Below are 116,285 nucleotides of genomic sequence, written 5' to 3'. Positions count from 1 at the left end.
TTTCTGCAAAAAGTTGGTATTACAATGAGCACTTATTGTGCTCTTCTCCTACCCGACTTGCTTTTGTGTTCATCTGAGACTGAGTTTCTTCAGAATCTTGTAAAGAATGAAAATATAAAAGATGAGAAACCCTTGTTTCACGTACAGATATATTAATGATGTTTTGTCTATTAACAACCCTTCTTTTGGAAAATGGCTATCTTCAATATCTTCGATATCAACCACGGCTTGAGATAAAGGAGACTACAGAAACAGCTTGTTCAGCATCTTTTTGAACCTACATCTCGAATTCAACAAAAGCGCTCATCTCAGTATCAATATTTATGATAAAAAAGAGGACTTAATTTTAAAAAAGTATAAATTTCCCTTACCTGTACAGTTATATACCTTCATCACCTGCATATATAGTTTATATTTCACAATTGATTCGCTACGCTAGAGTAAGTACTAACTACTCTGATTTCCTTGAAAGCTATAAATATCTGCGTTACGGACTCCAGAATCGGGCATATGAGGAGTTGTGTCTCAAAGGTTCTCTTGCAAAATTCTTTTTTTTTTCAAACAGCAATCATTGGTTGAAGAATACTCAGTTTCTTCTAAAACAATGAGTTATGATTGCTTTTTGTAAATTATACTCTGTGCTTATGTGACCACTGATTTACCGACATGCAAATGCTATTTAATTTTCATCGGTATATTCACGGCGCAATGGAAGATAGAGGTTTGGTTTGGTTTTCGTTTCTATGAGATTGAAGCTCTGGTTAAAGTTCAAATAGTTTCCTTATGTGATTTCGAAGTGAAATATACTCACGACATTTATATATTTATTAGACAAAATATCTATTTTTGTTGTGATCAGTGACATATTCACATATATACATAACAGTACATGTAATATTGCTCTTGAGCATTATGCATTGAAAATTAGAAGCTACGAGGAAACAATAACACAACAAAACTCGTGAAACTAATACATATACGTGTTGCCGATCGCAGCCTTTGTTAGGTGAAATAAAGAAATATCTTTGCTCTGCAATGGTATGTGTTTGAATTGACTTCTCGCATTTAGAAAAGAACAACAGTAATTTATGTGCGATAACAAAATCTCGCTTATTTTATCTTATAGAAATTAGAGGCCTCCAAGGCCTAAATGGTTGTTCTGACTCATTTACTCATTTACTTTTATTTATTTGTTCGTTATGTTGCTACAAGATTGAAGTCATCACTACAGAAGTTTCATGGTCGTCATCATGAACTCGTGGATCGTTATGTTGTATCCATCAGCACCATGAAAACTGATTTATTCAACGGGTCATAGTTTTTTTTTCCTCGTTTGTCTACCCCAGACTTGACTTTTTATGAGCAACTCGGCGGGTGTTTCTAGAAAAGCAGAGGACGCTTACACTACCGGTGCACGTGGTCCATGCTCCCATATTTTAGTGGAGTTGCTCATTTACTTTTGTTACTTTATATGTATGATTTTAGTTACTTTATGTTCTTTGTTGTGTATGTCTGTTTTCCATGTCTAGTCTTTTTCCCTGTATTACATTCTTTTACCGCTATAACATTGGTTCCCTTGATTACTCTTTCGTATTAGTTTGGTAATAACATTTATTTTATTTGTTGTGTGTCTAAATTTCCTCTCTAATCTTTTTTATTGTCGCTCAAATTTTGGTTTCCATGATTATGATTAAAAGTCGTAATTTAGCTCATCCCAACGAATACCTTGGCAGCTCTTTTCGTATAAATCATTCCATCAATAGAAGTTTGTTTCTATCATAATGTTCTTTTTTTCAAGGTATTTGCTGAAAACTGCTCTCGTGGGCAATAACTCTAACTAGGAGTCGTCTTGCAACTTTGACCAAATAGAGACATTAGTAGAGTTTAAAACCTAAAGTTGGAAGGTCACATTTATTATCTAGTATCTCTTATAATTTTTTAGGTATATGTGGAATTGTCACTTGACCCTTGTGGTAGAAAAACAGCAACGGATCATGTTTTATTCATATTCAACACAGGTCATATAGTAAATACCATAATGATGCTTGTAACCGAATTTTGCAGTATTATACTGAGTTTTTTATGAGTAGAAGATTTCTTTAAAAAAAATACGACAGACGGCGGACGGCACGTGATAGTAATAAATCACATGTCTTTTGGTCATGTGAGCTAAAAAAGCAAATGAGGTCTATGTATTTTTGTTTAAACGTCTCTTATTATTTATTTGCACTTATTTGTTTTTCTAGTTTGTTTTATACTTATACCATTAGATAATTATTCTTTTGTAGTAGGCCCCTGTAGTCGGAGGCGAACACGGTGGGTTTTGTTCATCAACGAATAGTCAACCATTCTGCAAATGTACATGCAAACGAGGCTATACTGGATATAACTGTGAAAGTGAGATAAAATAATCTGTAAAAATATCCAACGCAGAATTTCATTTACAAATATGTCATTTGTTGTAAATAAAAAGTAAATTACTCTCTTAATCGTAAGGTGAAAACTTTTCGAATCTATGTCATTGCAACTTAATAGTTTTACTTATCGATTTTACCAACTCAAAAGTTAAGTTTGTCAAGTTTTTAATTTGAAATACATATATAGCTACTATACAGTTAATAGTTTCATTTTTGAAAATATCAATTCTTCCGATGCTAGATCTTGTGTCAAGTTGCTACTTAAATGTAAGGATGGCCTTACATTTAGATGCCACTGTAGGACAGGAAATAGACATCAGATTTAGATTTGGAATATAATACTTGCACTGTTCTGTCGTTGATCATTTTCTCTGGGGTTATATTTTACATCGAGTTCTTATGATAGCATAAACCTGATAGAATTCTTGATTAGTTATCTTACTAAAATTACTGTTTATGAGATAATGCCATCTTTAAATACCATGAATGCATAACGAGCGATCTGTGTTTATTGTGAATGTAATTTCTATTACATTTAATTTCAACGAAAGTTACACATACAATATTAAACTTTTGATGACTTCAAGTCTTCAAGTGTCTTATTACAGAACTTTTGAATGTATATTGAAACAATGTATTAAAGTCATTTCACGAAATAAACATTATTACAGATTCAGTAAGTACTTAAACACTGAGGCTTGATTCCAAGTTAAATTGGGTTAAAAATCAATTTCTCAGTTTTTTTTGTTTTTTTTTTTTTTCGTTTTTCCGTCCAACGGTTATAATAATTCTCAGCTCCTTTCTAAAATCTGACATTTGTTCATAACTTTGAAAAAAAAATACATGTAATGGACGCGAGTAATAAATGAAAAGCTTTACCTTGTTAGTTGAGGTTAATAGTCGTTTTTCATCAACTAATAATCAAAAAGGAAATTGACGAAAACATTAGTCGGACCAACTGTGTTTTAAAAGAGTAATCAAGGCAACCATGGTTCTAGCAGAAATCAAAAGAATGTAGTCCAGGGACAAGGACCAGACATGGAAAACAGACACACACAACAAAGAACGTAAAGTAACGAAATGATTCTTACAAAGTGACAAAATTAAATGAGCAACTCGTACTCCACTACAAAATGTGAGCATGGACCTGGTGCACCGGCAGGGTAAGCGTCCAGTACTTTTCTAGAAACACCTGCCGAGTTGCTCATGAAATATCAAGTCTGGGGTTAGATGAAAGAGGAAAGGAAAATTATGGCACGCTGAAAAAAACAGTTTTTATGGTGCAGATGGATACACCATATACATTTGCAAATTCTACCCGCAAAATTGTCTAGCCACACTTCGTTCGACCCAGAATTTTATGTACACCTTAACCAGAAATAACGTATCCTCCTATGAATTTTTAAACTATTTTTATAACCGATAGAAAGTTTTGAAGCGTATATTACATGCCCATCTTTCTAACCGGGACGTACGTTGATGCACGTCTGTCCGTTCTTACACTTCGCACAATAACTTAAAAAAGCTTTAACTAATTTTAAATTTTGTTAGGTGGTGGATTGATATAAGCTTGGTTTAAGTTTTTTATTAATTTTGGTACTTCATTTAACAAATATGAAATAACACAGATTTCGTACTATAACTCCCCTAAAATACAACAAAGAACGTAAAGTAACCAATTGATACTTACAAAGTAACAAAATTAAATGAGGAACTCGGACTCCACTAAAAACTGGGAGCATAGACCTGGTGCACCAGTAGGGTAAGCGTCCTCTGAATTTCTTGAAACATCCGCCGAGTTGCTCATAAAATGTCAAGTACGGGGTAGACGAACGAGGGAAGGAAAACTATGGCACGTTGAATAAATCAGTTTTCATGGTGCAGATGGATACACCGTAACTATCAAAGAGTTCATGATGACGACCATACATTGTAAAACATCTGAAGCGATTGTTTTAATCTTGTAGCAACATAACCCTGTTCCAGAGGCCTACTTGTAAGAAGTCTAGCGGGATGCAAAACGTCTGCGTAAGTACCACAAGCTCTGACATAACGTATGAGTTGTGATATGAAAACTCCATATGCAAACACTAATCTTCTTGGTTATCAATTTTACAATATATCAAACATCATACACTGGGTTATGTTTCGTCCCCCTGAGCAAATCATTACCATCATTATTATTCGGCAATGTTTAATTTATTGTTTGTATTCATCTTCTTACAGGAAAATCCGGCTACTACTACAGTAGATAAACAAAAATAGATTTTGCGATAATAAAGCTACTTTTCTGCTTATATGTTACTGTTTTTCATTCGATAATTTTCAAGGAAATCTGCTAAAAATATTTGAAAGGGAAAAACACTTACCGACGTATAATGACGTGCCTCGCTTAAAGTCTGGAGATTAAAAAAAAACATAAAAGTAGTTGATTGAATGAAATCAACGTAGTTATAGCAACCGAAACAATGCGCACATATTTGATAATGTCTATATAATACAAAGAAAATTTGAATACAAGGACCTTTTTGAATATTCCTTTCTACTATTTCCTAGGCTTTATTATTTCGGTATTTTTTTGTTATTGTCTCTTTGTAATATGTTGCGCGCTGATAATTTTGTCTCATTTTTTCTTCTTTAAGAAATTTAAGAACAAGAATCACAACTTTTTTATGTTTTATATTATATAATGGCATTTTAATATTAAATATAAATCTAAATACATATGTAGTGATCGGCAAAATAAATTTTGATACCGACGAATCGTACAATAAGTAAATAGGCGCAAATCTCTAGACGGATTGCCGGGGGATCCCCCTTCTAAAATTGGGGGAAAATCTTATTTTTTCTAATCTTTATAACTCCTTGATGGCCAATTGTATAACCGTTGTGTTATCGAAAGTTTCTGATGAAATTTACTTTACCTTTAAAATTAGGTTTTTATCTTTTTGTAAAAGATTTAACACAAAATTTTTCTACCTGGAAACTGGAATAATGTCTAAGATAATCAAGGCAACCAAGATTCTAGAGGTAATTAAAATAATTACTCCAAGGGCAAAGACCAGACATGGAAAACAAACACAACAAAGAATATAAAGTAACTAAGAAAATATAAACTATATAACAAAAGCAAATGAGCACCTCGGACGCTGGGAGCATGAACAAAGTTCACCGGTAGGGTAAGCGTCCTCTGCTTTTCTAGAAACACCCATTAAGTTGCTCATAAAAAGTCCGGGGTAGACGAAAGAGGAAAGGAAAACTATGGCGCGTTAAACAAATCAGTTTATCAGTTTTCATGGCGCCGATGGATACCTCGTAACGATCCACAAGATCGACAATAAAACTTCTGAAGTGATGACTTCAATCTTGGAGCAACCCTGTTCAAGAAGCCTACCTGTAAGAAGTCTAGCTCGATACAAAAAGTCTGCGTAGTTACGACCAGCTCTGGTATAACGTATGAGTTGTGATATGAACAATCCATACACAGTTGCTGACGGGATGTTGTCACGGATGAAAGGAAAGTTGACAATTCTGATTGATTACATTTTCGTAAAGTTTGGTCAACAGTTTTCCCTTACCATCGATTTCTAAATGTTGATCAAGATATGAGGTTGTCTTCACATTGTCTGTAGTATCTTTTTAAGTGCGGAGCAAAGTCCTTTTTTTAAGAAATTGTAATTTTGTGCAAACTTTTTGCAAAAATGAAACAATAATAGTCTAAAACTGTTCGTATTCAGCATCTCGCGATCCGCCCCCTTTAATCTAAAACATTTTAACCTACTCAATATTCTTGTCAAGGCACGATAGTATACCATTATTTGCCATTTTTTTTTACTTTCTTGGTTGATCATTTTGTTTGGAAAAAAATATATACAAGAAATCCAAAGTGCTTGAATTGAAGATACCCTTGCATGAATGTTTCGTTTTATTACAGGCGCGAATTCAGACTCCCTGTACTCCCCTGCCTTATGCGTATTGAAGTTATAATAGCGTAAAATCTTGATATTTTACAAATTCTACCCGCAAAATTGTCTAGCCACACTTCGCTCGACCCTGAATTTTATGTACACCTTAACCGGAAATAACGAATCCTGCTATCAATTTTCATTTTTATAACATTACATGCCGGTCTTTCTAGCCGGGACGTACATTGATGCACGCCTGTCTGTCCGTTCTTACACTTCGCACAATGACTTAAACACTCTTTCACTTATTTTTCATTTTGTAAGGTGGTGGATTGATGTTAGCTTGGTTTAAGTTTTTATTAATTTGGGACTTCATCGATGAAGTAACACAGTTTTCTACTATAACTACCCCAAAATACATGCAGCAAAGACCGTGAAACTTTGATAATTAATAATTTGTTATAAAATTTAAAGAAGTAAACGATATTAAGTAATCTGAAAAAAATTAACATCACTAAAAAGAATAATCACTGGACTGGGTGTGTTGGGTCTTTTTTTATTTTTTATTTTTTATTTATTTTTTATTTTTTTTTAATTTTTTATTTTGCCCCGTATCAAAAGAATAGGCCTGCAGCAGCGCTAAGCTTGTAGTATAATGTGACTAAATAGTGCTCAGAAACCTAGCCGGGGGCTAGGCGCTCTGCCCACAGAGCAACTGGGATGTGTGCCCCAGGTGGTGGAATGGGGTACCCCTGGCGTGTTACATGCTGGGGTCGTCAGGCTACAATACGGAAAACCTGACCGCAAACCATAGTGATGCACCGTGTTGGGAAAGATGCCACGTTCCTCGCACGTTAAAGAACCCTGCTGTGGTATTCGATAGGAGTAGGAACCTTTGCGCTCCGCCACAGGAGGCTAAATTGTCCGACCTTATCCCCCTTTTTCCAGTGGCAATCAAAATTTGTCGACCTTATTATCCTTGTGTCCCAACCTTTTTTCATTTCATGTTCATTTTATCATCCATTTCATGTTCATCGTCTGAATATAGATGAAATATTGCTGCTCGAACGTTAAACCCCAACAAACAAACACACAAACATATTTTTTTGTTTTAATGTGTAAATTTTAAACGATAAGATGTTTATGTTGTGGCTTCGTTCATAACCATCCCCATTTCTCTTACCTTTTTGTTTGTTTTTTTTCTAAAAAGGTTCATACACTTTTCAAATGGATGTAAATTATGAAATCCATTATTATCTACAATTAAAGGAAACCAATGCTATCGATACTACAAACTCCAGTAAGAGGACAAATAACAAAGAAAACAGAGTAAACATAAATTTGTTGTTCTATATCGTCTGTCATTTTCAAATTTATTACACGTTTAATCCCATTTTTGACTACCATAACCTTAAACAAATAAAAACTCCAGAGGTCATGGCTACAGTTAGCGGTACTTTTTAGCAGAAATATGTAATGTTTCACTGTTTATTTAGTTCGCAGTTTCCGTATTATTCACCTAGATATTATTTTCTTAATAAAGCTACTGAAATCATACTTTGCCATTTAGTTAGTACAGAAATCAATACAAATATATTGTATATATATGTGTGAAAATAAACAAAGTCATCAGTGTGAAAATTTATCATGATTTTCTCAAGTGTTTATTCAGATTAGATGCTTGGTAATAAACAGATTTGTTTTCACATTTGAAAACATAAATGTGACAATTTCGGAGATAATTCATTTCTTTCTCTGTGATTCATTTTTTCATTATTATTATTATCACGATCCTGTGTATGGATATATGGTTTTTTCAATGAAATTATTCTAATCGTAAGAAAAAAATAACTTGAAAAGGTTTTTTTCTAATCCCCCTTCCCCTTCAAAGGGACGGAATTTAACTATTGGGATATTCAAAAAATATTTTCTATCGTGAAAAAGTAAAACAGTTCTATTTTGTGAAAAAAAATTATATTTATAAAACCATTTATATCAAGAAGTTCAATAAAAGATTAAGGAAAGTTCACTTTATATTTGTTTTAAGGCTAATGTTATCATTGATATAAAATTATCAATCAATTACTGTATTCTAATGGATAGAAAAATATCTAAAAAAAGATCAAATTTAACTTGTTTTCATAAAAATAGAACATATATTGTCATATTGTAATACAGAGGAAGAACAACACAGTATAACACAACCTTTAATAATTATGTCAGACCAGAAATTAACTTCTGCATACAACGTATTCTCACATGTTGGATTGGCACAGTTTCATTATTGATCAAATTATATGATGGAAGTTTGGAATCTGTGGTCCTTTTCTACCATTATTTTTTGTTCCGTACATTTGCACCAGAAGATTGACATTGCATTCTGGAAAATAAACCCCTATTTACAGTTATTTCCATTTTCGCATTAAAATTACTTTGAAGCCTTATTATCAAGTCATTCAAATGTACGAATGATTGAAAAATAATTTGGATTACCTCTCTTACCCTGATCTTCTAATCCAACTTATCTGTTAGAAAATTAATTAAATATTGTTCTTCTTACATAACATCTTAATTTTTTAACCCAGCTAGTTTCGTACAAAATCAGTGAATAAAAATATACACACAATTCATATGCATTATACAAAAAATGCCCATAATTATAAAAATGAAAACGTAATGCAACAAAAAAATGAATTAAAAAATCATTTGAAAGACAGTTCATCAGTGGATTAAACAAGTTATACTAGTCTAATCTTACTCTGCCGATGCAAAGTTTATTTATGTATTTTACTTTTTTTATTTATTTATTTATTTTTTTTTTTGGTTTTGGTTTTTGTTTTTGTTTTTTTTTTGTTTTTTTTGTTTTTTTTTGTTTGTTTTTGTTTGTTAAAAAACGATACTTCCTTTTAAAAAAAACTTCTTCTCCTGTACACGGTTGTAAATAAGAATGAATCGTTTATTTCCTAATTCAGAATGCCAAATATGTTTGTGTTCTTTTTCACACAAAACATTTCACGAAAAAACAGAAATAATATGTTTGTTAATTTTTATTAATTTATTATTTTTTTTTTTATTCAACGGGTCATAGTTTTCCGGCGGGTGTTTCTAGAAAAGCAGAGGACGCTTACCTTACCGGTGCACCTTGTCCATGCTCCCAGTTTTTAGTGGAGTCCGAGTTGCTCATTTGCTTTTGTTACTTAGTATGTATGATTTTAGTTACTGTATGTTCTTTGTTGTGTACGTCTGTTTTCTATGTCTGGTCTTTGTCCCTGGATTACATTCTTTTGATTACCGATATAACCTTGAATCCCTTGATTACTCTTTAAACGTCCTTGAGTTCCCTCAAGAGTTTATGCATGGGCAGCATTTTTTACTTGGTTTCATCTGATCATATTGTAAAATCTACATTACCACTAAGACAGTTTAATAATGGTATAGTTGCACGTAGAAGCAACCATATCTGACAGACTCGCATCTAAGAAATTCAGCAAAAACAAATGGAAACCCGATTTATTTTTGTAGTGCTAAACTAAATAATGTTTGCGTAATGATTTAAAATGATCATACTCAAAGAAATGTTTTATTCTGTGCCTTAGAAAAAAATAATCCTGTATCTTACCACATCTGTAAAATATAATATAATATAAAAATAATGGTAATATGATATATGAATAACTAAAACTTGTGTTTCATTCAGGTTAGCACATAAAAAAACAAGTGCACAAATCAATGGTCTGACAATAATTCCCTGGAAGTATAAATCACAAGCTCACAAAGACGCTTAAGAGGGTGTATTAAAACTGTGTGACCATTAAAATTACAGGCGTCAGGATTACCTGATCACTATAACAAAATGAAAATAGATGCTCTCGAATATAATTGCCATGACAGTTCACTTGCTTACCTATAAAATTAGCTTTATCAAATGACTGCATTCCAATGTTTTATTATAAACCATTGTAAAAAAATCTACATACTTCCTGAAAAAAAAACCGTGCAATGTCAGGGAGAAGTAATGTACACTCCCACTTTAACATGAACACAATATTTCCTGCATAGAGATAAAAGTCACACACTTTATGTGTTTTGCTCTTCCACTACCTCCCACTTATGACATGTACAAAAATGAATAAAACAGTTGCTGACGCTGAATTTGTTCAAACTGGGCTAGGTTTATTTTACTTTACTTTAATCAATTTTTCATATAATCTCCCTGGCGTTTTCACTTGTGTTATAGAAACAGTTGGTATTTACTGATTCGAATAGTAATCCTCGTCTAGAAATTGACCACTATGAAGTGATTCCATTATCTGGACTTGTCCTTTCACAACAGGGTGCGAATATAGACATTTTGTGAATATTTTGAGATCAGAATATCAGGAAAAAATAACATGTTACTTAATTAATATTTCTTACATCAGAAGTTTATTAATTACAAATTTCAATCTTTAAGTCAATACAAGAATACGGGAAAAGATTCATTTAATCATACATTTTCTGAAATTAGAATGGTCGGGCCTGTATTTAAAGGATTTAATAAGTAGTTTTCACATCGATTACGTAAGATGGTATCAATTTTTTCCGATGCAGTCGGTATATTTTCGTCTTATAGTTACAGACGTTCTCCCATGGAAACGCAAGTCACCTGATCGGAATTTTGTTTCCCGATTGGATAACAAGGTGGCGTTCGAAAAAACTGTATCGAAAATTGAAATTGCGTGTCATGTGTTATTTCCTGCATGAAATGTAGAAAATTATAAGTAAAAAGAACAAATTGTACTGTGTCGGCTATCTTTTGTTTTTAAAGATAGAACTTGTTATTAATATATTTTTTTAAAAATAAGTAAATCATAAGAAATAAGAACAAGAACGAATAAATCAAAACAAAAAATAAAATATATCATTGCATGACTGCAGTACTTCCTTCACAAAATAATGACCAACATATGTATTGAACCTTTATATTCCTTGTAAAATATATTCGAGGGGAAACTAAACAAGTTAATTATTAACAGAAAACGAACGTTATCTCTATTTACATCTACCTGTTTTTCCATACTTACAATCCACGGTTTTATTTAAAATCAAGGTGTGTTGAGGTCGATCGATCTTTGACCCCCTCCTCATATAAATGCAAATAGCAGAATACATAAACGTATTTTACTTTAATAAGAACGATATTCAAAACTTACTTTCATTTATCTGTCCAATGACATATGATATAGATGTATATCTTCTTATCCCATTAAACTCTAAAACCAAAACCCCTTACATACCTGCCGGCGGAACTAGAAAACATCGTCAATAAATCTATTTATGAAATAAAGTGATCCAGCTCCTGAAATCTTCTTAAATCAATTTGTTTTCTTTGCTGATTTTTTTATTTAATTATACGAATTATCAAACTATTCTTTGTCATGTTATCCAGTTTTGGATCCAATTTACACTTTTTGAAAGATGGACAAACAAATAAAAAAGACAAATATTTCAGTGAAATAATTACACTACCCATACTTTCCTTTAAAGTGACAACAAATGCCGTCTTTCTAAGAAAGGTGCATATGAACGTTATCGTTATGAAAAATACAAATAAACACGTTTTATGTAAGAATAGTCAGCAAAAGTGTTTAATGCATATTTTGAAATCGCAATGACGGTTTTAGTAATTGGAATAAACTAAAATGAAACATAGGTTAAAAGCAGCAGAAATCCAAATAGGTGATAGTTATCCCTATGATTTCTCCTGTTAAACGAAAGTAGAACATGCCCGTCCATGCGATTCGGGAAACACGTCGTATCTGAAGACTAAGACTTTACTCACAAAGAATAGAACAATGAGATCGTTGCCCCTTGAAAAACACATACATTGTGAATAAAATATTGACACTAACCCATAATTACGATAAAGATTAAAGTAGTCCTTGATTTAATTTCTGGCTTAAGACTAACGTAACGTAAAATGAATTCAAAAACAATCTCCTTCCATTCATTTGCGACAGGTTGGGTATGTTGAGTGTTAATAAAATAACCTTATGATTGCCAAACCCATTTAATATTTTTTAAATGTAATTATTTCGTTGTGAATGATTCGAAAAACAATGTCACATTATTTAAATTGCTTTCGCATCATAAGACATAAAACATTACAACATATTTTTTGAAGTGGGGCTTAATATTATTATGAAGGCCATACCAAGATAAAACGTATATAAACCAAAGGTTTTGGCAGTAAAGCACCAGTTCGGGGATTTCCAAACAGCCAGTATGATCAAACTTGCAGTTTTAGCAGTAGTACTGTTTGTGGGTACTGTACAGGCGACATACTACAATCCAAGTAAGTACAATTGTCAAAAAAGGCAGATTCAAAGGTAAAAATGTATACGTTTTAACCAATGTCTAATAGCAAACGTATTATACCGGAATATCGGTTTAAACTGCTGTTAAAAGACCCAGTTTAATTTAATAGAAATATCCAAACCGAATGCCGATTTGGTGTCATAATTATCCCGGTATTTTCGTTTTTACCGTGTAATGGTTATTTTATAACTATATAATAAGATGGTTAATATATTGCTTTCTCTATGAACCATGGAATACACGACTCGTAGAATTTATCACATGCCAGAATTTTTGTCGAAACCCATTTAGTGTTAACTTACTACAATACATGTAAGATCTAAAACTATTACGATATAAACATTATTCACTTCTTTAATTCAATTAAATACACTTTAAACATACCAGTGTATTCAGTAAAATACAAGAAAATATAATAATTTATTTAATTACAAGACCCATGTGCACGAAATCCATGTTCGAATAGTGGACGCTGTAAAGTATATGGCTCTGATTACAAGTGTATTTGTATAAATGGATGCTCAGGACGAAAATGTGAAAGTAAGTGTACTATAATTAAGTTTTATACCTATGTTTTGTAATAAATTTTATACACATTGCTGTAACATGAACATAAACGAGTATTAACAAAATATTAAAGTATAAATTTTGTATTCATTATAGCATTTTAAAAATTAAGTTTCAAAGTGTTTAAGGGCAAACGTGTGTTTTTCCTGTGAGGTTACATATGTTATGTTTGCATTAGAGTAATATATTCTGAGTTCTAGACAACCAACTAACTCGCTTTTGTTTATAGTAACTCCATGCTCCTCCCGTCCATGCAGAAATGGTGGAAAATGTAGCCTGATTCGTTCATTTCCATTCTTCAGGTGCCATTGTAAAAATGGATATTCTGGGTCGAGATGCGAGAGTAAGTTCCTTAATGTGGAATATATGTATGTTTGGTACATTTTTCATAAAATGAAATAAAAAAAGTACTTCAATGATGCTAATAATTGTTAATTAAATACAATCAAAATCAAAAACTAAATAAACAACTGTATTGTTATGATAAGAAAACTGACTACTGAATTATTATTGAATTTCGTTTTTTAACAAACTATCTTTGATAGAAAAACCAAACCCATGTGAAAGTAGACCATGTCAAAATAGTGGTCGATGCTTTCCTGTTGGATATCTAGACTACAGCTGCAAGTGCAAGCCTGGTTGTTATGGAAAGAACTGTCAAAGTAAGATTTTTTTATGATGTGACTTCTGTTTTTCGCACTTACGTACTTGCAGATGTATTTACAGAAAAGAATAGTAAGACATTTAAAGCATATGCGATAAAGAAGTTGGTGTGATATAATAACACATAAAGTTAATTGAACAAAAGGAATGTTGTCAATATATTGAAACTTCAGTGAAAAAAAAGGAAGAAATGTGGTTTAACGCAACCAAAGCAGTAGCGAGCGTATAACCTACATACAGAGACCCAAGCTCTAACAGGGTGACACATTTCTCTTTATACTCTACACTATTCCACAAAGTAAACAATTAAGTTTTTTAATAACTCTCCGAATAAGGAATAAGAGCAGTTTGTGTCCCAAAACAAGCTTTTGTATGAGTACAAACATGATCTGGCCCCGTCAAAAAAACCGTTAAGCAAGCGACTTTGCACTTGAAGACCAAAATGTACCTAAAAGAACAATTAAGGTATTTAAGAAATAATGACGCTAACGGCAAACGTCAATACGCAATACACTATTTCGGATGGGTGCTTTATTTAATATGACATGAACAAGTACTCCATTTGCGAATTTGTACACTTGTATTGGCTTAACATTGCTTCTTTAATTAAAACAAGTTTGTTTTTATTGTAGATAATGCCTGTCGTCCTAACCAGTGCCAAAATGGTGGAACATGTTTAGGAACAACATCATCTCCATATTACAAGTGCATATGCCGAAAAGGGTACAAGGGAAGTAATTGCGAAAGTAGGTTTCATACACCTCTAGTCCCATACGCCTTTGTATAACAAATATAAAGTTAATATGTCAGCTATGTCGTTTAAACGAGAAATGTACAATATCAATTTAAAGTTTTGAAATGAATACACTACAAAAAAACTACACTCACAAAGTAGGAACTTTATTTGCAAAGGTGCTTAAAATTGGAAAACTTAGGTTTCAATTAGATATAATATTCACATATTAATGTAATCTGTTAAAAGAAGCTTACATGCAATATGTATGCTTCTAGAAATGATTAAACCTCAACAGTGCATTTTTTCTGACATTAAATCTGGTGTAAATATTTTTTTTTTATAAAAATCGCTTTTTCAGTTCGTTTGTTTTAGTATTTCAAGTCTGTTCGGGTATTAAATTTTAAATGAAATGAATGCATATATTAGAGGGAAGGTCTTAAATTTAAGTTTTATCTCATTAAACAAACTACTGTCATTGTAGAAAAAATCTAGTTATTATTTTTAACTTGCCATCTGATGTTTGCTTTATATTTTGTACAGTACCCCCATGCAGTTCTAGCCCATGTCAGAATGGTGGACAATGTTCAAATTCTGGTTCTTACCCATACTACACATGCTCATGTATAAATGGATACACAGGAAAAAGATGTGAAAGTAAGTATTACTTTTATATACTAATATTGATTATCTTAACGATGACATATGATATCTTAATTTCAAAGATATATGTCATTTGTGATAATACCTGATTCAAAAGATGCCTTTATATTTTAATTCTATATAGGGTATGCACGTCCATCGCATTTGATGTAGCATTATGATAAACGCTATTTGAAAAGACTAAATTCTAATTTTAATCATGCGTTTAAATGCTTACATTGTTGTCTTTTAGAAAGTCCATGCAGTTCAAGACCTTGTCAAAATGGCGGAAGTTGTTCAGTTTCCGGCTCTGCACCTTACTATACATGTAGTTGTGTAAATGGTTTTACTGGAGACAACTGCGAAAGTAAGAAAAAAAGCGTTACATGTAGTCAGAAATTAAAAGTTAACTATGATAATCTATCTATCCTCTATTTTAAAAACTATTCGGTAGCGAATGTTAAGAAATCTTCTACTAATCAACGTTTTTTAGAACCTTTCAAAACAAATAATTGTATTCCATAAATATAGATTGATTACCTTCTGACCATAAATTCTATACAAATACCTTACCTACTAGTAAATCATGAATGTCATTGTTTCAATTGTTAATGTGATTGGTCAACATTCTTTAACACGGTTAGAGTAAAAGTTCTACTCAAAATTTAACGTCTTCAATCATAATGACAAATTGTTTGTGTCGAAATGTCCTTTCAATAATGTACACTAGTCTTTACTATTGTTATTTGGCATGCTATTATATATACACTATACTAGAAAAGAACATTATGCATATGAAACCTTACTTTTTACATAGCTATCTTAGAATTAACAATGATTCAAATAATTTCTGATTTTTAGCCAGTCCCTGTGATTCTGGACCATGCCAAAACAACGGAAAATGTTCATTGGTTTCCTCGTCCCCATTCTATAAATGCAGATGTGTAAAAGGATATTCTGGAAACAACTGTGAAAGTAAGATTTTAAATTATATTTTTTATCTTTAAATTGGCATATTTCAAAGAAGGAATATTGTATTGTATCTGATAATTTACCTTTCATAACAGAATAAAAGCTAATTTGGGTGGTACATTGTCCAATGATATAATTGCAAACGTATGAACCTATTTTAACCGACGATATAATGTTTTTTTCCTTATCTAGTCCCACCAAATCCTTGTGCTTCCAAGCCATGTGCAAATGAAGGCGAATGTATACCTGTTGGATTCTACAACTTCAGATGTAAATGTAATAATGGTTACACAGGAAAACAATGTGAAGGTACGTATTACATTGGAACAAATTTTATTTTAAGAAAAACAGTTTTGAACTAAAAAATACAATAAAATTTTCCAATGTTGCATGTATTACTTATGTGGAAATAACTTTGGTTTGTGGCGTTTCAAAAGAGGATTCTTATTAAGCATATGTACCGGTCTTGGAAGTTTAAAGAAACTCATGTCAACAAAGCAACAAAGGTATTATTCCTATGAAGATGTATCCTGAATACAAATTACATTAGCAGTAGATTTAGATCATTTTCTACTTATTGAAAGTTCAAAAGCGAATTAAAGAAACGAATATGTATTTGAGACTGGTGTTTTGAATATTTTTAATATCTTTTAGATAGTCCATGTAGTAAAAGACCTTGTAAAAATGGTGGAAAATGTTCATCTTCAAACTCTGCTCCTTTTTACTCATGCGCTTGTAGGAATGGATACACAGGAGAACGCTGCGAAAGTAAGTTATTCCACAATGCATTGCATACTTTTACTGTGTAATGTTTTATAACGAAATAAGCGTAAAAAATCGACTTCAATATTGGAAAGTTATCAATATTTCTGGTTTTCATAGCTGTAATTATAAAGACTGCATTTCCACTTGAACTGCAATATTATGTAGCAAAACCCGGGGTATAAGCCAAAGTATCTCTATGGATTAACAATGTCTATAACATCATAAGAACAAACTTATTACTAAAACATTAGGTGGTCTGGGTAGGTAAACAGTTCCTTCTTCTTGGAAGATGCCCAACGAAGAAAGTTAAAGGATATGTTTGACAAATGGAGAAAGTCTGTTTTCAATATATAGTGTCGACTTCGCCATTAAAACATTAACAATACTTTATAAATTGTATATCTGAGATACGAGGGACCATTGTGGCGTTTCACCATATCGGTTTCTTTTTCTATTACTATATGTATATTAATCATACGTATTTTTGCCTCTCTTAGATGATGCATGTAGTTCTGGACCATGCCAAAACGGAGGAGATTGTTCTGTGTCTGGTTCTTCTCCTTATTATGCATGCTCCTGTAAGAATGGATATACTGGTTCTAACTGTGAAAGTAAGTATTTCTTTATTTTAAAAAGGGTATGACCTTCATGCGCAATACTGAGCTATATAGGGATATTAATGTATACAGCGAATCATAAAGGTAGGTTAACTTTATACTCAATGTTTTATACCAATAAAAAAAGCTAATACGTGTTACTTCCCTATCAAGGGAAGTATCTGTCATGTCATATAGTTTTAATTTCTTATCTTGCAGATGATCCATGTTCAAAAGGTCCTTGTGAAAACAGTGGTATATGCTCCGTTAGCAAATCTGCACCGTATTACCGGTGTGCTTGTAAGAATGACTTTACTGGACAACGCTGTGAAAGTAAGATATAAAATATATTACTCTTAATCTGTTCTGCTTAGATAACTATTTACATAAATATTATATAAATTGTAGTCCTTTTCAAAGTATTGGAATGTCTGTCTTTATTTAGTTACTGTGTTATGTATATATATAGATCTCTGTCTGTGTGTGTGTGTGTGTGTGTGTGTGTGTGTGTGTGTGTGTGTGTGTGTGATTAACTGCTGCCTATATTTTAGAGTATGTATATATTTGACTTATGCTCGTTTTAGTTAAGCCAAACCCATGTGCTTCAAAACCATGTGAGAACGAGGGAGAATGTATACCTATTGGATACACAAATTACAGATGCAATTGTAATAATGGATATACCGGAAGGAAATGTGAAAGTAAGTTGAAGTTCACAAAAATACAAATGATTCCGTATTAAAACGGTTATTTTGTTTTTTTTTAATGATATTAGTGATAAAAGGTATTTTGGGTCACATGCAATATTCTGAAAGAAAATGATATTTGCATGACATTTTTTATATATATAAAGATACGATAGCTAGTAAATTGTTTCTGTTTAAAAAAAATGAAATTACTTTTCTTTGTAATTTTGATGACTTAACGAACATGTGAAGAACAAATGATGAATGGGAGCAAAAGAAATTGAACGTACACGCAGATGCAAACACTCTTACATTTAACATATATAAAACAAGACAAGACAAGAGTACACACATATTTTGCAGTTCTGTCCAATTCCAATCAATATTGATTCCCATTATGTTTTAGTTATCATATAGTATTCTATTTTACTTAAATATTCTCTTTTATAGTAAGCCCCTGTGGTAGAAAACCATGCAAAAACGGTGGATTCTGTTCATCAACTAACTCCAAACCATTTTACAAATGTACTTGCAAGAAAGGCTATACTGGAAACATATGTCAAAGTAAGATAAAAAAAAATGTACCTCATTAAACACGGGGTCGTTTAAAGCAAACGAACTCATTCTTTTTACAATACATCGTTCACGTTATCAGACACAGACATATCTATAAAACGGAAGGCATATTACGCTCGATTTATCTGAAAATTATGTGTAAATCTAATGTCAGTTGATGTCACAATTTACACATATCTCTCACATGTTAATATTAGCATCCTGACATATTGTGCTATTTTGCAAGCGGAAAACATATTATAGTTCTATGAGATACATGCAGTAATAGTTGCAATGTCATATCTCAATCAACTCATTTGAAAACATGTGGCCCTTTAAACATTTTTAAATTTTTTTGAGTTATCACGTCACAATACTTTGATTTACTATGACGTAATAATTTACGATTAATTTTACACTTCCTTACACTTATTTTTTTTCAAAATAACCACACATGTTTTATATGCTCTTCCTTGTTTGCCTGACGACATGGAGAACCTACGTTCTTATATTCTTATGTTCCAATGCTGATTTTTTAATATTTTTTCTTATTATTTTTATTCAGTTTGTAAAGTAATCCAAATTGTAGATTCATAAATAATGATGCGTCCATTACTTTTTTATTTAATTAAATAACTTTCCCAAGTTTATGCGTTCATTGTTTTGAATATTTTATCTAAAGATATTATTTTTGTAGAAAAAATTAACCCATGTGCCTCTGGTCCATGCCTTAACGGTGGATACTGTAAACAAACAGGCCCCATTAGCTATTCATGTAAATGCAAGTATGGTTGGACTGGAAGTAGATGTCAAAGTAAGATTTTATATCATTACACATGCGCCGTTTATCTGTTTATCACTTTACTACTTCTGATAAGATTCTGTAATCGAGCATGAATATGAGTAGGTGAAAGATTCTCAAAACATTGTACAAGTACTTATGTATAAAACACTTGTCATAGTAAATTTAGACACTCACAAAAAAAACATGTAAAAAAATCGACGCAAATCTAATTAAATCTGATTGTAATTAAATTGAAGAAACGTACTTTGTAGATCCGCTCTAATAAGAGTCATAGAATGCTTATGAAAGACGAGGAGTCTACGTTTTTGTAGAAAATCATAAGATATATGTTAAGCAATACATTAACATTTTGGTCAAACCCATATCTGAACATGCATGAAATCTATATAAATTGCAAAAGCTAGGGGCATCAATATTTTTTATTTGTTTTACCGATTAGAAAAACTTGTTGACAAATGTGGAGGATGTATGAATAACGGAAAGTGTGTTTGCATTAACCTTATTTGGAAGTGCCGATGTGCACAAGGTTACTCTGGAAAACGATGTGAACGTAAGAGTTTATTTTAGTCATCTTAACGATTCTTCTTCTCTTATTCAAACAAATATGGCATTAGCTCATTGGTTATTCGTTTATGTCGAAAAGCTCTCAGTTTGACATCATTGGAATATATGAAATGACCATGAAGTAGAAGAAAGATTGATCTGCTATTTAAAAATTGCCATGCCTGATACTTTTAATGCCATTGACCAAGATTCACTTCATACAGCAACAGACCTTCGTACTCTCTCTTTCTATCCGCTACAGAGAGGCCTTTCGAAATTCTCGAACGTCAGACGCTATTCGGTGATTATATTTGGGTATACAAGTATTTTATAAATCCGGGTTTGTCTACATGCACATATTAGTCCTAACCATCTGATGTTACTAATTGTTTGTAAAAGTGTGTAGAACAATTTCACAAGAAACAGTAGGACAGCCTATGATATATTGAATGTTTTACTTGTTGCTATATAAGAATCCTAGCAACAATTGAGTTACTATACTCGGCGTCACATACATAACATAACATACTGTTCAAATTTGGAATACAAAAATTGGTCTTAACTTTCATTGACACTTATCGATTTTTAAAATGTGTTAAATAACTTGCTCATTCATAACACAATACGGCTTCTCCATAAAATATTAATTGTTCAAATTCGATGACATTTTAAATCCAGATCAAAATGCTTACATGGTCAAATCGGCGGTGAAGTTACTAAGACGATTTACGGTTATTGGTTGTATGTCGACACCAAATTCTCCAGAAGGTTGTCTTTCCTAGTAAATAATTTTTTATTTTCACAATTCGTGTATGATTTTGGTTTTTATAAATGAGAAACGCATTACAAATATAAAGAAAGACAACTCTGCCTCCAGCTTCGAAAACAGATTATGATCAAATCAAAAACGGGCTTGAATTGACGTATAAAGTATAATCACATTATATGTAGACTATAACTTTTTTCTTCTTTCAGGTCGATCCAGTATTTACTACTGAAATAATGAACAGATTTTCAATAAATGATTTTCTGTTTTATATCTTTATTTGGTTATGTTTGTGAAGTGCTAAAAAGTACTTAACTAAGTATGTTCGCTGGTCTATTTGAGAATAAAAAGGATTTCAAGAGGTTCGGAAAATATTTTTATGCTAGAACAATATAAGAAGAAAAAACAGATGGGTCAGTGAGTTGGTTTTTGAGATGTAAGCATTTGAAATTTTTGCAGGAAAAGGATGTCTCTGGATTTTCCATAGGTTTTGTTTTAGGTTTTATTTATCTATTAAAACACTGATAAAAAAGAAGAACTACCAAAAAATAACTTTCAAAATAATATTTTAAGATGTGCTTAATGAAATAATGAAAATAAATAGGGGGACACTGCATGGGCAAAAAAATACAAATGCTATAAAATGAATAAAACCAGAGGAGGCCTGAAATCTCACAAAACTGGATAAACGTGACCAGCGAACATCCTTAATAATGACCTCAATGTTAAATAATGTTTGACCGACGTCGGTAATTTTTTTCCTATGGACAACGACGAAACAAAAAAACACATAGCGAAAGACGTATGCATATACAAATTGAAAAGTAAGACAATAAGCAATAAGAACTGCGGCCTAAATAAACAATTGCAGCAATTTGATTTGCTTCATTTACATTTAAAAGTACTCATACCTTTAAGGGCAAAGAGGTTTTTTACGAGTAATATAAACTTATTTTAATAGTTAAGAAAGACAGACATATAAATGGAAGAGTTGTCAGAATTGTTTTTGGAAATCTTAACCTTATCTTGATGCAGCATAACTTTGTCCCAGTTTTCCTAAGGTACAAACTGTCTATGCAACTTCAACAAGTTGTGGGTGGTAAAATTTATATACACAGAAGCAAATGCAGTATAACAGCGGAAAGATAATATAATAATATTTAAAAACTTTTTAAAAGATTTTGTTAATTTTCCTTTGTCTGTGGAAACATTCCTTCAAATTTTTCGTAGTGTGTGTATCAGAACCAGCTAAGGCTACAGAGACTATTTCTAAACTTTTGTCTGTTGTCTTCTTCAAGTGTTGGTCCCTGATTATGGATATCCTTTTCTCCGTTCTAATCACGGTCTTCCAGCAGCGTTAACAATTATATTTATTTTACTCAATGTAGAAACTTGTCAAACCTGCGATGTTCTTATTTCATAGTCATAGCAAAATTTACGTTGAAGATATTTTAGGTATTCTAGATCATTTGATCTCAGTTTTTACTATATAGACAAGGTATTACCTTTAAACAGTTCTAGTTTCTGGGAATTGATATATCGCATCTATCCCCAAAGAACTTGGGATAAAGGATACTACAGACACTGTAAAGTCAACCTCATATCTTGACCACCTACACCTAGAAGATCGACGGTAAAGGAAAACTGTTGAACAAACTATACGACAAACACGATGGCTTTTCATTCTGTATTGTCAAATGTCCTTTCATCTATGGTAACATCCCTTCAGCACCTGCGTATGGAGTTTTCATGTCACATGTTATGCCAGAGCTTCCCGTAACTATCAATGTGCACCATGAAAACTGATTTGTTCAACGTCCCATAGTTTTCCTTTCCTCTTTCGTCTATTCTGGACTACTTTTATAAGCAACTCGACGGTTGTTTCTAGAAAGGCAGAGGACGCTTACCCTATCAGTGCACCTGGTCGATGCTCCCAGTTTTATTTGTAGTCCAAGTTGCTCATTTACTTTTGTTATTTTGTATGTGTTATTTTGGTCGTTTTATTTCTTTATTGTGTATGTCTGTTTTCTTTGTCTGATCTTTGTCCCTGGATTACATTCTTTTGATTTCCGCTAGAATCTTGGTTCCCTTGATTACTTTTGTACGTATTGTACTTTTCAGACATACTAAGGCGGAATTTTATTAGCTAACTCACAAAAGGAACACCTCTTGCAGGTCATCAAATTCGGAAAGTACTCAGGCAGTCCTTTTTGATATGGTATTTTTTCATTGTCTATTTCTGTTAGATAAAATTTCTGCAGGACAATATTGAGGGGTAACTTTACATTTATATTGTTCGTCTGAATAAAAACAGGCTTTATGAAATTGTCACCATGTTCTTAGTCTAATATTTCCTCACGTTAGTTTAACTTATCATTTTGTAAATTTTATATGGTATTAAATATCATTTTGACAATGATGACTATAATTTAGGAGCAACGTGAACTCGTGCAAAATATCATGTCTTCCCTTGTCAGAACGAGATGCTCGTTACACTGTAAAATGTGCCAACAACTGACTCAATGTTAAAGGTATTAATGTATTTAATATTTTTAAACAGAAATTGTCTTATCCCTATTTTGTTTAAAATCCCATGGATCTTGCTTTACGATAATTTCAACCTGGCACCAGTCAAGTGGGAATGAAAATTATTGTATAGCTGCACAACGTACGTGACGTCACGTAGCACTCCGCCAAAAAATAGTCTCAATAGGAAAGTTTGCAGCGCTTATAAAACTTATATATTTAGGTTTGGAAAACTGAAAATAAAATTGATACCTTCTCCTTCAGTACGGCAGCGATATACAGATTATTTGATATTTTTGTTAACTCGCGGCATTTCCGATGAAAAATGAATGTTCAACCAGGTTTTATAGCGTACTATATTTCCCGCTTCCATTACGATAATTATTTCAAAATATGTATCACAGGCCTTATCCACCCGAGACTCCCATATCAGCCCAAAGGCCACAGGTCCGTGGGGATACAGGTCGAAGGTGAAAGCCGTATTGGACCCTAAATCCCGAATTAGCGGACTTCTGTATATTGTATTGTTTTGGCAGTTTTGAACATATTTAGGCTAATATTCGAACGTAAGTCAATACTGCGCATCGGTCCAATATAGCTAGCCCGGACAAATCATTAAGCCAATGTTGAAAACCTTAAGCAATAGTACTTTAATATTGTGACTTACCAAACTTAAGCCTTTGGCGAAGATCTGCTTAGTCGATATGATTAGAGAGTGTTATCAATGAAATTATCGATAACCGCGATAGGGAAAATGAACATAATTTCAGAATTCAGACAATGTATATTTATTCACCGACTTTCGGATTTGAACTAATTACATGTTGATCCAAGTTACCAACGTGTAATTCTCTGATAGCAAACAGGCACTGGGCGAGCAACATTAAATTTCAAATCAAGTACATGTATTTTCAGGCACCCGAAAGTATAAAATAAAATAAAAACTTCCGTATCAAAAGATGAAATCCTAATTTACATTCTCTTAGTACATTCTCTGAACCAGTTTTTTTACTCCTAACATTTTGATGCAGGGTATAAAAGTCCTTATCGCATTAACCACCAAACCTCTTTCAAAACTTTTAACTTCTATTCTCACAACTGTCAAAGAAGGCTTGCAGTCCCACCACAACACTCGTTACTCCCTTAGTGGTATTAATTCAATGTGGATCCTGAAAAATTCGAAAGATCTTTTGGATACAGTCATTTCAAAACTATTATCTAAATATAATAGCGTTAAAACCTATGGTTTTCAACACTCTATACTTCTATTCCCCATATTCAGTTAAAATCCCGATTTTAAAACATTATGCATCGTTGTTTTTCCAAAAAAGATGGTACACCTAGATACAAATATATAGTTCTTGGTAGAGATTCCTCATACTTTGTAAGAACTAATTCAATATCATCTTCCAAACATACAGAGGAAGATGTTTACAAAACACTGGAATTTTTAATCGGCAACATATTTGTCCAGTGTGGTGGACGTGTATTTTAGCAAACGGCCGGCATTCCAATGGTAACAAATTGTGCTCCTTTACTTGCTGACTTTTTCCTTCACTCTTATGAGGCTGACTTTATAGGTGATCTGATCCGAAAGAAAGAATATCGTATGGATAGAACCTTTAATCTCAGTTTCCGCTATATAGATGACATATTATATTTTAACAGTCCTAATTTTTGGGGATTTGATACATCGCATCTACCCCCAAAGAACTTGAAATAAAGCATACTACAGAGATTGTAAAGCCAGCCTCATATCTTGACCTATACTTAGAAATCGATGGTAAAGGAAAACTATTGACCAAACTTTACGACAAACGTGATGACTTTTCATTCAGAATTGTCAATTTTCCTTTCATATGTGACAACATTCCTTCAGCACCTACGTATGGTGTGTTCATATCACAACTCAAACGTTATGCCAGACCTTGCCGAAACTACGCAGACTTTTTTTGTATCGCGCTAGAACTCTAACAATTAACCTTCTAGAACAGGGTTATGTTGCTACAAGATTGAAATCATCACTACAGACGTTTTATGGTGGTCATCATGAACACTTGGATTGTTACTGTGTACCCATCTGCACCATGAAAACTGATTTATGCAACGTGTCATAGTGTTCCTTTCCTCTTTGTGTACCCCGGGCTTGACTTTTATGAGTAACTCGACGGTTGTTTCTAGAAAAGCAGAGGACGCTTACCCTACAGGTGCACCTGGTCCATGCTCCCAGTTTTAAGTGGAGTCGGAGTTGCTCAATTCCTTTTGTTACTTTGTATATATGATTTTAGTTGCTTTATGTTCTTTGTTGTGCGTGTCTGTTTTCCATGTTTGGTCTTTGTCCCTGGGTTACATTCTTTTGAATAACGCTATAACCTTACGCTTTCGACCACCCTTTTTTTCTCGCGAACGAATATTTCCATCTGATTTGATTATTTGATTAAAAATTGCATATATATAGTCGTCACATTCTGAGACGTTTGTATAATATTGATTTGTTGTGACATGCATCATTAATTTGATCCTCTCTCCTACATAATAACATCTAAAATCAACTGTCCCGTACTACCATACATCGTGTACTAAGTTACAGCCCTAGATTAATCCTACGAGGAGAAATGACCCGGCCAGCGAAAGCTGTATTGTTATATAGCCTAGCTGGCCGAGTGGTCTAGGGCGCTGGACATTGTGCAGGCGGTGTTGCCATAGATGTCACAGCGGTACGAGTGTGAGTCCCGCGGAGGAAATGACCAAAAATTTGCATCGCCATTTGGCAGTTCTAACATCATTGGGAATTTTTCAGACCTTTCTATACGTTTATATATCTTCCCTGTATCGATTTGATCCGATGGAGCAGTGTAGCGAATAGAGTCGTCACATTCTGAGGCGTTGTATAAATATTACCTCACACAAATGGTTGCAATGAAAAATTATGACGACGACAAAGAAAAAGTTACGTCGGTCTCATCTCTTTTAATAATGAAAATGCAGAAAGAAACATGCAATAAATAATTCATAGGCACAATTCCTTGTTACTTATAATTTTATTGGATAACACCGTTAATTTCAATTCCACTGTAATTGTCTCGATACTTTTTTGGCGTGGGGGGTGGTCGGCGGATTTGCATACGTGGGGTTACTTTTAAAGATTCTTAATAGTTCATGTTCTGATACATTAGACCATTGTATAAGACTTGAGATATCTTCTAAATCAAGACTGACCAAATACAATACAGTTATCCACTAATTGTTATTTAAAAGTTTTAAAAAAAGGATTGGTATATCTAAGAGTTACACTTTTTAGTAACTGTTTTGTATTTGAATACATATGGAGAAAACATGTATGAATATGAAGTCGCGAATTGATGTTGTTGCCAACACCTTTGCAGAGCCGAAAAAAGGGCATTCGCGGTTTAATTTTAGATAAACAACGACAGATCTTCTAAAACAATCAAACTTTTTATAGTAAAATACTACTTTTTTATTTGTCTTATCAATAGATATGCCACATTTAAAAAGTAAAGTATACAAAAAGTCCTAACTGTAGTATTTAAGTTGTAGTCTTTGTAAGAATCATGCACATTCTGTAAAATGTGATACACATCAAAGAGACTACATATTTTTTATTTATTTTTGTTATGAAGTTGATTTATGAGTCTATTTTATTTTATTTCATTCAAATCCGCCTGCTCTTAGGAGATAATCAACATTGAAAATCTAATGGAGTCTACTGTATTTGAATGTCATTAACAGAGTTATCGCCCTCAGTTTTGAAATCTATGTATTTTTTATGTCCTAAGGGCATGGGTTATATGGAATACCGAATGATATTTTCTGTTTTCTACGGGATTTCAAACAAAATGTCAAAAATAAAAATATGTAGGCTTTTTACCCTTGAATCACATTTTGCATGATTCTTAGCTGGAGTAATACTTAATATACCATAGGTATTGCCTAAATAAGCGTGCTTGATTTCTTATATTTACCATTACGAGAAGCTCCAGCATAGTCTTTATAGCTAATGCGGGCCTGATTCAGACTCTGTATGCACTACAGAAATATAACTGTTCTACACGGCTTGCGGGAATATTTGACATATAACCTGTGAGGCAACTTTTTAAAACGCGTCTGTTCCATGAATTGTACAACCTGAAGCCAAAATCACACTTAAAGCATGAAACGGTGTATGACTTTAACCAATCAACGTCATATTAACGTTTCGGTTTTGATGAAGAAGATATGAAATTAGTAATATTTGAGTCTGTACGACAGTAATTTTCTCATTTGGGACTAGTCGGCCATTTCAGCAACACTTTAAGGTATTAAAATTCTCCCAAGCGTTGTGCAGAATATATCTTCATATCAGACTGAAATCAAACTATCATTACTTCTATGGTCATAAGCTTCATTCGTATTGATTATTAGTATGTGTACTTCGTTTTCCATTAAGGGGGTACATTGCAAAAAATGGAATAGCTTGCCATTGGAAACACGAATGTCTGGTTTATTAAGCATATTTAAGAGAAAACTAGAGACAAATATTATTATGCACGGACAAGACAAGGACAGATTCTACATGCAAGGCTTTGCATGAACAGCAGCTCCTTTAACGAGCATCTGTTCATGCGAAATCTTGTAGACTCATTTTCTTTTTCATTATCATAAATATGTACAGGTTCGCACTTTAACTTTGAATACACTTAGTTATACTATCGATATAAACTTGTTATTGTATAGGTCAGACATTCTAACATTTGATGAAAATATTTATGTATTTAAACTTGCTCAAAAATACATTGTTCAGTGCAAACGCTTCTGTCGAACTGCATTTTAATACTCCTTTTATTCTTCCCAACATGATTACATATATAATTATTTTTTTTTAAACTTAATTTCTCTTCATTATCAATATCTATATTGCATTATATGGTAGTACATGTACATGTTTCTTATTTCCTAAACATGCTTGTTGTATGTTTAAATGTATAAATTGTCAGTATTGATAAGGAGACGGAGTAATAAAAGCTTACTTCTTGTTTCCGAATCCTGTTTGTCAAACTTTGATTGATCTATTTTGTACATATGTTTGTTATTAATAAATAAAATATGTTTAAACTAAAGCATTTTATGATTAGCAAAGCAATGTGCCTTAGATTTGTTTGTTCAACATTTTTTATTACATTATTCAGACCTTGCGAAATGAAATCATATGGTCTTTGGCACTCAATGTACCTATTTCTGTAAACGTATTGTTGTATGGCTTTAATGTTCTAAATGCTGAACAAAATGTAGAAGTGTTTCTTTTTAAAGTTCAGAAGTTTATTATCAAAAGTAAAAGTTTTATTAATGTCTGACTTTCATGTACTGCACCTCTGCACAAATTTAATAATTCCATTGATTCTATTCGTTTGTTTTCATTTGCTAGTCAGTTAACATACCATTCCACACACCATTTGATTTATTAGTATATTATACACGTAAAGACACGGAACTTTGTGTATGTTACTTAGCTTCTTTCCGAATCCTATCATTAGTTGTGTATTTAAATATGCTAACCATATTTGCTTGTGCTTATATACTCGAATAAATATGTATAAACCAACCTGTGCAGCCCTAACCCATATGACAATGGTAGTGTGTGTAACAGGCATGGTCGTTTCTATTCATGTAGATGTACAAAGGGCTGAAATGGAGGTAAATTTTAATGTAAGTCAGTTTTCTGTAATTCAGGTTTACAAAAAATCGTTAACTAGCCCGAAGCAGGATTTTTAATATAACTTGTTCAGAAATTAGAAGTATTCCTCATAATTTGATTTCTAATGGATGACAGTTCAAATTTTAACAACTGATCTGTAATCAAAACGTTATTTTGATATTGGATTACATGGGTCGAGGACAGTGGACCAACCGACGTTAATGACGGCATAGTACAAACAAAATTATACAAAATAACCTGGTTTGCTCGAAAAGATTCGACCAATCCGAAAAGTTGTTACAAATCAAATTAAAATGCATATAAATGTATCATAAACGGCACTTTTACATGTATATTTATTAACTAATTTAAAAATGTTTTATATTTTAGTACTCAATACTTGGCATAGTTCAATAGTATTGTATAATGATTTACAAAGATATTCTCCTTTTTTTTAACTTTGTCCGTTGGTCTGTGTTGATAACCATTATATTTCCTTTTTCATATTTTGTATATTACTCGATCAAACTGTTTTAACATAACTACATGAATAATGCGCATGTTCTGAAACACTGGTAATTGGTATTTGTAATGTTTCATCGTCGTAATGTGAAAATAAGACAATAGTGTAATAGATTGGTAAAGTTTGTCTTGCATGGTACACGTGCATTTATGTCTTAGCCTGTATTATGTATCTTTAGTTATAGATTAGATTTAATATCCAAAACAATGCATTTAGTTCCCAGGCCATAAAATAACACCAACACGATATTACATTGGCGACAAGATGGTGATTTTCTCTATAAAAAAAACAAAAAGAGGATAAGGATTAAATGCCGATAGAATTTTTAATGAAGATTAAATTCTGATATATACCTGATAGGATTAAATACCGATTTCACATTTGAATTAGCTGTAACACACTCCGAGAAGATGGAAAATAGCAACAAACCCGAGCCGTGTATAGAAGATCCAAAAATAAACAAAATCAGGCATAAGCCGAAGCAATTCAAACCTCGAGGTGTTCCAAAATCGTATCCGGAAAACTACGAGAAAAGATTGTCACACGCAATTGCTCAATATTACAGATGTGGAAATACGGGACATTACGGAAAAGATTGCAGCATATCTCTAAATATTACAAGTCGTAAGTGTAGACAAATCAGACATTTTGAAAAAATGTGCAAGAAAACATCAACAAAAAATGTTCACCCGATTGAGGACAAAGAATTGGAAATATTCACATTGTATAGAAAAACAATGCCGTCATTCCTTTTCTATTGAAGGTAAATTGTCGATTTTCTCATTGATTCAGGGGCTTCTATCAGCGTAATAGACAGAAAAAAACATCTGAGAAGTTAAGGGTATCAAAATCTCGAGTTCAGAAATGTGCAGTCAATGTATTCCCGTACGGTAGCAAAACACCTTTAGAAATGTTTGGCAAGATTTAATTGAGCATGACTATCAAAGATAACAAGCATAATGTAGAATTGGGCAACATTAACGGAGATGGAAGGCCGTTAATTGTCTATAAAACTGCTACTGATTTAGGATTGCTCAATATCGAAATGCTAAATAGTGTCAACGACCTTTCTAACTCCAACACAGACACGATAATCATATAAGGACAGATTCGTAGGTCTTGATAAACTTAAAGACTTCAAATTGAAATTAGACAAACCAATAAAACATGTTGCTCAGCCAGTACGAAAAATTCCGTTCAAAATGAGAAAAGAAGTAGAAATAAAAATAAAAGAACTGGAGAATTCCGACGTAATAGAGAAAATCAGTGGTCCGACACCATGGGTTTCAGGCTTGGTAGTAGTGCCTAAGAAAAACAATGTAGTCCGTCTTTGCGTAGACATGAGACAAGCAAACGTATCTGTTCATAGAGAACGTTTTCCGATTTCAAATATAGAGGATGCGCTGCAACAAATGAATGGATCTGCGATATTTCTCGATTAGATCTAAATCAGTCTTTTCATCAGATAGAATTAGAAGAGGAGTTGCCTTATATCACCACATTCGTATGTCACAAAGGCCTGTACAGGTACAAGAGACTAATGTTTAGAATTTATTCCGCAACCGAGTTACACCAACGTGTTATTGAGCAGACGACACGAGACATACCAGGTTCTAAAATTATTGCCTACGATATAATCATCTATGCGCAAAACCAAGAAGAACACGATAAAACACTTTGTGCTTGCTTACCCGACTCCGTGAAAAGAATCTAACCTTGAACCGAGGTAAATGCCAGTTCAATAAAATACAATTGAAATTCATGTGACATTTATTATCAAAGGATGGTGTCAAACCTGATACAAACAAGATCGAAACAGTGCGTAATTTCGAGATGCCAACGACACCAGTGTCAAATCTTTTTTGGGATTAGTTAATTTTTGTGCTAAATATATTCCAAATTTCGCAACAATTGCAGAACCGCTTCGTAAGTTGACAAGAAAAGAAGTTGAATGGCACTGGACTGCAAACAACAAACATCATTTGAAACACTAAAACAATTACTCACAAGTGCCGAAGTAATGGCATACCAAAATCAAATGCCGAAACAAGTATCATCGTGGATGCGTCTCGCTTTGGTATAGGAGCGATCGTAACACAAAAGCAAACCAATGGTGACTTTAGGCCAGTGGCCTACGCAAGTCGAACATTAAGTCCGGTCGAAAGGAGATATTTACAAACAGAACGTGAGGCTCTAGGAGTTTACTGGGGAATCCGTCGTTTCAATGTGTTTTTGTATTTAATGGATTTTAACCACAAACCTTTAGAACGAATTTTAACCGGAGCACATGAAGCGCCGCCACGCATTCAAAAATGGGTTCTAAACCTACAAAATCACAAGTTCACAGTGAAATGCCGACCAGGATATTTAAATGCAACTGATATATTGTCACGTTCGCCAATGAAAGGCAGTGTAGGAGATGATAGTAATGAAACAGAACATTACGTTAATTATCTTGCAGTCAGTTCATGTCCAAAAGCGATGACTTTGAAAGAAATTCAAAATGCATCCGCACGAGACAAAACAATGAATCAAATTCGAAATTGTATTGCGAAAAACAAGTGGTCTAAACAAGGACAGATTAAGCCATTTTATCTTGTCCGCCAAAAACTAACAGTGCAGAACTCTATAATCTTCAAAGGGGCAAAAATAGTGATCCCAAGTAATCAGCGAAAAGACGTTCTTCGTCTTGCTCACGAATCGGGAGTAGTAAAAACAAAGCAGTTACTGCGTGAAAAAGTTTGGTGGCCAAATATTGACTCCGATGTAGAATCAATGATTCAAAGTTGCCATTCTTGCCAGTTAGTATCAAATCCGCCTCGCCCACCAACTGTTACAATGTGAGAGTTATCTGATGGTCCTTGGGAAAAATTAGCTATCGATTTAAGCGGTCCGTATTCAAACAACGAATATCTGTTAGTAGTTATCGTATCGTTCCAGATTTCCAAAGGTTGACATTATCAAATCAATTCCGAGTGCTACAATTATTAACAAATTGCACCGAATATTCTCAGTCCATGGATTATGTGCAGAAATAGTTTCTGATAATGGCAGTCAATTTGTGTCGGACGAATTTAAAGCGTTTCTTAATGATAATGATATAGAACACACCCGTGTCACACCGTATTGGCCACGTGCTAATGGTCTTGTAGAGAATTTCAATAAGACATTAAAGAAAACTTTACGCGCCGCATGTGCTGAAGGAAAAATAAAACTGGCATGACGAATTGTACAATTCCAAATCATTGTACCGTGCAACACCTCATTCAACGACTGGATATGCTCCTGCATCTCTACTATTTAACAGAACTGTAAAGATCAAATTAACTTGCTTGATCAAAAACAATGTGCCCAAAAGACTGAAAGAACGAGATGCTTAAAAGAAAGTTGCCGAGAAACACTATGCCGATAAGACAACATCAAATAACTACCAGAAATTTTGTGAAGGACAAAATGTAATTCCTACAAAGAGAGGTGGAGATAAACTTTCGGCAAAGTCTGAAAATAAAGTGTACAAAGTTGTAAAGCAAAGTGGAAAAAGTGTCCATGTGAGAACAGATAACGGTTAAACTTTCTATAGAAACGTCTCGCATGTCAGACCTTATTACGGGCAATTTACAAACAGACAAAATCATGACGACTATTCGACCACCAAAAGATAAGAAGAAACCTCGACGATTTAATGACTTTGTGTCCGCTTAATAGACAGTGCACTGGGACTTGAACAAATGTTTGTTCTTCGTTTTGTTGTTTGTAAGGGAAAGAGTGATAGATTTATAAACTCATTTGAATAATGACTTCTTCAACTTGAATGGTATGTTTACAGTTTCTTGGTTGATGAATATCTTGCTATTGACATTGACAGTAAAATTAATTGTTTTGTTATATCAAAGTTCTAATTCAAAAACAAGGGAGAGATGTAATGTATTAAAATAAGCCTATAGTGTGAGAGATGGGAGGAATTTGTCTTTCATGCTACACGTGCATTTATGTCTAAGTCTGTATTATGTATCTTTAGTTATAGATTAGATTTGATATCCAAAACAATGTGTTTAGTTCTTTGGATATCTATGAGGCGCAATACCAATACATTAGTTTATAAATACAATCATTTCAACTCATATTTTTTTAAAGAAATGAAAGCTGTTAATTGTTTTGATATTAAAGGTTGTCTTTCATACTGAAATTGGGCTCTCAGTGATACGTAGGTAAAAGGTTAAATTCGTATTCATCACCCTTATTAGGAATTCGTTCCCTATTGCATTCATAGTACGGTACACAAAATCACCTGAACCGATTTTTTTCAACTAATCTATATCATAAAAATGACAAGTATAGCATCAGTTCTATAGCAAATGTTCAATACTTGTACTTTACTGTTTTATTAAATTCTAACAGGTTGTGAAATGGATGTTTACAATCGAATGACAAATGTTATATGTTTATTCATACAAAGTCTACATGGGGCGAAGCCGAGATATTTAATTGTTTCTTTATAGTAATGGTTAGTAGTATGATTTAAGTGTTCACAATACTAGTATAGGATCCTAAGTGTGTGTACCCAATATACTTTAATTGTGAAATACCGTTAAATTACTACTACTCGGATGGTGGAAACTTAATATACTTGCTAACATTGGTAAAAAGCTGGTATCTGAACCACTCGAACCTATATGTATTCAACTTAAATCCTCAACATAACATCTATAGCCTTGATATGATTAACTCGAGATAAAGACGACAAATATTTTTTTCAGGCCACCTGCTTAGGATTTCATGCTAAACTTGCAGAACCTATGACACCATCTGAAGCTGCATTTGTGATAAGTCATAGCCAGAATCTACGTATGTTTTTTTTATCATATTGACGAACAAACTAGGGAAAAAATAAATTTGTCATTTTAATAATTAACGTTGTTAGAAAATAACCGTTTATTGACGTTTTAGGAATTTCTCCCAAACATTTACATTTTTTTGTAAAAAAGAGACAATCATGGTGCTATTCACGGAACAAACAAAACATATTTATGTAATAAGTGATAGATTTGAAGGCAACGTCAATGGATGGTAACTTTTAAGATTACAATTCGCGCAAAATCGCGATCTTCATGAGCTTGTACATGTATATAAATCGTCTAAAACATTTTAATCGTTTATGTAGTAAAAGATGTTAAATAAATTGTAAGTTTTGCTAACGATTCAAGCAAATATTTTATCAGCTCAACACAATTTCACAGCTTTAAGTAGCAGTAGTTATATAAATTCAGACAGTAGGTGATTCATGCATGTCAAAAAAAAACAACGAATTCAGTATTATGTCTTGTTCAGAAACAATTACTGATCACATAACCAGTCTTATTTTTAAATTTGTTTGTTGCGCTTTTAGAATAAAAAATATATAGATTGTACATAGATTGGCACTTTGCAAGAGTTATCGTCCTTGATTTGGTTTGATTTGGTTGATTTTGTGGCAGATAAATGTATGATGTTCTAACAGGTAAAGATCTGAATGCAGAAATGATTATCGTTATGTGAAAGTATAGCATATAAAGACTTAAAAAGTATCGTTTGTTTGGTGGGTTTTTCTACACCATGAATCATTTAACCATTGGCAGTGTCTGACGTTTATATTAATTGGTACTTAATAAAATTTGCTTTGACGTGTACCATACTTGTACAGTACTACATTGGCCATCCTACATAAGAAAGCCATGTGTCTCAAGAAGTTAACAAACTTTCTAAACTAAGTCAAAGCAACGTGGAAGATTTCATTAAGGACAATAAAATCAGGGTAACATTAAATACTTTAATCAAATTTGTGAATTGTTCAGTTAGGTGATGGTTAAAATTGATTAAAAGAGATATAATGATATATATCATTCCTTTATTTGGGCGTTTCCTCTATCTTTCGTGTTAGTTGTTAATATTGCTTAAAAAAGGCATATCTCTAAGCTTAATCCTTAGTTAGTACGTATGCATTTAAGAATTGACATCTGGTAATGCACGTGGTAATGCATGTTGTAATGCATGAACTCCTACAAACCACTTTTGATAGATGATAACGTGATGCAAAGAAATAAACTTCACTTGTTATGGAATGAATTAAAACCGACAGTAAATTTATCAGTACATACATTATCACAAAAACACGTATGTGTTTATAGCATCGATTATTAGCTTTATTTTCACATTCAAATGGTGTTCCGAAAGGTCATAAATAATTATGTATAATAATTGAGATATGGCACTTTAGATGACAATTTCTGGATCGGGATATCTGATTTGATAGGGGAAAACAGATGGATATATTCATCAAACATGCAACCTATTAAAATTAACAACTTCCAGACAGGAGAACCTAATGCCAATACACCAGCTAACTGTGCAGCTCTATGGAATCCATTCGACGGCAAATGGGCTGACGAAGCATGTTCGAGTAGATATAAATTCTGTGAAATACCAAACCAGTAAGTTTTTAAATAAATGACTTATTATCCTTGCTTCTGCTTACAAAACGATCCTTTATTGCAATATGTTTACCGCTAGATACAGCCAGTCAATAATTGCAGCTACAGTTTGCCACTATTGAGTTTTAACGAAATTGTCCTATTGTTGACATTGGAGTTTGTGTCGATTATAATACAAATGTATCATTTGATGTTAAACGTAATATGCAATAGATTACAAATCAACGTGATACAAAAGTTATGTCTACTTTTTTTATCTTTATGGATGTCGTTTATCTCACTTTACATCGACAACATGACTGGATGGGTTGTCTTCCCGACATTTCCTACATCCTTTCTTCAGTTCAAGACTATTATGTGAATATAATAGCGTTAAAACCTATGATTTTTCAACATTGTATACTTCTATCCCCATACTCAGTTACAATGCAGACTTAAAATATTATACATCGTTGTATGATACACCTAGATACAAATATTTAGTTCTTGGTAGAGATTCCTCATACTTTGTAAGAAATTATTCCAAATCATCTTCCAAATATACAGAGGAAGATGTTTACAAAATACTGGAATTTGTAATTGACAACATATTTGTCCAGTGTGGTGGACGTGTTTTTCAACAAAAGGTCGGCATTCCAATGGGAACAAATTCTGCTCCTTTACTTGCTGACTTTTTCCTTTTTTCATATGAGGCTAACTTTATAGGTGATCTGATCCGAAAGAAAGAATATCGTATAGCTATATCTTTTAATCTCATTTTCCGCTATATAGATGACGTATTATCTTTAAACAATCCTAATTTTTGGGGATTTGATACATTGCATATTCCCCAAAGAACTTGAGATATAGGATACTACAGACACTGTGAAGTCAGCCTCATATCTTGACCTACACTTAGAAATCGATGTTAAAGGAAAATTAATGACCACACTTTACGACAAATGTGATGACTTTTCATTCAGAATTGTCAACTTTCCTTTCATCTGTGGCAACATACCTTCAGCACCTACGTATGGAGTGTTCATATCACAACTCCTACGTTATACCAGCGCTTGTCGAAACTACGCAGACTTTTTGTATCGCGCTAGAACTCTAACAAATAGGCTTCTGGAACAGGAATATGTTGCTAGAAGAATTAAGTTATCACTACAGAAGTTTTATGGTCGTCATCATGAACTCGTTGATCGTTATGGTGTATCCATCTGCACCATGAAAACTGATTTATTCAACGGGTCATGGTTTTCCTTTCCTCGTTTGTCTACTCCGGACTTGACTTTTTATGAGCAACTCGGCGGATGATTCTAGAAAAGCAGAAGACGCTTACCCTACCGTTGCACCTGGTCAATGCTCCCAGTTTTTAGTGGCGTCCGAGATGCTCATTTGCTTTTGTTACTTTTTCTGTATGATTTTTGTTCTTTGTTGTGTATGTCTGTTTTCCATGTCTGGTCTTTGTCCCTGGATTACATTATTTTGATTACTGCTGTAACCTTCCAGCCTGGAAAACCAAACAACAAACCTAATTATGTAGCTCTCAATTTCACGGAAGATGGGCGGACAAGCCATTTGCTATATGTAATAGATACAAATTTGTCTGTGAAGTGCTAAACCAGTTAGTTTGTTAATGAACGATTTCATTCGTAAATTTAAGTACATTTTATCATTTAACAAAATGTTTGTAAGTTTTCTACTATTTCTTTTATTTGTATATTCCTGGGTTAGGATTATTTTCATTGATTTCTAAACAATTAATCGATGGGTATTTTTAAATCTCCTTGACTTTATAATAATATGAAGTATGAGGTAGACCCCATTTTTTCGGTTTCTGTCATTTAACAAAAATAATTTGTAAATGTTTGAGAATTTTTCAGAGTTTTCCTGTACCTTATAGATGTTAAAATAAAATGATTTACATTTGACATGCGCGTGCTTTATTGATAGAGTTGCAAAGGCTTAATGACAAAATATGGTATCCGGCACATTTTCCATTGAAAGTTTTTTTATCATTTAATTTCCTTTACAAATCTAACAACCCTTGTAAGATCTCTGTACAAGACTAGTTTATTGTGGCATGGTTTATCAACATGTCATTATCAACAAATCTGTTTATTATTTGATGGTTGAAAGGTCCAGTGTAGTATGGTAATATTAATTCTTCTGCATTTAATTCGTCACTTTTTATATTATTTACATTATGAAACCTTCTGTTATTAATTGACAGGAGTGGAAAGCACATGTAGTTGCTCCGATGTTTTAGAGGGACTTCTTTGCGACTCCGCCTTGATATAGTATATTGGTTAGCTATATCATTGAAGCTACTCTACTCTTTTACCGGATTTTACCCACTTGCAATGTAACAAGTGCCGATGGACAGGGAGAACAGGCTTATTCATTTGGAGTACCTGATGTTACTCCCAGATTTTGTTGGATTACCTATTGTTTATGTTGTTGGTAAAATAGTTTTTCGTCGTTTGAACGATGGACAAAGGGACAGAAAAGCTGAATTTGTGTAGCAAATAATGAAGTAAAATATTGTACAAAATATACATTCTTCAATACAAGAAGTTTCTAATAAAACTCAATTTTCTTTTCACTAAAACATCTTACACAATTAATATGTATAACATTATGTCATTGTCTCGCCCATAAACCTGTTTATTTTAGCACAATGTCTCATCCATCCTCCCTTTAATTACATTTCCTGAGACACAAAACAAAACAAAAGAGGGATATGCAATTTTTCGTAGTGTAACAACTTCTAAATAAATCATATGGCAATTTTAAACACATCTTTACTTAACGGTAAAATGAAACAATATCCCCTTTGATATGCCTAGCAACAACACCAAAAAGTTGTTATATTTGTTTGCTCGGAGTCAGAGGATTGTATTAATTGCATATTTGTGAGTCTTTGTATTTTAAAAGGCATATGCAAATCTTGAGGTGGTGCACTGAGAATTCATACAGCACAAAACACTTTATTCAGGCAATTTCAACTCTAATGCACAAAAATATATTTAACATTGTGCACAGAAAATAGTGATATTCTGACATTCAATCCATACATACTTACCACAGCGGAAAGAAGCATCAAAATCAAGCATGTCCAAGTTTTCTTCTCAACGTAAAAGCTCTTACCTAAAACAATTCAAAAAATGCTCTGACAGATTATATTTCGCATGTTTTTTAGCAGTTTATTGACATTTGTTATATATTTACTTGATCATACTACTACACGTTGATTTTGCTTTGAGTAGTCAACATTATTTACTGAATTGTTTTCATGTTTGTCTAGTGAAAAGACCCTATATAATAATATTTACATCAAATCTTCGTTAACATATTTATTATCTATGAACTTGGCATACTGTGATCAAGACAACAACGATAATATCTTCATTCGCGTTTCAAATGGAGTTAAATGCCATCAGAAATTTTCTTACATTGGATTACCTCCTTTTTGAATCATTTGGAAAAAAAACTGTATTCTTTCATGCACTTCTATATATCGAAAAACAACAGAAATGCAGAAGCGGAGGATTCAAATAAGTCAAAATCCAAATCAAAATAACTTTAACGTGTACACAAGAAACAGAGACGATCTATATACATGTACACAATGTAGCAAACTGAATAAAAAAGATAAGACATCAAAATTGAACATACAGGAAACCAGACACACAAAAAATTATAACACTAGCAATATAAACTCCCACAAAAAACCGGGAGTGACATCAGATGCTCCGGAATAGTAAGCCTGCTTCGCCAGTCTCACCCGCCACATTGCAAATGAGTATAATCCGGTATTGCATATAATCGATAAACAATAAAGATGTTCCGCAACACGCGTCAAACGGTATTGACATTAGGGCGTAATCATTCAATTTTATCCAGGTATCATGCTGTAAGGTTACTCGGAAGGACAGATATCCTTAATTGTTAAAATTAATTTAAGGTAACGAAAAATCACCATAAAACATCCGCCATTATCAATGTTTTTTTTTTTTGGAAATTTTAAAATTTGTGATGCCAAACCTATCTATCAAATTATATCAAAGTTCCACAATATTAAGACGAGATCATGCTCATAAAATCTTTTTTTGAATTTTTAATTCATAACATCCTTTTGAAATCCATAGACAATTAGTGTAATGGGTATTCAAAATGCTTCTAGTTTTCGAGTTTTGGGTTATAGTGCGAATGTTTTAGTGTTTTCCAAAAAAAAATATCCCTAATTTATTATTTTTTTCTAAATTACATTAGGTTTTTTTTAAACTTACTTAAATACCAACATTTTAATCCCTTATGGCGAATAACATGAACATTCATTTAAGTTATCTCTGACTAACGATAAAAATCAGTGAACCATGTTTCATTCGACATGGGTTGCATAAAATTCAAAAGATATATCCGATTTACTATTTGTACATGAACAACATTCTCGTATTTGACTAGAGGTTAACACTGTCTAAACATTACAACATTTTTTTTTATTTAATAAAATTTGTAACTGACTTCAAGTAAAAGTATACTTTTCTGTTTAGTATATTAGTGCTTTTGCTAGTATATATTTCTCAATAAAACTTTTTTCTTATTATCGTATATTTTGTTGCATAAATTATAAAGCCAGGACCGGAATCGATTAAAATAACATTTACCTATTATAATCCGGAAAATGCGGATATGGAACATATTATGGATTTGGGCGGTTATTTTTTATATATTATCTTTACAATTGAGTTAAAAAGAAAACATAAAATGTTTATTTATTTGGTAACATATGTCCGGCTGATTTAGAATTGCTTAGAACTAAACATGGACTGGTAAACATGCTAATATTTCGTTATTACTCATTGTAGAACAGACTGTACTGACAGGTATACGAAGAAATAATTAAGGAAAAACATTACAGAACCCAATTTCACACACTCACGATACCCCACGCGCGCAAATAAGCCATATTTTAAAATATCACCCCTTTACCAATAAAGAACACCCAATTTAATAATAAAAATAAATACAAATGGGAAATGCAATCTGACCAGGGAAAGAACTATAAGAGACCACCAAACAGTTTTTTATGTCTGCAATGATTCCACCCATTTTATAATCAAATAATTTTTTTCAAGGATAAGGGGTGAGCTCACGATCGCATCCCTTGAATAAGGCTTTTATACATCATTATTAATGTAATATACATGTATGAAACTGGAAGTCATTAGTTATATACATACCAAGTATCTGCAGACAACAAAGCTTTTTCTGCTTCTAATTTTTCATCATGTGAGAGTGAAGGAGACCCGTCACAACTTGAGGCGCTCGAGTCGAATACATTATACTCCTATGCGGGTATGTAATAATAATATGAAGTATACCTGGTATCCTTTTTTAGAATGCTGTTATACAAACGTAATGTTTTGTTAAGTATATTTTTATTTATATATTTTTTAAGCGATCTTTAAGCTACCACGAAAGTTTCCTTTCATCACCTGCGTATGGAGTTATCATATCACAACTCATACTTTATGCTACAGCTCCACCCTGACATGACTTTTAATAGCAACCCAGTGGGTGTTTCTAGAAAAACAGAAGACGCTTACTCTACCGCTTTACCTAGTTCATGCTCCCAGTCTTAAGTGAAGTCCGAGTTTATATTATTCTTGTAGATACCAATATACATGGGGTAAATCAAATTTAAATGATATTCAATTTGGATGGCATTATCATGGGACAAAAGCCGCCTTGAATCCGATGCAGGCTATTCTGTTCAACGAGCATGAAGATTGCATCTTATTCTTGTAGATACCAATATAATATAATTCTTTTTCATGTTATTTTAATCTACATCTGTTAGTTTTTTATACTATGTTATTTAACGTCTAAAACTTTAGCATCTCAGTATTTTTATGTTAGAAAAAACAACAACAAACAAAACTCAGTCCCAACTCCAGTCGTGAAATAAGTAAAATTTCTATTTTTTAGGGTTTGAAATTTGAAAGAACATATGGACAATCGATTTTTTTTTATTAATATAATAAATAATTTTTTTTTTTTGTTAATATACCCGTTTTCTTATCTGTTTACATGAACGTGGAAGAAAGCACTAGGTAAATATTTTTACAGCAATAGGACAAACTGCTTTTGAGATAATATATACCGAATGTCTGCAATTATTTCGTTCATAATTTCGGGGCAACCCATCCGATATATCAATATCCGAATTAAAAAAAAAAAGAGAAAGTTTATAAGGTCATGGTAATTTGGACTATCGTTACCTACATCTTATGACCAGACTCTATACAAGTGTTCATAGTTCAACCACCCGTCTCCCTTTCCCATTCTTCTGTTTGCTAGTCATTAGTGATACTTTTTTTATAATATGCTGTGAAAAAAAACGGGCATTCTGTAACGGTAATGTAGTTTAGTACCGTGGAACATCTCATATATTGTAAACTCAAAAAGCACAAATAGTAATCCAATAGTTGTTCCATACATATAAGCACCATTGAGAGTTTATTACTGAATCATTAACACGGTCGCGTCTCTCTTTCCAAAACTTTATGCATTTTTTCCTTTTCTTTTTTGTCTACCCCAGACGTGACATTTTCATTAGTGTCTAAATGCAACAAATAATATTTGCTTTATCTTAATACCAATATAATTATAGAGAAATGGTTACTCGAAACGAAAATACTTATTTTTCCAAATAAATAATTGAATCTCAAACGCCTTTATATGCAGTCTAGGACGGAGTTATCGCGGGAAAAATAAAAATTGTTACAACATTGTTATTCTTATAATATTTGCAGTTAATCAACGACGTCATAATAGACATTTTCTGCTTCGGCTGGAAATTCTATTCATCTGAACCTCGAGCGGGAACTGGATTATGGATAAACTAAATTATAAAACCTTTTAATAGAGACAGTGAAAATCAAGTTACTGAAATACAGATTGGGTCATTTACAGACGACAATATACTCGTACATAATTTTAAACTTCAAATGTAATTACTTCTTTCATTTTAAAATTTGAAATATAGAAAATATGTACTTTTTTTTAAATTGCAATACATTACAGACATATATTAAAAGACAGACTCAAAGTAGAAAAGACAATTTTTTGCTCCAACTTCACATAGTATAGAGCTTACTACATCTGAATGCTTTTAAGACTGAATCGGTCAACTTAAAACAGTACATATACAAATTGTATTTAGTTACTACTCTAATGCTAGAAAACTTTGTTTAGCTGCACACAAAAAAATATATGCAGCATTCCAAATTTTTTTCTTCAATTTAAAGATATTCTGCCAAATGTTTTGCTTATGATAGTACAAGTAATTTAATTGCCGGAATAAAAATACTTTAAAGCGCTTGGTCGACTAAAAAATTGTTTTCAAAATTATAGTAAATTGGTATTTTTATAACAATGAAAGTAATCGTATATAAATATATAAAGGATTGTACAACGATACCGATAGAGATGTTAACACACTATAATAAAGTATATAATGGGCAAAATTTTCAGTCAACAAATGACATTCTTCAGTGCCTTAAATAAACTGAGTGTGTATGAAAGTAAATGGTCTGTGAACACAACTCACTACCCTAATCAGGTGAATACCTGTGACGTATAAAATTTTACCGACAGTAACAAAGATCTTGAACATTGTGCTATAGACACACGTTGTGTGTTGATCTTGAATACTGAACTATAAAAATAAAAATATTTACAAACACTGTTATAAGAAACTCGTGTGGGTGTAAAACACGGAGTTCTTTTATCCAAAATCCCTCCCGCTTCACTCTCTGTAGATCGCTCCAGATCGTGTTTTGTTCCACGATGAAGATTTTCATTTTGTTGAAATCATCGAGGCAGTAGTTAGGTAATCTGAAGTGTTGACTCACTGGGAGTAAAGGCTTTTTTGTTAGGTCGCTCCTGTGTCCGTTCAAGCGCTTGTGAAAAGGCTGTTTAGATTCACCGACATATTGAAGGCCACAGATGGGACAGTGGAGCAAATGTATTACATTAGCACTCTTGCAGTGCACGTTGCAAGATAGACTTTAGACTTATATAATTAATAATTTGTTTGTGCTGCATTGTCATGACTAGACGATCCGATACCCATTAAGTTTGCTGGTTGGCAGATTCCTTTAGACTTATATATATATTCTGTCCTAAAATGATAGATGTAAATGGGAATAACAAAACTACCTCTCGGATAAAAAATCTCAGCAAAAGTCAAAAGGAAAATCCGAATTAAATATGGCAATATCAGATAAATGCTGGAAAGTGGAACACCTTACCATAGATCCTGTGCAGGTATTTCTAAAATGAAAGTTTAAACCTCTCGCTTCCTTTACGGTTTATTCAAACACATGTTGGAAGCATAAAATTTTTACCAGTGAAATTTGAAAAAAAGTACTAGTAGTAAACAGAACAGCTGATATTTACAATAAATAAGTGCAAATAAAAAGGAATAAATACAATAAGTATTAAGACCTTTAAAAGTACTAATTTCCGCTATTTTCGGTGTGGCAAATAGAAAATCGCCAAATAAAATTAAAAAATTAAATCGGTAAAATATGTTCACTTGAATGAATCCGCGAAAAAAGGAACCGCGAAAACTAACACGTTTACAATAAATCTAAGACACGGGTATAAAAAAATCTAAATTTTGTTGATTTGACGCAACAAATTTAAATTGAAATTGAAATTGAAATTAATGAATAAAAACTATGAAAATCCATCATTTTTTACACTTTTTATCAAAAAAGAATATCAGAATAAGATAAAAAAAAATCGGGAATAAAAAATTTGTAGGGGACGTTTGTGACACATTCATATGAAATCGATCCAAAATTCAGTCCCCAAAGCGTCTTTGGAAATTAGAATAGTCTCCAAAAGCTCCTAAATTCCTTAACAACTGAGATATATAAACACCATATGTAGGAGAACCTGGTATATTACTGCACAAAAAATAAAATTCATAATTCAAATTCGTCTTCATTGTCGTTTATTTTATCACTGAGGTTGGGGTTTAAAAAGAACGAAGGGAAGCTGTGTTAAAGTCTCTTCCGATTTTAGTTCTTTTGGATGGTTGAACGGGAACCGTCATTCAAATTTAAGCTTATTAACAGGTCGATAAAGTTTTCACCGTGTTCTGGGACTAATATTACCTCCTCTTTATTCGTAACATTTATCTCGTATTTAATATCATTTGCACACCGATGACTATAATTTTGGAACATTGTGGACATGTCTTCCTTTGTCAGAACTAGATTCTCTTTACACTGTAATGTCTCACAAAAACACTCAATGATGAAGTTATTGATATTTTTTTTTACATATAAATTGTTGTGTAGTGTATTTTTCTTTTATCATCATCATTTCAAGTAGTTCACAGCGAATGTTGAAGAGTAATCAAGGGAACCAAGGTTATAGTGGTAATCAAAAGAATGTAATCCAGGGACTAAGACCAGACATGGAAAACAGACATACACAACAAAGAACATTAAGTAATTAAAATTATACATACAAAGTAACAAAAGCAAATGAACAACTCGGACTCCTCTAAAAACTGGAAGCATGGACCAGGTGCACCGGTAGTTTAAGCGTTCTCTGCTTTTCTAGAAACACCCGCCGAGTTGCTCATTAAAAGTCAAGTCCGGGGTATTCTATAATAGACAAATAAAAAACAAAGTCAATCCTATTTCGTTAGTTACAAGATTTTTTAAAACGATGTCAAATTCATTATAAATACAATGAAGATGGACAAATGTATATAAGAAAATGTTTGTAGAAGAATGAAGAGATATAACAAAATTTCCGAATTGATGAACTAAAAATAGTCAAACTGACTTTACAAAAGGAAAAACCTGTATAACAAATGTTAATATCAAGGTAAAAACCGGAAAGCTGGAAACTACCGAAATGGTTCAGATTTACTGCAGGCATTTACGATGAAAATAAAGGTTAAACTAGAGTGTGCTATATTTCCCCCTTCCACAGCGATTAGTCATTTCCTTTATACTGCACTATCAAAAGGCAAGCAATTACACATAACAAGACAATAGTCTGGCTATTGCAGTAAAGATAAAAACGATTGCAAAATGTTGAATATTCAGAAAACATCTTTTTTCTTACAAAATACACGCATTTATTCTACATGTAGAGGTATTCGGTGCGTATCATATATTTTACGTGTGCTAAATATAGAATATAATTAAAGAATTTTATCATAATTATTTCAATATAATATTAAGTAATATTAAGTAATATTGTGAACTTACCAAACGTAAGCCTTTGGTGAAGTTCTGCTTACTTGATTTGATTAGAGAGCGGTATCATTTTTTTGACAGATAAAGTCACAGTCAAAATGAACGTGATCGTAGAATTCGTATGTTTATTCACCGATTTTCCCGAATTGAACTGATATGAACCAGGAATCAACAATTTACATGTTGATCCAAGTAAACAATGTGTAATCCTCAGAAAGCAAACATGCAGTGGGCGAGCAACATTACATTTCAAATAAATTACATGTACTTTATGCTTCCGAAAATGTAAAATAAAATAAAAAACTTCCGCATCAAAAGATGGAATCCTTCTTTACATGCTCTTGGTACATGGTTCAATCCAGATTTTTTTATACCTAACATTTAAATGTGGGATATATAAGTCCTTATCGCATAAAGCAGAAAATACAAGATTAAAAAATGGTAAAATTTACTGTATTGATAGTTCTTCTATTCGTTGGTTCTTTACAGGCATATTACTATCGTTACCGTTACTGGCACTATCGAAGGCCGCATGGTAAGTCTATTCAATAAGTAATATCTTTGTCTTGTTTATAGATATTTCTTTCGACAGAAAATTTGTAAATTTGTCATCCTCATTTTAGCTTTATTTTAACACGATTGATGTTTAACTTGACAAAGTGATACTCCACTACACCAAACGCAGAGCCACTTTGGACATGATTGGTTTTGACCACCCAATTTTCCCCGAGAACCCATATTTACTTCTGGTTTGATAATTTGATTCTAAAAAAAATGTATTTTTGTCAGTTTCTGTGCCCATTCATTGAAAGATATGCCTTATATCACCATTTAATAAACTTATCGGCTTGGGTAATAGAAGGCTATTTCTTTGTAATACTATTGACGAATTGGGACAAAAAACTGATAAAAATCACATGGTTACTTTGTATTAATAAAAATATGATGGTTACGTCAAATTCAACTTGGGGACTAGAGCGTCTGAATACCAGCGCTATTGCTTGTAATATCCGGTCAAGTCCGACTTGTTGCTGTTACGTAGAATGTTTCTTGGGTGACTGTTAATTTCAGTTCCAGGATTGACTGCAACTGTCTCGTTTTTTATGCAGGGGGGGGGTCGCATGCGAGGAGTTACTTCTAAATATTTTCAATTGGCAATATACTAATATAATAGACCATGGTATAAGGATAGGCTTAATACGGTATTGCATTTAAACATTATTCATCGTCGATTTAGCTTTGACGGTGGAAAATATTTCTTTACTCTTCGCCAATTTGCCATCCTTCTGATTTTAGATTGATGCCACCAAACACAATACAGTTGTCTCCTAATTATTATTTTAATTTTTTAAAGAGTGGGGCATTAAACAACTTAACTTCTTTATGTCTAAGGGTTAACCGTTTTATTTGAATACATATGGAGAAGACATGTGTATGAAGTCGCGAATTTAAGTTGTTGGTCACACCTTTGCAGAACCGAAATTTTTTTTTTTTTGCGGTTCAAATCTAATTAAAAACAACAGATCTTCCTAAAGAATACAATTTTTATATTAAATCCCAACTTTCCGATATATGTGCAAGAGTTATTAGTTAGAAATAAGATATTTCTTGTCAATAGATATGTCTCTTTCCGTACGTTCGATGACTTACTAGGTTCTAGTAGAGCAGAGGGAACTAGTCAACGGCCGCCTTTGTTTTTGTATAGTTAAAGCTTAATATTCTAAAAACATTTCCTATTTTAGCGAGGGCTTCAACATTATTGATTTCTCATATTTACTATTAGGAGCAGGTCCAGCAATATCTTGTTAGTTAAAGCGGGTCTGACTCATATTTGTAGTCTCCGGAAATATAACGGTTCTCCACGGCATGCGAGAATATGTAAAATAACGTGTTATGCAACTTTTCTCGTACTTTTTAAAACGCGCTCTTACCATGATTTGTAAACATCGAAGCCTGAAAAGCCTTCGGCCATTTCGGCTACACTTTAAGATATTAAAAATTGCACAAGAAATAACTTACTGTCAGGCTATAATCCGGCTCTTAGTGCTTCTAAAGTCAAAGGTTGAATTCGTATTGATTAATAGTATGCGGACACCATCTTCCACCAGGGGGAAACATCGCAAAATTGAAACCTTAAAGTTAACACAGTTGTCAAGTATATTCAAAGTTACAACCAATGCATTAGAATTCTATTAAAATGATAGTATACACCATTTTATGATTAGTAAATCAATGGGCTTTAGATTAATTTGTTTCACGTTTTTTTATTACAGTATTCAACCCATGCAGTCCTAACCCGTGTGCACATGGTGGTGTGTGTAATAGGAATGGTCGTTCCTACTCATGTAGATGTATAAAGGGCTGCAGTGGAAATACATGTCAATGTAAGTTTTCGGATAATTTGGATCGCGGAGAGCGAACCAATCGACGTTAATGACGGCATAGTACCAAGCAAAGTTATACAAAATAATCTGATTTGTTCAAAGAGATACGACCAATCACAAAAGTTGTTACAAATAAAATTAAAATATATATGAATGTATCATTAAAGCAACTTTTACATGTATATGTAATGTATATGTTGATGGCCGGCCATTATTTCATGTTGTTTAGTGTCCTTTTTCACATTTTGTACATTACTCGATCCAACTGATATAAAATAAAACATGCACATATTCTGAATCACCTCATTGGTATTGTTTCCTTGTAAGTCTTTGGATGTCTATGAGGCCTTATACTAATACATAAGGTTATAAATACAAGCATTTCATGAGTATCGTTAAAACAACTCACACCTCTTGTTTTTTTTTTAGATACTCCTTGTAGCCCTAACCCATGCCAAAATGGCGGACGTTGTTCCACTTGTTCTTCCTCTCCCTACTTCAAATGTTCCTGTAAATATGGCTACTCGGGACAGAAATGCCAAAGTAAGTGTAATAGAATCTATTTCATCAGACGTCTAAAAATAATTCAACATCTAAAGGCAATTTATAACATCATTTTAAATATGTATAAAGATATACTACCCTTTTAATATAAGGCTGGTGAACCCTGTAAGGAGACAATTAAATATATACATATTTTTTCTCATTTTACGAAAACTACTATTTGTTTTCCTTCAGAATTTAGCAAAACTTTTTGGTATTACATGTTAACTTCCCGTCAGACTGAAATCGGGTTCTCAGTGATTCGAAGGTTAAAGGTAAGATTCGTATTGATTACCGTTATGGAGACTTCGCATTCACAAAATCAACATAAGCAATTAAAACAATGAGTTCTTCGCAAGATACACATTTGTTTATGTAACATTCAATTTAGATAGTTAATTTATTATGCAGATAATACAGTTCATGTTCATTTCATAATAAGATTTCAGTAAAACATTAAAAAAGACAACAAATTTGATGTTTTAGCAAAGCCGAATCCTTGTGCTTCCTCGCCCTGCAAACATGGCGGCAGATGCAGAAATCTTGGTGGTTACAACTACAAGTGCACATGCAAGGCGGGGTATACTGGAAAATATTGCCAAAGTAAGACTTGTTTTATTCGATTAGATCTCTCATTTGTGTATTGATTTAAAAGTAAGAAATAGTAACGGAGTTTTAACCAAAACAGACTGTCTTCGAAGCTTTGAATGGTTATGCAGATTATGTATTGGTTCAAGCTTTAAGTTGATTAGTAATTCAACACATTGTGAATATCTTTTGTTTCCAGTCTGTTCATTTTAGTTCGCCTGTGAACTAGCAAAAACTACAAAAAATTAACTCACATAGTAAAGAAAGTTCATTTTAATACGGGGATTGCAATGCAAAAAAAATTATCTTTTTATTTGATTCTAAATATTTATTTTCTGTATCGTGTTACTCATTTACATTACAAAAAGTGGTTAAGTGTCAGTCCCTGTAAGAATCAAGCAGTGGGTGAAATATATTATGAAAAGATCCGTCATTTTGATAGTTTAATTTGACTATTTGCACCATCAGAATCAAGGAAAACAGACAAGAATTTCCGTATCATACTGGACCATTGAGTTACAATTTCATTGAATTGCACTGAAAATGAACATTTCAAGGGCATAAATCTCTGTCAAAAACCACATTTTTCTATTCTATTGAAAAATTTCTGAGGAAAGCAAATGATGCAGAGATCAAATAATGCTCTTTTAAATAGAAAAAAGTATCCTTGAGTGTGATTACATTTCTGACATGCATGTCTCTGATTGTTCCCATTTTGCCTGATTCTTACAAATACTTACACTTAATGAAAATTAGATTAGCTTTGATATAGTTTTCTTCTTTTCATATGTAATAACTAAGATTTTTTATCGTGCAGATACCCCATGCAGCACTAATCCATGTCAGAACAGAGGAAGTTGTTCCATGTGTTACTATTACCCCTATTTCAAATGCTCCTGTAAAAATGGATACTCGGGGCAAAAATGCCAAAGTGAGTATCCTTAAGAGAAGAGAAAGCTATTCAGTAATTAAAAGTCAGTGTTATTAGCAGTAATACAGTCCGCTAATGTTCGCTTTAGAAAAACAAAATAAAATTCGCCATGTGCTTTTGCATTTGAAGGTAAACAAATGTCGCAGTGAAAAAAAATAGGGTTGTATCTCGCTAATAAATATGGAGACTGCTAAAACTTGAGATGTCTAATGGTATATATTTTATTCTGAAAGAACATATTATGTTACTTTATTTACAATACTGAAAAGGAAAGTTAATAAACTCTCAAACATAATAGATAATAGTAACAATTCGTAACCTGGGGTATCCAATAACATGCAATGCGCGTTTCATGCATATTTCCCGCAAAGTAAACTAACTTCGTAATTATGCATTATGCAAATGTTCGAATCACAGTTAAATTCAATTTCCAAAGTTAAAAGCTTTCTATTCTGAATATTGACGTTCTAGTCTAGTCAATATACTTAAATCCAGTCGATAAATTACCTCTCTGAATCATAAACATATCAACCAAAATGAATTTAACAAATATGAAACGTTAGATAACTTCCTGAAAGACGGCGATGTGACTCCTCCGTCCTACATTTGACTAACTACTGGACAACGAATATAGTCCGATTCTATTTAAATACCTGTGAAGTGATGATGCTTATGCATTTAGTTTAGCGCGCGAACGCATAAATCGTGAAATATAGTCCGTTCATAAATCAAAGTCTGTGTTTTTCATATTGCCCGTCAAATTCGTCCATATGATAGAATGAAAGAATGACTGAATAAATGGATGAATGAATGGATGTATGAATGAATGAATGATTAAAGTTTATCATCCAAATCAGCCCGGTGACACAAACATTAGCAAATTGGCAGATGTAAATGTTCACTCTCATTTCTGATATGTGTTGTTGTGTTTACTGACTACAGACATTTTTTTCCAGATATCTTTGTTTATGTTTGTAGATGGTCCTTGTAGCCCAAACCCATGTCAACATAGCGGAAGTTGTAGCACTTCGTATTCTTATCCGTACTACAAATGTTCCTGTAAATATGGCTACTCGGGACAGAAATGCCAAAGTAAGTACTATATCGACTCGTGTCTAAACGCAGACGTTGATAGGATATTGACTAGATATGCTTAATTCGGAGCCAACATGTTTTAATATTTTAGAATATCTCCCTTCTGGAAATTTCAAATTAATGTATAAGTTACGAAAAAAATTAAAACGTCCGCAAATTCGACCCAGTTCTTTTTTTTTATATATAATAAACGATTTGGACGGGAAACCTAAACAAGCTTACATTTAAAATCAATCAAGGCCAATTTTGTTTTTTTTTTTTTTTTTTTTTTTGTATTATTTTAAATAATGACGAAACATTAACTGTTGCAATAATATTATGAAGACCAATAATTCAGGTAAAAGGTGCATATGTATTATTTATCGAATGGATAATTAATATACTTTTTAGATAAACCAAACCCTTGTGCTAAATCACCTTGTAAAAATGGCGGCAAATGCACATGTCTTGGTGGTTACAATTTCAAGTGCACATGCATCAGTGGATATTCTGGAAAATATTGTCAAAGTAAGAATTTGGCTTACTTATTTCGGTAACACCTCATTTCAAGCAATATGCCATATACAATTCGCATGGTGAAAGCTGCGAACTCATTTTTGAATATACATGTACAGAACTAACTAAATAATGTTTAATTTCATTTGAAATAATAGTAAGTATTAAATACAACAATTAAATGTGCAGTTAATACTCATCAAAACTAATATTGTGACGTGGCTCAGTTAACCGTATTAATGAATAATAAGTAGCCACATTTAAATGTAAAAATAGGACAAAATTCGAACAAAAAGAGGAAACAGCAAGCCAAAATTTTCGGCGGTACAGCTTGCATACAGCTTTCGTCGGGGACCAATCGCACAACACGAGAGGTGGAACACAAACTGTCATCCAAGACGAAAGAAAATCAAATTACCTAAACAATGTAAACATCAACTATCATTTATATTTCAAATCATCAGCATGTAACATTAAATTTCATATAAAAATATATCAGAGTATTTATGGCATTAAATATATTTCGTATCAAAATCAACATATTTCTTTTTTACCATCCACGTGTGAATGTGAAGAACTAATCTATTTAAGAAGGTAGACCTATCGGCATAACTCATGAAATCAGTGATTTGTTGGTATCATATTCAATTTCACCAAAGCCTGTCAAGCTTTCATTTGAAACAGAATGAAATCAGTCCAAGTTGCTTTGATGCTTACATGAGGTTGACGTAAAACGTTCCAATGATTTTTAAGAGTTGTGTCCCTTACCTTAGGTCTACCTCCTTAAAATTGTGCTATTTACATTGTAGTTGGTTGTAATATGTTGAAAGTAAAATGTTCACGTAAAGGCAGGTTCATTCATTATATGGGTCGCTATACCATTTTAAGAAAGAAACTAACTTATTGAGAAATAGTCTGTTTCTGTTAAAAAGATTGAAGGCGATGAATTTTCATAACATCATATTATTATCTGTCCTGTTTTGACTACTGATATTACCAGCTATTTATGGTGCCTGTTTGTATTGTAAGATACCCACTAAAATAAGCTTATGACTGCGATGGGTAAGGCACGATATACAATCTTGTTAAACAAACATTTCCATCCAGAATACCCGTATCAAGTCAGTACTATTGTGGTTGTTTCTACCACTGCCTTAATATGGTTATTTGTTATATGGATTGTTGAGAGTATAATTCGCAAATTATCATATTGCCATTTTTATTTATTTGCATTATTATATGCACGTCATCATGAGATTAATTGTTCTTTTAGAAAGTCCTTGCAGTCCCAATCCTTGTCAAAACAGTGGAAGTTGTTCTGTGTGTTCTAATAACCCATACTACAAATGCTCTTGTAAAAGTGGCTACTCGGGACAAAAATGCGAAAGTGAGATTTCATACTTGTATAAACGCAGATTTATTGCGTTTACTATCTTTGAAAGTTGTTAAATATTACAATGAGTCTTTGGATAATCAATAGTTCTGTCAATCATCTTTTTAAAAACTTCATTTAAAGTTTAGACTTCAAATATAGATGTGCATGAATGCAGAAACTTTTTGTTTTACTCGATCTACTTGGTAGATTTTTTTAAATATTTCTTATTTACAATGGCATCCCAGAGTGCATTGCTGATTTAAAAAGGCTCGATAATTAAATCCTAGTAATACCCGGCTTATAAAAGGGAAAGTAAAAATAACTACTGTTAAAACAAGTTTTAAAAACTTAGAATTCAGCAATACCGAAAATAACATAAAACATGTAATTGACAATTATCAAATATTAAAACCGACAACAAATTGGTTCAGATAACTATACGTTTCTTATCTACCAGAACGAGTGAACCGCTGTGGTGGGTGTCTAAATGGTGGCGCATGTGTTTGCTATGGTTACCAATACCGATGCCGATGTAGGCCTGGATTTGCTGGAGCTCATTGTGGTCGTAAGATATATATTTTCATTTTTCTTTTCCCTAAATTGTCAGTTTGTACCTTTTAAAATCAAGCATTCAACAAAAGAAGGTAGTAACTTTAGAGTATATTTAAACTTTGTAACAATAACTTAAACCAAATATTTTAATATGAAAATTTAATATTTGCAAAAACTAGATTTAAACGACGAGTATTTTTTATCTCCAAACATCTTTTCAGTAAAGCCTTACATTTGTTTACGCCGACAAATGGTAACAGTGGAGGATGAAGGAAGGGTTTGGCGGAATTTTGTTCCCCTCCCCTTTTAATAGGAACAAGAGGCTCCCAGGAGCCTGAATTGCTTACCTAGTTAAAGTTTGTCTTTCAAGGGCAATACATTTAACAAGGACTTGTCCAACAATTTTGACTCAAGAAGACCTTGAGAAGACTTATCATAGGATCAAATTAGCAATTGAAAATTTCTTCCTATCTATTCTAGTTTTCAAGATATTGGCTGAAAACTGTAAAACAATCAACATTATTTTTCATCTTTCAAGGACAATAAATTTTACAAGGAGTCGCCAAGCAACTTTGATCCCTGAAGACTATTGAAGGCCTTATAATACGGATCATTTCAGCAATCGACAAAATTTGGCTAAACCTAACGGTTTTGGAGATATATGCGAAATACTACTGTCTGACCCTCGTGTTTTATGTCTAGTAACGGCGGCCATGTTTTTCGACAGATTGAAAATCCCCATATCAGTTCTATGCAAAATACCACAAGAAACATTCATACTAAGTTTGGTTCCTATTGGTCAAGCAGTTTCAGAGAAGAAGATGTTTGAAATTTTGTTAATAACGATGACGACGACGACGGACGACTTCGATGACGGACGCCATGTGGTGGCAATAGCTCACATGGCCTTCTGCAAAATTCCGTGCCAAATTCAGACAAAATTAGGCAAAAGCACCCTTGTATACACTTTGTAACAGAATGTCCTTTTAAATAATATATGGAGAATATGAATATGGTGAATATATCAACGCGGCAACAACTTCACTGGGATGCTTGTCATCTCAAGACTAATCTTGGGTCTTCAATGAACAGCGATGAAACCATCACACCAGTGGGCAGACTGCAGCTTTTCGTAGCAATTAAACGAGAAATCTAATCAAAATAAATTTAGAAAACAAGTTTTGTGCGACGTCAATGTTAGAGATTATTTCAATGAAAAAAAATAAATAAAATAAATTCTATATAAAACAAATAATATATTAAACAAATTTTATATTAAACAAATTATATACATGTTTTGTTTCTTGTTACAGGCCGTCGGTATGGTGGTTATCGGTATGGCTATCGCTACTGGCGCTTAAGGGGTTGAACTGATTAACTTAGAAACAAATAAATAAACTTGCAGTCTCAACTTGTTTCTTTTATCCTTTGCAGTCCTATCATGGTTCATATGTGGAAAGCAAATAATCCATGTAATTAGTCCGACAAAACAGCATAAATTGTTAAAAAATCAAACCAGGATTGTAGAAATTCCAATATTAAAAAAGAACGTCTGAAGTGAAGTGCTTGAATCGCTTACCTGTCTTGATAAGCAATTTTTTTAAAGCGGTCTTGTTTTTTTTTTTTTTTTTTTCTTGAATAAAAATTCATGACGTTCATACGTAAGGAACGATTAAATTCATTTTCAATAAATAATGTCCAGTAGCTTCAAAGAAGAAACTTTTTGATTACGTTAAAAATTGACAAAAGGTGCTGTAAAGAACAATAACTCCAATATGGCTTACCGGATTTACACGAAAATTTGACCACATATAGATCTCATCATTCTGAACACTTTAAACTTGTCAGACTTCTTATAAAACTTAAAACTTTTAAGACATATGCAAAAAACTTGTCTGACCCCCGTGTTTTATTTTTCAGGTAATATCTTTAACATTAAAATAGTGTAAAAACGCCGGGAAAGGGCAATAACTCAATCAATCGTGGCTTAACAGATTTACATGTAAGTTTGATCACCGACAAATGATAAATGCTAAACTTCTGTGAGACGTCTATGTTCTTTTTTTTTGTACCGGCGGCTATGTGTTTCGACAAATGAAAAATCCCATATCAGTTCTATGCAGAATACACTAAGAAACATTCGTACCAAATTTACTGCTAATTGGTTCAGTAGTTTCAAAGGAGAACAAAATCAGTAATACTAAAAGTTTTAACAGCATGGTTTCTACCCAAAACGTGGAGCACGGATCACGAAAACCTGAAGGTTTAATGTCCTCTTTATTCATTATGTCATTTCCGAAAATACAAGACAAAAGAAACATATAATGAAGAAATGGTAAGTCCACCCAGTAAAAAATGATAATTATTTTTTTCTATAATTTGAATGACGGCTGATGATTATCATAACTGACAAAGGACCTATTCAAAGAACCTCCTGAACTAGTTTTGGTTATTTACGGTTTTGCCTTTGATCCATTTTCAAGTAAATTAGTACATGTTTATCGAACTGATATATTAGTAGTTCAGACATAAACCAGTCGTTTCCTATTGAAGACCGTCAATTTGTCTACAATTTAAAGACAAAAATATAGATTTGTATTTTAATTTTGTTCCGCAATAAAGTTATTAAAGCAGTTTAGCTGCTAAAACTTCTGAAATACCGCTAAAAATTCAACCTTCTGACTAATCTTTAAACTGAATTTATATTATGGGTAACAATAGTAGACTTCATAAAAGCTTTAACGAAAATATTTCATCTGTTAAGGATAATAATTTTTCAGATCATTTCCTCAAAGCCGCTGAAAAAGTTCTTACGGAAAATAACTTTCTAAATAAAATATATTTTGTAAAAACCGATGTTATTCAATAATATGTATATGTAGTTCGTATTTCATATTTTACTATGGTCAGAACAATACAGTTGTTTTTTCTTCATAAAAGAACAAATATTCCAATAATGCTCGTGTTAACTCCAGTGTAACACAAAGCATGGAACTAGGAACCGTACTTATGTGCTACGTTTACGAACAATCAGTATGTGAAATTCCACAGGCCCTACATTACGCTGACGCCTGTCTTCACTATGAAAAGCATGAAATATTACTTTTTTCGTCTAAAAACTAGAGCAAAATATGACTTGAAGCCGAACAATGTTTAAGTAAAAAAAAAGCTGGAAAACGAGGACTCAAAATTGTGTCAAATTAAACATCAACCAGACAGCTAGACGTACAAATTGAAACTCATTTCGAAAAACAAGTATATCAGTATGTGTTTTTTACTTTATTTTGTTTCTGTGTTAACTGATATGACAGACCTTTTAAAAACACAAGAGAACCTTGAAAGGAAGTGTCATGGTCGTCGTCGGTTTAGAATTAGATAAGCATGTACAAAACTGAGCCATATTGCATTCTAAGAGGTAGATTTTGTAAAGTAACAAGAATATAACGCTGCGTATCCTTGTCTGGATGATATGTAATCAGTTTGATCTTTTTTAGCATTTTCTTTTATCCGAATTTGAAAAAAAAACTTTCGTCAATTTAACTCTATTTACGGATAAGCATGATAAAACATACACAGAATTTTATTTGCAATAAGTCGACAAACCGATTTTATCACTTAAAACGTTTTGCAATGTTATAAACACATCGGCACCGGTCTCAATCATGGAAATTTGGGTTCTAGATCGTTTATTGATTTAAAATGGTTCCAGTGTTTTCAGTTAATATGTCACCACTGTAATATCTACAATGTTTTATTTTTATAACGTTATGCTGTAACCGTTTTTATTCAATTAAGATGAACGCATATGTAAAACCTTTGCATGCATATTTGTCGTCTGTTTTCTGGTCTTCTACCAGAATTTTTAAAAGTAAAACAATGGCAAGTTGAGAAAGCGATCATAAATCTAAAAAAAAATTCCTTGTTTGTCATAGATGAAATATTATAATACTTTCAGAATGTTTTCTCAATTTATACCATGTCCTTTTCAAATGTGCAATCTTTCAATATAAGAAGTATTTTACATGTATTTCAATTGTAATTAAACGCACAATTTTATACAATTATGTTCATAAACTATCAATTTAAATTGTTGACATCGTCTACGAAATGATTGTTCACTTGCAAATCACATTCATTTAACTGATAGTATTACTTCAACACTAACAATTAAACTACTCGACCATTTCCGCAACTCTAATTAACTACCTCGAATGCAGAATTAAATGAAATGGTCTCATGTTGCTCGTTATAATGCAAATACAACTTTGAATTTTAACAACTTCCCATTAATCACCATAAATCATCATCCTTCCCCTATTCCTCATTGACCAATTCCCAGGTAATGAGACCCTACCCCACCCCTATGTAATCCCTATTGCATTTCTTTTCATTAAATATTTATATAATAAAAATAAAAAAAATACTTTTTTAGATTCTTTAACATTTTATTTTTTTTTCTAATTACCTGTAATATATTTTTACATGAAATAATACTTTATAAGCTAATTTCCCCATACTGTCCATTCAAAAACCCAATCGCCCCATACAATATTCAATTCCGTACCTTCATTCCACATCTCCCCGATCCCTATTTCCATTCTCTATGCACTATAGAATTAGAAATTAACCTCATACATGTACTGTACCACTCCCTTCTGAATACACCTTAAAACATACACGATCTTTAAAAATTTATACACACAAACTCTGTTCATACGGGTTTTGTTAAGGACATAAGCTTATATGAAAAAAATCCTTTAACCTGCACATGTGATCCTTTTTTTCATTTCTGTCTTTTTTCATCATCAACGCTATAAATAATTCCTGCTGCTTTCTTTTTTTTTCATTTCCGCTATAGTTCCATTTAAATGCCGGAGTTATCCAGCATATCAGCTCAACTAACCACTTGAAAATAACAATTATTGTTGAAGGGCTACCTTACATTTCCTACTAAAAGGAGTACCCAAAATGTTGAAGAGTTTGACGGAGTAACCGGGAATGAACCGGGAAATGTACCTTGATAATATGCGACAGGTTGGAAGTGTTTACATTGTACTCGTGTTTAATCTGGGCAAAAGACAACATTGAAGTCTTTTTAACAGAATTAATCTTACCAAAGAAAAATATAGTATTACATAAATCTTTTTCGCATGGATAAATTCAAAGATGTTTACATGTTTTCATACATACGAAATGGTTTAAATTTTTTTCTCAAATAAATTATATAAGACTATAAAATTGGGCTCTACTTACATTATTACTTTAATCCATTCAGTCGTCATGGCAAAGCTTCTTGTGTTGACGGTTACTATGTTAATGAACAGTGCGCAAGCGTACTATTATCACTATAATCATTATTATCATTACTACCACTTCCAACCTGGTGAGTAGGAATTAATATAAGGCAAACAACAAAATTTTGCATAAAAACTTATCGTATATTGTATTTTTGTAATGCATTGCTATCCTGATTTTTAACCAGATATGGAAAGTGACAAGCAGTCTTTCAATTTAAAAGACATGACATCGAGAAAATAAGAAGTATAGGTATTATCAACAAAAATAAGTATTATCATTATAAAAATATATTTCAAAAAAATATCTATATGAAGTGACTTCGTATCGATGTAGTTTAAAAAGTAGCACTCCAGCTAAGACTCATGCAAAATGTTATACATGGTTGGAAAGCCTACATATTGTTATTCTTAATTTTTCGTTTAAAATAATATAGAAAAAAACTTAACATGTGGCTTTTTATGTAACCCTTGTTCTTGTACTTGTTCTATATAAAATTATAAAGAATGTACTGTAGAATTCCAAATTGAGGGAGAAAACTCTGTAAATGACAATAAAAAACAGTAGATAGTGTTGGAGTTTCAATCAATGTGAATTACGTCCTAAGAGCAGACACATTGGAATGAATAAATTTATATTTCATTATATAGACCAACAAATTAAATCAATAACCATAAAAGAAAAATGTAGGCGTTTTTGTGGTGTATCCCATATTACTGAATTGCATGATTCTTGCAAAAGGTACTACTTCCATGTTCAATATCATGGTCATTTCTCATTATTCTATTGGTAATATCCACTGAACTGCTTCTGTTGATATCCAATGAACAACTCTGTACAAAATCAGAGAACACATATCTAGGATTTAGATATTTTTCATAAAATGATTTCAAGCTAGTCAAGGACGTCAAAAATAAGTTGTCCATGTATGATTCTAAAATATGAAACATCTATTGCAGTATATAATCCATGCCTGCCGAATCCATGTGGAAATAACGGAATATGTGTCAACCACGGCGGTTCTTACACATGCAGTTGTGTACATGGATGCAGTGGAAACAAGTGTCAGTGTAAGTAATTTTCAATCAATTCTTCATTAACTTTTATTTCACTTAATTGTTTTTTATTATAAAAAGCTTATTAAAACGAATTTCACATTTTTTGAATATCTATACTACTTAAATAACTAATTACATTGTTCGAGCTGGGATGATAACACAACGTCATGAAAGTTTCAACCTTATAGATAACAGGTTTAAGACCAAATGATATTGTAAATCTATTTTTTTTTCAAGCTTTTTGTATTAAATTTTCTTCTTATTAATAATAACCACTTCTAAAAAATTCTGAAATGTATATACATATTTAAAAGTATATATCACATGTACATTCTGGTTAAAGGTAAAAATACGATCATCCCTTGAGATACAACAGTAACATCACAATCACAGGTTTAACAAAACGAAATTGAAAGCGAATACGAATTTCAATTCGTTAATGTAAACAGCAAGCTTATATTAAACGGGTAATTACAATAACAATGTAAGTTGTTTGTTAATTTAAAAGAGTTCTTCGTTTCCTTGTCATTCATTTCATGTTTAGTTGTTTTATACTTCATGAGCATTTAAACCACGTTTTTAAACAATTTTTTATCACATACTTGTCACGCGTTTTGCTTTTTTTTTCTATTTTAATAATAGATACTCCCTGCAGTCATAATCCATGTCAGAACAAAGGAACCTGTTCAATTTCGTATAATTCTCCGTACTACAAGTGTACTTGTAAATATGGGTACTCAGGCCAAAAATGCGAAAGTAAGTGAATGCTTTTTTTTTAAATAGTTGTCTTTGTGAAAAAATCATTCAATATTAAATCAAGTGAACTTTTTAACAAGTTCTGTTGTTTAAGTAAGATATTCCTCTGTCACCTCTTATATAAAGAACGACTTTTCATGCAAACAAACTTGTTCTCCGAATTAATTCAGATAGCAATAAATCAGTCCTAACTGTAGCATCGTTTCAGGAAAACCATACTTTCGTCGTTTATTTGATGTAAATATGTTCAGTTCAGTTTCAAGTAAGTACGTCTAATTTCTAACAAAACGGATAAAACAATATCTACAATTGAAGAAAATAGTCAAAAGTTAACACTGTTGATCTGTACAAATATATAATTATATCGTTGACTAATCCATCTACAAAGTCCTTGTAATCTCAACCTATGTCGGAATAAAGGAATCCGAATATTTTGCCCTATTTCAAATGTATGTATAGATATGGTTATAAGGGGTAGAAATTAGAACGTAAGTGACAATTTCTTAAGTTGAACCATAACCCTAACTTTGGTGTGGTTTGGCCGAGTACGATGATGTATGGTTATTTTCTTACTTATCGTGTCATGAAATATTAGCATTTACGGCAACTCTTTTGGGAATTTTAATGACAAAGTGCACTATCGGACTAAAGAGTAATCAAGGGAACAGAGATTATAACGGAAATCAAAAGAATGTAATCCAGGGACAAAGACCAGACATGCAAAACAGACAAACACGACAAAAAACATAAATTAACTAAATTAATACATACAAAGTAACAAATAAATAAGCAACTCGGACTCTACTAAAAACTGGGAGCATGGGCCAGATGCACCGGTAGGGTAAGCGTCCTCTGCTTTTCTAGAAACACCCGCCGAGGCGCTCATAAAAAGGCAAGTCGGGGTAGACGAAAGTGGAAAAGAAAACTATGACGCGTTGAACAAATCAGTTTTCATGATGCAGATTGATACACAGTAACGATCCACAAGTTTATGATGTCCACCATAAAACTTCTGTAGTGATGACTTCAATCTTGTAGCAACATAACTCTGTTCCAGAAGCCTAATTGTAAGAAGTCTAGCACTATATTAAGTCTGCGTAGTTACAGCAAGATCTGGCATAATGTATGGGTTGTGATATGAAAACCCCATATGCAGATGCTGAAGGATGCTGCAACAGATGAAAGTTAATAATTCTGAATGAAAATCTGTTATCTTATACATATGTATTGGTACTACATGTATCCGTATAAAAATATGAACTGCTTATGTTGTCAATATTCATAAATTATCTCAGCATAAAGTCAGAGAACACATATCGCAGAATGAAGACGTGTTATAAAGTGATTTGAAGAATTGTGGGTAATGTGCGAGACACAAAAAGTCAGTGACAGAAGTAATATGTGTATGCAGATGTTTTCAACCCGGTTGGGTTGTTGTCACTGACATATACACTATCCCTAATCCCGTTTAAAGATATTTATATATGAATCATCTGTTGTAGTACACAATCCATGTCTATCGAATCCTTGTGGAAAAAGCGGAAAATGTGTAAACCACGGCGGTATTTACACATGCATTTGTATACATGGATACAGTGGAAACAATTGTCAGTGTAAGTAATTTTTAATAAATTCTTAATTAACTGTATTGAAGTTTTAAAATGTAAATTAGCTCAATAAAACGTACTACACAATCTTTGATTATTTTTACTATTTAAAAAAAAAAGAGTTCCATTACTTCTAGCTGGGATCACAATCACAGGTTATTCCATATCAAAATAGCAAGCAAATACCAAATATTGAATATCAATATTAACAGGAAGGTTATGTTAAACGGGAAAGTATAATAACACTGCACTGTTAGTTGTGTTTTGATTAAAAATTGATAAGATTTTTCCTGTTATAACTAAAAATATCCTATCAATTGCTTCCCTGGAAAGCTTAACGTATTGTCGTTAGTCATTATGAATTACCATAAGTTTATTTAGTATGTGTGTGGTATTTATCATTTTGTTTGTTGTTTGTTTGTTTCTGTCTTTCTTTTTTTTTTGTTCTATTTTTCGTTTGGTGTTTAATTGTCGGTACACTTTTAAAAACAAATTTATGTTTTAAATGGTTTGAAGTCACATTTTTGTAAATCTTTTGCTTATTTTCATTGAAGATGCTCCCTGCAGTCATAATCCATGTCAGAACAAAGGAACCTGTTCCATTTTGCATACTTCCCCGTACTACAAGTGTAGTTGTAAACATGGATACTCAGGCCAACATTGCGAAAGTAAGTGAATGTTTTTTTTTTACAGCTGTCTTTGTAAGAATCATTCAAGATTAAATCAAGCGGGTTGTCTAACTACCTGTTCTCTGGATTCATCCAAATATCAATGTATCAGTCCTAAATGTAGCATCATCATAGGGAAAGAGTAATCAAGGGAACCAAGGTTATAGCGGTAATCAAAAGAATGTAATCCAGGGACAAAAAACAGAAATGGAAAGCAGACATACACAACAAAGAACATAAAGTACCTAAAATCATAAATACAAAGTAACAGAAGTTAATGTGCAACTATGACTTCACTAAAAACTGGGAGCATGGACCAGGTGCACCGTTAGGGTAAGCGTCCTCTGCTTTTCTAGAAACACCCGCCGAGTTGTTCATAAAATGTCAACGTTTCATTAACTTAGTGAAATTGTGTTGAATACGCGACTTCAGCGAGTTTTCATTTAATGAAGACTTTAGGCGTTCAGTAAGAACATCTAATTGCAGTGGGTTAATAATGAACCAAACTGTAAAAACAGTATCAATGATAAAGAAAGATAAACAATGAAAAGTAACCACTATAAATCTGTAAAAATTATAATTTTATTGTTGACTTATATATCTCCAAAGCTCTAGTAGTCACAACCCATGTCAGAATAAAAGGAGTTGTTTGACTTTTTATGTTTCGCCGTAATACAAATGTATGTGTCGATATGGCTATAAGGGATATAGATTCATACGTAAGCCATGCTAAACCATAACCCAAACTTTGGTATGGTTCGGCCGAGGACGATGATGTAGGGTTATTTTGTGATTTTTCTCTAGCAATAATAAATAAGCTATTACGACATCTCATTACGAATTTTAATGGCAATATCTCTTAAGGTCTCTCTATTGTATTAATTGCCCATTTGGTTTCTATTGTGTACCTTAGATTTTCATGATTTGTTTTAAAATAACAAGGAGATTCATTCTAATTTTGGACAATATATTTCTATTTAGGAAATTTCAAAAACTATTTGAAAGTGCATTTTGTTTTAAAAATAGAACAAGTTTGGTACCCCAGATGAGGTCGAGGTTAAATAGACTTTTTCTACTTTCACTTTTATTTTGAGTTCATAGAGTAGACAACTTTTCTGAAGCATTAATTCTCATGAAAAAAAAACTGTTCTTCCTAAAAAGAAATCGAGTCATAGTTACATATACACTCTGTTCTTGGGATGAAAAATGATAATCATTTGCAAAAAGAGGCGAAAATAGGATGAGGCCACAAAAGCCGCACTATATTTTTAGACTCCATATTTAGACGTACACCTACCCAGGAATGTGCAAAAGAAGACTAATAACTTAAATCTATAATGTTGTCTTATGCATATCTATTTGTACTATCCATAACAAATATGAACTGCTTATGTAAATATTCAATAAATAAATTTGAAATTTGCATTAAGTCAGAGAACATATATCCCAGCATGAAGACATGTTATAAAGTGATTTGAAGAATTGTGGGTAATGTGCGAGACACAAAAAGTCAGTGACAGAAGTAATATGTGTATGCAGATGTTTTCAACCCGGTTGGGTTATTGTCATTTTGACATATACACTATCCCTAATCTCGTTAAAAGATATTTATATATGAATCATCTGTTGTAGTACACAATCCATGTCTATCGAATCCTTGTGGAAAAAGCGGGAAATGTGTAAACCACGGCGGTATTCACACATGCATTTGTATACATGGATACAGTGGAAACAATTGTCAGTGTAAGTAATTTTCAATTAATTCTTAATTAACTGTATTGAAGTTTTAAAATGTAAATTAGCTCAATAAAACGTACTACACAATCTTTGATTATTTTTACTATTTGAAAAAAAAAGAGTTCCATTACTTCTAGCTGGGATCATAATCACAGGTTATTCCATATCGAAATAGCAAGCAAATACTAAATATTGAATATCAATATTAACAAGAAGCTTATGTTAAACGGGAAAGTATAATAACACCGCACTGTAAGTTGTGTGTTAAAACAAATTGATAAGATTTTTCCTGTTATGAATAAAAATATCTTATCAATTGCTTCCCTGGAAAGCTTAACGTATTGTCGTTAGTCATTATGAATTACCATAAGTTTATTTAGTATGTGTGTGATATTTATCATTTTGTTTGTTGTTTGTACGTTTCTGTCTTTCTTTTGTTTTTGTTCTATTTTTCGTTGGGTGTTTAATTGTCGGTACACTTTTAAAAACAAATTTATGTTTTCAATGGTTTGAAGTCACATTTTTGTAAATATTTTGCTTATCTTCATTGAAGATGCTCCCTGCAGTCATAATCCATGTCAGAACAAAGGAACCTGTTCCATTTTGCATACTTCCCCGTACTACAAGTGTAGTTGTAAACATGGATACTCAGGCCAACATTGCGAAAGTAAGTGAATGTTTTTTTACAGCTGTCTTTGTAAGAATCATTCAAGATTAAATCAAGCAGGTTGTCTAACCACCTGTTCTCTGGATTCATTCAAATATCAATGTATCAATCCTAAATGTAGCATCGTCATAGGGAAAGAGTAATCAAGGGAACCAAGGTTATAGCGGTAATCAAAAGAATGTAATCCAGGGACAAAGACCAGACATGGAAAGCAGACATACACAACAAAGAACATAAAGTAACTAAAATCATACATACAAAGTAACAGAAGTTAATGAGCAACTCGGACTCCACTAAAAACTGAGAGCATGGACCAGGTGCACCGGTAGGGTAAGCGTCCTCTGCTTTTCTAGAAACACCCGCCGAGTTATTCATAAAAAGTCAACGTTTCATTAACTTAGTGAAATTGTGTTGAATACGCGACTTCAGCGAGTTTTCATTTAATGAAGACTTTAGGTGTTTAGTAAGGACATCTAATTGCAGTGGGTTAATAATGAACCAAACTGTAAAAACAGTATCAATGATAAAAGAAAGACAAACAATGAAAAGAGTGACAACTATAAATCTATAAAAAATTATAATTTTATTGTTGACTTATATATCTCCAAAGCTCTAGTAGTCACAACCCATGTCAGAATAAAAGGAGTTGTTTGACTTTTTATGTTTCGCCGTAATACAAATGTATGTGTCGATATGGCTATAAGGGATACAGATTCATACGTAAGCCATGCTAAACCATAACCCAAACTTTGGTATGGTTCGGCCGAGTACGATGATGTAGGGTTATTTTGTGACTTTTCTCTAGCAATAATAAATAAGCTATTACGACATCTCATTACGAATTTTAATGGCAATATCTCTTAAGGTCTCTCTACTGTATTAATTGCCCATTTGGCTTCTATTGTGTACCTTAGATTTTCATGATTTGTTTTAAAATAACAAGGAGATTCATTCTAATTTTGGACAATGTATTTCTATTTAGGAAATTTCAAAAACTATTTGAAAGTGCATTTTGTTTTAAAAATAGAACAAGTTTGGTACCAATGAGGTCGAGGTTAAATAGACTTTTTCTACTTTCACTTTTATTTTGAGTTCATAGAGTAGACAGCTTTTCTGAAGCATTAATTCTCATGAAAAAAAACTGTTCTTCCTAAAAAGAAATCGAGTCATAGTTACATATACACTCTGTACTTTGGATAAAAAATGATAATCATTTGCAAAAAGAGGCGAAAATAGGATGAGGCCACAAAAGGCGCACTATATGTTTAGACTCCATGTTTAGACGTACATCTACCCAGGAATGTGCAAAAGAAGACTAATAACTTAAATCTATAATGTTGTCTTATGCATATCTATTTGTACTATCCATAACAAATATGAACTGCTTATGTAAATATTCAAGAAATAAATTTGCAGTTTGCATTAAATCAGAGAACATATATCTCAGCATGAAGACATAAAATGATTTGTGGGTATATCAGCGAGACATAAAAAGGCAGTAAACGACGTTCAATAAATGTACAATTCATGTATTCAGACATTTTTATCCCGTCGGGGCTGTTGTCTTTTTAACATATAAACTCACCTTTTCTCGTTATATGATGTTTAAATATAAATCATCTGTTGTAGCACACAATCCATGTCTGTCGAATCCCTGTGGAAATAGCGGAAAATGTGTAAACCACGGCGGTATTCACACATGCATTTGTATACATGGATACAGTGGAAACAAGTGTCAGTGTAAGGCATTCTTAATCAGTTCTCAATTAACTTAACTTTATTGAAGTCTTAAAATATAAATAGCCTGACAGTTATAAACTATTACAAATATTTGATTATCTATACTATTAAAAAAGAGTTCTATAGCTTCTAGCTGGGATTTCATTACAACGACAAATAAAGTTTCAACCTTATAAGTAACAAGTTTTAGACCATCTATCACCATTTAAAGCTTCTTGTTATAAAAATGCCCACTAATCAACAATTTCTGGACTATATCCTATATATATTTGGTAGTATATGTCACATGTAGTTTCCGATTTTGGGTAAATACAAACGTAAATCACTTAGGAATAAGTGTTTTTATTTTTTAATTTTGTTTTCTATTGCGTTTGTTCGTTTTAGTGTTTATAATCACATTATTGTTAAGCTTTTGCTTACTTTCATTAAAGATGCTCCCTGCAGTCATAATCCATGTCAGAACAAAGGAACCTGTTCCATTTTGCATACTTCCCCGTACTACAAGTGTAATTGTAAACATGGGTACTCAGGAAAAAAATGCGAAAGTAAGTTAATGGTTTTTTTAACAATTGTCTTTGTAAAAATCATTCAAGATTGGATCTAGCAGATTCTTTAACTACTTGTTTTATCAATTCCTCTAAATGTCAATGTATCAGTCCTGACTGTAGCATCGTTTCAGGAAAACCACATTTTCTTTAATTTAATGAAAATGTGTTAAAGTCTAAGACTTCACCATGTAATAAAGAATATCAGTTTTCAGTAAGAATGTCTACTAATTTTGGTAGGTCAATAACGAACTAATGACGAAATTAACTAGTCAAACAACGAAAAGTAAGCACTATTAATCTGTATGTAAGAAAAAAGGAAGATGTTCGTCTTTTTTATTCTTAGTCGTATTACTAATGTTTGCGCATATACAGCTAAACGGAATAGAACACCGGACGTACGTGATTTCTTACAATGTTTAACCATAACCCCATCATATTGATATGATTGGTTAGAGGACGATGATGAAGATTGCTCTTTCTCGTGTCATGATACAATAATTTTTATGGCATCTCACTGGGAATTGACAGAGTGTGCCAACGGACTTAAATCTATAATATCTATAATGTTATCTTATACATATGAGTGGGGGTAATTGGGAACAATAACTGTATTAAAAGTTCTTCAAATTGAACTTTAGTTTACAAAAACTAAAACACGATAAGGGAAACGCATGTTTGGTATTTGCCATAAATCTTTAAAAAAAAAAAAACACGGTATCCTTCTAGGAATAATTTAACTGAATTTAATATGTTTAATCTCGAAAGCTTGCAGTGTTTCAATTTGATATTTTTCTGCTTCTTTCCCATATGCCCGGATGTTATTAAGTCCTTTTATATGTCCTGGTACTTCCCGGGAAACTTGTTTCTTTTTTTTTAATCTTTAAACTTGTTATAAGACACACCCGAATACATTAAGTACGCAAATATTATTGGTCATTATCAGCTTACGTTCCAATTGATAAAATGGCAAAATAACTTACTAAAGTTGCGATCACTTGTAACCTCTCTTCAATTCTGTAAGAATCTGTCAGGAAAAGTGTTCTACGACAGTAGATAGAACAGAAATCCTGACAGATCCTGACAGAGGCTGTCCTGAGTCAGGACACATTTTACCCTATTCCCTGACAGATCCTGTCAGGGGTCGTGACAAAGAAAATACGAAAAGCTTTTCTAAACTGCCATACCCCTGGACAGTTCCTGACACTAAATCTTTTATTATGTTTGACGTGAATTAGAATAGGAAGTCCGCGATTGATAATGGAAACTGTGTGACTAATATACATTAGCAAATCCGAATAGGTTAATGTCACATTTTTTATTTCAAAATTAACATTGAATATCCAATTAAATAGAGCTCGTCGTGATCATCATTCCAAAACCACTCTATCGTGGTTCATTTTCCAACATTCGGTCACTCATCGTCCAAAAATAATCATTGTTTACATGTATATTTGTTTTTTACATTCTGTCATGGACTTGTAATTAAATTAGATTATTTAATTATATATTATAAGGTCTATGTTCCTTGTCTAAGTGTGAAAATGGTAACGGATAACTTTCAAATGTTTGGCAATTCTCACAAAGTTCAAGATTGGCAAAGCAATTTTTTTAAGTGACAGTACTTTCAAATAACATTTAGCCCAATAGGGTCTCAAGTCATTCAATATAACCATCATGCGGGTGGCTTAATACATTACTTTGAGTCAAAATTTAAAAAATTGACATATTGTAGCGAAATGTATGAGTGTGTATTGTTTTAATTTTCATAAGGGTCGACGTCTAAAATTAATGACTAAAGTTCTAATTTTGTTTATGTAATTATCATGTGGGTGGCTGTGACACATATATTTCAGTCAAAAATCTTTTAAAATGGCATAATCCTGCAAAACGTATGAGTGCGTGCACTTTTAATTTCCATCAGGGTTCAAAATACATGACTAAAATGCCATGTTTAGTATGATTATTATGTGAGTGGTTGCAATATATATATTTCAATCAAAATTCTTAACATTCACATATTTCTGCAAAATGCGCACACTTTTAACATCCTAAAGGAACTAAAATTGTTGACTAAAATACTGATATAAATATCATGTGGGTGACTGTGATGCATATATATATTTCAGTCAAAATTCGTAAAATTGACATATTCGTACAAAACGAATGAGTGTGAGCACTTTTAATTTCCATGAAGGTATAAAATTAATGACTAATTTTTTTCAATATAACTAAATATAGCTATCATGTGGGTGACTGCGATCACATATATTTCAGTCAAAATTCTTCAAAAATGTCATATTCTTGCAAAATGTATGAGGGCGAGCACTTATGATTTCCTTGAGGGTCTATAATTATTGACTAAAATGCTATTTTATTTTAATATACCGGTAACAAAAATGTCATATACTTTCAAATTGAATGAATGTGAACACTTCTAAATTTCTTAAAGGTCTAAAGTTTCTGGATAAAAAGTTTGAAATTGTCAATATAAGTACTCTCTATCATACTGGTGACTACAACAACAAAAAATCAGTCCAAAATCTTTAAAATCAGGGGCGTGCATGTAGCACATGGTACGGCAGGCAATGATTTTTGTTGGTACTGAATGCCATACATGAAAGTCTTGTCACAAATTGAAAAAAAGATTATATTCAAACGTAGCTATGCTTCCTTCACGTCTTGCGAATCGGAATTCGGGTACGGGAACTACGCCTTTTTTCGATATCACGTACATGTAAATATACTGAGTTTTATTCAGTCAGAGAAGTATTCACTGGAGGTAGTGACTGTCCGAATCTGTCAGAAACTCTTCTAACACATAATGACAAAGCTTGTCCAAAGCCCTGACAGACCCAGACAAGGTGTGTCGTCGGTCAGAACAATTTCTCACAGTTTAGAAATGTTCTATGACAGCGAAGAGTGGTTACAAGTGATCGCAACTGTATGGTGGCAGAATTACCTACTGGATACAAAACAAAAAAGAAAATAAAATCGCTGATTTCTCTGATATATGAGACTATATGCACAAAAAGGACTTTGCACAATTGTGTTTCAGTGTAGTTGGAATATTTCAAGACTAACGTAAAATTCCGTGAGTTTCCCTTTAATATCATTAAACAAACCAGGAATTGGTACATTTAAATGATATCGCAGTACTTTGTGAGCATTCTAAGGACTTTTCATATTGTACTTTTACTGTGAAAAGGAGTTATACGATTTAACATATATTACTTTTTTCTTGCTGACACTAAAATATAACATGAGAACACCACCACCAGAGGATGAATGTCTTCATCTGGTCAATGTCATAGCTAGCTGCATATGTGTCTTTCAAAAGCCGTAGAGCGCTCTTATGATGCCAGACATTCATTGTCTTTGAGAATAGAAAATGTACACAGTCAGAAATATACGAGATTTTTTTTAATTGCAATACAGATGGAAAAAAGGAGCAACTTGTCAATACAAATGGGTTCATCTGTATGGTCTTACCCTACCGGTGCACCTGGTCCTTGCTCCAAGTTTTTAGTGGAGTCCGAGTTGTTCATTTACTTTTGTTACTTTGTATGTATGATTTTAGTTACTTTATGTTCTTTGTTGTGTATGTCTGTTTTCCATGTCTGGTCTTTGTCCCTGGATTACATTCTTTTGATTACCGCTATAACCTTGGTTCCCTTGATTACTCTTTCACACCACTGGGTCGATACATCTGCTGGTGGATTTTGTTCCCGAAGGTATCATCAACCCAGTAATACAATTTTTAAAATTAATGGTTTTAACAAGAGGAATAAGTATAAAAAGGTCCGAACCTGACAGCAGATCGGACCCTCTGTTGTCTTGTAAGTATGTGGTGTCCACATATGGGAATCTTAGCACACTCACATCTGGTATGGAAAGTGCCCCGACTAATTCAACTAAAAGTACCCATTCACACGTTCAGTCTGCAGACCACTTATTCCAGTACAAAAATTCTGACTATTTGAAAATTATCAAACCATATTCCATCACTTTAAACGATATATTTGACAACAACGATGATGATCCACATTGTACCATATCAAAATGTGGTATTAAAAATTGCAAAACATGCAACATTCTTATAACCGACCCTTACTTCTCCAGTTCCCTTACAAACAAAATCTTCCATACAAGAAGTCACGATGACTTAAGTTGCAAATCAACAAACTTAATATATGGATTAGAATGCAACTTATGTGGTTTAATATATGTCGGAGAAACGCAAGAACGATTAAATAAAAGAATGTGCGGTCATCATTCGGGAATTAACACCACCAATTCCCGATAATTTATCAACACTCTAATCAACAAGATCATTCAATCCTCTCCATGAAAGTTCGTATTTTAGAAAAAATTTACCATCCTACGAACAGTCCCGTTCTAAGTAAAAACTATCGTAGGGAAAGGGAGGAGTACTGGATACGCAGACTAGGTACTGCAATACCTTACGGATGCAATGACAACATCAAAAGTATAGGAAATCTTTCAAGCCAATATAACAATAACATAAATGGGATGAATTTATTGGACAAAAATCCAAGACAGAAAGGAGTCATGGCCATCGCCACTATACGTCATCTAAGTTACATGATGTCTCCATAGATGGTCTCCTTCCTTTCATACAAAAACCTCTTGGACTTCATCACATTAGAACCAAACTTTATTCTATACCTCTCACTCTACTACACTCCCTTTACAAAACAAGTCTTGACACTCCTGTTTCTGACCCCACCTCATCATTATACAGACTTGTTGCCATCATTTTGGATATTGGTCTCCGCAGACTCTTTACACCAGTTTGTGTGAAAAGTCAAGATGAAGAAAAACGATCATTTCTTCCACTACCGTTTGTCAACAAAGATATAAATGCAATTAATTTTGCTACCATACTCCATCACAAAAACGTTTCCAACGAAATTCCCCCATATTTCAAAGACAAGTCTATACCAATTATTTCATATTCCTATACTTCACCGATTGCATCCAAAATTTTCAATTATAAAAGGCTATTGCAAAACCTCGAGGTTGAGGACTTCAAGGCTAAACCACCAGACTGTTCTTGCAAATACTCTCCATTCAAATATGGTCCTTCTGGTCACTTCGTTACGGGAGATTTAACCATTATCGAAAACTAATCTCTGCGTAATATCCTTTCTAAAGGTCCCAAGTACCGTGAACCACGCTCCATAAATTGGAATTGTAACTTTAAAGTTCTTATAGATGCCGTCGAGGACTATGCAAGAAAATGGATAAAACGAGAACAAGAAGACACTGATTCTCTGTAAGAGTGGTTAAGGTCCGTGAGGTCTTTAATTTTGAAACGAATGAAAGTTTTAAGTAGGTCAATGAGTGCCAAGACTACATCAGTTTTCAAAGACCCCGATGTAGCAAAAACATTGTCTACTAAACATGACAAGTATGTTGTCGTACCAGCAGATAGATAGATGACGTATTATCTTTAAACAACAATCCTAATTTCGGGGATTTGATACATCGCATCTACCCAAAAGAACTTGAGATAAAGGATACTACAGACACTGTGAAGTCAGCCTCATATCTTGACCTACACTTAGAAATCGATGGTAAAGGAAAACTACTGACCAAACTTTACGATAAACGTGATGACTTTACATTCAGAATTGTCAACTTTCCTTTCATCTGTGGCAACATCCCTTCGGCTCCTGCGTATGGAGTGTTCGTGTCACAACTCATACATTGTGCCAGAGCTTGCCGAAACTACGCAGACTTTTTGTATCGCGCTAGAACTCTAACAAATAGGCTTCTGGAACAGGGTTATGTTGCTACACGGTTGAAGTCATCACTACAGAAGTTTTATGGTCGTTATCATGAACTCGTGGATCGTTATGGTGTACCCATCAGCACCATGAGAACTGATTTATTCAACGGGTCATAGTTTTCCTTCCCTCGTTTGTCTACCCCGGACTTGACTTTTTATGAGCAACTTGGCGGGTGTTTCTAGAAAAGCAGAGGACGCTAACCCTACCGGTGCTCCTGGTCCATGCTTCCAGTTTTTAGTGGAGTCCAACTAGTTTTCCACACCATACACATCTGATAACCGTTTGAGTAATTGTAAATCCTACCTTAAGTGCTGATCCTGCTGCAATGGAATAGTAATGATAATAAACAGGGAAAACAACCGGTAATCTCACCGAGGTGTTTTTTACTTACTTTTGCAACGTCTCCCTGTATACCCATGTGCACACGAACATCTGAAAACCAGAGTAGTGTCAGAACGTCTACAGGTACCTCTGTTGAAACACATAGGTGCAATATCACATAAATGTTCTACAAATAAACAAAACAAATCAGGGAACTATCATATCAGATCCAAACAGTTGGTCACAGGATATTGAATCCAGTACGGAGAACATATGCATATACTTATGCAATATAAAGCCTCAAATGACAAATGCTCAATTGCTAATTAAATTTTCAAATGCTCCTGTACGACAAAATTCATTGTTTTTTTTTTTACATCCTCTAAGGAAATCATTTACCACCATTTTCCTTTATTGTCTATAATTATGGCAATTTGAAATAAATGTATAAATGAAAGTATTTCTTTTCTCGAAAGATTTGTATCCATACTAACTCGTCAAATGAAGAGTAATCAAGGGAACCAAGGTTATAGCGGTAATCAAAAGAATTTAATCCAGGGACAAAGACCACACATGGAAAACAGACATACACAACAAAGAACATAAAGTTACTAAAATCATACATACAAAGTACTCCACTAAAAACTTACACCAGGTGCACCGGTAGGGTAAGCGTCCTTGAAGAATTTCAAGATTTTCATATATTCATGGAATATTCTACATGACGGTCAAAACATTTCAGTGTAATACCAGAAAACACATCTCCACGTAGTGGCCAACTTTGCTATTTGAAATCAACAATCATTTCTTACCATCGCAGTTCGGCGTGATCATAAACGAACTTCAGTGTAGTACCATCGCACTTCCGCCAGATCATCGAACCTCCGCGTCCGATCGCGGTTCCGAGTCTTATATATGTACTGTAAATATGAAAAAGAAAGATGTAAGTTTTCTGTAGTGTTGGTACGGTTATTTCTACCATGCGATTTATTCTTTGTTTTTTGTTTTTTTTTCACAATGTTTAGTCTCCTGGTCCCTGTCCCTTGATACATGCAATGTTTAGTAATAAACTTAAAATAGACGTAAACACTTTTACTGGCTATTATATTTTGTAGTAAAACCCAATCCGTGTGATGAAAATCCGTGCAAGAATGGTGGTTCATGTCAATGTCTTGGAGGGAACAAATACAAATGCAACTGTATCGGTGGTTACTCTGGAAAGAAATGTCAAAGTAAGATTTAAGTTGTGCAATTAATCAATTGATTAAAGATATTACAGAAATGATTTATTAACTTTTAAGCAATGTGTCTGCATTTTTTTTGCTTTGAAAATTTCCTCTAATGCTAGAATAGTCCTTTTTTTCATATTCTCGACTTTGGCTTCGTTTTTTAAGATTTTTAGCAAAGTTTCCACAAGTTTGTCATCCGACAGACTGGTTTACTATCGAATTGGAGCAATGGACAGCAGTAGACTTCAAAATTAAATATTTAATTTATTAGAGCCTCGGTAAGTACTTGGATAATTTTAAGTAACTTATTTCAAACCATTCAGGTACTTACCGAAGTGAAATAGTTAAAGTTTCCAAGAAAAATGTTTACTGTTTTCCCTTTCCCCATTGAGACCAGGTTGTCGTGTGTTGGTGAGTTACGTCCCTTTGAAATACTTACATTCCGTAAATATGAATAACGACTATTGCTTTAGGTAATGAGCATCAGCTTATATGATACTACATCAGTATCATTTCGTCGAAAAAAAATTTAATTTGATCGGACGATGATATTAAACTGAGTTTCCAAAGACTTAACCACTATAATGGAAAATACTTCTATTAAAAGTTCTTTTTTTTTCAGTAAACGCTTGCCATTCGAATCCATGCCAAAACGGTGGAACATGCTCAACGTATAGTAAATCCCCATTTTACATTTGTAAATGCAAAATTGGTTATTTAAAATGGAGATGTCAAAGTGAGTAATTATGGTTTTAAAACGATTGTTTTAAACGAAGTGCATCGTCTTAGTCCATAACAAAGTTTTAGAAATAATGTAGAACTGTGGTTAACATGTAATCCGATTAACAAAGACATAAACGTATATGCATCTCTTACCTTTTCATACCTTTATATACATTGCCATTTTCCATTATTTGCACTTTCAGAACCTTAATTTGTTATGTAGGTAGGCTATAGCAAGGTGAAAGATGTGCAAAACGAGATATATGTTCACAGTGCATGAAATTTCTTGCATTCTTGACAAGATATACATTAATAAAACCGCAGTAATCTTTATTGAAACATACTGAAATTGAGAACTGTAGCGGAACATTATCACCTTACTATATTAAGTGTCAGTCTCTGAAAGAATCAGGCAGTGAATGAAACATGATATGAACAATCCCACCATTTTGAAAGTTTAATTTAACTATTTTTATCATCGGGAATCAAAGAAAAAAGACAAGATATTTTATATCAGTTTGATAAATTGATTTGGGATTTCGTAGAAATGCACTGAAAATGAACATTTCATGGGCAGATAACTCTGCCTAAAACTAGATTTTTTAACATTCTATTGAAAAATATATGAGCAAATCCAATGGTGCAAATAATTCTCTTTGTAAATAGAAAAAGCAACATTAAGTGAAATTATATTGTTACATCGATGGGATTTTGACACGCATGATTCTGATTTCTCCCATTTTCCTGATTCTTACAAAAACTTTAACATAATAATTAAAACGTTAAAAGATCAGATCTTGAACCAACCCAGGAATTCAGTACATTCAGATGACAGTTCAATACTGTATGGTCAATACATAAGGGGATATTGTAAACATCACTTTTTTTTCTTTCCACTTTTATTCTGGAAAGGGAAGCTATTCTAGGATTGACATCTTTTCATGAGGTAATATTCCACATTGCTGACATCCATAATATGACCCGAATATCAGCTGAATTTCTACACTTGATTACAGTCAAGGCTATAATTGTATATAATTATATGACTTCGATTCCCCTAGGTTATTGAGAACATTTTCTAAACACTGGTGTGCGTTGTACAGGTAGAGACAAGTTCTGAACACGTTCAAACGCGATTGAATACTTCGGCATACATTGAACGTCAAGTGTGTCCCAATAATGTGACCATGTCTAAAATGTTCAACATTTTGCAAGCAATTTCGGTATAAAAGACAGCATAATTAAACAATTTGTTGACTGCTTTAATATGTTTTTCTGCAATGAATACCTTCCGGAAAAGAAGTTTTGTTTTTCGCTTGAAACATGCAATTTTTGCTTTATTTCTAGATCATTTTTGTGATATCACAAATCCTTGTTTAAACGGTGGTACATGTAGGAAGTTTCACTCTGCCAAACGTGTTTTCAAATGTTCATGTGCACATGGATATACAGGAAAACGTTGCAATAGTACGTTGTATTAGTGAACCTCATAGAAATGTGTCGACCTTTCGGTATTATTCGAGTGCAGCAGAAATAGCTGAAAATATACAGCTAAACTGGCTGAAATATAACTGTTGACAAAAATTGGTCAAACGTTTGTAGATGTGTATGATGTGTAACGAGGAAACACATATAAGGAAAACACGTTATGAAAAGAAGGGGTTGAGTTCATTTAAAGACAGGCAACAAGTTAAAGAGTAAAAACTCATTATGTAATCTTTATAGCAAATAAACTTAACGTTAGAAAATCAATGAAAAATTCGTTATCATAAAGATTTAATGTTGCTATCTTTGGTTTATTAAAAATTCAATCGTAGTTTGACAAAAACTAACGAAAAAGAAAAGACATAAAAACTTTGTAAAGATAGAATAAAGTACTTAGATTTTCCTTCATATGTATGCTACTTACGTTACTTAAGGTGTTTACAATCGGATGTGGATAGAGGGTACTTGTTGATGTGAAGATGCACCATGGTTTATATCGTCATGTATATTAACAAAATATAGGACATTTTCGCTGGATGTTATTGTCAAGATTTGCAAGGGCAAAAATTTGCATGGAATCAAATTTCACGTTCAGATCTTCTCAAGTCTCACAAACTAAAAACATGTAATTTCAACATGGAGGAATTTTCGGCGATATTTCCTGGCCGCAAAAAGTGATGAAAAATAATGCCCGCTATTCTTTTACCATTATGTTATTTCATGTTCTTTGTTGTGTGTGTCTGTTTCCCTCTCATATATATATATAAATATATATATATATATATATATATATATATATATATCTATATCTATATATATATATATATGTTGTTTGTCAAATGTTAAAATGCCATAATATAAAGCAGCCAAAAATAAAAAAAGAACAATCATCCTTTTACAGTTTTACTAGGTGTATTTGTCTGAACAATTTAACAAAACTTTCAGTTGTGAGCTTTCTCAGTGCTTCTAAGGTCAAAAGTTGAATTCGTTTTGCTTACCTTTATGATAACTTGTCTATTATAAAAGTTCAGTTTTGATACATTATTTATTCACTGTACTGCTTTTTTTCATATTTTTTGTTGGTTATTGTGTTAATTTTTTTCAAATAGAAAGTCCTTGCAGTTTAGAACCATGCCAAAATGGTGGAAAATGCTCTAATACTTACTCTTCCCCGTTCTACAAATGCACATGTTTAAATGGCTATACAGGAAACATATGTCAAAGTGAGTATAATATAATTAATACACATACAGACACACTGTTTTAATCAATAAGAGTAAATGGAAGAAGCATTTCACTTTTCAAATATTACGTTTTATTGACCTTTTAAACATTTCAGTGGATTAAATACTTTAAACGCATGTCTAAGGTTGATAGTTGTATTGTAAAATATGAAAAAGAAGTTTTCTTTCATCGAAATCATATAAGATGGAAATAGTTTTATCCTGAGGCATAGGTACCGGTATCTCCACCATGATATATATATTTTGTCACAATCTTCTAGTTTCCGTCATTCGTGTAAACCCATATATCACCCGGTTTTAGTGGAGTTGACATTGTCGTATGATTCTGTTTCTATTCTCCTTATTAATTTGTATTTTTCATGGTGTTTTGTCTATTTCCATGGTCTATACTTTTTCCCTAGATTATGAAAAACTTAATTCTAATCGTGGTCTTCTTGAATTTACTTTTTTAGCCAGACCAAAACCGTGTCATTCTAATCCCTGTAAAAACGGGGGGAAATGTGCATCACTCGGATCCGATAACTACAGATGTTCCTGTACAAATGGTTTTAGTGGGAAAAATTGTCAGAGTAAGTTGAATATTAGAAATTTATATTTCAAGGGCGGTAATACTAATTTCATTCAAACACGCACGAATACAAAACTGGAATAACCGTGTTACCTTTACACTTAAGAGATACAAGAGGCCAAAAACAATGTCTCACAAACATTAAACCAAATTTACTATGTTTCAAACTTTCTTAATCTGATATGTTACAAGGATCGCATAAATTGCACTACAATTAAAGGTATTAATATCTTAAAAAATGACAAAAGGTGAACTCCTGTTTAAACACATTTATGGTTTACGTGCTTGCAATAAATAAATTGAATGCAAAACAATACATTCATACTTATAATCGTCTATCTAGATAATGCTTGTAGTTCAAAACCTTGTCAACACGGAGGGGTGTGCTTTCCTTGCCACTCAACACCTTTCTACAGGTGCGCTTGTAAAAATGGTTACCATGGAAACAATTGTCAAAGTAAGTTGAAAATAGACGAATTATATCATTGATAAAAAAGCACACAGACGTGCACACACAAACAAGGTAACTTAACGCCAACTAAACGCAACACAACAACATTGCATCAATTAGAATTTCTTGTTATTTGAAAAAACCAACTATATGGTGCAAAAGAGTTTTAGTTTGTAATCAATCACTAGTTAGGAATTATTTGAGTGAATTTCAGTGAAATTGAAAATATATATCGCTATATCATTAATTAAAGATGCAAGCATTATTCAAAAGCACAAAAAAATTACTTGTTTGCAATAAGAAACGCTTGCATAGAACTATATGAAGGGTTTGATATAACGAGAATGGATACAGTGAATATGTCAAAAAGTCAACAACCCCACGGGTTTGAGGAATGTCAGCTCAAGGCAACCCATTAGTTTTCTATAAACGACAGGAAACCCTCACACGACAGGGCAGGCTACAGCAAGCCCTAATACAGTATTATACACAGAGAAATGGATGCCCCATATATACTCCAGCAAACAAACGTGAACTAAAAATGAAAACAAAACGAGACATACAGGGGCCAAAAATTCCCGACTTGGGACAAGTGCAAAAATATTGACGGGGTTTAAGTACTTTAGCGTGTTCAAAAATCTCTGCGGGGTCTTTTAAATCAGATAACTGTGGAATAAATATAACCTAATTAAACACAACTAAAAATTATTTCAAAAAGGTTTGAGTTTATTGTTTAGTAGCACACCAAGTAAGAATTATGCAAATTAAGATTCATGGATGGAAAGCCTTCACATTTTTATTTTTTTATATTTTCTTTAAAATATTGTATTTAACAGAAATTAACACATGGCTCTTCATATTATCCTTGTTCTCAGGAGAAAAAATATATAGAATCTGTTGTAAAATATAAATTAGGGGAGATATCTCCGTAAATTACACTGAAATGTGATGGAAACTATGTGATTTTCCACGTTGATTATTTCCGTAGACAGATTGGAATGAATAATTATACATTTCTTTATAAAGATCCATAAAGCAATTTAATAACAAAAATAAAAATGTGTAGGTTTTTTTTGTTTTTTGTTTTTTGGGGTTTTTTTTGGGGGGGGGTGTATCACATATTAAGAAATTGCATGATTCTAACAAAGACTGCTAAAATTGAAATACATGTTTTTCATATGTTTTGAAAACACCTGAAAACATATGTTTTTCTTTTTATATGTTTTTATATGATTATGTTTTTCTTTTTATATGTTTTTATATGATTTGGCCTTAATGTAGGAAAAAGGTATGATTTTACACTTGTGTTTTCATGTGATTTTAAAGGCACAAACATATATCCATATTATTTTCATGTGTTTTAAAACATGTGAAAACATATGGTGCAATTTTTCTTGTGTAATTTGTGATTTTTTTTATTGTTGAATTGTTTATTGTGCCTGAATGAAACACTATTTTCCTTAATTGGATGCATTTATTATTAAATATATGTCCATATAAAATTCAGCCAGTACTAATAGTAGAGGTGATTCATAGGGCAGAAAAATCCATCAAAAAGCTGTGCTTTTATATTCCATCGTACGTCAACAATATTGTATAGTCCTTTCTGCGTATGTTGGAGAAACCCAAACATTCACCTTGTTTTTAACCCAATCAAGAGCTATTCCATTCGCATATTGCAAATTTACGTATATTAAATATTATTTAAACTCGAAAGTGCAACAAATAAATGAAAAACTAAAAGTGTTTATGTAGTGTTTTATTGTTTATAAGTAAAAAAAAACAATTGGTGGGTTTTTGACATGCATGAATTACCTCCTTTCTAATTTTGTTATAAATACTGCTACTTTAATACACATACAAAGTCTTTTTCCTTCCCCAACCTGAAATATAAGCCCAAGTCAAAGATGTATTGATATAAAGTTACAAATATACTATAATTACACATTTTCAATGTTTGCTAACTATTTGTTCGTTTTGTTTTGTTTTGTTTTGTTTTTTGTTTTTTTTGTTTTTTGGGGTTTTTTTTTGGGGGGGGTTGCACTTCGTTATGCTTATGTTGATTTGTGATTGAAGATTTTATTGAAATCAATATTCATTTGTGTAGATAATGCTTGCAGTTCCAAACCTTGTCAACACGGAGGAGTGTGTTCTCCAATCCATTCAGCACCTTTCTACAGATGTGCTTGCAAAAATGGCTACATTGGAAAGAAATGTCAAAGTAAATAAATCGATAAGATAATTCGTACCTTGACATTCCTAATCTTTTTTAATCTCTACTCGATTACATTTACACAATATATATTTTTTTTTAAAGTTAAGTATGTATTTAAATTTGTTGAGTTGTGTAATTGGTGTACAATATATTTTGTTTCCATTGCTTTGAACATCAAATTGAATTGCTGTATTCAGTAGATACAGAAGTCCACGGCAAGTCATATAATGATGATAAACTGCATAGTAAAGGTTTCATATTATATATTGCTAATTTACTTCTTTGTCATTTCAAATTTGTATTTCCAAAAATCCAAATACTAAAGCAATATATCATTTGGTTTTTTTTTGTGAGCATCGTAAATTCTAGATATATATGGTTTTATTGGCCGTTCAGATCTATGAAGTCTCAAAATTTTCAGTTGTACCGTAGTAAATTTGATTGAAAATTTCCGACAATCTACTCTCTTCGGTTTCCATCAGCGTTCAGATACGTACATTTCATTGAAAATACTTCAAAGCAAATGAACCAAAACAAAAATATTTTTCTCTGTTATGAAAATAGATTATTAACAAACTGAAAAAAGATGTCTAATGCAGCACCCTGAAATTGAAAAAAAATCTATGATAAAACTTATCTTTTTTTTAAATTGTGTTTTGTACATTACACGCTCTGTGTATTTTCGTTCTTTGCTAAGTTTTACGGTCTATGATCTTTGATTTCGTTATTATTTTTTATACCTTTTTCTTTATTTACTCAATGAAGAATATTCATTGTGGACCGTCGAAAAAATTTTGTATGATATGATCCACATGTTATTCTCAGTATCAAAATCGAGAGTAACTATTATTCTGTTTAACGGTAAACCTATTATTACATTTTCGATCATTTTATTGTACTTTTAGTAAAAGATACAATGGCGCGACTAAAACTGTTGGTACGTGGCATCATTTTCATTTTCAACTAAAGACAGGCACAATAACTCCCAATGTTTTGAAGGATAGTTCCGAAAATCTGTCTTTGTAAGAGAGATAGAAAAATATCTGTCATCTAGATCAAAGGAAAATAGTAAGATCACCGATAAACATCTTTTCGTTATAATCAATGGAAAATTCAGAAACCTTACAAGGAAAAAGAAGATTTATAAAACAAATCAAATACCTTTTTTCAAGTTTAAGCTCAGGTAAGTGCAGCAAAATAAGAAATATGAATTTAAAGAAATGACATTTTAACAGACAAGAAACATAGGACAAGCTACATGTTCTATATATAAGACCTTTGGTGGCTTAATCGACCGATAAACGACCAACATTAATCTCAATATTTTTTTAAACAAATATATAATGTACAATGGACTTTTTCTACTTGCATTGGTCAACTTTTATCTAATTTTTCTGTCTTTTCTTTGTCCCAGGATTGTGATAGATACCCTGTTTCTCGTTCTAATTATCATATGTGTTAACTTTACCAGGTAAACCGAATCCATGTGCCGCTAAACCCTGTCAACACGGAGGCTATTGTACATGTCTTGGGGGTAACAATTATAAATGCACTTGCAAGTCTGGATACTCTGGGACAAAATGTGAAAGTAAGAATTTATAACCCCTCAATAAATATCTAACATTTTCCTTTTAAATTTAACATAATACGTTTGAATTATAATGTTATTAAGCCTCATGATATATTTAATTTTCAAAACTAAAATAGTACTGTAATACTATCTACTTTGCCTCAATTTTTTTCAGAAAGTATGAAAGATATACTGATATTTGATATTTTTTATGAGTTTTTGGAAAGGTCTATTCTATATCCTGTCAAAGTTCAACTAAACAATATTTAAAAAGTAAATTGTCAATTGCTGAACTCAACACAGAAAGCAATCGGCCATTTAAAAGTTGCATAGTACCTATAATGCATGTTATCTCAAAGATGCACAAAGTTGGTTTGAATTCAATACTTTATTTTTTCCTCAGAACAAGTAGACCATTGTGGTGGATGTCAACATGGTGGACATTGTGTTGGATATGGGTATAGATATATGTGCAGCTGTCCAAGTGGTTACACAGGGGCACATTGTGAACGTAAGAAGTGAAGTTATTAGCCAATATTTTCAATGATAATATAGTATTGTTGTTACATTTTTTCAACCCAACACCTCCTTCCCTCCACCCTACTTCCCAAAAAGTTGTCTACTGTGTCTTAGAATTAAAAGGAAAAGTATATTCGGCATGTATACAATTCGACCAATCTTAAATTTAGTCAGAAGAGCAAGGACATTGTATTATATTTTGTATAAAGATTAATTACTCGACAAACAAAAATCTTTATTGGCAATTTATACACACATACCATGGTAACCTTACTGCAAACAAAGATGTCAATACTGTCAAATCTGGGATAACAGTAGGTGTCATCAGATTTTTTTTTAGGTTTTGGCAATATGATTCGACGACTAAATATTTCAATTATAAAAGTGTGTTGTATCAGTATAACTTTAACAAAATATTTCGTTTGTTGAACTATATGGTTTGAATTCCAAGAAAACCTCTTGCAGTACATTTTATTTTTTTTATTTCGGAAGAAAATATCAAAGTTGCATAGAAACGATACTTTGAGAAGTCGTTTGACACGTAAACGTTGTAACAGCTAGTAAATCTTTCTTCTGAGTAAAGTCCTCTGTTTAACATACACAAATGTCAGTAAATCTGTCAAGTGGGTAAGCTAAAATATTCATTAAATAACAGGGCTGGAAACGAATATTCCTCTTTTGAGTAAAAATACCCACGATAGAAAATCCTTCCGTTATCGCGCATTTGATTTTCATATCAACTAAAAATCATTTCGTTTCTTTGTTTAAGTGTACGTGATATACGAGGAAAATTATCTCTTTTTTTCTTTTGTTTCTCTTTACAGATGTATATCATAATTACCACTACTATTACCACCACTTTTACTACAGAGGATAGGTGATGTGGAAATTAAAGTCTTCAATAAATACACTTTTAAACCGACTGGATTTTTATTTCCAGTTACCAATATGACGGTTTTGTGTCCAATCACAATAATTTTACGAAGCTTCGCTTAAAAAATGTCCCTCGACAAAAAATGTTTTGCACGCAAATTCCCTTTATATTTTATACAAAGAAGTTGAGATTTGCTTTGTATGAATTTGTATGGTCTTGATAGTTTTTTACAGTACTGTAATGACTATCGCAAACGAGTAAAGGTTTGTTTTATCTGGTGTCTGAATGATCTTACACAACTATCCTTAATCAGTTAACTAATTTCAAAAGACACAGAAAGCAAAATTAATGTCTAAGATTGTTATTATTATATTATGATTTTTATCAATATGAAGTTAACACTGTAGATGATTTTAAACTATAACTCCAAAGTAATATTATAAATTAAAACACAATAAGAAAACAGTAAAAACAATAAACCATTTAATAAATATGACAAATACATTTTTACACAAATGTGTAGATACTACGTGTATACATACAACAGCTAAAACAAAACACGAAATAAATACAATTTATATTTTTTAATGAAATAAAAGCAGCCTATGTAAAATCTTTGTCTTTTTCTTGTTTGTTGCTTAGCTAAAAACTGTTAATATAATATTTAGGTTGATTCAAACATAGAACCATAGTATGACATGTAATGCATTAAAACAACATGGGTTTTATGGAATTAAAGCAAGAATAAATAATCATGTAGAAAAGACAACATTTAACATCTATATATATATATATATATATATATATATATATATATATATATATATATATATATATATATATATATATATATATATTCTAGTCCCGGGCATTTATCCTATGTATTTTTTTTTTTTTTCATTTGTTGTTTTCTTAATTTTCTCACTTCAGGAAAGAAGAAAATATCACACAATTGAAATTACCTATTCAACTTTCAAAGGTACGACTGGGGTAAAGGTTAATTTGGACAGAACAAAAAAATGCACTGCATAATCTACAAATTTATAAATATTTAAGCGTTAATTTGCTACTATAGTTTTCATAATATGAAAACATCACAGTAACAAGTACACAAAGTCTCATTTATTGGCACGCTATATTTCGAATTCTTTCATTGTTCCGCTTCATACTTGATTTCAATGAGATAAGGTTTCAATGTAGTGGCCTATTCTGCATGCTTATGATGCTTATATGTGAGGTTCTGATTTGCATATCTAAGGATTAATTTTGTTATTTTTCCAATGCCTTCAATGTCTTTGCTGGTGTCACTCTCACTGTTTATATCCTTTATTGGTGAAATGATCTTTGCTTGCACAATTTGCTGAAATAATTGAATTCAAAAATTTTCTATTCTGTTTCCTGTTATTCAAATAAAAGTTAAATTTCTTCATTTGTTTCAAATGCAATACTAAAACATTTCTTTGGAATACACAAATTTAAGGAGGCCATAATTGATCGGTTCAAATAAATTCACGATATGGGAACAAAGACGGAAGAAATGAAATCACAAACTTCATAATATTTCAAACTAGGTAAATAAATGTAAAAATTAAAAGAAATGAGCAACTCATACTACTTTAAAGTTTGAACATGAACCAGGTGCATCGGTAGGGAATTTTATTTTTCCAAAACCACCTTCCGATTTGCTCATACGATGTTAAATGCGGGTGAAAATACAATATATGTCATTGTTAACACATGATGATTTTGATGGTAATTTTTTTAATCTTTTGCCAAATATCCTTGATTCAAAACTTTTAACAATGTGCATATCAATAAAACTATGTAGCTTTGACACGCTCTAGTGTTTTGTATAAGGTTTTATTTTAAACAAATTTAGCACTTTTTCTACAGACAGGGGAAAACCGACCGTTTAAAATAAGAATTTATTGCGTTTTTCATGATGTAATTTTCATTCACTTTAATCAATGTTTCTGTTTATATGAATCAATCTTTGGCCAGTATATTATTGAAAATAATAACTTTGAAGTTGCAAAATTAAAAAAAAGGTAATTTACCTGGCTATCGATAAAGACAACAACTGAGTCTGATCTTAGGTTTTCTTCTAAGGTATACCCCTTTTGATGCAGATATGCCACAGCTCCAACGATGGTAGAAATTATAAAATAACATTCGTTTGGTCTAAGAAGCCTAAATTCGAAAAGTTTTGTTAAATTGCAGTGTTCAATTGACATATCTTCATGACGGTCCAGAAAAATTGAGGCCATTTTAAAATCAGCCTTAGAATCTGAAACAAATTGAAGATATATAGAGGAAAGATTTATATATATAAACTCTCAGAATGTGACGACTCTATTCGCTACAATTCTCCATCGGATCAAATTTTACACAAAATTTGATTGAACTTTACATTATAATTTAAGTGACTTTCACGTGAAATTGACATATCAAGGAATTTCATAAAAAAAATTCATGCAAAACAAATCAAGGAACAAAGATTTTGACGGAAATTAAAATAATGTAATCTTGGTGAAAAGACCAGACATGGAAAATAGACACACACAACAAAGAAAATAAAATAACCAGAATAACACGTACAAAGCAACAAAAGTTATTGAGCATTTTGGACTCCACTACAATCTGAGAGCATAGACTGGTTGCTAACCGTCCTCTCCTTTTCTAGAGACACCCGCCGAGCACTCATAAAAAGTCAAATCTGGACCCCCCCAGAGTAGACAAAAGTGGAATAGAAAACTACAACACGTTTAACAAATTGGTTCTTAGGTGCAGATTGTTACACCGTAATGATCCATGAGTTCATATAGTGATGACTTCAATCTTGTAGTAATATAACCCTGTTCAAGAAGTCTAATTTTAAGATGTCTACGCGGCTATTTACGGCAAGCTCTGGTATAAAGTATGAGTTATGATATGAAAACTCAATATACAGGTACTGAAAGAATGTTGCCCCAGATGAAAGTAAAATTGACAAAGCCTCGATTCACATAAACATCAATTGATCTCTGTCAAAAATATTAGTTGCCTAATTCAAGTGAAAATCTAGAAAATAAAAATACTGAGTGTAATACTTTTCAGATAATAGCGACTTTTATAGATCTCTGGCATAGTGACTTCAATAAAATCAATCAATAAACATTTATACCTGTATTTCAGCTAAGCTATAAATTCAATAATATGAAAAAAGAGAAACTTTTGAAGTGGCAAAAATAAAGTTCAGTCTATGGTGTCAAACACTGAGTTATACGTTTGTGTGTGTTTTTCTTTGACTAGGCTTAAGGTCTCAGTATCGTATTAATTTTCCCATAGACTTCTATAGTGAAGTGCATATTTTTAGGATTTTTTAAAAAAATATGTAAATTGATTCAATAAAACTTTCACTTATGTAGCATTTCTAAGGACATGTGAAAAAATAATTTCCCGCAAAGAAAATAGGGTGAGTCCACGAAGATCGGACAGAAAAGTAGTCTCGAACTATAAATAGCCATTTTCCCTACTTTCCCTTTCGTTTTGCACTCACCAAACCAACCTTTTCAGTGGAACATTTTTATGATATTATGTTAGATTTTCTTTTAAAAAAGTTCTTCATCTTACAGTGTGATGTTTGCTCTATTTTATAAGTCATTGTTCATATCTTTTGACAAAATATTAGTTTGTAGAGAGGCAAAAAGAAAATGCACTATATTTTTATAGCATCCATGTTTTGACGTACACCCACTCAGGGATATGCAATACGATACTGGTACCTTAAGTCGTTCAGAAAATTAAATTGAACACTTAATTAATACTTCTCTGAAGGTAACTGTGCTTTAAAATTAAAGTGTAGCAGTTAATTACAAAAGTAACCTTAACGTTATACAATCGTAATACCTTTGTGTTTTCTTAATGACTTGTTAATTAGTTTTTCGGCTACATTTGCTACAGCTTGGACTTTCTGCAAATTAATGTGTATATAATAATGATAACAATCATAAAGTGTGGATAAATATGAAAGAAAACACAACACTATAGCCTATAAGGTAATGATGTAAAAGTATTTTTATGTGTGGATATCGATTTTAGTTAAGTGATTTACAGATTTTTAATTCGTTGATTAAATAACAGCTTTAAAGATTTTTAGAACCTATAGCCACAAACTCTTAAGAATTGATACCACATGAAAATTATGTTTTTGTAATTTTGTAATCAGAATTCTCAGTAGAGTTACGGTAGCTAACTGGAAGTCTTTACGGTTATCTTGCAATTTTTTTTTTTTTTTTTTTTTTTTTTTGTAAATATAGGCACGTTACAATGAGCATATTGTATTTTAATTGGTAACAATAGACAAAAAATAGTGCAGAAAAGTGTTTAAGGAATTATTCTTGAAAAAATAGGAAAAAAATGCTCGATGCGCCATATTTAATTTTCAAAATGTCAAAGAATGTCCCTTACTTATGTTTTTTTTTTTATAATTTCGAAGAACAGGTATGATCGAATCAGTTCGATGAACTTTGTTCTTTTCTTTTTAATTACAATTTGCATCAAACATCATTTTTCACAATGAAAACAATCACAAAAAGATTTATAGACAGAAGGTTTTTCTTATGTTCCACCATAAATTTATAATTATGGTAGAATATAACCGGTACACCTGGTCCATGCTCTCAGTGATTTACCCTACCGGTGCACCTGGTCCATGCTCCCAGTTTTTAGTGGAGTCCGAGTTGCTCATTTACTTTTGTTACTTTGTATGTATGATTTTAGTCACTTTATGTTCTTTGTTGTGTGTGTCTTTTTTCCATGTCCCTTGATTACATTCTTTTGATTACCGCTATAACCTTGGTTCCCTTGATTACTCTTGCATACATTATTGTATCATATTGTATATAAAATGAATTTAAATATAACATTAAGTTCCAGATTAATTGAATATATGCATATTGCGTATTGAATGTTGATGAAACGATGTGGTCTATTATTGTATTTACCCGATTAAAAAGGGCTGAAAATGTGTACAACAATGGATTCAAAGCAGCATTTATTGGCATCACAAACACGGCTACCCACGAGTATACTTCTGACGGGAAAATGTGTCCTGCTAGGGTTAAAATACCTGAAAAGGGATAAAGACAATACAGTGTAAATAATGATTCAAAGGTATACAACGTATCAAATTTGATCATCTCGAACTACCTTGTTTAGTTAACATTTGTCAAAAGGCAAAAACGTTAACAGTATTATTAATTATACTTGAAAAAAATAATCACAATCTTAACAAAACATATAAAACAAATATTTTATGTTATATAGATTGAACTAGAAAATGTTCATTTGGTTTGAACTTTTAAACGTTCGAATATTGAGAGGGTTTACCCACACGATATTGCCTATTTCAAATTCTATAATGAAATGACTGACCTCAGTGGTGGTTATGTATAGGACATTATCAATAATTTGACTGCCCTTGGAAAGTGAAATTGCTTTCAACTTTGATCATCAGCGTTTCACTGTCTCTTTGACAGCCAATGTATCATATTAAATATCCTATACATAAGCAGTTATTGTATAAATGTCGACTTTCTTCAAATGATTTGTATTATGAGCTGAGCTTTTGCTTAGATAATTTATACAAAGCATCATTCACCCCATATTTTATTGAAATAAAACCGATTATATGTTATAAAAGCATGTTTTCTGTACGTTATTTGCCCAAAAGTTAATAACATTATAGCATGTTATCAACCCTTTTGATAACTTTACTGGCGTCACTTCCGCCAAACTGTTCAAAAGTAGATCGGACGTTGTCCTGCATATGTTCGAAGTCACAGTCGATTTGACGTGATGTAATAAATTGAAATTGCTGTTATTTTGTTCAGTATCACTGCAGAAACATGTAATTGAGAAAAAAGGCAGTATGAATAAAAGAAAAATGATTGTTGGCCGATAATCAATCATCTGCAGTCCTTATAAAAAGCGATCTTGCCATAAGTACCGAGAAAAAGTCAAATACAACAAAAATATGAGGAATCAATAGAGAAAAGTAAACACTTTAGCTGCCAGCCTTTTATGCTACTTAAGAAAAAAAATAAAATTGGTAAGCAATTCATTACTGTTAATTAATTATTTAAATATTGCTATTGCTGTCAGCCGTGATCTTTATAACAGTGCTGATTACCAATATCACGGTTTTGTGTCAACTGTTCATAACTGATTTCAAACACAAATTACATTAAATGTAAAATGTAAACTATAGTGCAACATAAAATAAGTGTATAGTTTTACTATTTTTGGGGATTTGGAGAAGCAATATTTTAGAGAAAGCATTTATACTCTCTTGTATGAGCTTGGCTGATTTATGTATGATTTTAGTTACTTTGTGTTCTTTGTTGTGTGTGTCTGTTTTCCATGTCTGGTCTTTGTCCCTGGATTACATTCTTTTGATTACCGCTATAACCTTGGTTCCCTTGATTACTCTTTGTTACAAACTTTTGGTACATATATGTTATTTTGTAGTAACAACTTTCCACTTCAATTTTCAATGACGAAGGCAACATGAAAAAGTATATTTTACGATTTTCATCTCTGATATGCGACATCACTTTATCAAAAACTTACCTAGAATGCCTATTGGAAACCAGCACAAAAAGTCAGTAAAAACTATCAAAAAAAGTCGTCTAGCTAATTCTAAATCCTTTCCAGACTTCCTTGCTACTATTCTGTTGCTACTCTTTGCAGCACTATAAACGTTATATTGACAAAAAGCAACAGTTAGAAAAGCCATTGAATTATAAAATATGAAAATTGCTGCAGAGTATTCCCATCCGTAGGTTTTACGGCTTGATAATGGGAGAGCCAAACACACGGCAGTGGCAGAATAAAAATATTCAGAGAAGTAAGAAGTGTAAAAAACTGGAAGAATGCTGACAAAAAGAACAATCGTCCAGCAAATTATGCATGACAGGATTGCCCCTGTCGATGTTATCTTTCTATTTCCAAATGGAAATTTCACCTTTAAAAAAAAGTCTATTGTTATCAACATGATAAAAGTCACGGAGGCCTCGGCTGACATCATTGCCAACACACCAGCTAGCTTACAATAGGGACTCCGTCTCCAAGCACGGTCATGCAAAATGTAGTTGCCTTTATAGTATACATCAGCGGTAGCAATTATAATAAGGTATATTCCCATTAACAAATCTGCAATACTCAGATTTAGAATGTATAACCAGTGAGCTTTCTGTAATAGATGCCTTTGACTACCCAAACGGTATAAAGTTACTCCGAAGTTCCCTATAAAAGCACTAACTCCAATTATCCAAAGGCAGACACGTAATACATCGCTTCTCATCAGATCACTACATGAGGAAAATTCGTCCATTTTTGGGTGACAGTTTTTATCTGCAACTGCTGTCGGTTTGAGACAACAGAAAAGAAACGAATCCGATTCCAAATATTTCAAGACATTCAAGGGAGAAAATATGCCAAATGAAAATATTTCAATAGAATTGCTTGTTATGTCCAAACGCTGCAAAGATTGAAGTCCATGAAAACCTTTGTCTTTGACAGTACGTATGCTGTTATTTGATAGATTAAGAAACTGTAGATTTTCAAGGCCGACAAAGGTATATTCTTCTATTACTTCTATTTTTGAATCAGTAATATTGAGCGTTTTTAATCGTTGAAGTGATTTAAACGCCATCGGTTCTATCACGCGTAACAGACGATTACCTTCAAAATTCAATATTCGCAATTTAACCAAAGTGGAAAATGTGTTAGCGTACAAAGTCTCGATTAAATTATTGCTCAAGTCTAGATACAAAAGGTTAGTGATATTCGAAAACGAAAATGATGGGAAGGTATGTATGCTACAGTTATGAAATATCAGTTCTCCAACAAACTTGTATTCGGGAATCGAAAAATTTTCATCTGCAAATTTTGAATGGCTCAAATCTAACTTCCTTACATTTGGTGTAGCTAATTTGAAAATAGATTGTACGTCCATATTGTGGCATATATAAGCGTTGCCACTACACGAACAGTTAATTGGACATTTCATGTGACATTCAGATTCATCATCTCCCATTGGACAATGGTGTACACCATCACAAACTTTGTCAGTCTTCAAACAAATTGTCGATCTCTGACATCGATAGAATCCAGGACAGCGCATAAAACCTGCAGTATTACTATAAATGTGTGAACTATGGCAATGTAGTGAAAATATTTGTTTAGAATAAATTTGAATTTATATTATAACTGTGACTTTCTGAACTATATTAAGCTGTTAATGTAGACAAAGCAATTTCAATATCAATTACTGTCTTTATTTGCATGATTGTTAGATCGGTTTATACTTAAACTATAGCGTTTACTACTGTTTTAATATTGATTACTTCCCAATTTAATCACATGCATCTTTCGATCTCCAAAACAAATAATGGGAGGTGCAAAACTTTATTTGGCTCAAAAATCTGCACAATGGGAATATGTAATTAGGTTTCAGTAAAACTTTCATTATATTCCATTCAATGATGTAGGAGGAGTAATGGGTAAGGCACTAGTACCCATCTCCGAAAGGACGGATAAAATTAAGGATGGAGAAAGAAAGCATAATGGACTCCCCTATCACTATATACCCTCTCTCTCAGCAGGAGGTTTAATAATTACAGGCCATACAAAATCTTTGAAGCACAAGTTTTTTTTCATCATTCAAGATTTTAGATATATTTCGGAACATTCGATATTCCATTAAACAAGCTTACCACAATTTAGTTCATCGTTGCCGTGGCGACAATGTTTGATACCATCGCATACCATGTCAGATGATATGCAAAAGCTCTGAGGACATTTATAAAATCCTAATGGACATATAAAATCATCTGAAAAAAAATAACTTGGTAAGATCAAAAAAGAACCTGGCAATAATCTTTTACTAGATAATTATTGTTTGACTCACCATATTATGGTCTACATCAGACGATCCTCGTTAGTGGTGTCAAAGTACACTCTGTCCCTTAATTACCAGCTTTTGATGATTTTAAATGTTATATGATTTACTAAGTTTCTGAATTATCAATAACACTATCTACCAAAAAGTCACTTACTAGCTGCAGCGATGTAGCTCCTGTGACACAAGTCAATTTTTAATGTCACAACTCATACGTTATGTCAGAGCTTGCAGTTACTACGCATCTACGCGATTTCTTACAATTAGTCTCCTGGACAAGGGTTATGCTGCTATAAGAATGAAGTCATCACTACAAAAGTTATATGATCCCTATCATGATCTCGTGGATCGTTACGGTGTATCCATTTGCACCATGAAAACTAATTTGTTCAACGTGTCATAATTGTCATTTGCTCTTTGGTGTACCCTAGACTTGACTTTTTATGAGCGACCCGATGGGTGTTTCTAAAACATCAGATGATTCTTACCCTACCGGTGAACCTGGTCCATTTTCCCTGTTTTTAGTAGAGTCCGAGTTGCTCATTTACTTTTGTTACTTTAAATGTATTATTATCTATTTTTTGCTTATTAACTATCTATAAAAATGTTTCATTTTAAGATGTTAACATTCGTTCATTTGGTTATTAGCCTTTTTCTGAAGTGTTTGAATTTAACGTTTAAAGAATATGATGAAAGTAATTCAAGGGGCAGGGCAAAAACCTCTAGAAAAAGTGATGTTTGACGTTTTATATATGGTATGTTTTAAGAAACTTTATTTCTCTTTTTCTACAGATCTGTATCTTATAGAAAAAACATACTCATCTTCAAATACAATCAACATAATCAAGAACGATAACTCTTGCTAAGTACCAACATACATAATATATAATGGCAACAACTGAAAGATAAAGCAGGTAACTTGTCTTAAACTGTGGTCTAATTAGGAACAAAATTGAATCAAATGAGTTTTTGTCATTCATTAATCGCCCCTTCTGTTTTTTATATTGCTTCATAAAACAACTTACCACAATCCTGAACGTGTGACATATCTCTACAAGCTATGTAGTCTTTATATAAAATACATCGATCTGTATAGTTGTAATTTATTTTATTTGTGCACATGTGAATATCAAGTGTTTCGTTTACGGGTATCTCTGAAAAAAATAAATGTTGTATTCTTTTACTGTATTTAGTTTTCACAAATGGGAGAAATTTCAACTCAAGATCCATGTTCATTTCTTTTGATTTAAGTAAAACAACAAATGTGGTCTTTTTCAATTTAAACATAATTGATAAAGATAAATTGATAAAAGATAGATTTCTTTTGTACTAGTTGATATATACCGTATGTACTATATTTTTTCAAAAATATAAAAGTGCTTTTCCGGAAAATCAAAATTTACTGTCAAACATTTCAACACAGTGTGAAATTTGTATAGTTCTCCTTATGATTTACAATATGTAATTGACAAAATATAATCACAAACCAACTATCTACCTGATGAACACACCACAGGTCCTAGATCAAATGAGTAGAAGCTTTCATCACTGAACTTTTTAAAAGGTAAGGCATGTTCATCGACTGGTAACTTGGATGAATCTGATACAGTTACCTTTTCGGTGACAGGTAAATTGATGTCTGCTTGACTCCAATCTGTTACTCCGATGCATCGACATCTTCATAAAACGTAATTTATGAATGTAATGAAAAAACAAATATAATTATTGATATATATTGAGAAAATATTTTCTTTTGATTTTTCAGAAGCTCTTGCAAGTAAAATGATGCAATTAAAGAAAAAATAAACAGGAAAAGCCAAATTTAGTTACCCTTGTTTCTAATTTAAGCGTTGTTATCCTTTCACCGCACGAAAAACCTTTTGGACGAAATTGATTTTCATGTAAAATTTGTAGGTCTTAAATGTATTACATGTATTTTGAACATTGGTCTTTGGAGACAAGCCGTGATCCTTAAGATAATGTAATTTTAGGCATATAAGGAGAATGGACATGATAAATAAGTCAAAGAGACAACAACCCCGCCGGGATGAAAAATGTCAGCTCAAGGTTGCTTATAGGTCTTAAATAAACGACGAGAAAATCATCACATCACTAGGCAGGCTGCAGCTGGCCCATAAAAATATTACACTGGTACAGCGAAATAGTTGCCTATAACTTCAGCAACATAAAGCAAACTGAAAGTGAAAACATCGAAACAAGACATACAGACACCAGAAACCCCTGACTGAAGATAGGCCCAAAAATGCAGCGGTACTAAAATACTTTGACATGATCACAATCTTCCCCATTATAAAACAATAATAAAGAAACTGTTTTTACGCGACATAACGTATGAGGAATGTGGCTATTTATACTCAAATAACATAAGACTTTGTAAACAATACACTTCAATATAAATGTTTTATCCCTGATATCTCGATCAGTGGAAATATACAATATATCCTTGAACAGACTGCTTACGTCATTTTTGAAATATGTCACTTCCAACAGAACAATTTTGAGTAATTCGTGTTTCAGAATACCTATATATATATATAGGACAACGCTGAAGCTTCGTCTGTTTTAGAAAATAATTCCATATGAATACAAGTAAGTAATTGTATTATACAACCGATCAGACAAAGTCATGTTTACTCGTAGTCAGTCCATTTTAAAAGGAAAATCGCTTCGATACTGTATGTGTTCTGGTGGTATTCCATGCTAACACTTATGAAATCTATTAATGTAATTCATTATTTATCATTACACTAACAGGTTTTCGTACAAATTTTCGGTAATTTCCATTAAAAAAGTGATTTATTTTGTGTAATATAGTACAAAACAAAAATTAAATTCTTTATAAACCTAAAAGAACTAAGAGACTCCAACTAAAGGAAGATTACTTCATATTTTGACTTATTACAAGTTTCAGAAAAATATCATACCTCCCATTACACGCTTCTTTGATCTTTTCATACGATGTGTCATGCCTATCGATATTGATACTATCCTGATAATAACATGTCATTTCTATGGTTTGGCTGCATTGGTATGCCAGATTTGATACAATTTTATTTACTAATTCAGAAAACCTGTAAATCTTGTATTTTTTGGAGATATACGGGGGTATACTGATTGCTCCCTGCTCGATCCTTTCAATTAGAACATACGTCTTAACGTTTACTTTGTCTCCAATTACCTCGAATACACAATAAACTTTGATATCATCTAAAACAGAGCATATTTTGATTAGATAGTGACAGTTGAAACTTTTTCATGTCATTAAATGAAGATATGAAACTTTTGTATTTCCATATGAACGAAAAACCACTTGAAAAATCATCTAAATAAAATACTTTGTAACATATAAATTTCACAAACAATAAAACTAAGGTTAATATTTAAAAAATATACAACAGCAGTCAAAACAATTTTTGACGTCTAAAATGTGTTCCGCCAACAGATACATCCAATCGTAATTTAAAGATTTGTAGACTTAAGAGGCATTGGTTCTATCAAAACTTAACACTCTGCTCAAATTAATATCAAGGATCTTTCGATTTTGTTTTTCATTCTTTAGAAATTGAAGTGTTTTATACATCTTTTTTTATTCGTCATTTACTGAAACTTTCTCAAAGTGTCTTGTAATTTTGATATTTTACAAACAATAGAAGTATAATTTATATTTTCTAGAATAAATCAAAGCTATCAAAAACAAGTATCATATATTTCTATGCACCATGCACTGCAAGCTAGCATAAAATTGACCAAATTGTCAATTCTTATAGTTACACAAAGAACATAAAATAACAAAAATAATAGATACAAAGTAACAAGAGTAAATGAGCAACTCAGACTCCACTTCCAACCTGGAGCATGGACCAGGTGCACCGGTAGGATAAGCGTCCTCTGCTTTTCGAGAGACACCCACCGCATTGCTCATAAAAAGTCAAGTTCAGGGTAAACAAGAGAGGGAAGTAAAACTTTGACACGTTGAACAAATCAGTTTTCATGGTTCAGATGGCTACAATGTAACGATTCACGAGTTCATGATGACTTCAATTGAAGTAAATCTCATTAAAGTAATTGGTTATGATGTTTACCTCCATACATTTTGTACCAACACAATAAACCATAAACTGTCTGATTTCCTTTAAGTTTGTTACAAATAGATAATAATGTGCTAAGGCTATAGAATATGTACCTTTTCAACTAAAATCTATTCTGGCTTGGCTGTAAATTTACTTATCAAAATGAAGATTCGCTTAATTGTTTGGAAAATACAGTTGTAATAAGGTGTTAAAGTAAAAACTTGAATAATACATGTCACGAAGCATTCGATAATATTTCAAAGATAAATTCAATGCAATTTTGTAATTATGAAAAAAATATTTTTATTTAATATTCGTCTAGATCCTTACTATAGGGGTATGTTGTTTCCAAAACTTCCGATTAAACAAATACTTAAAATATAAAGCACCAATTGCTTTAACATAACATCAAATTTTAAATGAACAATTTAAAGTTGTCTTTCGATGTATCAATAGTGCCCTCTTAACTTGGTTACTCGTAGTTTGTAAACCAGGCCTTGAGATGGAATCCACAAGGACAGCGTAAGCGAGGAATGCCCAAAAACAACTCCTGGAGAAGATCAACAGAAGGCAAGACTTATGGTCAGATTGACAAGTTCGCCCAGGACCGATAAAAATGGATATCCTTCACAAACTAAATTTATCCTGCAAAGAATGAAAGGACTTAAGTCAATTAAGACTCGTAGTTCCAAATAAATATACCATTGTAATACACCTCTACCAGTTAAAAGTATTTCTGACCTGATAAATGTAATGTATATGTTCCATTTCTTCTAGCACCAACACTCCACCATTCTTCGCATGACTTATAAGTTTCACGATTTTGGCTACAAAGATCAACAACTGCATTTTGTGAAATAGAATATTCATCTTCGAAGAATTTTCCTGGGCAGTCTGCAATGCCATCACAAAAATGTTTCCAAGACAAGCAAGACCCATCAAAACATTGGAACGCATTTGTAGAGCATTCAGATCCTGAAAGAAAAAAATTAAAGAATTATAAACTTCAACAATTCATTTTGGGACAAAGAATAATTTTCTGTTCTTAGGACGTTCAGGATGAGAACATTATGTAATTGAGTGTATAATTTTATTAACAATAACCTTATCCATGCCTGTTTTCCATTAACTGACACGAACTAATTATCATTAAGTCTACTACAGGTTCCTTTGTCACATCGTGTGAAATGAATCATTTGGTTTGAACCAACAATGAGAAACGAATGTGTGATTTATGTGTAATGAATCATGAAGCACACTAAACCTGACAAGTCATACGACATGGATAAATTTATTTGACGCAGACAATTACTCAAACTCGAGCACTTGTTTTCATTTAATAGTTACTGACCACAGTTTCGTTCGTCAGAACCATCTATGCATTGCTTTACAGAATCACATTTTTGTCGTAGTGGTATACACTGCTTGTTGGAACACGTCCATTCATACTCGTTACACTCCGGCCACGCTATAAAAGTGCATAAAGAATAACATTCAATTTTACTCGCTAATTCTAAAACATTCTCCTGCCATGTAAACTATGGGGAAATTATATTTTCTAATTTTTTGTTAGAAGCATATGTATAAAAATGTGGACAAAATAAAATTGAAGATGATATTTTATTAATTGATGTGTCAAGTCTACAAAATTATAAGGAAAACTTGCATTTTTGATGCTTAACTTTTTTTTGAGAATTAATATTGCTAGTGCTTTACACTTTTGTGCCACGTCTTGTTTTTTTCTGATCTGCAATTTTATATGTTATATCTATTATTCAAAACACTACATTGTGTATTTCATTTGTTCATGTTCAGGTCACGTACTTAGGTTTTGACGTATTTTTAATGTCCCATTGTTGACGCTTCTGTATTGTTGCCGACGTTCAACGTTCTTGTCAAGAACATAAATGAATATCCATATACGTGCTTCATGATATATATAGATGGAGGGAAAATTGAATGTAACATTATGAATGACAATACATCAAATAACATGGAAAATTAAAGTACTATATAGAATTCACACAGCAAATTTTGGTAAAAAGAAAATAAATTTTAATTTCCTAATTCTCAAAAGACATATCGCAACTTTTTTTAGACAATTATGCTTGTGTACACAAAGATACCGTTCTAAGTGTTGTACCTATATTTTATGACTTACAACAATCATTTTCATCAGAGCCATCCTTACAATGCAAAACATGATCACAGTAATGTGTCCAATGAATACAACTTCTGTCGTCACACTGGAACTGATAATCACTGCAATCATTTGCTAAAACACAAAAAAAGAAAATAAATGAAAAAAGTTCTTAGATAAACCAGATATGTTTAAAGGATTATTTTCATTAATTTACTTTGAAACTTAATAATGTGGCTGTGTTTAACTCGAATTTTCAATACTCAATTAAGATCAACTAGATAATTCCTTTGTGAAGTCTGATTAACCGCAGAGCGTATTTGTCTCACTCTTTATATGAAAAAAAACAGCCATCCACGTCATTAAAACTTTTGTTATATAGATTGCGCTCTTATGTTTTTTTATTATTATTTTTATCTACCACATCACCTGTCATTTGCATACAAGTTATGTGACAATCACTTAGAAGCAGTATCAATTAAAGTCTTTTATTCAATTATGAGAAAAAAAGTAATTTGAATATCACTTTTATTTCAAAGAATGCGAAAAGGAAACTACAGACTGATAGCTGATATTTTTACCGAAAAAAGAATAAGTGAATTAACCCATTTATTATTTTAATGCAAGGGATTACTTTCCGTTAGAAGAGGAAACTTCTCCATGATTTTGGCTTAGTTACCTCATGGCTTATTTCTCATTAAACAGTTCGCAACCTCAACTAATTCAACTTACAATCTTGTAAATCGGAAACACTAATCTGCAATTCGGCGTAATGAATCACATAACAGAAGCACTAAATGTTGTAAATCGGAAACACTAATCTGCAATTCGGCGTAATGAATCACGTAACAGAAGCACTAAATGTTGACATTTAAGTTTTTTTTTTAATTTGACTTTAAGCCTTGACTTTGTTAAAGCAAACATGTATCTCTTCAGTGTAAATATAATTTTGAGCAGCTGGTTTTTTCTCTAAAACTTACTACAGATTATCACGTCGGATTTATCCGAACAATCTTGGAAAGAGTCACATACTGCAAATTCCGACACAATTTCGCCATTGTAGCAAACGTAATAACTAGTTCCCAATTCACTCGTCAGTGTTTGTCCTTCATATGTCATATTCCATATTGAATCTACAGGATCTGCATAGATGATTATGTTTTGAAATGATAATTAGGAATCAATCGTCATTGTTGATATGAAAGACATTTTATTGTGTCGAAATGATTTTTATTTTTTCAAAAACAGCACACTTAGAAATATTAAATTTTAAGGGATTTTTTTTCTATCTGAATGTATCATGCACTAGATAAGGATTTTTTTTCAAACATAGGTCCTATATTGAAAATCTTTAATTAAATTATGAAAGGTTGGTTACCTGTCATGATGTCAGAATCTAACTCGTTCTCACAAACTATAAACTGAATGCCTTTATAAGAACAAGGAATATCATGCCAATTCCGTATGTTATTAGCACTGTCAAAAGCCATTACTGCGCATCGTTCATCTAGAAATCCATCAGGCTGTGCTGGTTTATTTGGTGAACCTTCAAACCTAGAACAGATTCAAAACCAATGAAGACTTCGTTATACCCTACCGGTGCAAGTGTTTCTTTGTAGCTGTTGTTTTGGTTGTTTCATGTTTTTTTATTGTGTGCGTGTTTCTCGTCTTTTTCCTTTTAACATAATCTTTAGATTGCCGCTCGAATCTTGGTTCTCTTAAATACTCTTAACATACACGTATTATTGATGACTTAAAAACAAAAGCATTTCCATTCTAAATTCATACCAATGATTTTTATTGCTGTAATTGTACATTTGTTTGTATCTGGTATGTTTTCCAAAAGCAAGTAAGGTGTATGTGCTGTGTATGTTATTTTAGATTACATTTAATTTTTCTCCTTATACTCAGGTTACGAAATATTTTACCAAGATTCAATTATATATAGCAAAATGAATATTTGATGTTATATTACCATGCTGTATATACAACGGTTTCTCCATTTGTCCAGCGAATGTCTGTATACAGTTGGGACAAACTGTGTTTAACCAGGCCTATATTAAAATGTTTTACTTCAATTACTTTTTGTAAAATCTATTTATGCTGCATGATTTGCATGAGCTTAAACTAGGTACTTCAGATGTATGCGTTATCAGTAAATTAGAACATGTCTATTAACAATTAAACAAACCTTTAAATGATCGAATTTTTCAACGGGACAAACGTTGGCTACCCAAAGCATTATCAACATAAAGGTCGCGAATTGTTCACATTAATCATTAAATTTATAAGCCCTATTATATTTTAAACAAAATGTGTTGTAAAGCCTCATTTATATATTATTCTAAAGTTTAAATGATGTCGATGATATGATGTAACTCGTAACCGGAAAGTATCATTATTTTTATTTTAACTGTAAAAAACATAAATTGGATTATACCTATGTGAACCTTGAAATCAGTTCCAGGTATTATTGATGCTAAAAATATCAACTTGGAAAAAAGGAATTTCATTTCCTTCTCAGATCCAATGGATACCAAATGACTGCCATCGTTCTGACATCTTTTCTCGGCTTGTTGATGATCGGCTAAGTCATTCAAAAATGCGTAACAACTCTCCTCAAACCGTTGCTGACCTGGCTTACAACCTTCAAAAATCATCGTAATATAACCTTATGGAGTTCAACTGAAACTGTTTTTAATATAAAAAAAACCAACGACGCAAAGACGTACAATAAACTAATGGAAAAACGAAAATTATTATGCAGTTGATATTGATACAGTGTAGCTGTATATCCTTGAAGGGCATATTTAAAAAAGGCTTTTTTTTTTTTCAAAAAAGTGATAAACAGGCCTTATATGTGAAGTGATATAATTCTTGATAACGGATTGGCATTCAATTTTTTTAGACTGATTCTCGTCTTTCAATTTCAATCGATCGGGCGTCAAATCGCGACAAATCCGTCATTGTGTTAAGTTTTGTTATAATAACCGGTTGAAACATCGTTAACCATTGCAATTAGTTCTCCACCTCCAGTCTTCCTTACATATCATTATGATTTATACTTACGCTCATTTGAATAGGTCTCGGTCCATTCGAACCGTTTTGCTTCGTAACGACCAAAGAAACCCCGACCACCTACTTCACTTCCTCCCCGGAATTCCACATCCATTACATGCCAGCTTGATTTCACACTCGTGTACGGCATTGTTATAAAACGGCCCAATGATCCAGACCGATGTCCCATTTTATCTGAGTCGAAGACCTCTATATAAGCGTCAGTTTTTGTAAAGTCAGGAGTATTAAAATCAATGAAATATAATTCAATATACTGGCCATGATATACTCTTATTTTCCACGTGTTTAACTCTGAAGAGGTCAACATCGATGGATACAGGTAAGAAGAGAGGAAGGCAGACACTGATGTACACTCGGCATAAACGGAAGCATCAATTCCACATCCCGGATAATCTAGTAATATAGACCAAAATCACAAACTAGAAAAATGAATATACAAAGTACAGAATACTACGGAAGCCCTAAAGTGTCATTTGAAAAAAAGCCCCGTTGCAGGTCCGGGTGTCAGAAGAATAGGCCTGCAGTAGCGCTAAGTTCGTCGTAAAAGGCGACTAAATAGTGCTCAGAACCCTAGCCGGGGGCTAGGCGCTCTGTCCACAGAGCAACTGGAATGTGTGCCCCAGGTGGTGGAATGGGGTACCCCTGGCGTATTACATACTGGGGTTGTCAGGCTATAATACGGAAAACCTGACCGCAAACCATAGTGGTGCACCGTGTTGGGAAAGATGCCACGTTCCTCGCACGTTAAAGAACCCTGCTGTGGTATTCGATAGGAGTAGGAACCTTTGCGCTCCGCCACAGGAGCTAAATTGCCCGACCCTATCCATCCCTCACTTTTATCTTGTGGCTATCAAAATTTGTCGACCCTGTTATCCTTGTGTCCCATTCCTTCTTTCATTTCATCATTTCATGTTCATTTTATCATCCCATTTCATGTCCATCGCCTGAATATAGCTGAAATATTGCAGCTCGGGCGTTAAACCCCAACAATCAATCATCAATCATTTGAAAAAAAATAAAATAAAATATGTCGAATTTACGACATTTTGTCGTAATAACGACATAGCTAAGTCGAAACTACGATGTATCATGTCATAATTAAGACAAACGTTGTCAAAATAACTACAAACTAACTGTTTATGCTTATTTTTTTTTATCGAAGACAAATATTGGTGGTATCTTTGAATGAAAAACATTCTTACCGACATTTTCATACTGAATTTGATACATCAGTTCCTCTGATGATCTGTACTGGAAACAGGTTGTCAAGTCGATGATGGTAGTATGTGTTGCAGAAATAAAGGATGCATATCTATATCTATTCTGATTTTCATTGGTAATCGTAATATTGTTACTAGTGCCAACATTTATAGCTAATTTATCCTGGCAATAACTCGGATTAATATCTAGATTTCCAATCTGAAAAAAAATTATCATGCTATACAAATCTGATGATACTTCAGTTAAATACAAAATAATTACAATATACTTAATATTAAACCCTCTTTTGTTTGCAGTTCATTAAGGCTCATATGTCTTTTAGGATGTATTTCTGATCAACAAAAATTAAGTCTTGCTTTTAATTTAAGAACCTTTTTAATATCGAAGAAGTTATGCGATATAACATAGTTTGGGGACAGTCTACGCTTCATTGAACGGTTTATGAACAAGCATAACTTGTACCAAGTAACATATGTTGTCAAATCGGAAAGCATATAACATATTAAATGGATACCAGCATTCACCTGTTTTCTTTAATCACATAAAATTACATAAAATTATCATGTTACAATATTATCAGAAAGTTAAGGGACACAATAATCTCTTGATTTACTTCTACATGCTCATTTTCTTCAGGTTGAACAGGATGAAAGAAAATAGGATAAACGAATGGAAAAATTGAAAAAATTTAGTATTACTATGATAACTAATTATTACATGGGTGTGCGGAACTTGTTCACGATTTAAATAAAACTTCAAAAAGTTTCATTTTTCATCTCAATATACACTGCACTCAGGCTATGTTTTAATTGTAAAAAGTGCATATAACTTATTGTTTTTTTTTTCAAAACATACGTTATTCATAATTCATTTAATATTTTCTTACTGGTGGAAGTATTATATCTGAATAAAAATGTTTTGCTGCTCGGTTTTTATTTATTCATTTCTTAATACAGTGCAATGCTTTTACGCTTTTTCGTCTGTGTTAATAGATCTTTTACATATTTCCGATTTTGATCTCTGTTTTATCCGACGCAGTCGCTAAAGTTTTGCTTTTTACCCTTTGACCTTAAAGACGCTCTTCCAAGGAAACGCAAGTCACTTGATCGCAAATCTGTTCCCCGATTGGCTAAATACTGATAACTTACTGGCGTTCGAAAAAAAAACTATCGAAACATGAAATTGCTGTCATGTGTTATTTCCTGAATGAAATGTAGAAACTTTCAAGTAAAAAGAATAAAAATAATGCGTCGGCTATCTTTTTTAAAGATAGTACTTTTGATAGTTTGATTTTGAGCAAAAGGGAAGAATTTCTCCATCCCGACAGACTGATTGACTGTCAGATTTTGAACAATGGTCAGCAGAAGACTTCAAAATTCAAATATTTGACATATTGGAGCAATATTATTTCAAACCGTAGAGCTGCTTAATGAAGTGAAGATGATTAAGTTTCAAAGAAAATTTATTTTTCTTCCTTTCCCCATGAAGATCAGCAACCAGGTTGTCGTGTGTTGGTTGGTTATGTCCATTTAAAAAACTTGGCTTGCATTCCGTAAATATGAAAAACAGCTATTCTCCTTATTAGTAGGAACATTGTATTTTGTATGTGGTAAAATCTTTGTTGAATAAATATATAATTAAACATTCTAGGTACCTGTCTTAAATATGATTCTGTAGCTGTTTTTGATAGAGAAACGTAGACGATTGTCAGTTTAATAAACATTTTTTGCCCATTTATTTCGAATCGCATTTTTATTCCTCTTGGGTAATTTGATGGAAACATTGGCGAATGCAACATCCCACTTCCCGTCGATTGGAGCACATGGACATTCTTTGACAAGGAACTAGGTGTTGGAAAATTATCTGTTACGCATAAAAAGTCGTGTACAATTATATTGTAGGCAATAATAAATGTTCGGTTTTATTTTGTCCATTTTTAATTTGTTTTACTTTCATTTTTATTATTATTATTATTATTATTATTATTATTATTGGTTTTGTTTGTTTATTTCTTACTTTTGTTTTGTTTTTGTTTTTGTTTTTGTTTTTGTTTGTTTGGTTTGGTTTTTTTTTTTTTTTTTTGGTTTTTTTATAATTTAGAGTTAAACCACAATGACTGATAATTTATTTGGTGATGATACGTATAATTCAGCATATATGATAATATCTAAAGGTTGTAATCAGTTTGTCTCCCTTTTTTTAATCCAGTTATTTCGTCTGGTGTCAATTTCACAAATACTCGTAATAGTACAGTTGTTCGTAACTTTTGACTCAAAAATATGCATTGCGACTTTTATACTTACAATGAAATTTATTTAGTGAAAAAGTCCAATATAAACATAACAAAAGTTATGTTTCAACTTTACTGTAACGAACAATAAAAAATATTTTGGATATTTTCACATATCTTAATTTAAATGTCTGGCACACAAAAAAATACAAAAAAAGTACTACTCACAAAGTATAATTTTGTAAGGAACTTTTTATATTGTCTAATCAGCTCTTGGCTTGATATACGACTTCAGTATATACATATACCGCTTTCTTGCTTTTTTTAGGGCAAACAAAGCAGTTCTTAAAAGACCACAGAAGATATGGACAATATTTGATATACATGCAAGTATCAACATTCATTAATGTAATCACAAATCTTCCATCATTATTTTTGGAAAATACAAATTTATTTGTATGTTTAGAAAAAAAATGTGTCGAAGAAAAACATGTATCCTATTTAGTTAAGTTAACTAATTGTAACCATACTTGCTAAACAAAGTTGTTCTGACACGACAGTATTGTCGTCTGCTACTCTCTGCCAAAGATGACTAAAATGCCTGTTGTACATTGAAACGTTGAATAGACAACACATGTTAGTATTGTTGTCATACGAATTTCCAAGAAAACCGTTTGTAACTGTTTTATTCTGACATTCCAATATAGAATTGGCATCGTTTTTACAATGTAGTCCAATGTTTTCACTAACATTCATGTTCCGAATACTTGCAAAACCAAAATCGAGAATTTTATTTGATCTATTAGCATCACTGCAATGTGTTGCGCGGCTGACTGAAATACATGCATAAGAAAATGATACAAAAGACTTTTAAAACATAATTTTCTTTAGGGATTAAATTTCGTTAGTGTTGCTGATAAGAGTTTTCTAAAATTTAGCCTTAATGAAAGAGTAATTAAGGGAACCAAGGTTATAGCGGTAATCAAAAGAATGTAATCCAGGGACAAAGACCAGACATGGAAAACAGACTTACACAACAAAGAACATAAAGTAACTAAAATCATACATACAAAGTAACAAAAGTAAATGAGCAACTCGGACTCCATTAAAAACTGGGAGCATGGACCATGTGCACCGGTAGGGTAAGCGTCCTCTGCTTTTCTAGAAACACCCGCCGAGTTTCTCATAAAAAGTCAAGTCCGGGGTAGACAAACGAGGAAAGGAAAACTATGACCCGTTGAATAAATCAGTTTTTTATGGTGCTGATAACCATCCACGAGTTCATGATGACGATCATAAAACTTCTGTAGTGATGACTTCAATCTTGTAGCAACATAACCCTGTTTCAGAAGCCTATTTCTTAGAGTTCTTGCGCGATACAAAAAGTTTGCGTAGTTTCGGCAAGCTCTGACATAACATATGAGTTGTGATATGAACACTCCATACGCAGGAGCCGAAGGGATGTTGCCACCGATGAAAGGAAAGTTGATGAAAGTTGATGAAAAAGAGTAATCAAGGGAACCAAGGTTCTAGCGGAAATCAAAAGAAAGCAAACCAGACCAAACATGGATAGCAGACATACACAACAAAGAACATTAAGTAACTAAAATAAAACATACAAAATAACTAAAGCAAATGAGCAACCCAGACTCCACTAAACTGGGAGCATGGACCTGGAGCACGGGTAGGGTAAGCATCCGATGCTTTTCTAGAAACACCCGCCGAGTTGCTCATAAAAAAGTCAAGTGCTTTTAGACGAAAGAGGAAAGGCGAACTATGACACAATGAACAAATCAATTTTCATGGTGCAGATGGATACCTTTTTACGACCCACGATTTTATGATGGCGACTATAAAACTTCTGTAGTGATGACTTCATTCTTGAAGAAAAAAAATGTTTTATTAATCTTCAAAACACTAAAATTGATTTGATCCCCACGAAACTAGTAAATGTTAAAAGAAACTCAAAACCACCAAAAGTTTTAATCAAACCGATTACTGTTTTAAATATATCAAAATGTGATCTAATTATTATAAAGAATAATTAAGGGAACCAAAGTTATAGCGGTAACCAAAAGAATGCATTGCTGGGACAAAGACCAAACATGGATAGCAGACATACACAACAAAGAACATTAACTAACTAAAATAAAACATACAAAGTAACAAAAGTAAATGAGCAACTCGGACTCCACTAAAAACTGGGAGCATGGACCAGGTGCACCGGTAGGGTAAGCGTTCTCTGCATTTCTAGAATGAATGGAATGAAAACTATTCTAACACACTTTAAAATGCTCTTATGAAATAAGGCGCGCGTTTTAAAAATGAAATATCTAATTAAACTTTCCTATCCAGATTATCATAGTTAAACTCTCAATTGGTCTTTTATCTGCTTCCTTTTTGTTGTATTATGTCATTTGTTCCAGTGCTGATATGTCGCCATTATTTTTTCTAAGTTGAAATATCATACACTGTATATGCAAGAGTAATCAAGGGAACCAAAGTGATAGCGGTAATCAAAAGAATATAATCCAGGGAAAAAAACCAGACATGGAAAACAGACATACACAACAAGGAACATAAAGTAAATAAAATAGTTCTTTATAGTTCTAGTAACACAGTAACAACAAATGGTACAATCGAAGTCAAGATTTGACCTTGTAACCTCCATTACATGTTATGTTAAAATTTCAAGATACATATTGCTCGTTTGGTGTAAGGCATCAAGCAATTGTATATGTTTTATAGTTCATTTATATTTGTAAAAACCTTGTAGAATAAAACATTCCATGACCTTCACAATTAAGAACTGCTTATACTATATCAAAGATCACAACTTACAGTACACTGGACATCCAACAAGTTCTATTTTCATACAAGCTCTAGGGTCTTGTAAGTCTACAACCCGAATCTTTACATATCGAGTGATCAAACTTTCCCAAAACCAGAACTTCTGCAAGCTGTACACACTCAATCCCGTATTTACTCTGAAAACCTGAAACAATACAAGCAAGATAAAAGTGCGATAAAGAACAATTTGTTATCATTTGCGTTTTTGTTTTCATGATTTCAAATACATCACAAAACTTTACACAAAATCTTTGTAACTGAAGCATTCAGACGCTGTGTCTTGTGTTTTTTTGTCAAATTTAAATAATTCATTAGTTAAACCCATTTGAACATACTGATGTTGTGCTTTTACTCACATTTATAGCTTTGTTGCGGAAAATTTTGAACCTACCTTCGGCTGTTCATTTTCTTCTGTGTAGAAAGACAAGTTTGTTTTTTTAACTCCATACTCAATGATAAATTTGTTGATAAAAACTTGATGTTCCTGTTGGTGCCAACCATGCAATACTACTGCCTGGACATTTGTCGGAACAATTAAATCAATCTGAAATATTTTATTTATATTTGTGTAGAAAAACCCGTGAGCATTTGTTTCTCCTTTTATAAATTTAATCGTAAAACCATGTATATTTTCATTTTATTTCTGATGACTAAATTTACTCTACTTACTTTTTGGAGGCCTTTTAAGTAAATATTCTTGTTCTTATTAAAAGGGGAAAAAGACAATGTTAAACTTAAAAAAATAAGTGTGCAACTTTTTATACCTTGTTCACGTTATTATGATGATGAGCTTTTTGACAATTAATCAATATTTTGTTCTATAAATCTATTCACGTAAAGCCCCAACCTTAAATTGCTTACTGAAAGTGTTTCTTGATAGAGATAAAAACAACAACTTAAGTATTTCTTTTAAAATAAATCTTTGAAAAATATTAAGTGTCAGTCCCTGTAAGAATCAGGCAGTGGGTGAAACATGGCATGAACAATTTGCAGTGTAATTCGACTATTTGCACCATCAGAATCAATGAAAACAGACAATATTATCCATATCAAGCTGGACAATTGAGTTAGAATTTCATTGAAATGCCCTTAAGATGAACATTTCAAGGGCAGATAACTTTTTTCTTCTCTTTTCTGAAATTCAATTGAAAAATTTCGAACAAATCCAATGATTAAGAGAACAAAAATGGCCTTTTGAAATGAAGAAAGCATCCTTGAGTGAAAGCATATTGTCAGATCAGTAGGGTTTTGACATGCATGTTTCTGATTTTTTCCAATTTTGCCTGCTTTTTAAATTAAAACACTTTTACTTAAGATTCAAATTCATTTTAATTACTTTATTAGTTATAACAAAATTTCGATTATACGAGTGAAAATAACAGTGTTTAAATAAAAGATATTGTTTGTTATATGTTACGTCTATCGGCAAATTTATCAACACTTTCATTTTTTTTCATTATGTTTTATCTTGTATAAGTTAATTCAAGATGGAACATGCCTTCTGATTGGATAAAATATTTTGTATATCATCTCACAGACCAATTTTGTTACGTGACTGTGACCTCATCAACCTTTATTGCTGATTAAATTTTGATAATAGATTTAAATTAAAAAGAATGGCGGTTCTATTTTTTCGGTCTTTTTCGAAATAACCTCAATGTCCGTGGCGCAGACTTGACCACAAAAAAGCCATTCCAACAATTTCCCGATGTAAGGATGGAAACTGTCATAAAAGGATCTGAATAAACGATGTTACTTCTTTGGGAGAAACCCAGTTATAAAGGCACCCTCATGAGAGCGAAGGAATAGGATCAGCGAGTAAACAGAATAAAGGAAGGTTGACGACACAGAATGAGAGGCCATTGCTTTTTTTATCAAATAGTCTGTTGAAAAACACATCCATCACAGTGGACAAATATGTAATCGGTCAAAAAACCCAGTCTTTTCACATTTTAATCGGTATATCAAGAAAATGAAATATGAGCCTCTATAATTATACAAAAGGTTTTGAAAAAAACGCTATCCATACTCTGTGCTGCTATCCAAAACAGCATCAAGGTTGATTTTATAACGCACTTAGTTTTAACTTTTCTTTCGATCATAATGATTTAAACCTTTGTACACATACCATAAACCAAGGTTGTTTGTCACTTTCGTGTGAACACCACCCTTGTGTTCCGTGCAGTGCCCGTATGTGTGGTATATCTTTTTGATTGGATGATGATTCGAATTGGAATTCTTTAATGTCTCCAGATATCATTCCTAAATATTGTCCACAACCAGTTCCTAAAATGTAGACTTCAGCCTATCTACAATATTGAAATGTAGGGCAGAATACTACCCATATTTATATTGTAATTTCGACATGTTCTACTTCAAAATGTTGTTTATGGTGGGTTTTTTTAAATTTTGTTTTGTTTGCTGCTTTATTTAGCAGAGGATACGTGAGGAGCGTTTAATTACTAGGGTATTTCCATCATATACTCTATAGTCGTCATCCACATCAGAACATAGGCACCTAAATTATTTCGTATTAATTTCTGCATTACAATATTCCTTTTAAATATGGGTTAAATTATTGAAACTGTATTTCTAAAGGTTATTTTGTGCAAATGATTCAAAATTGAATTAAGTGAATTCCAAGGAAGGAAGTACCATTATTTATGTAAAAAAACAATATACTACTCCTGAAACGGAGAACTTATTTTCATGCGAAGTATGTACTAATTGCTATTCAAATGAGTTCAAATATCAATGTACAATTCTCCAAAGAAGCATCGTTTCAGGGAAACAACACATACGTTAATATGATAAAAGTGTTTTAAGGAGTAATCAAGGAAACCAAGATTCTGGCGGAAATTATAAAAATGTTATATAGTGAATACTACCAGACATGGAAAGCAGACAAACACAACAAAGGACATAAAATAACCGAAATAATACATATCAAGCAAGAAAGGTAAATGAGCAACTCGGACTCCATTAAAAACTAGAAGCATGGACCACGTGCATCGGTAGTGCATAAAAAAAACCGGAGTAAACAAAAGAGGAAAGGAAACCATGACACGTTGAACAAAACTGTTTTATGGTGCAGATGGATCACCGTAACGATCCACGACTACATGATAACGACCATAAAACTTCTATAATGATGACTTCAATCTTTTAACAACATAACTCTGTTCCAGAAGCCTAATTATAAGTTAGAAGTCTAATGCGATTCCAAACATCTGCGTAGTTACGGCAAGCTATGGCATAACGTATGATTGTGATATAAAAACTCCATACGCAGGTGCTGAAGGGTGTTGCCACAGATGAATGGAAAGTTGACAATAAGGAATGAAAAGTCATCGCATTTATCATATAGTTGGGTCAATAGCTTTCCTATACCATCAATCTCTAAGTTTAGGTCAAGATATGAGGCTGACTTTACCATGTCTGTAGTAGCGGTAGGACATACCTTAAAATTCTAGTAGATAAATTTTCCTAGTTTTATTGAAGATTACATTGAATGAACATACTTAGGAATTTCATTGTAAAAACATAGATCCTCGATCTTGATTTCGTGATAATTGAGCTTTGAAAAAGGTAATTATATATGGTCTTTGTAGGGAATTTCACTATTTTGCAAACTTTAAAAACAACTTGTAGATAGAATTTCTTTTAACTTTATATTAAGAACACATAATTGACATTCTGTCATTTTTCAAAAAGAAAATTGGGGGTAACCAAACTGTTTTTCTTTTAATGTCTTCTTTCAATATATAAAATTCTCATTACTTTTCTATAGAACATATTTCCGCCAATTGTCTTTCCTAAAAATAGGCTCTGTACAATTAATGTTTGTAATTTTATCATACAGTTTTTTTATGTCAAAAATTCTTTTGAAATATTTTAGATATGCTGTTTCTACATCCTTGTAAATATTGTTCGTTCATTAAATAACATATGTTTATGTGGTTTTGTAAGATGGAAGAAATGAATACGCATGTGTAATAGGTATAAAACTTAAGTACTTGTTTAAGTTGTTGTCGTTAATGTTTCTGGTGCCTTTTTCACTGTCTTGTAAATTTGCCTCGCATATGTCTCTCAATTTCTTGGTTTTGACAAAAGGAGTGTCCTTTTTTATATTGTATCATTTTTGCAATGCCAATTTAATCTTTTCATTTATACTTCACAGACACTTATGAAGAACAACTTTCAATATGTAAATGCTTACCAACAAAGTTTCTAACACAACTTACTTTCTCCATACACTTTGATGGAGTGTATGCTTTGAAGAGAATATGCCTCATCGTTCTCCAAGACCAATGTTATGTATTGTCCTGTTATTGGACGACGACAAACAAAATTATCGGAGTGATACAAAAAACTTCCAAAGAAACATGCCCGAGCCCCTCTATTGGTGAAATCCCACTGTTTCATACTAACGTATATTCCGCATAAAACAAAATATCCGGAGAAATTAGCTATGAAAAGACAAAATGTTTATTGAAGATGAATAAAGGTTAATCTAATTGGTTCAGTATAGTATATATTACATATTTATGGTTATGTTGATTTTAAATTGCCTGACAGTTTTCCGTAATTTTAAATGAACGGCTGTTGTGAATCAATTTATGATCAAAGCGGTAAAGTAATTTCTATATTCAAATGAAATTATATTCGCTTAGAATTAACCACTTTTGAAAAAAAAGAAATTGTAAGAAATAAAAGCTGTATCTGAATTGTTCATTGGTATATCAACGCACTTACAAACAAATATGAAACCCTCAGGTGTCGATTATTGTGTGAGTATGTTGGTCTCGTTCATACACATAACCTCGATCACCTCGACTCTATCATTTATCATTATAAAACCTTTATTGCATAGAAATGAAATGAAAGGACAAGTAAAAGAGAATATTTAAGAACGGGAATTTTAAATTTTATAAGATTCTATTACTAACGTTAATAAAAGGACGCGTTAGTGTCTCACATTCAGGGGTTCACGCACCTTAATGATAAAAAAAATATCCAAGGCACTGAAACCAAATTTTAAAATAACTTGGTTTAAATAAGCATATTCATAGAATCTGAAAGAAATTTATGCCAATTCTAAAACGATAATAAAGCCAGTTTGATAAACTATATGTTTACAAAGCGTACTTTTATATAGTAAGTTCCTATATATCAATGCTGTAATCTTACTATATGTCGTATGACTAATGATATTTTAAAATTCTATAATTAAACAGAAGTGCGAATTTCGATTTCTAAATTTTCCCTAAATGTGTCATCTTCGCAATACGTCAGGATAAGGGTGAAAACGAAATTACCGAAAACTAATTCGATCCATAATCAAGTCCAAAATATATCCGACAATGAATTTAAAGAAGACCTAACGCATGTTAAATGGAAAAACCAAAGATTGTCAAAATGTAGTAAAAATATATATTGAAATTAATGATGTTATCCTTGCAACTGTTGATGTATCCTTGGTCTTGTCATATAGATGTTTTAGCTGAGAAGATATCGAAAAAAAAACGGTGTGTTACGTAGATTAAAAGGTTTCATGTCTAGCAATGTTTTACTTAAGGTTTATAACTGTAGTTTTTCTTTATTTTAATCACTGTTGTACTATTTGGTCTAATATAGCTAATATTGATAAGATTTTTAAACTTCAAAAAAGAACAGCACAGAAATTTTAAATGAGCATACTGTCATGATTCCATCTATTACACTTTTTAATAAACTTAAACGGATGGCTATGCCTGATTATTTTTTATATAGAAAGACAATTTTAGTTTTCAAGTCCATGAATCTATTGGTCCCAGAATATTTAATTGTATTTAGATATGTTCATTAAATCAGTGTGAGATCCACCAGACAGAACAATCAAAATTTATTGTACGTTCCAAAATGTAAAACAGAATGTTATAAGCGCTCTTTAATTATATCTGGTAGCTATATGTGGAATGAGCTGAGGGATGATTTTAAAAAATGTTCAACTGTAGATCCTTAAAAAAAAGTACTTTGCATAATTAAAGTGTATATCACCTGTATCACTTTTTAAAGTTCTATTGTCGTGTAAGTTTAATTTGATTTAATGGCAATTTTATAATTTATGTTGTAATAATGTATATATTACACTACAATATTGTAAACTAGATATGTAACTAAATATGTCATCATGGTTAAATAAATGATATTATTATTATCATTATTATTATTATTAAAT

At 32.4% G+C, this 116,285-nt stretch overlaps 3 protein-coding genes and 2 long non-coding RNA genes across 6 annotated transcripts; 3 read left to right on the top strand and 2 right to left on the bottom strand.

Moving 5' to 3' along the window:
- Nucleotides 1-8,513: 8,513 nt before the first annotated feature.
- LOC148619711 (uncharacterized) lies at nt 8,514-11,160 on the bottom strand. Its single transcript, XR_015921637.1, has 2 exons — nt 10,227-11,160; nt 8,514-8,702 (listed from the first exon to the last, which is right to left on the bottom strand). It is a non-coding gene; the product is annotated as an uncharacterized LOC148619711 (long non-coding RNA).
- Nucleotides 11,161-12,507: 1,347 nt separating this feature from the next.
- LOC148619710 (uncharacterized) lies at nt 12,508-21,243 on the top strand. Of its 2 annotated transcripts, XM_088579912.1 has the most exons (17): nt 12,508-12,656; nt 13,115-13,219; nt 13,476-13,589; nt 13,792-13,908; nt 14,542-14,655; nt 15,186-15,299; nt 15,538-15,651; nt 16,146-16,259; nt 16,449-16,565; nt 16,911-17,024; nt 17,519-17,632; nt 17,837-17,950; nt 18,202-18,318; nt 18,754-18,867; nt 19,556-19,672; nt 20,103-20,213; nt 21,182-21,243. In XM_088579912.1, exons 1-17 carry the CDS (start codon nt 12,587-12,589, stop codon nt 21,202-21,204), a joined length of 1,803 nt encoding a protein of 600 aa, XP_088436038.1. In that variant the 5' UTR covers nt 12,508-12,586; the 3' UTR covers nt 21,205-21,243. The 2 variants fall into 2 exon arrangements, with proteins under 2 accessions (XP_088436038.1, XP_088436039.1); XM_088579913.1 differs by lacking the exon at nt 13,792-13,908.
- A 14,738-nt stretch (nt 21,244-35,981) lies between these two features.
- On the top strand, nt 35,982-38,681 carry LOC148619709 (uncharacterized). The gene is made up of 2 exons (XR_015921636.1): nt 35,982-36,180; nt 38,399-38,681. It is a non-coding gene; the product is annotated as an uncharacterized LOC148619709 (long non-coding RNA).
- Nucleotides 38,682-46,885: 8,204 nt separating this feature from the next.
- LOC148619708 (uncharacterized) lies at nt 46,886-85,559 on the top strand. The gene is made up of 29 exons (XM_088577053.1): nt 46,886-46,995; nt 48,734-48,844; nt 49,274-49,387; nt 49,874-49,990; nt 50,793-50,906; nt 51,885-51,998; nt 52,392-52,508; nt 53,770-53,883; nt 54,329-54,436; nt 55,737-55,787; nt 59,699-59,806; nt 60,678-60,788; nt 61,419-61,532; nt 63,035-63,145; nt 63,694-63,807; nt 65,440-65,550; nt 66,098-66,211; nt 67,841-67,951; nt 68,383-68,496; nt 75,749-75,865; nt 76,485-76,598; nt 77,933-78,052; nt 79,180-79,293; nt 79,767-79,883; nt 80,226-80,339; nt 82,441-82,554; nt 84,020-84,136; nt 84,522-84,629; nt 85,462-85,559. The coding sequence occupies exons 1-29, from the start codon at nt 46,899-46,901 to the stop codon at nt 85,512-85,514; spliced, it is 3,153 nt and encodes a 1,050-aa protein (XP_088433179.1). The 5' UTR covers nt 46,886-46,898; the 3' UTR covers nt 85,515-85,559.
- An 823-nt stretch (nt 85,560-86,382) lies between these two features.
- On the bottom strand, nt 86,383-114,496 carry LOC148619707 (uncharacterized). Its single transcript, XM_088577052.1, has 22 exons — nt 114,310-114,496; nt 112,194-112,351; nt 110,457-110,609; nt 110,057-110,210; nt 107,746-108,048; nt 106,640-106,887; nt 104,967-105,183; nt 103,756-104,157; nt 103,224-103,333; nt 102,676-102,740; nt 102,065-102,240; nt 101,667-101,828; nt 100,708-100,821; nt 99,898-100,014; nt 99,288-99,521; nt 95,481-95,609; nt 94,271-94,387; nt 92,124-93,683; nt 90,497-90,621; nt 89,400-89,463; nt 87,569-87,798; nt 86,383-86,871 (listed from the first exon to the last, which is right to left on the bottom strand). Exons 1-22 carry the CDS (start codon nt 114,488-114,490, stop codon nt 86,716-86,718), a joined length of 5,175 nt encoding a protein of 1,724 aa, XP_088433178.1. The 5' UTR covers nt 114,491-114,496; the 3' UTR covers nt 86,383-86,715.
- Between the last annotated feature and the right edge of the window lie 1,789 nt (nt 114,497-116,285).

The sequence above is a fragment of the Perna viridis genome, chromosome 4 (assembly GCF_037379345.1).
Source record: "Perna viridis isolate PV_CMFRI_1.1 ecotype Kerala chromosome 4, ASM3737934v1, whole genome shotgun sequence".
Taxonomy (NCBI): Eukaryota; Metazoa; Mollusca; class Bivalvia; order Mytilida; family Mytilidae; genus Perna; species Perna viridis.
This window is presented reverse-complemented; position numbering and strand designations above follow the sequence as displayed.

Bases quoted from the DNA above. Each gene is read 5' to 3' on its own strand.
- LOC148619710 (XM_088579912.1), top strand. From the start codon at position 12,587: ATGATCAAACTTGCAGTTTTAGCAGTAGTACTGTTTGTGGGTACTGTA. The intron at 12,657-13,114 runs GTAAGTACAATT...TTTAATTACAAG, and splicing joins GGCGACATACTACAATCCAA to ACCCATGTGCACGAAATCCA. The intron at 16,566-16,910 runs GTACGTATTACA...AATATCTTTTAG, and splicing joins CACAGGAAAACAATGTGAAG to ATAGTCCATGTAGTAAAAGA.
- LOC148619708 (XM_088577053.1), top strand. From the start codon at position 46,899: ATGGTAAAATTTACTGTATTGATAGTTCTTCTATTCGTTGGTTCTTTA. The intron at 54,437-55,736 runs GTAAGATATATA...TTCTTGTTACAG, and splicing joins TGCTGGAGCTCATTGTGGTC to GCCGTCGGTATGGTGGTTAT. The intron at 84,137-84,521 runs GTAAGAATTTAT...TTTTTTCCTCAG, and splicing joins CTCTGGGACAAAATGTGAAA to AACAAGTAGACCATTGTGGT.
- LOC148619707 (XM_088577052.1), bottom strand. From the start codon at position 114,490: ATGAAACAGTGGGATTTCACCAATAGAGGGGCTCGGGCATGTTTCTTT. The intron at 110,610-112,193 runs GTATGTGTACAA...AAAATATTTCAG, and splicing joins ACAAACAACCTTGGTTTATG to ATTGATTTAATTGTTCCGAC. The intron at 102,741-103,223 runs GTATCCATTGGA...ATTTTAATATAG, and splicing joins AGAACGATGGCAGTCATTTG to GCCTGGTTAAACACAGTTTG.